At 35.3% G+C, this 121511-nt stretch overlaps 3 protein-coding genes across 5 annotated transcripts; 2 read left to right on the plus strand and 1 right to left on the minus strand.

Moving 5' to 3' along the window:
- Positions 1-28688: 28688 nt before the first annotated feature.
- Positions 28689-42700, plus strand: LOC129276531 (leucine-rich repeat-containing protein 23-like). 2 transcript variants are annotated; one of them, XM_064109058.1, is made up of 9 exons: positions 28868-29091; positions 31465-31577; positions 31975-32149; positions 33019-33097; positions 33447-33577; positions 36112-36325; positions 37436-37593; positions 39225-39283; positions 41088-42700. In XM_064109058.1, exons 1-8 carry the CDS (start codon positions 28969-28971, stop codon positions 39240-39242), a joined length of 1011 nt encoding a protein of 336 aa, XP_063965128.1. In that variant the 5' UTR covers positions 28868-28968; the 3' UTR covers positions 39243-39283; positions 41088-42700. The 2 variants fall into 2 exon arrangements, with proteins under 2 accessions (XP_063965127.1, XP_063965128.1); XM_064109057.1 differs by lacking the exon at positions 39225-39283 and having other exon boundaries at positions 28689-29091.
- Positions 42701-52091: 9391 nt separating this feature from the next.
- Positions 52092-83096, minus strand: LOC129276530 (type-1 angiotensin II receptor-associated protein-like). Its single transcript, XM_064109142.1, has 6 exons — positions 82962-83096; positions 77476-77510; positions 73984-74095; positions 64179-64251; positions 62064-62103; positions 52092-58430 (listed from the first exon to the last, which is right to left on the minus strand). The coding sequence occupies exons 1-6, from the start codon at positions 83094-83096 to the stop codon at positions 58214-58216; spliced, it is 612 nt and encodes a 203-aa protein (XP_063965212.1). The 3' UTR covers positions 52092-58213.
- A 17734-nt stretch (positions 83097-100830) lies between these two features.
- Positions 100831-114739, plus strand: LOC129276159 (galactose-3-O-sulfotransferase 2-like). 2 transcript variants are annotated; one of them, XR_010295744.1, is made up of 5 exons: positions 100831-101123; positions 109841-109892; positions 110488-111547; positions 111878-113265; positions 114587-114739. XR_010295744.1 is itself a non-coding variant. In XM_054912588.2 (3 exons), the coding sequence occupies exons 1-3, from the start codon at positions 101071-101073 to the stop codon at positions 111712-111714; spliced, it is 1332 nt and encodes a 443-aa protein (XP_054768563.2). In that variant the 5' UTR covers positions 100989-101070; the 3' UTR covers positions 111715-111805. The 2 variants fall into 2 exon arrangements, 1 of the variants encoding a protein (XP_054768563.2); XM_054912588.2 differs by lacking the exons at positions 111878-113265; positions 114587-114739 and having other exon boundaries at positions 100989-101123; positions 110488-111805.
- Positions 114740-121511: the final 6772 nt, after the last annotated feature.

Here is a 121511-nt window from a genome sequence, read left to right on the forward strand (position 1 = left end):
AATAAAGCCTCTCTTGGTATTTTTGAGGATTGTATATATGGTGTGGATTTCATGTTGCTGATGGTGAACAGAAAAGTGTAGTAAAATGGCATGATTTTAGTGTAATGAAATGCTTTGTACTGGTAGCTATCAACTGGGCATTGAAAATAAGTATAAAATCAATTACTCAAAGGGGAAATTGTGAAAACGCAAATGAAATAATTCATATTTTCTCAGTCTTCGGTCCTGATAGTAAAAAACATCTCTTCCATGCATCCTAAAAAATATTGGGTAAAAGTGCTCCATGAGGGTAATTATGTGTCCAACCAACTTGGGCATTTCTTTGGGGCATATTTATTTATCCAGTGTGATGAAAATTTTGCCCATTCTAATTGCTGCTCATTTTTTAACCTTACTGGACAATACGCTTCCCGCATCGGGTAAAATACTGCCCCAAATTGGTTGGGTACATAATTTTACCAAATATTTTTTTACAGTGTGCCCAAGTACCCCTCCCATATATACTCAGAATATGAATAAGACAAATGAATCTTCACACATTCCCTTCATCTTCAAAGACTGCCCCTACCCCTACCCAATTCTAATCACTTTAACAAATGCTAAAGTAAATGTCAGAGTATCTACATGAAGAAAATACATGAGCATTGGGCACAAATTGAGGAAGTAGTTCTCGCTCCTTAAGATTTTTCTAACTCATTGCAATAATACATTACCATTAGACCACCGTGGCAATGCAGTACCTGAATAGTGCACACATTTTCTGTACGTTTTTAAAAGAAATTTTGATGCTCATACAATGTATTCCAGCTAGGTCCATAAACTTTCGAAGTTATGATGACATTTCAAAACTTAACCTTAGGTTAAGATTTTGATGTTGATTCCCCAACATGGTCTAAGTTCATTGACCCTAAATGACCTTTGACCTTAGTCATGTGACCTGAAAATCAGGCAGGATGTTCAGTAATACTTGATTAACCCTATGTCCAAGTTTCATGAACTAGATCCATATACTTTCTAAGTTATGATGTCATTTCAAAAACTTAACCTTAGGTTAAGATTTAATATTGCCGCCGCCGCCACCGCCGTCGGAAAAGCGGCGCCTATCAGGCGCGTAGCCAGGGGGGGGCGGTGGGGGCGGTCGCCCCCCCCAAAACGTCCCAAAAAAGAAAAAAAAAGGGAAAAAAGAGAGGAGAAAAGGAAAAGGGTAGGGAAGAAAGGGAAAAAAGGTAACTTTGTTTTTTTTTTCTTTTTATTCTTTTTTTTTTCTCAAAATAGAAACTTCTTCACTCTTGCTCTAAATTTATATATGAATTTTGCTTCCGCGCTGCGCGCGGTTAAATGACAATATTGAAGATCTCCATTGTTTCCCCCACCCTTTCTCTAACCCTGTTTTTCCACCTCAGCTATATGTGTTTCTTGCCAGTTAAAGTTCAAATGTATACATTAGGGCATGGAATTAGAGTAAGGTTAGGCCGAAGTATATGAAGTTATCTTTTTTTTAATAGATCGCGCAACTTCTAGTCGGGTCGGCTCCGGGCGGGTGAAATCTTAATATCAATTTATGCCGTCACCTCCATAAAGTCAAATTCTCCCGCTTTTCAGCTCATTACTAAACAACCATAATTTTGGGGGCAAACAGGTTCCTAATTTAAAAAGAGGAAGGTATAAAATTCGTATCGTATTAAATAAAAAAGTACAATATTTTTTATCAAATTATATTAAACTTCATGTCATTTCCCTGCACATTCATCTCCTGTCCTGTTTTGGGCCCTCAGTTTGAAATTTTGAATGACACTAAATTTTCTTTATAATTCAAAATGAAACGCTTCAGGATAATAAGTCAAAGAAATTAGGTATCCTTTTTATATAATTTCAATAAATCACAAAAGTTTCAACTTTTTGCGCACTATTTTCCTTGTAATGAAGTTCAATAATCTTAGAAAATTAATTGAATTAGAGCCGATGGAGTATTGGAGATATCTGCATTTTGATGAAACATCCGCCCTTTGAAATTTCAGAGTTTCGTTGTTCTGCGGGGGGAGGAATATCTTCCTCCCGGCATATACACTTCTTCTCCTCTGTTTTGCGAGTTAAAGATATGCACTGTCGCTAAATTGTTTGTAATCAAATCTGATCTTTCCAAGGGAAGTATTCAATATATGTTTGTGAATACCCTTTTCTCGGGACCCTTTTCATGGCAAAAAAATTGATAAAACGCTTTAGCTTCCGCGCTTCGCGAGGGGTTATTATCATTTTAATTTCCTCCATTGTATTCCTTTTTTGTGCGTTCACAATCTTTTTTTGAAAACAAGTTTCAAAATCACAATATAGTCAACTGAATTGGAGCTGATATATAGGTACTAGAGACAAGAGAGACGGCTCCTTTTCATTTTAATTTATGAATAACCAAAAGCTTCGCGCTTCGCGCTCCCCCTCCCTGCACCCACCCCCTAGGGAGCACGCTTCGCGCGCTCTGTAAGTGTTGGCACGCTTCGCGTGCATTTACCGCCCCCTCCAAAATGAAATCCTGGCTACGCGGTTGGCGCCTATAGTCTCATTCTGCTATGCAGGTGAGACAAAATATGAACAAGTTTTAAAAATGAATTATTACCTGTAAATGAAAGCTGGACAATTTTTTTTTTCATAGATAAAACAGCAACTACTATCACAGGCTAAATAAATAAAACAAATCTTTTGAGAACTATAAACTTCCAATAATGGAATGATTCAACAGCACATGAAAATAAGATATTTCCAACTGTAAAAACAGAAGGAATAGATCATTTTCAAATTAAGATAATGCAATCATATTTTGAAAATATCCGATGTCCTCCCTTTGTATACAGACAGATACACAACAAGGGCAAACATATTAACAACTTCCCTTTTTTTGTCTCGATTGGATTAAGATATCTATTGAAACTATGGGGATTTTTCTACGTTGCTGATAGAAATGCAGAGTCCTTCACATTACTGGAAAACCTGAGGATAATTTTATCTCTTTGTTTAAAGGACAGTCCAATGAAATTTCAAGGGCTTTTCATTAGATGTTTGGGGAGAAGTGACGTGCGACCGTAAATTTATGACATAAACGCTGTTTTAAGCTGTTTGGAAACAGGTTTGAAGCTGCCTGAGCCATCTCCTAACTGTCTATCTCTCACTATTTCTCTCTCTATTATCTGTCCGTCTCTCTCTCACTCTGTGTCTATGTGCTCTTACTCTGTCTCTCGCTGTCTCTCTACCTATAGTCTTTATTCAATACCAGCATGATATTAATTTCTCCCCTGTACATGTACATGTATAAGTTGCCCCTCCCTTTGCTAGTTATTGAATTCTCAATCAATAATTGATTTTGTTCCTGTGTGGTGTTTTGATACAGAGGTAAGAGAAAGACTACTTTTTACCTCCATGGCTTTAAAGCTGCATGTTAAGTTTATACAAACAACTTAATGCACGACTGGTGATTTGTTCTTTGGTGCCAATTAAAAAGATTCTCAATTCCTTTGGTTCTCATCAGCTAAAAAGATGAAATCTGACTTAACAAGTATTTGAATGCATACAATAACATGTAGTTTAATATTTGTCAAGGAAAGTCACTCCAACTACATGTACAGTACATCAAACCTGGGAGGGAGGGAGGGTATCTAGGGCCAGTAACATAAAGGACTTGCAACTGTTGTAACTTTGCCATAATGGCAACTACCATGGTAACAGGGCTCAGCAGCCAATCAGAATCAAGGTTTCCATGGTAGTTGCCATGACGGCAAAGTTACAACAGTTGCAAGTCCTTTATGAAACGGGCCCCTTATTTAACCCGAGAATAGGGCACCAGCAATAAAAGTCATGTGCAATTGACAGATAACTTTGTGCAACACCACCTAGACCCCCTCCCCCCACAACACATACTCTTTTCTTATATAAGTGCCATCGTCTTTCCATTATTTTAAACATTCTATTTGATTTGCCATACTTTACAAAAAAAAATTATCTCTCCCAGGCTAGGCTCCCAAGATATCACTTGTAAGTATCGGGGGGGGGGAGGGGGGAAGGGGGATACTCAAATTATAGCATGATTCCTATGTGCCGCGCCAACTCGAAAATAGGGGGCTCTAGAACTAAATCTTGGTCTTAAAACAGGGGTCTCCGGAACGGCTCTTGGATCAATACTTGCTAAAAATGCAATGCTCTGGAATGGACCACATAAAAAACGGGGGTCTCCGGAACTCATTAGATCGTAGGCGTAAAATGCATGTGCATCTTGCTAGATTCATATCAAGCCAGCGCAAGCTAGCTGCGGACACGGGGAGCTTCGGTGGACCGGCATAATGGCTCCGCGCCAGCGAGCTCACCGCTCTGACCGGCTGAGTAGATCACTACGGGCACTCTCTGGAGCGAGAAATCATAAATTTGAGGGTCTCCAGAATGGGAAAAAAATGGGAATTTCTATGGTTTTCTGATTTGGTGATGCTCTGGAAAGGAAATTTAGGCTGAAAATGGAGGTCTCAACTGCGGCACACACATATTTATACTGAGTACCCCCCCCCCCCCCGGTATGTATTCTCGACCAATATCTTCCCACAATTAGGCCTACATTATTTCAAATTGGGAAAACAAAAATGCAACCTACTTTTCTCCTCACCTGCTGATGTCCTCTTATCCCCATTCTCTCTCTCCCTTCCTCCCTTTCCCTTTTCTCTTTCTCTCTCTCTGACTTCAATCTTGCATTGGAGAAGTCCTTCCTATTGAGTAAGAATCCAACTTCACCCACCCTCCCCACTTCCAGTAATCATCACAGACTGACTCATGACCTTTCGGTGACCTCTCCATAACTTTTTGTTTCCAATACCAAAATCGCAATAATAATTTCTAGAGACAATCAATTAAGCCCCATCATAGAGAGAAATGATATGAAAAATGATCTTCCTGGCGTGATGGATCGGAAGCCCACACCTGGATTAATGCAAAGCACCCCAAAAATGTCACTACATCCTGCATCTCTAGAGGATAAACATATTCCCATCAAAATTTAATAACACGAAACGATTAATGGGAGCTTCATTTGCCATCCAACACCACTATCAAATTCTTTGGTTGTACATCCAGCTGCAACGCTTGTATCTATTGATCTACATTTGTGTACTTGGAGTAAGCTTGAGCGCCCCGGCTGCATTATCCATAGAAACCAAACGATTGCAAGTCTAATAGAGGAAAGTTTAAGGGTATTTTGGCTTGCCAAATGAAGCGTCGACGGTGTTAAAAAGAGAGGGGGTCTTGCCTAAAGGCCAAACCCGATACTGTTGTTTTTGTAACGTGCCAGGAAAACGCGTTTTAGGGCGAAAGGATGGCAATTGAGCAGAAATCCTGGTGCGACATGCTTCATGTGATTATACATACGAAACCCACGAGGGGAACGCAGGCGTTGATTACCGGGCCTGCATTTAAACTAAATGGCAAACTTGGGTAATCTTTAGCACCTTGTAATGGCCGGGTTCCTGTCTGTTGGATGAGGAATGAAGAAAAAGAAGAGAAGAGCGGTTTTTCCCACTTTCCCCCCTGGACGATGAGAGTGACATGACGGGTGTTAAGCCCTTGCTTAGAACTTGACCGATTCTTGGGGAGAGAAAAAAAAAATGATTCCGAACGAAAACAGCACGGATCAATCAGAGACAAGGTACAGGAACTTCGGATCATGACTCGATCGAAATCGAACACGTCTATCAGCACGGCACCAGAAATTGTATTTGAAATGAGAGACAAGGGAGAGATATGTGTGTATGAGGGAGGAAGGAGAAAAGAGCGAGTGGGGCAAAAAGGGGCTATTTTGGAAACATCTGTTTGCATACGGCAGGGCGGAAACATTATCTTTATTTCAAAATGCAGATGATGAAAATGTGATGGAGATAAAGGTAAATTGTATTTACGTGGAAGATGGAAAGGAAAGCCTGCAAACATGCCTATGATAATACCACGCGATCTGGACTGATCATCACTTAACTTTGTTTACACAGGAGGACCGGCACTTCTTCATGTTACATAGATATATCTTTCGTTGTTTGTCATCAACATCAGAATTATTAAAGGGACAGAAAAGTGATTGATATGGCAGTGCATCTGTGTGATGGTTAATAGGAGGCATACACTCTAAATTCCAAGGATTTTAAATAAATCCAATTTTGAATTTATTTTAAATCTTTTGAATTTACTTTAAATCTCAAAAGATTTTAATTCAAATCTTTTAGATTTATATTCAAATCAACAGGGTTTAAATCTAAATCTAATATTCGGCTGGTCACTATTCACAGCCAACTGGACTTTTAAATCCTTGGAATTTAGAGTGTAAATATTGTCCAGAGACAAATGATACAGAACTTCATCAAAGGAAAAAAAACATTGTTTTTTATGATAAAATGTATTTACATGTAGAATGAGTAGGCCTATCCTACTTCTGTCTAACCTATAATGGACTCTTTTATTCATTCCTTTTAAAAAGTTTTACCAAAACTGGAATTGGAATTAACAATTATCAACCATTATCTAAAATATAATAATATGTTAACTACTATGTGGACCAACAGTGCAATATATTTGCATCTTTTATTGTTGTATCATATTTTCTCTCTTAATTATGACTTGTTATGGAAAAGATATTTTGTTATATTGACAGACCTACTAACCTCTGGGAATGAAAAATTGTATTCTGTGATAAAAAACTGTATTTTTCCCCAAAAAAGTGTATTTCATAATAAAATGCGTGGCGCACTCGCTCATCGCGGTGCTCAAGCTGCATGCAAGCTAAAATGCGCACTGCTCTTGCAGATGAAAAAAAAAACATTGAAACATGTGTATATTTCACTCTGGTTTTAACAAAATGATTGAAAAAAAAAAAAAAAAGTTAAATGAAATTACATTGATCTAATAACCATATTTTTTTTTTTTTTACAAAAACATATTTTTTAAAGAAAAAACATACTGTGGTATTCTGGCTGCAAAACGTACTAAATACGCCAAAAACGTACTGGTTGGCAGGTCTGTATTGAACAATTAATAAAATCCCTGAGGAGGAGAAAATCTATTTTTTCTAAATATCTAAAAATAGATGTGACTGTATTAAGAAGTGTTTATTCTCCTCTTTTTGTAATATCTGCTGATGAATCAGTAAAAAATGAGAAATTAAAAGTAAAAACGTCAACAATAATAATCACAAATGTAGATTCTGAGTATTTATTACATGAGAAAAAATGAGCAAACAAAACACTCACTTTAATCATCTTTATTCAAGTACTGAAAACTTCAGATTCATAATACATGTTAAATGCAATTTAGAAATTGATCCCACCGAGAATGGCAATAAAAACTTAAAAATTCATTAAAAAAAATCACTATCAAATTGTATTCTTTGCAGGGTTTAAATTACGGTTAAAGTTCAAACTCGCTTCCTTTATAATAGATAAAGAAAGATCTTTTCCAACCACGGAAGAAAGATGAAAATTCAGGAAACTCTTGATGTGAGCATTATAAAATAAAGCTTTCAAAAGAGAAACGATAATAATGGATCTTAAAGAGCAAAACAATGGCACAATGACAAAATTATTACATGAAAAAAATCAATTAATTTTCTCCACTCCAATAGAAACTACTTAAAAAAAGACAATTTATCAGCAAAAGTAGAGCATAATCAATTTCCTTTGTTTCATTTTCATAATAATTTAAAACCATGGTCTCCATACTTTGCTATTCTCGGATTTTGCTTGTGATTTATGATAATTTAGGTCTGGCTGAGGTCTATACTGTAAGTAGTTTTAAAAGATGAAATTTGAAAGAAAAAAATGATGGAAACAAATGACAAATGAACGATGACCATGCCTGTTTCAGTATCTGTATCTTTATGAAAGTAAACTATCATAAAGTGGGTTATTGAGTCTTGAAAGATGTCAAATTTCAGAATTTGAGATTTATGTGGTTCCTGACACATTAATTTCCGTTCTTTCCTATCACATTTCAACACACGTAATTCAATAGATGAGTACCATTCTCTCGTAAGAAAAGGAAATAATTTCATTTATTTTTCCTTTCAAATCACCTATTTCAAAATTCAAATCCATCCTACCATTATTGTTACACAATGAAGCTGCACAAGTACACTGTACAAGTTTTATGGATTTACAATAAATAAGTGTTTTACTTTTTGACTAATAGATTGATGTATTTTGATGATTTTGCCTTGAAATGAAATGAAATAAAATAAAGAATGTTTTTCTGAAATCTTCTTTTCAGCATTGTCTTGAACTGAAATGAAATAAACAAGTAAAGGTTGAAGAAGACTGAAGTGTGCAGTCAAAAATTTTGAAGTTAAATAATTTTCGCCGAATTTCATTTGCATTAGGATCAAACATTTACATTTTTTAATGTTTTACCAATGCAGTTTAACTTTCATTCGATTCAGGAAAATTATCTTCGCATGATGGTTTGAGTGTCATTTACAAAATATACTGCTAGTCTGAATGACATATTTTCAAAATCATGTGTGCCTACAGTACGAGTGTGGGTAGAGCTGATAATGATTGCATCCAGTGTGAACTTAGACCACATTCTCATTACGCTTTCTAAAACTAGTTTACTGGAAACCGGTTCAGGAAACTATATTGGAAGATCACTTTGCTAGCGTTCCCATTTGATCACCCAAAAGTGGTTTTCCAAATCACTTCACGTAAAGGGATCTTGTTGCTATGGGAACGCTCTCAGTGGGGTGACATGTTTCGCGCGAAATTCAAAACCGCATCATAGGCATTCTACACACAGCGTGTAGAGTAGCGCGCTCAAAATGTGCGAAGATCGCTTCCCGAAGAATGGTTGTTTCCTCACGCTAAAACAAGTTTAACGAGACAAAGCGATCTTGAAAACTACATCAGGTGGTTTTATGAACCGGTTTGGAAGATCGCTTCCAAGATCGCTTCAACCGTTCTTATTACACGTTCAACTAGTTTCCAGTAAACTAGTTTTAGGAAGGTAGTGAGATGGTGTCAGTGTATACAGATAATTAGTGATTATTATTTCAATCAATTTCTTTGGTCAAGAGTAGCTTTGACACATTGTATCATTTCACGTACAAGCCTACATATAGACTGTCATACGGTTCTTCGTAATGTATATTTTTTCTTTACACATTACACACTTCATCAAGGTTTTTTTAATTCTGTATTGTTCATTTGTATGTGCATGGACACTAGGGTCCATATACTTCATGTTTCTTCAAACATCTGCCCCCCCCCCTCAAAAAACAAATGTGAATACCAGTATCACATAGTCTGAATGGCCTTGAGTTTCATCACAAAGACAGTAGACACACACAGCTACTTAATGCATTATACCTTGTGGGTTTGTGTATCTAGCCCTTCTCATCAAGTCGCCTACTATCTCTGATCTTGAATGTCCAGATGAATTTTGACCATAAATGGCAATGGGGCTTTCAAATAACTGGACATACACATATTTACAGGCATTTCTGTGTGCGCATGATGTATGCAAGGGTATTTACCATGCATGAAATGAAGTTCAAGCAAAATTACAGTAGTTGCAGTAAAACACTAATTTCGTGAGAAAGTCTGTAAAACCAAGGTTAAGTATGACTATATCATCGTGGATCTAGATCTGGTACAGTTACATAAACTGAACTTTGTGAAATCATAAAATCTAAGCTGAAATACGATCACACTGAAGATCGCCAACACAGATAGGCACACGTGGGACAGTGTATTATTATTGCTGGAATAAAGACCCGACGGAAGTGACCGAATCCGCGCTTATTTTGCTTATTTCTCAGCAATTACACAATTTCTTCCAGAATCCTTTGGCACATATTTTTTATTCATACAAATAGACACTTGGGTGGTCATTATATTAGATTCTGTAAAAAGTAATTTTGAGATCGTTACCAGAACTGGAATTTACCTTTAAAATTATATTGAGAAATACCCACACAAACCAAACTAGTCGGCCTACTAATCGAGCAAAGATATGAAGTTTATGAATATTTTCCTGCATCAAATCATGACAGATTCATATCAAACTGAGTGATGTGAAGAGCTTCTCTATGCTTATAGAATTTCATTCATTTTTTTATTAAACCAAGAAAGGTTTTACATGTATATGTAATTCATACTTGGAATATTGTCATAACTGCACTGTACATGTAAAATGGGGGGAGGGGAATAGAAAAAAAATCATGGAATAGGGTGTACAAAAAGCAAGGTAGTATTCATTCAGGGAATTATTATTGAGAAGAGTTCCCTAATTCATGGACGATATGTCTAGAAATTCTTTACTTGACCATCCTGCAGTTCATTAAAAAGTACATAACAAAGTAAAGTACTTCACAGAACAAGAGCGAGCGAGAGGGAGAGCGAGAAAATGAGTGAGTGAGCAAGAGAGAGAAAGCAAGGTAAAAGTTATTGGTAACAATCGTAAGTTCAAATATTACATGTACATGTAGGTAATGCTGTATTTCTTTCTTTATATTATGATATGTATTTTTGTTTCATCTATTGTCAAGCACAAAGAGAAACATTCTTTTATACATGTAAGTGGAGTATTAATATCATTAATATTATTATTATCATTAATATTATTATCATCATATCATCATCATCATTATTATTATTATTATAAAGCAATAGAAAGATGATTATTTCTTTCATACATTATCTGTACTCTATATTAAAGGACAGTAATTTATTTCAACATTAATTAGCAATAAAATATAATTTGAAAGAAAATTAATCATTAATAGATAGAACCTCAAATTGACAATATTGCTAACACCCCACCCCCTTAAAAACCCAGCACCATACACTGTACAGTGCCAATGACAAGAAAGAAATGATTGGATATATTTTCAAAGAAGTATTTAATTTACAACATGCAAGTAAAGTACATGTACACGTATAAGCCAATAAATTCAGAGGGAAAATGGATGGAATAACATATCTCATTAACATTTAGAACAGCTTCACAGAAGTTTCCGTGAAAACATACGATTACTGAGAATGGAATCACACTTCAACGATACTTCAAATTTTACACCCTTGGCTGAAAATGCAAGGGGTAAAAAAAAAGCAGCATTTGAGCTGTTTTAATCCCCAAATCCTCCCAGCGAAGCTACTATGCACTGAAATTGGATGCTATGCTCATACTCAATTAAACATGGTCGTAAAGCACCATTTCTTTCCCTCAAACACATCGTAGTCTCTTTTTGGAGGTTACTTTTGAATTTTTAAACTCATGCAGGAATAGGCCAATATCTCACATAGACAAAAATTGTGGAATGTTAGATCATATGTGCATGAAAATTTGATCTCATTTGACCTTGCCCTTGCCAATTCGATTCAGGAAAATTATGGACATGAACCATTATCAAAAGTATCAAAAGTATTTTTTATTAATTGCCTAAACAATGCAACTAGGACATGCACCATTCAAGAGGGTCCTGTTTCACCAACACTTGTCAAGAATAAATTCACTACTGGCCAATCAGGTGACAGAATTGAGTAGCTTAGGCCTAAAATGTAACTTGCCATTGATGACAACTTTAATGAAACAGAGTTCCAGTTTAAGAGGGGTCCTTTTACAATAATACTTTAAATGTGCTGGATTATAACTCCACGTGTAAAAATATTACATCTCAATATTGAAAAGTGTTAATCTAATATCTGAAAATATTAGCAACAGCCCTATTTGAAAGAGTTTTTGTTTTCATATACTGTAAACACAAGGCCAATTTCATAGTCTGTATAGAGTAACCTATATGTTATTAAGTGATAAATTTATTGAGAAATTGGCATTGCAAGGATCATTAATTCATACTTTGTATCTACTTTCGATCTGATGATGAAAAGAGTGAACACATGAATGTTATTGAGGGGAGAAGCATGCACTGGAAAATAATCATCTTGTAATGATAGATGATAAATTTCAATTTTAAAGGGAAATCAGAAGTTATGAAAATTAATAATTTTTATGTAATTCACTTTGGTGCAAATATTGCAGTTCTGCATTGTCTTTTCATCAAATATATATCCAAACACAAAAATGAATGCATTGAGGCAAAAAAACATATGCAAATAAAATAGGCAACATTTCATTACTATCATCATTATTGAAGGACATATATAGTGATATTTTGTTTACATGAAATCCCCACAGTACAGAAAAGACCAGTACATGTACTGGTTGATTGAGCAATATCATTACTTCGTGGGGCCGCAATTCAGAACAGATTGCATTTTTTCCCCGTCTTGGTAGGAAATAATGAAAACAGAATGATATGAAAGTTGTCCATTCTCATTATTGTTCTACCATGCCAAGTTACCGTGGAAATGTGAGCTGAAGCGATTTGTTTCTTTTTTCCGCTCGATATTGGGTGTTTTAGAATAATGAATTTTATTTGCAATATATCTCCGCCAATACATCATTCAGCATTTTTCCCCCATGGAGAATAGGTAGGGATGGAGAAAGGAAGATGAGGATACAGAAATCTGTATCCTGTATCACAAAGAATATTAAGGAAATCTACTTCATCAATTTCTATAAATTACATTTCCATTATGAGACAATATTATGTGGCATTCAAATAAAGTGCAGCTACATAAAAGGCTAGATCCGTGACTTCTACATTTTTAGATAAAAATGCTCATGAAATTCTAATGATTCCAGAGATTATCCCAGTAAGCTTGACATTCAAACATCATTTTTTGCAGAGTTAACGGCTGATTTGATACGTAAAAATCTATCAAAAATAGGCAATTCCGTAAAATAATCAACTTTTTTGTACATCCGACCCCCATTTTTCTTCAAGTTTTACATCACTTCATAAAATGACCAAGTCATGGTCATTTGAGAGCATTACCGACTGTGAAAAGAACCGGAAATTAGAAAAAAGAAAATTTCATGAAGGTCCCACATATATGGGGTCAGATGTACATATTTTATGGAATTTATGCAAATGAACTTTCAGTTAAACTACAATGGATGAACTTTCAGTAAACAAGAATAGATGATGATGATGATGATGGTTATCACCATGATAGTGGAGAACAGCATTTGTATAGTGTCGTTTATCTGTAAAATAAAAATTCAAAGGTGCCGGCTCCCCAAAATGTCACATATTATTCACAAAGTTGCTGAAAAAGATAGGACTATAGTTCAGATTTGAAGGTCTCAATGTTGTTTCAAGTACAAAGTTGGACACAATTCAAACCAAAGACATACTGACCAAGAGACCATCAAAATAGATAGATGAATTTAGATGATTATCATATGCATAGTCAAATATCTTATTGATGAATTATAACCTAAAATGGTTTTGATTATTAATACGAAAAGAAAAAAACTTAACAAATTCATTACGGAATAGAAATGAATTCTACAGTGTAAACGAATCATGCTGTTTTATCATCTACTGTATGTAAAACAGCAACATACATGACCTTTTCTCATTAAATTCATAAATTCATGTTGTGTACGGGAGAAGGTTCCACATGATCATTTTAAAGAGAGGAGACAAGTACTGACATTACGTCACCGTTCTCCGCGCTCTGTTTTGACACAAAACACGGCACAAGAAAATATTACTTCCCATCTCCAGGGCTCAGAAACGCCAGGAATTCATCTGTTTCTGCAAATTGCAATGCAAATCTAGCCCGCTCTTTGACGTCACATCAAGTGTTTATTTTGGGCAAGAAGTGCTTGAATTCGGGAGCATTGCGGTGGCATTGTGCGACTAATAAACAAGTTCCTGAAATTACAACCTGAATGAATGATGAGTGCTTACTGTGTGATTTCCTTTGCAAGTCTTAGTTTTCTGTGTGTGCGGGGGGGGGGGGGTATGTGTTATTAGCTATATATTAAAGGGCAAGTGAAATCAGAGGTGTCAAAAAGCGCATACTATAGATGCATGTAGTATTCTTCACTTAAGTAGACATTGTGAAAATAACTTTGGAAGTGAGTTTAATGGAAGACGCAATGTATTTTGAAATATAATCAGTAATTTTACAATAAGGAAGATTGTAAAAAAATAATAATCTAATATTCTGAATAAGCCTTGTAACTAAGTTCCAACTTTATATTGGATTGGGATTGAATTATTGATATCATATTGTTTTAAATAAAATGCAAAAAAAAGGAAAAACTAAAGTAAATAATGAAGAAGTTCAGAATCAATTAAACAAAAGGGACATTAAGCGGTCATTCCTTTGGTGCAAAATTAAATGAGAACTTTGGATTGTTAAAGATAAATGCCAGTTGTGGTAACTATCTCAAAATGACTTTTTACAGAATCCAATATAATGACCACCCAAGTGTCTGTTTGAATGAATAAAAAATATGTGCCAAAGGATTCTGGAAGAAATTGTGTAATTGCTGAGAAATTTGCAAAATAAGCGCGGATTCGGGCACTTCCGTCGGGTCTTTATTCAAACAATGATAATACACTGTCCCACGTGTGCCTATCTGTGTTGGTGATCTTCAGTGTGATCGTTTTTCAGCTTAGACTTTATGATTTCACAAAGTTCAGTTTATGTAACTGTACCAGATCGAGATCCACGATGATATAGTAATACTTAACCTTGGTTTTACAGACTTTCTTACGAAATTAGTGTTTTACTGCAACTACTTTCATTTAGCTTTAATTTGAATGGATTTCTCTCTACATTGAATTTCAAGAAAAAATTTTTGAACTTGATCACCCATTCATTAATTTGAATGCAACTCTAATGAATTTGGATGGCGAACACCTTATTAGGGTATTAAAGAATAAGCAAATTTATTTGATAATACAAATGTACACTTAATTAACAGATCCGAACCACGAGTACTAATTTGAATCACATCCATCTTCATGTACTCAATTCAATAAATTGCCGTACCTCTGATATCATATAGTCAAAAGAAAAAAATTGTTCTTGAAAAACATTTTTGTAACCCAAACTCCACCTTTGCTACAAGTATGTTCAGTCGGGAGACACAAATATGCAACGTGATAAGATATGATATACTTCAATCTGCATGATGGTGGCGAAAAAAGAGTACTTTGCCTTTAACTGCAGAAGGGGAGAAGAAACAAGACAAGAGGATCACCTATGAACATAGAAACTTGTTCTTTGATTAATGAACCTAGTAAGGAATATCGGCAGGAAATTCTGGCAAAGTATCGGATGTTGCAACTCAAAATTGTGAGCTTTTACTTCTCACATTTGGGAGAAGGAAGAAAAAAAAAGATAAAGGGGAGGCAAAAACATGGGCTGGGAAGGATATCAGATCGAAAGATACCTGAACTGGTTTGTTCAATTCAATTTTCTAATTCTCTTTTGTTATACCAATTGGCATCTCGTATCATCGTCAAGTTTCGGCACCCGAGGCCTGTTTATCCCGGTACTCAACCTCGTGTAGTTTAGGAAAAGAGACCAAGAAAGAAAAAAAAAGATGAGAGGGAGGGAAAAAAAGCGGGTGAGATGCTACGAAACGGGCCGATTGAAACGGAGAAGTGTTTTCACAACGGACATCAGATGACTACTTTTCCCTTGAGGCCCGGTATCGCTTTCCGTTAGTTAACATATTGGTGAATTTTATGACCGATTTTATTACCCCTCAAGATGAGTTCTCATCTTTTCAATTTAAATTTTTGGATACTTCTTCCCTCCTTTGGTACTTCCTCTTATATCTTTTTTTTTTTGTCGGAAAGGCGGCGCTTGCGTCTTCATCATGTTCATCATCGAGATAGAGTGAAGTAATGCAATCAGGCTTCATACCAGGGTGCAAAAAAACTTTCTCCATCACCTTGTTTCATCATATGTTGTTATCTATAGAGTAAAGGGCTGGCTGAGATCATGCCCTGGGCTGCAGAAAAACATGCAACGAAAGAGGTAATACTACGTATGAATCGGATGACATGCAGTATCAGGGTGCCCAACTTTCTCTCCTCTCACGGAATAAAGCCCCCAAGAGGGAGAAAATGAGAGGCGAATAAGAGGGAAGACTGCGAGAAGAAGGCAAAACAGCGGAAAAAATCCTGCATCGCTAGAGTCCAAGTCACGTTTGATAATTTCGTTTTTGATTAGGGAGCTGCAAAATTAATACAACACCACACCTTGATCGGTTTAATATTAATCACGAAAAAAGCAGGGGAAAAACAGCCACTCTGGCCTGTGGAGGAAAATTCTGCATCAATACTGCATGACCTAGCTCAGCGTAGCAAAAAAACTGAATGTTTTAGCAGATTCTTCCAGTACCCACTAAATTTGTTGCCCCTCTAATGACTACCTCAAATCTCGGGAGACGAACCTACTCAACTCAACTCCTTGACATTAAACCAGGCTTCATCATCTCCCTTCAAAATCCAATTTAAACCGAGGAAAACTCTTGGAAAAAAAGGTTAGAATGGATGAAAGAGGAGGAGAAATCAATGTGGATGGGGAATGGGAATTAAAATAGCAGTTATTTGAGGAATGACTTGTTTTGAGCATAGTCATTATGGAGATGTGACTTGCACTTTACTTATCTAATTAGTCCTGGCGAATAAATTACTTAATTAATACAGACTTCTAATAGTATTCGGTGAGGTACCGTCCCACATTTTGAACATCTGTGAACAAATCACAACTTGCATAATTATTTGTAAAAACTAAACACATACATACTTATAGATTTCAGTGAATAATGTAGGCCTAATAAATGAAGTCACTAACCACAATAAATCAAAGTGCAATACTGCTCTCAAAATGTATTTTGAAATTATTTCCTTTCTTTATTAAAAACGATAAATTTCTGTTAAACTTTATAACATTGGTTTATGGATTATTTCCTAATTCATCATATAAAAAAAAATGTTCATCACATACATGTAGGTCTATATACATAAATCCTGTCAAAAATTCTTTATAAAATCATTTGTTTTTATTTTCTCCACATCCCCTACTACATAAGAAGAATATTTCTTGATACTATAAATCCCCTATATAAAGTAATTTTTGCAATATGCAATATAAACCAATTTATCATAATAAACCCTAGGGTATTCATGTATTGGTAAGACAGTGCCTTAATAACTTATTTGTATCACAGTTTTGCAGCTGAAAAAAAAAGGAAAATAACAATCAGTATAGTTTTTTGGGGGTGGGGTGGGGTACTTTGTTAAATAAATTTAGAATACAAGACAGCATTGAATCTCAAAACTCTTCCTGTATTATTCCCCTTGGTATTGTTTACCCAAATATGGGCATGTATGAATCCTAATAAATTCCTCTCTTATTTCCACTTTAGTTTCACTTTCTCCCGTGATGGGCATTAATTTTACATAGGAATTAGGATAGTACGTATTCTGTCCAATTTACCGAGACAAAACCAAGTATGTTGTAATAAGGAAAGGATATGCAAAGGTGGCAAGTTGTTGATATGAACAGACAAAAAAAAATGCAAATTTTTCTGAATTCTAATATTTAGGCATGACAAATCATTTTTATTTCTTGCTTTTTAAGCTTGCATGCATTCTGAAAAAAAAGGGGGACAAAGAGATGCGCTTCGATGAAGAGACGAAACTTGAGGAAGAAAAACGAGAGCACAAACGATCTTGGTTGAGAGGTAAGTGAAACAGCATTTTGAAGTGCTTGAGAATGGAGAGGTAATTGAAACAATTCCATCTCATCATTGAACATCATATTTCATTTCACGGAGGGAACTTCAGAGAATGAGATTCAAGTGTTGGTTTTCATTGATACAAACAGCCATCTACAATTTTCATAAAAGCCTAAATTATCAAAATATGGTGTTCTCCCCCTCTTTTGAGGAGGGGGGTGGGGCAGTCTGCAAATAAGCAGAATTGCAAGGCTGAAACTAACAAAAATAATAAATAATTGTACTTCACTAAATCTTTCAATTCAGAAAAAAGAATGCTCCCCAAGAGGAAATCTGAAAGCAGCGAGCGACACTGGCAAGTAAAAATTGCTGTCAGGCCAGTAACTCTTCAGAAATAGCCAGATTTGCTGGTCTGATGGCTTTGGCATCTTAAAAAATGGCTTTCCATAATTGAGAAATGGTTCTCATTAATTACGTTGTATGTGTGTACGTGTTTTTTTTTGGGGGGGGGGGCGATAAAAGCAAAACATTCTTTATTTTGGGGGACCAGTAAATTTTAGGTTCGAACCAGTAAGATGTGGAAAAACTAGGTATCTAATGGTCCGACATGAACAGATTGGACCAGTAGAAAAAAAGGTTTAGTGTGGAGCCCTGCTGAAAGGTTCTAATGAAGGACATTTGACTGTCATTAATTTCTTCAAAGGGTGATTAAAAAAGGTTCAGAAATGAAAGTAAGTTTACCTGTGCATAAGAAGGATGCTTTATTTAAAAATGAAAAAAAAACATAATTTCACAGATTTGACATCACATTTGAAGACAATTTCTACCTAACAGATAATTTTAATAAATAGAGAAAAAAATAAAAACAGGAATTTCCCTGAAAATTAAAGCGAAATTGGATGTACAGTATAGGAAAGTTATAGGTTTGCTTCATTGCACAAAAGTTACATGTGTAAATCCACATTGTAGGTGATAAAAAAAGAGAACAATTCAATGTCATACACTCACTATTTTTGTATTTCATCATAAGAAATAAAAAAAATACTTAAGATTTGAAAATGAAAAAAAAAAAGCTTTTATTTCATTTGTAATCATTTTCAATGTTGATTTCACAGAAGTCAATTCATTTTTGGTATACAAGGAAAAAATATGACATATTTAAATTCTTCATCTTTAAAACCATACAAAAATACAAAAGAAAAATAACAGACAGTACTGTATGTGATGTTTTGACTTGATCATTTGCATACTGTATCACCTGTGAGGCGCATAAAAGTATAACACTCTTTGGAGAAATTAAGAAAAACTAATAAATGTCATACAAACTTGTAATTTAACATTTGAGTTTCCTAAATTTTTCAGTGGTATACTTGTTTGATTTTTCTCTTTTTATTCCAATCAACTTGGGTGGGGTGGACTCGGTCTTTAAGCAGCACTCTCTTACAATGATTAAATGATTTATGAAATTATTGATATCGTCATATTGATTAATATAAATTACTTGTTGTTGCATTTCGTGACTGTGAATATGGCTGAGACAATGAAAACTTGTCAGTCAAAAGCTGCTTTGAACATGCCATGGAAACTAAGCCTGAACCCCCACCATTGTGAAACAAATAAAAGATACCCCTTGCCGAAAAAAATATGGCACTATCGACCTAAACATCCCATTCAAAAGCCACAAAATCAATACAGGCAAACACAATTTTGTGTATCATTTCTACTTTTCAGTGCAATGCATCGATACACTTTATTGCAGAAAAACAGGTGGAGAAAATCATACACATACAGAAACTATAACATCCCATGAGTTCTATATGACAAACATGTATCGTTTCAGTCACTGTTTATCTAACTATTATATGAAAATAGAAAAAAATAGATCCCGGTAATGAAAAAAAAAATCATTAGTAGATTAGAGTCTAATTCAATTGAAAGTTTTAGCGAAGGGAGAGTTTGCTGGTTTTGTTACTAAGTGATTACACAAGAGTCCAACACTGTGTCTTCTCTAGCCCTATTGTTAGCTCACTCTTTGTTTACTCCCCACAAAACCTCTTTTTTGCGTCTGGCAAGAAAAAAAAAATCAATATTTCCATTGCTATGGCAACTTCTTAAGACTTTGGAACGACAAAGCCCACAAGGCACTGCCAGACACATAGAAAGGGTGAAATGAATAGGAAAAAAACATTGGCTGGCCCTCTGCTGACAATGCCACTTCGAGGTCAGAAAAAGCCAATACACTTTGAAAGCATTTCTCCCCCTTTTTTTTTCTCTCTCTCTCTCTCTGTTCACTTTCGGTAATGATTAATTCCCTGCATTGACTTTAATCATTGGTTGGCTCAAGTCTTGTTATGTAACATCATTTGCACATTTTAGCTGTTAATTGCAATTATGATGCAAACACTAGAAAACAGCATGAGTAGTAGGTTACTCCTGCTGAAGAGAAAGAAAAAAAATCATGTTAGATTGTAAAGTTAATTAGTATAGATCTGAAATAGGGTGGGTTGCATTACTAACTATTCTCTCTAAGTCTTCTTTAATTAATTGCATGAATTATATCATGTTTCCTTTCTAGACTACACCCTTTTGTAATGAATGTATAGAAACATGTGCAAAAAAAAAATTTTGGTGTAAACTTTTAGACCATTACATGTACAATGTAGCTTTTCTTATCAATTATTTTTTTTAATATATCAGACTACACTTTTAAGAAAGTCTTTCATGAAAAGAGATCTTACTTAAAACAGTGTTACTTCATGAAGATGCATTCATTGATCTTTTCAATAGATCTAAAACAAAGAACATCAACATACTGCATATATAAAATCTCACTAATCAATGAGAATAATAGGGTTATTTTTTAGTACATTGATTTTCTAAACTAGGCAATGTAAATATTAAATTTATAACATCTTTAAATTTGGAGAGCAACACGTTGTTAACATCGTGTTGGGAAGCGGTACAAAGAAAAATTAAGTTTTTTTTTCTAATAATGGAGTTTACTATCCCAAAATGTGTTTGCACTGGCCTATGGGCACTGGGACTAACCACCACTTGAAATTTCTCAAGCACCTTTGAAAACATTTCATAAAGAAAGAAATACAAATTTCATCATCAGCAAGCCCTGAATTTCAATACTTTTAGGCCGAGACCACCTTTCAACAGGGCATATACTTTATATTACAGCAAAAAAAAAAAGAGAAAAGGGGCACTAAATTTACCCTAACCCAGTATTTGAAAGGGGCATTGAGGCCAATGAATAGGGCATCCAAGACCATCATGTACCCCTTTCATAAACCCAATTATGCGGCTAATAGCAGCATAATTTGGTCGTAAAATCGGAGGACCAGAGTTATCCGCATTATTTTGATGCTGCAATTATCCGCATAATAGCGGCATCGGGACCAGATTTTTACTTTATGAACGCATTTCCAAATAATGCGGATAATTGCCATGGTGCAGTCACAAGGTCACCCTTTTCCAACACAACCGCATCGGAGGGGGCGTGTGCACTTGTCATGACGATTATCCGCCTTTTTCAGGACGGGCGCTCGTAAAAATAGTGCGGATTATTTTTGGAGTTTGTGAACGCAAATTTTATTGAATTATCCGCATTACTCTTAGGCGGCTAATTGGAGGATGGGTTTATGAAAGGGGTAATGGTTGCATCATAGCCTTGAGTCAATAAAAAAAAAAAGGAGAGAAGATACATGTACGTGTAGTATACAGCACAAAATTCATTCCTGCAACAATTGCTGCAGGTTTGTTTTGTCTAAGATCTAGGGTTAGTGTTGCAATTTAGGTTTTTGTGTTAGGTTTAGGGATATGAAGGTATAGGGAGGGGTATCTAAGTGAAGCTAGCCATTTGATTAGTGCTTGGAGCAATTGTCGCCAGAGGAATTGTCATGTGACCAATACAGCAAAACCTACATGCAGTAGGTGTTCTCTAGAATAGATTTAAAATGCTGTGTTCCATCTGTATTCCACTTGATGAGAAAATGGTGAACACAGGCACAGCATGAAATGTGGACAATATAGAGTGTATTGGTATTAGCACAAGAGCTTTACACAGGGAACATTAATACTTACATCAAAAGGGTACTTAATAGCATCATGGCTATTATCCAAAGATTAATCTTCATACAATGAGTTAGCTCAACAGGAGTAGAGATTAACTACAATAGCTAACAACATGAATTGCACTTCCTTTTCAAAACAGCATTATTAAGCAACAGTTGAGATCAGTAGAGGGTAATCAATATTAAAAATGATCAACAAAAAATCTATTAGAGAAAGAGATACATGTATTAGAACAGGGGGGGGGGTGCTGAGTTGATAGGCATGTGTTCCCTTGGAAAAGTATTATTCAGTATGGATGAAACATATATGTGATAAATGTTAATCATGCTGTGTGGTACTATTTTGATTTTTTTCATCAGATAGGCTAATTGTCTACAGTAAAAGTACAGGCGCATTGTTTATCTGACATGAAAATAAGGTCTTTCAATTTTCTTTCGTAAACAAACAGAATTAATAAATACATTAGATCTACATGTATGGTTTGAGAAGCAACAGCATTGAAGCAACATTTATACAACTAACATAATCCCATTTCATAGCCTACAACGCGAATGCAATGATACTGAAACATTACAGCCCCATGAAAAAAAAGGAAAACTGATAAGTCCTGTATTGTGATAACGGTTCATGTGTCCATCGTCCCACTTGGCTGATACATGTATGTACAAAACATCTATGATAGTTAGTTCTTAAACTGGTTACTAAATGTCTTTGATTCTTTTAATTTCTCACGCATTTCTTTATTTCATCAGTCCATTGGTCTGCAGGGAATTGCACTGAGACTGACCAGCAGCATAACCAGGCTTACATGTACATGTAGGTGGACCAGTCAGTTTGATTCAGCCAAATTATTTATTCATCCAAAAGTACAATTATCAAGCTTACATGTATATTCCCTTCCATAAAAAAAGGGTTTCTTTACCATATTTTATCACTTTGATATAAATGGGGCCATGGTGGACTTGGGGGCCCCTAAAAAGTTCCACAACAAGAACAAGGTGGTTCATGAACCATGTATGCATTATGATCTTGATTATATGATTTTGATTATTAGGGGTAATAATAACAACGCGCCTCGGAATAGAATATTTCTAGATAGATAGCGCGATATAAATGCCTATTATTATTATCTTTTGACCCCTTGATGACCTTTGACTTATCATTCTCATGAACACATGTGTGGTATTAAGGTACCAATGCTTATTTGTACAGAGTGTACATGTAAACACGATTGATGCAGAAATAAAGAAATGATAGCAATTTGAACAAAAACTTGACTTTTTACCCCTAGATGACATTTGACCCATCATCTTCAACACACTTGTGGTATTACCAAGGATTAGTTCTTCAAAGTGTAAGCAAAATTGATGAATAAGGAAATAAGAGAAAGGTGAACAAAAACTTAAAATAGGATGAACATGACCTAACATCATTTGACTGCTAGATGACCTTTGACCCCATCATCCTCAAGGACACACATGTGGTGTTACCCAAGGATCATATGTACCACGTATGAACTTAACCCCTTGGATACTGAATGATTTCACTAAAACACATGTTTTCCATAGACTCCAGCCAACATATGCCGCCTCAGTCTCCAACGAGGTCAGTGCAGAAATTAAGAAATGAGAGTAAGTTTAACAAAAACTTTTATTTTGTTACAGACTAACAGAAAAAGTGAAAAGTGATCACTAGCCATCTGCCAAACATCGTTCAGGCAAGACAAAAACAAAAGTGAGGAAAAGAAAGTAATGAATAGAAAAAAAAAGTGAAATAATTTTATTTTCTTAATATATCAAAATCTGTCACGATACCATCGGGATTCAGTGTGCTTGGAAAATTTTGTTCCATACACCAAGTTCTGCCTCTAAAACTTGGTTGTTTCTCCTTCAAGAGGGATTTATAGGGCATTATTAGCAAAACAATACATTTCACTGACTCCATCTTGATTGAAGCCGATACCTTTTTTTGTCAAGAGAAAAGTTGAAGAAGAAAAATAAAAAGTAAAATATCTATGATTCTATGCTTGAACTTATCCACTTTCATAATATATATTTTTAGTTTTTTTTAAGTCAATTAAGAGAAATGGAATTATATTTTGCTCAGCCAGAATATCATATTAACCAATGTGGTCCCATGTGCAGACATTGAGGATCTAGTATAAACTGTGTGATATCCACTGAAATCGAAAAATCAATCTTCCATAATCAAGAAAAATTTGAAAATACTAGTACTTCATTTTATTGATAGTTTCCAACAAATTCAAATTGATTTCAAGGAAATAAGGAAAATACTTAATGGCCTTTCATGGATGTTTAAGTGTAAAATGGGAATTTTCAGAAAATTTGGGGAAGGGTTTTTCTTTTCCTCCATATAGCAGACCCGACAACCTCTGGGAATGAAAAACTGTATTCTGTGATAAAAAAACTGTATTTTTCCCAAAAAAAGTGTATTTCATAATAAAATGTGTGGCGCACTCGCTCATCACTGTGCTCAAGCTGCATGCAAGCTAAAATGCGCACTGCTTTTGCAGATGAAAAAAAAAACATTGAAACATGTGTATATCTCACCCTGGTTTTAACAAAATGATTGAGAAAAACAAGTTACCTGATATTACATTGATCTAATAACCATATTTGTGTAAGTTTTATGAAATAGAGACATACAGAGATGATTTTTCTCAATAAATTACGATTTAAAAAAAAAAAAAAATTTAATTATTTTTTTAATACAAAAACGTATTTTTTAAAGAAAAAATGTACTGCCGTATTTTGGTGGCAAAAACATACTAAATACGCCAAAAACGTACTGGTTGGCAGGTCTGATAATACAGTCAAATGTTTGCCTAAATAGGAAAACCGTCATGTTTTTTATAGTTTGAACAGCCGGTTAAACATTTTGACTTGAAGACTTACATGTAGACTTGGATCCAAGAATAAGTTTATGGAATCATTAATTTTTTTATTTCTTACTTATTTCTGATTTGATCTTTGGCTCCTATTCTCAACTTAAAAATAAAGATTAAAGACAAATGAAAGTGGTTGCAACCGTTGCATTAAACACTGATTTCACAATCTTGAAAGTCTTTAAAACCAAGATTGTCACTATATTGGTATGGTTACATAAACAAAAATGAGTGAAATCATGAAATCTAAGCTGAAAACAATCACACTGTAGGTCACCAACACAGATAAGCACATGTGGGACAGTGTATTTTACTGCTTGGAAAATCTCATGCTTATTTTGCTAATTTTTCAGCAATTACATAATTTCTTCCATATTCCTTTGGAACATAATGGAAAAAGACAACACAATCTCATTTTATTAGATTCTGTATACCATTTTGTGAAATTATACAAATTACATTTACGTCAGCAGCTCGGTTGTACATACTCATGACAAGTTGGGAGAAATTTTGTATTCATGACTAGAGATCTGAATTGATAACCGTTCACCTTGTCAGTAAGTGGTTTGTGAATTTTTCAATTTTTATATTCAGAGAGCTCTTCATTAGTTGGTCATTGCGTTTTTGTTGATTGCTAAAGTCTTCAAAAGTGTAGGTCACTGCATTTTGTGAGCAATTTGCTTGGGTTTTACAGACAGGCATGTTCTACCTTAAAGGTCAAGTCCACCACAGAAAAATGTTGATTTGAATCAATAGAGAAAAATCAGACAAGCACAATGCTGAAAATTTCATTAAAATCGGATGTAAAATAAGAAAGTTATGACATTTCAAAGTTTCGCTTATTTTTAACAAAACAGTTATATGAACAAGCCAGTTACATCCAAATGAGAGAGTCGATGATGTCACTCACTCACTATTTCTTTAGTTTTTTATTGTTTGAATTATACAATATTTCAATTTTTACGAATTTGATGATTAGGACCTCCTTGCCTAAAGCACAAAATGTTAAAATAATGGAATTCCACGTGTTCAGGGAGGAATGAAACTTCATTTCACATGACAATGACGAGAAAATAAAAATATTTCATATTTCATATAATAAAATACAAAAGAAATAGTGAGTGGATGACGTCATCAGTTCCCTCATTTGCATACCGACCCTGATGTGCATATAACTGTTTTGTGAAATGAAGCGAAACTTTAAAATGTCATAACTTTCTTATTTTACATCCGATTTTGATGAAATTTTCAGTGTTATGCTTGTTGAATTTTTATCTTTTTATTTAAATCAAGTCTTTGTTGGGGTGGACTTGTCCTTTAACTAAGGGAGCTCTGTCACCTTTAGACAGCACAGCTCATATACCTAGATGAGGTCAAGACTTGCAGAGGTAACCATCGGGATGTAGTCTATTTTTTTTCAATTAATACAAATAAAATAAAAGTTTGTACTTACAGTCCATCGATTCTTTACTCTGTCATCTTGCAATTCCAGCCCATCAATTCACGACTCTGAGTTCTTTGCCATGATAGGATGTCAAATATTTTCTATTTTTGAATGGACAAGAACTTGGAATCACAGGCTGATGGGTCGAAATTGCAAGATGATAGAGTATAGAATTGTAAGTGAAAACTTTTGTTTTGTTTTTATTCAATTCAAAACTAGACGCTTTTTACAAACGCGTATCCCCTGCAATTTACTGCATCTATCTGAGCTATGCCGTCTCCGGCGGCAGAGCTGCCTGAGTTATGATTATGATTCAATCCTGAGCTCTACTGCCACAAAAATCAGAAACTGGTTGACTCGGGGAGCTCCGCTGCCAGACATCATGCTTTATGTTCATAACAAAATTCTCTTAAAGTTATAGACATCTTATAACATGAGATGGGAAAGTCTGGATCTATTAAAATCAACCATCTCTGTCAATACATGGACAGACTGACTCATTGACTGGATGCCAATTTTGTCTCTTTTTAATTTTAATATGGAAAAGAGGAATATTGGTATGCCTTTCAAGATGATAGAGTAGACTTAAGGTCCAATGTAAGTGTAAGTAGAAACTTTTGTTTTATTTGTATAGGTCTAATAGCGACTTTGTCATTTTAAGCCAACAGATACCCCCACGATCATGACAATTCTTGACTGCATCCAGGACATCCACACGAGTCATGACTGAGCTAAGCTGCCTGAGCCGAGCTCTGCCTTCTCGGCGCTAATGCAGTTTCGCACCAGGCACCACTAGCCGACATCAAGCAAATCTCCCCACCAGTAATTATTCACGAATGTCACAGAAAAGTCTCTTAGTCACATTTCGAGGTCAATATAAAGTAGGGACAGTGATTTTCCGCGATCGCGGAAAACGGACGGAATTCACGGAAAGGGCCTTTTGAAACGGAAAGTGGCATTTCAAACGGAAAATCACGGAAAACGTATTTTCCCTCAAAATACACAGAATAGCAACAGAAATTACTCCAAAATCACAGCAAAATGAGAATATTAAATGGCCAAAAAACCCCAGAAAACACGATCTCACTTCGCTACTATCATGACAATTCACACATCGTGACTGCACTCGACATCAGCACACTCGTTTGTACCCCGCACCGTACCCGTACCCGGCCGGCCGGGTTGGGCTTCACATGCACACATATCGTTCAACTACATGTACACGGTCGTGTGTTGCTGCCCTCTACGTTTGAAGATGTAACAGCACGATATCGTGGTCTTAAAATCCAAGATGGCGGATTAGGGAAAAGCCGTTGACTGATGATAACGATGTCCAAAAACCCCCAAAATTATCGATGAAATATCATTTCACCGTGAAATAATGCTAATAATATGAAAGGTGAGGATGTATGCATGCAAAATGGGTGTGTAAAAATATTTTATGCACCCGCATAGATCCGATTAGAACGGATTTTATTGTGTTGTTGGTACAGTAGCAGATACAAATTTTGACCAGTGCGAGTGTGCGTGTTGTGATTTTGCTATTGAATGTGTAAACGGAATTGTCACTTTTCCATGTGTACAAAGTCTATGGGGAAACGGAATTTCCGTTTTCTGACATGCTGAAATGGAATTTGAGATTTTCTGAAACGGAAAAGGCAATTTTTTGAAACGGAAAATCACTGTCCCTAATAAAGCAATATGCCCACCATTTTTCCAAATATCACGATCGGGAACAGCTGTATTATTTCGGCTCCAATCCCGACGTTATCGTTCGAATTCTCAGTCAAACATAGCTTCGCTTGGCTACGCCTACGCCGTAATTTTGATATAGACTGAAGTACATTGTAAGCGACCATAAGATTTGGTTGCAGCAGCTCACCCGTTTGTTTGCCGCATGTTCACACGATTTTGGTTGCTAACTTCAGTCCATATAAAAATTACGGTGAAGCCAAGCGACGTCAGCCGTGACCAGTGGGAAACTACATTAATAAAATTACTTAGCATCTTCTTTTCTGCAATGCAACTTTTTATTCATGTTAATTGTTATTGGTTAACAATAATAGTACATCGTCATGCCATGCCCATGACCTCATTGGTATTTTTTCTTTTATCGATCTCCGAACAGCGGAGGAACTGCGAGAGAGAGGTACTAGGATGCACTTAATGCACTTTTCACTTGTTTCAACTCATATTTATCACTAACCCATCATCACAAGCAGCTAGAGCATGCACTTAGCAGTCCATGCACAATCAAAATACCACCACATCCAGGGCAGCGCTGCGCGACATCTGCCCCGATAGAGATGGCGCTCACTGCACGGTTCACTGGCTCTGCATTGCACCCACACGCAATCCACACAAAACACGACTCACGAGAAATATGGTCGAAATAAATTGTTCACCACGGGTCATCCAAGATACACCCTCTAAAATGACAATCAATGAAATTCTCAATGCATCATTCAGTTATGACTAACAGCTGTTTATCACACCATTAATATGTAGAATTACAGATTTCAATGAATTATACGTACCGAATGTGACTAAAACTATGGGCTGGCTTGTCTGCTTTTTGACGTTCTCCTCTTTTTCAATCCACTCGTTTGGTACTCGTTCACGATTATTTTTTGACTCGGATCGATATCGAACGAGCCTAATCCGATCACGTTTAGAGATTCAGAAATTAAAGATTTAATCTTCTTTTTTATACAAGGATTTTTACTCTAAATTTTTTTGATTAAAATTATTTTAAAAAGATTTTTCTAATGATGTAGTTTATAAATAGAACAATCATAAGGAAAACATTATTTCAACCTCGTACACTCAAGCTGTGCAGTTTCCAAAGCAACGCTGCTATCTCTGTGAGATTAATACACAAAATCACAAATTTAGGACGAATTTGAGAGATTTTAAAATGTCAGATTACGACGATCAAGAGTACGACGAGGATCAAGAAGGGGTTGATGAACCTGAGATCGGCCAAGAAGAAGGAGGGGATGAAGAAGAAGGAAATGAACAAGAACAGGAAGAAGAAGAGGTAGGCCTACCGGTACGGTGCGACGAGTGCGATTACTAGCAAAATTTATACGGGAAAGTCTGGGTGGGATCTCCAATCAATGCCGCTAGTCGTAGTCGTCGTAGACCAAAAGCTTCGGTCTCTGTTATGTTGGTTGTTCCGCTGAACTCCGTTGGCTCCACTCACCAAATACAGAGTCTCAGAGACCAAAGTTCTAGCGCGATCTGTACAGGGGACTCAATGGCCATATGTTTATGTATTATTACGTTCGGATAAAACAGGGAAGTGAAGTTGCGCGACAGCCGAAGTAAGTCACTGTTTTTTCCCCTAGGCCCTAATTTAAGTTTATTTTTCCCCGTTTTTGTGCATTTCACTCAGGCCAAAACAGAATAATAATCTTTATTTTTGTACAGTTCTTTTTATGTATTTTTATGAAATAAAGACAAAAATCGATAATTAAGCCCCGTCGGGGGGGATTTTGCATTGTTAACACCCCTAATGGTGGCTGCACTATAGCTAGACAGGAATAATCGTCGTTTCTGGGGATTTATTCAACAATTTCTGACATTTTACTATCATCCCCATTCACCTTCTTCTTCTGTTGATTTCCTCCAGTCCTGGAGAACTGCGAGATCCAGTGGATACGCAGAAAAAGTGACGGTAGTGTGTTAGTGTGAGCTCGCATGTGGTATCTCATCCTCCCTTTTGCCGATTAACTGTCCACACTTCGATATGCTTTTTTACATCGAATTTATACTCTAAAGATTTATAAACTACTAGATATCAATCTTTCATATATAATCAATGAATAACTTTCAACGAAATAGATTAAAAGGTATGAAAATGGTACTTTACCGATGTTTACTTGCGACTTGGACACCAGAATCAATCCCAAAATTGCAGCCAAAATATGAGATATTTACAAACGAACGGAGAGTGCATCAACAATTTACGAATGTGATATCGATATTGCTTTCGATATTAATTAATTATGCGATCTGCTCCACATGCGAGCTAAACCGCTACGATCACAGGTAGCAGACGACATTCGATATATCGAGACATTAAAAAGTTAATAACGATAATGACGTCATTCAAGATGGCAACTTGCTAGAAAAACCGTCAGCTCAGGTGAAAATGTCTTGGATGAAAGATTTCTCGATCATCCAGAGGATTTTTATCAATAACTCCGGTCCAACGTAAAAAGCCTCTTAATGTTTATTTTGGCTAAATTTCTAAAGCCGACTTTACAAATTTACCACATTGCTATATTGTGCTGCTTCAGAATATTTCGTTTATTATCCACAACTTTGTTGAAGTTGATATCTGTTGTCTATGTATCCGCAACTTGATAAAAAAAAGTGGCCATCTGCAATGTTAAGAATATCACCAGGTTCTGGGGCTCCGCCCCAGACCAGTGGCGGCACCAAGGGGGAGGCACGGGGTAAATGTCATAAGCATCCTACTATAGCTGCAAAGTGCTCCAAAACAGCTTTTTCATCATCATCAAACTGAAAAAAGCCCCCACAAAGATACAGAAAGTAATAAAAATAAATATACAGTGCAGTGGAGTGAGTAAAGGATACCACAAAAGTGACTTGGCTGGGGATATCTGAATTTCAAAAAGAAAAAAAAAATTCAATAGCTGCTCTTTAATCCGATACCTCAATCGCAGAAAATTGTCAAGAAATAACAAAGTTCTGTTTCTTTGAAACAATGCTTGCATTTTGTTTGAAAAAACATGTTTTTGCCGGTTTCCCACCAAAGCTATCGCACTGTTAACAAAAGACTTCATGCGTGGCTGATCGTCGACAAAACAGAGTGTCCAGTCAGTATGACAGCTAGCCTGTTAAACCTCTTCATTTTTATGAAATTACTGGAATTCAAGCATTATTTCAAATTAACAGAACTTTGTTATTTCTCGATCATTTTCTGTTATTTTCTGTTATAATTAAAGTGCAGATATTGATATGATCCTTTATTAAAATTGATTTTCTTTTTGAAACTCAGACACCGCCCGGTAAGTCACTTTTTGGTATCCTTTATTAAACTTGATTTTGCTCACTCATGCGTGAATAAAGAATCATCTGCATCATTCCAGATGAAAGATGAGACTCTAGGCTTTACAATGAAAGGTAAATTGTCTATTATATTTGTGATTAAGTTATGATAAATCATCAACAAATTTTGGTTTTATTTCTTGTGGGATGCACTGTATACGTGTAACTAAATGAATAAATAGATGGATAAATGAACGAATAAATAAATAAACAAACCAAACATGACCGCACTCAGCCAATCATTTGATTAAGATGTTGAAGGGAGTTATTTAATGAAAGATGTAAGGATCGGTTAGAAATATAATCCGTTGTTATATTCTCGTTGACTTTTCAGAAAATTCCAGAGGTTCTTTTAACAGAAGAAGTGATAGCAGAGAATCTTTCTTTACTCTGCAAAACTGGAAATGGCTTAGCACATGCTTATGTCAGACTAGACGTGAAAGAGAGGTATGTTATCTGGCAATTTTTTTTTCCAGTGTGAACTGACCCATGGACAAAGCTGTTCTCTTTCCAAATATTTAATCATAATTGATATGAATGAACGTGAAAGGTAATAACATATAGGCCTACATGTAACAACATGCTTGTACTTTCAATTCAAAAAATTATCAGCACTGCATGAATGCACAATTTATTCCACAAACTTCAGAAATAATTACTATAGGTCATTATATGTACTGTATTTCATTTTGAACAAGAACAAATGAAAGCATTTCTTGTGTATTGTACCCCCCATGAAGATGCTGTAATGATAGGCCTACATAAATTGCTCAAGTGGTCATATTCTTCCTCGGATTACTAACATGTACATTTCTAAATGCATTTGTAACCCGCAACAAAACAGAGAAGTCACAGATATTAGCATCCTGAGTCGCTACATCCATCTGAGGTACATAGACCTTACACAGAACAGCCTCCGTGACATTTCACCTCTCAGCTCTCTGACGCATCTCTTGACCTTAAACTGCGACCGGAATCTTCTGACATCAGCCAAGCTAGATGAGTTACCATACTTACAGGTAAACTGAGAGATATTTATTATAAGGGGTTCAGCGGCCTTCCGACCACTGACAACTCTAGAATATCTGTAAAATCATGAAAGAGTAGAAAATGTATTTATTTTTTATACAAAATTATTCATCAAGGATAGCATGATCAGTTAAACAACTATTTTTCATCATAGTCCTTGTAAAAAACAAATGAATAAATGTTTGGTTGATGATGTTGTTGGTTCGTTTAATTTCTGAATTTATTAAGAAGCACAGTATAACACAATCAACAGCTTGGTTGGATAGCCCATTTCAGAGCTGTTAGCATAATAGCTCTATAATTCCGCTCTTCCATGGAGTACTATATTAAATTGAATACATGCACCCCCAACATGATAAACAACCTTTCTATGTGTTTTAATATTTCTTATGATGTAGAATTCGTGTAAATTGAGCTTTTTATTTGATGTTGATTGTATTTTTTGTAAATGATTGTAAAGTGTTATGCAATTCGGCTTTTCAGCCGCTATAGATACCCTTGTTGAAATAACCGTTTTAAATAAATAAATAAATACGTACAAATAATATTCAAGATTTATACCTTCTGGCTTCTGCCCAGAGTTATTTTGATAATCAACCCTTGGTCATGTATTGAACTATTATGAAGATGCTTTGGTATCTGGGTCATGTTTTATGATACTTGTTGTAATAAGAAAATAATGATTATTGTTAAAAACTACTGAAATTGTGATGTTTAATTTGCTTAAAGGATCTATCATAAAAATTGTCTTTATATTTATAAATTATAATTGACATTTGTATTACCCCTGCTTAATCTATGTACCATTCTCATTCCTTTGCCCTGACTTTTTGCTCCTTTCCTCTCTTTTTTGTTTCAGGTGGCAAGTTTTGCCAATAACAGAATACAAACGACAGACGGCATCAACCATCCGTTATTAGAATCACTGAATCTATCTTGTAAGTATAGAATGTAGCTTTATAGTTTGATTTTTGTAATGAGGTTGGTTATGTGTAACCAAATAAAAAGAGTCATGACCTAATATTTACCAAAACAATAAAGGAAACAATTTTTCATTCAAAAGAATACTGAACAGAGCATAAGATAAGTATTGTGTCTTTAGTTTTTTTATTGTAATGGATGCAGTTTATATTTAGCGACTGTAATTCCATTTAATTTGATTTAATTGAAAATAAGGAAATCAACATTATACATTAGACAAAATCTTGTTGACATTATGAAATGTCCACAAAGTGCTTTCATGTCTTGAACCGACACAAACTTTTTGTCTATTTTATTCCTTTGTAGTCAATGATATCAGTTTGGTGAGCGGTCTTCAGCCGTCAAAGCTGAGCAAGCTTCACACGTTGGAATTACGGGGAAACAAATTAACAAGCACAGAAGGAATTTACCTGCCTAACCTCAAGAATCTCTTTCTGGTAAGCAGAGAATAATTTTCCTGATATTACAGAATGCAGTTGGTAGCTTTTATGACAAAAAATGCTTAACAAATTTAGTAAGCAAAATTATTACCTAGGTAAGCACGGTTTGCAGACGACATTGTCGACCGAACTGTGTTGGCTATTTAATATTCAAGAAACCAACTGAAACCTGCATCAGTAATGTGTGTGTGTAGTATCTATAGATATATTTATTTTTAACTAACATAAATGGTGAAGATCTATGCATTTGTGTATCAGGGCTCAGTCAAAAATGTATAACTACTGTTTAAATGACTGCTAGAAGCATAAACCTATAGCCATTTTGTAAACTGTTTAACTGTATGAGGGGATGGACCAGGAGGGGGGGGGGATAAAAAAAACTTCCCCAAACTTGCTGAAAATTCACATTTCACATCTGTATATGAAATGCCCATTTACTGTCCACATTGCCTTGAAAGTATTTGAATTTGGTTGTAAAATACCGGGAAATTGAGTTTTTTTCTTTCTCTCTTTCTTGACTCAAAATGATCAACTTATACAAATTTCAATCAATGTAACTAACCATGTATTTGTAGTGGGATAGGATCACAATCTCAGGAAAACAGCACAAAATTGACTTATTCTACATATTGTCTTTATGAAAAATTGGGTTTCGAACTTTCGATACACTTTTATTTTATCTATAAGAAGACCATGTTTCATTCGATTCTTATCTCATCAATTCAAAGGTTATCAATAGCTATCTTCTATGTGTCACTCCTTAAAAGTAGACCAATTTATTGGAATAGATGAGATAGATAGAGATTATGGAGATGTTTCCATTGCAAACAATCCAAAATACATCCACAGTGATTCAAATTGAAGAATTTATCAAATTCATTGTCAATGACATACATTTATCCACATGAACATTATCTGATTGTATTTGGAAATATAAAGTCATCATTAGCTGATTCATCTGCTATTGATAGAGAGCTCATTGTCGTTACCATGGAAACATGAATGCATCAGTTGTTTCCATCTTTATCAGCAATAACAGTGGTATGTTTCTTTTTGTCATGTGCATGCTAATTTCCAAGTGAAATGTCAAAATCAGTCTCTTTCCTGTAACTCTCAAACCACCAGTGTATTGAGTAAGCCGCCCACTCGATTCGTAATCATGGAAATCACCTATTTCTGTCTTTTCTCCATTATACGTTTCCATGGTGATTATCTCGAATGAAACCGATCACAAAGGTTGTTGCACCTATCAGTGAACAATTTCTTTTTTGCTGGGATTTCCGTTTAGGAAATTGGCCCTGTCAATATTTTGTACCAATGAAACATGATGTAATAATTCAGATGTGTATTGACATATCTAGATTTCTACCTGGGAGAAACTCAGTGGAGGATGATGAGAGATAATCATTCAATTTGGAAGAGTAGGATGATAGGTCACATTAAGGCCACCGCACACCTTACGACTGTTCGCGATTCGATTTTGGAACGAATCGCATTTTGCTCATTTTCTGAAAATGTGAATGGAACATATCATTTTATTTGTGGTTAAAATTAATTGAAAGAATAATAATAGATTGCAAGCCTTTATTTTAGAGTAAAGACAAAATTAGTTTCAAATCGTAGCCAACGTACGACTGCTATGACGTCATTACGACTAGATATTAAATTTGCTTTTATTCTAAGAAGGATGATAGCATAGTCACAGATTTGAACATAGGAATTCGTACAATGATTTAGAACATTACACAGTAAAATATTCCATGTCTCAATATTAGCATCAAATTCTACTAGGTTTTATTCCAAAATCGGGTTGCAGACCAATCGTAAGGTGTGCGGTCGCCTTAAAAGTTGACTCCAACGGACAATGTTGGATAACTTCGGACCTTCTATCAAGTATCAACTCATTTCTGTTCTTTTATTTCTTTGAATATTGTAGAGTGTATTAGGAATGTTGTCAAGATATCAATATATGTATCGAGATATTGATATATTGAGCAAGATCATATTTCATCCTTTCGACTTTTTTTATTTTTGTATTTCTTGAAACCAGTGTTTTAATGTGCAGAATTCTATGATCATTCATATTTCTTAGTTATCAACATTTGATTGAACTGAATAAGGCCTACATGTAATATAATCAGACACATTGGCCTCAAGTCCTGTATAACTTAGACCACGGTCTCACTCTGACTGTGCTAAAATGATGGGAAGCCTGAAAATTCTAAATTCTTTTATCATTTATTTCTTCTGTTTACTTTGTTTCCTCGTGCTTTCATGATGAAGAAAAATATTGTAGTTTTCATTCCCTGACAGTCATGTTTGATTTGAGTGCCACATGAGTTGATAAAATGAGCACATACTAATAGAGTCATTCAGCACCTAACAGGGTAGCAGCAACTCCCATCTTCTAACATTTTTGGTCTGTCGCGGCCAGGGCTTGATCTCCCGACCTCCTGATTGTGAGGCCGATGCCCTAACAACTGAGCCAACTTACCAGTTTATATGGTGCAATGTTTTTTCTTCATCTCTAGGGGGCTAACATGATCACAAAACTGGAGGGACTGGAACGGTTAGAGCACCTCACCACCCTTCATCTCCGTGACAACCAGATCGAGTCGCTGGACGGCTTCTCCGAGTCAATGAGGAACCTACAGTATATTAATATGAGAGGAAACAATGTCAGCATCATCAAGGAGACGGCCAAGATGAAATGCCTGCCTAAGCTTCGAGCCTTGATTCTGTCAGGTAGGCAGTCTTTGTGTTGTATGAAAAAGCTCCGATAGAAGTTTTTATAGAAGCTACCTTCTCATAATGACAGAATTTATTGTTATTTTTGTTTAAAAAAATAGATCATATTTGGTAAGAGATAAATAAAGTGATTAATGATAAATGTTTCTGTGTGATGTATAATAATTCTACCCATATATGAAAAGATTGGAGAAAAACACTGTAAACAAATATAGTATTCATTATATATGTAGTTTACTTGAAAAGATTGTTATGCTGCTGTTTATCTTTTTCTTTTTTTTATGTTTTCATTTTTCTTATGGGGATGCTATATATTTGGTTATTTGAACTTTTAATGAAGTATCAGTGAAGAAAATGTAATTAACAGTCCCAACACTTCTGGAAGATTGGGATGTTAGAATTATTGTTCAATACAATTCTCATGATTGAAGCTTACCAAAGCCGTAGACAGGCTTTATAGGGCTAAATAACCGTGCTATGTGTGAATGGGCACTCGAAGCTACAGGTTGAATACACTGCCCTTACATTGCCCTTTCATACTGAAGAGAACTCTTGTAGATTTTGAGTAAACCCTTTCCCAACTCTTTCACACTCCAGAAAACCCTATGTGAATGAACTGTCAAAGAAGCAGATTAACAATGACTTCTTTTCCCACCCTTTTCACACTACAGAGAATCCATATACATTAATGTTTGAAGATGGAGATTAACAGTAAACTTCTTCCCAACTCTTTCACATCACATAAAACCCTGTGTGAATGAGCGTTCAAAGAAACAGATTAACAATGACCCCCCCCCCCCTCTTCCCACCCCATTCACACTGCAGAGAACCAATGTGCGTTAATGTTTGAAGGTGCAATAAAGCCCTTCCCAACTCTATCACACTCCTTCAAATCCGTGTGAATGAGCTTGCGAAGAAACAGATTAACAAGGACTCCCTTTCCAAACCCCTTCACACTGCAGAAAATGCATTTACGCATGAATGTTTGAAGAAAGATTAACAGTAACCCTCTTCCAACTCTTTTACTGTCCAGAATACCCTGTGTGAATGAGCTTTCAAAGAATCGTATTAACAATGTCTCCCTTTCCCACCCCCTTTACACTGTAGAGAATCCATGCGCAGATGATGATGAATACAGAATGGAGGTTCTGATCAATATTCGGAGAGTAGAACGTCTTGACAAGGATGAGTATAACGAGGAAGAGAGGCAGGAGGCAGAAGAAATCTATGAGCAGAGGAGAGCAGAAGAGCTTGCTGCTGGAGAGGTATGTTATCCCTGAACACTGCCCTGATTAAATGTCTTTGGGGGTGGTGCAAGAAATTATTTGTAATCAGTCACAATTTCTGTTGCAATTAAACGTTAAAGGCTTGCTGAGGAAGTTTGATGCTGTAGATCCATTTTCTGGCTTGCTTATAGCTATTTCTGTTGCAATTTTACAATTGATTAATCAATTGTAGCTATAGCAAACCACTTACATGTACATTCTTTTTTTAAAGAAAACAAATAATTCAGCAATCAATTGTCAATTTGCAATTAATTTCAAGAAATTGTAATTGATTTCGATGATTGCGATTGATATAGGTTTCCCAAATAAGTTTCAATTGATCACAAATTTCTTATTAGTTGTAAGATTGTTGTAAGATCTTGCGATCATAAAGTAAGGTCAAGTACTTTACAGGCTGCATGATGATCTAAATTTTCATAGGGGTCTCATTTTTGCTAGTTTTGCAATTTCACCATCGCAAAATTTTCATTTGTGTATATACTAGGTGGTTTCAAACCGCCTCGATCATAAGAATCCCTGTTAAATTACGAGAACTTTTTTAGGCTAAAAAATACCCATTAATTATTCCTGCATTCACACCGCCTCGAAACATACCCTTCGGGATAAGTTCCTCATGTTCCGAGAATGCGCAGTATGGTCTGATAAGCAGGCAAGGCGCGAGATTCAAAATCCTAGCTCAGCAGCCACCCACGGCGCCTGTGTCCAACTACACGCTGGGCTAAAAGTTCCCGTAAATTGCTTTCACATTGCCAAAATACCTGCGACCTTGGAAAAATCCCTGCAAAAGTTCTCGTAATTTTGACAAGTACCTACTATTTAGTGGGTATTTTCTTCTGGGGAGATTACGCGTAATTTGCTTTCACATTGCCTATATTACCTGGTATTTTCTGTCTTATTCAATAATAGACTTTGAAACAGAGAATAGATGAAAATATCTACATGTATATTGTTTTTGTGTAGGAAAATGGTAAAATGCAAATACAACTATTTGGGGTAATAAAAACTTTAATGAATGATATTGATAAGTTAAAAAGGAACTCTCACATATTGTCATATGACAATTTTGTGAATAAATCTGGAATGATATTCCACAAAGTTATTATTTCAATCCTGCGGTTTTAGTACTGTTGTTTTCAATTTAAAAATTCTTCAAAATGCTTAGTACAAATAGTGCCCTCTTCAGATTGCAGATATATAATGTTTATATTTGTGTTCTCTCTGCTCTGCTTGCATCAATAGTTGTTTAAATGGGTACTCCAGGCTGAAAATAATAATACATGTATCTAAACAGATTAATTAAAATTCAACAATAGAAACGCTGACAATTTCATGAAAATATGATGAAACATAACATAATTATTTCATTTTGAAATTTTGCAATATTTTTATAAAATAGTATACATTTCTCCTTGTTCATTTTTCGTATTTTATTATGTAAATCAGTAGTCCATCTTTTTTTAATATGTTATACTGTATGTATGTTTAAATCACATTAATTTCAGCTTGAAGTACCCTTTCAAGAAGTTGCTTTGATATTAAATCACAATTTCATAGAATCAAGTCATTAATTTAATTTTTTGTTATTTTCTGTTCATTTTCAATGTGCAAAGGATTCTGCAGATGAGTAACTTGCTGTAAAATGCAGCTCAAGCAGGCTTAAAAGTTTTATGTAATTCAAAGCATTCTTTTGAAGGAGAATGGTTCATTAATACATTTTTCATTTGCAAGGATATTTTTTAAGAGATACTAACCATTTTGAAGGTACCGGTATTCCATGGTTGAAATTAACATGAATAAATTATCAACAAAATGTATAAGGAGTAAAAGGGATTATTAACCATTTTTTTTTCTATTAAAAAAAAAATGTTTTATATAATTTCACTGGTTTATTTTGGATGTTTGGCTAGCCAATAAACTTACAGAATATTGAGTGAAGTGGAGAGTTTTGAAGAACTTTAAGATTGAAAACAATTGGAGTACATTTGTATAGGTCTGGTCACAAATTGCTTGCAATTGCCTTGAGTGCAAAGTGTGTGCAGCTAAAAGAAAAAAAACACAATATGCACTAGAAATGATACTTGGAACATGAAAAAACCTAAACCAATGTGTGATAATAATTTTTTCTGGCTTTACATGTAACTGTATGTGGCTATATGAGGCAATAAGCACAACAGCCAAAAAAGTGTTTTCATATTGTGTGCAATACTCTTTTCTGCTGCGTTTGGTAGTGATGGTGTCCAAAGGAAAGCTTATGACCTAGTTCAATTGATTGACTGTGCAATTGAAAATCCTTTGTAACCAATTAGTCAGCAATATATTAATATTGTCGACCCATTTTATAAAACAAATAATGTACAGGTGTAAGTTCATGATAATCGTGCCGATGCTGGCATCATGGAATTTACAACGTTGTGCAAAATTGCTTGGCTAGCAACATTCTTCTTGCACAATTGTAAAAACCTCAAATGTACTCACATACTCTTGTACATTATTTGTAATTTTGTATATTATTACTTTAATGTGCCATTCATTGTTATACTGGTATGGTATTACATCAGAAAGAAAATATTATCACTCCACTTCGTTTATGCCTTGATTATTTCACAGCACTGCACATATATTATCTGGTACATAGTGATGTCCACTAGTTTAGGCCATCTAGGCAGGATCTTGCTTTAAGACCAGAATCGATCACAATTGTTTGTTTGCAATGAGTTTTCTCTAGTCTCATTGCTATATTAGCAGTTTGATATATATCCGTAAGATAATATGATTGAGCAGGAGAATATCTAGTGAAGTTTTTATATATTTTTTTATGCAGCTTAAATAGAAAGAAACCATTATTTATTTTTGTTGGAAAGGTTGGATTTTTAAACCTTATTTTCCCTTATTTTCATTGCTGCCATCAGACAAATCTTTCTTTTATTATCTGAGGTTGTTGCCAATTTGAAGAGTCTGAAAATGAATTTCAATTTCAAAAATTCTTGGCAACACACAAAAAAATAAAGAAAAGTGAATGCACTGTCATTTTGAATTTTTTGCCCCTTCTAATTATGCAGGAGTCTTTTACATGAACTAATAGTGTTGCTACTTTCATAAAACCAATAGTCCCATCGATTAATCCCATGTTTTTATAGGATGCCCAGAACTTTATTTTTTATGATAGTTTCATGAAAATGGACCCATTCAATTCATGTCAGTTCAATTGATGGTTTATTAATGATAAAATTTAATACATGATATACAACCAAGACTCTTGATGTTGAAATTAGCACATTTATGATATAGGTCATTCATAGGCAAACATAACAAATATGTAGGAACTTCTTTGTCTCTGAATCAAGTTGAGTATAAAACTGAACCAGAAATATTGAAAGTAAAATCAGGGATTTTTATATTATACAATTATTAATTGTACATAAATTACTATCAGCTGTTCTTCTTTTTCTTTCTTTTTTTTCCCTGTAATGCAGGGAGCAGAAGAAGTCATACACTCGGATGGGGAAGATGCCTGATACGTTTCCACTTCAAAAACGAAACGTTAACACTGCTCCATGTGGGAACATACCTTTATCCGTCCAGGGAACAGTTAGATTTCATATACTATTGTTCAACTATTCGTCAAATGTTGGTGGGTAGGCAAAAGCTTGAAAAATTGCCCCCTCAATAACTTCAAGCATTCCATAGTATTGGGGACAAATTCCATTAGTACACTGACTTATGTGTACTTTAGTATTCATCTCTGACACATCTGTAAGTCTGGTAATACTATAGTCATTCAAAATTAATAATTTTTTTTTTTTTTACATAAAATGCTCAACAGTTTAGTATTCAATTCACTATTTAAGACTGGTATTCAACTGCATGAATGTCAGAATACTAAGCTAACTTTGGTATTTGCCGCTAGAAATTTGTTAAGTATTTTTGAAAATTTAAGCAGCTTTGCCCTTAATTTATCAGTAAGCTACCCTTCTCTGATTCTGATCGCCATACAATCAAACTTTCCCATGGGGCATGTTTCATAAAACTCTTCTTAATGTTACAAATGACTTTATGAATGATTAAAATATGGAAAGTCACAAACTTTCTAAATTATTTTATGTCATGTGAGAGTAGCTAAGTTGACATATTTGTTGATTAACATTTTTATGCTTCAGTACTTAAATTACAAAACCAATATTTGATTTCCTATGAGAAATCATTTGAATTATAGTCAACTTTTGTAAAAACATCAAGAAAACTATTGGCTCACATTTGGCACTTCATACTATTACCTGCAACAAACCCCAAATTTGGCCAGACTTGCTGACACTGATGAAGATGGACATTCAACTAAAACACAAAAAAAGGCATGATGACTTTACAAGACAAGATTGATTTAAGAAAGGGGTCTTAGGAGGTGATGATTTAAAATTTGCAAATGAAACAGCTCAATTTTAATTACACAAAGTCAGTGCAAGAATGAGGTCAGTTCCAAATTCACAGATTAATAAAAAAAACTTATGATTAATTCTGAACCTAGAACATACTTGAAACCTATTGTAAGTTTGTTGCAATACCCTTATAGAAGATTATTTATTAAGTGATCAAGGTCAACTGTACTTTAATTTCATTGTGTGTGAAAAAGCATTCAGATTATCAAAAACACAATTTTTGTAAATCACTCATTAAATCTGAATTCTTAAAGGTCATTGATAATGAGTATAGACTATAAATATTTGCCAAGATTTTTATCCATCTTTTGATCATTTCAAAGTAAAATACAATACATGTAAAGAAGAATATTAATTATTAACTATGTATATCACACCAACATTGCTCTGCATTGAATAAGACAAATCAGATTTTTTTCAAGAGCCCTTTTATTGCTAACTGCAAACAATAACCACCATAGTGAACTTTGGCTTTAATTATTAAAGGTATAAAAAATGCCTAAATGATTTAATCAATTTATTGCTATCAACTTTTCACAATATTTGTATATATTATATGTAAATGAGAAGCTTATATGTTTTGAATTACATTGTAAATATTTCTGTGTGTAATTTGTCGATATGTACATTTCATTAAAATATGTAGAAACATATTACATGCTTTACTCGCTTCATTTACGAATGCTATAGTGTTTTTGACCCAATATGCATGGGAAAGGTTGTAAAATAATTTTAAAAAATATGCAAAATGTTTTGAATTGTATGATTATGAATGTTTCTATTTTCCAATGGACCAAATTCACTATATATGCTGGATTTTGCAAAATATGTGGATTGGATTAAAATCTGTGGAATCAGAAATCCACAGATTTTGCCAAATTCATCTTTCAGGACAATGTGTTTCTCAGTACCAAGGGTTTGAGTCGTTACGTTTATTTTGGGGAAAAAAATGTTGAAACGTAATAAATACATGGGCAGTTACGTTTAACTTTGGCGCAAAAGATGAAAAGATGTTTTTAAAAATATATCACTGAACACCTCCCCCCCCCCCAGCTGAAAATTGCCAAAATGTTTCCTAAATTCATAATCATATCGTTTTGGAATGATTATATATATATATATATAATATATTTATATATATATAATATATAAAGGTTTTCTCTTTGAAATTTTTTTTTGCATTAAACTCAATAGCCCTGACTAAAAAAATCATTCATTTTATTCATAGAAGTTTATAACCATGGTTCATATCTCTTGCAAAATTAATTACAGAATCAGAAGACATCAACTATAGCAATTGAATATTAAGTGAGTTGACTTTCCACGAAAAGTAGCTCTTGTGTTCCAGGTTAAATATCAATGTCAAACGTTTTTTTTTGCTAAAGTGTAAGACAAGTAGATCAAAGTCGAATTTGATGAAAACGTTTGATCGAGCGTGTCCAACACGAGACCACGATTTTGCCATATAAATCAAACATGATATACATAATTAATGTTGAATGTAAGTAAGCCGGATATTTGCATGTTAATCATTCTCCATGTAGATTTCAGAAACGCTGTAAAGGCCCCACCGAGAGGTGAATTGGGTACGGCCTAATTGCTATTCAGCCCAGAAAAGCAACGGAGATGGGGGAGAAAGTTTAGTGAAAGTAAGAAAATTAGCTGAAATTAGAGAGTTGGATAGGAATAGATATAAGTATGGGGCAGACAGAAAGGGAGAGAGAGGTGGAAATAGACGTACAGAGAGAAAGGAGAGGGGGTGAAACAATAAGGAACAATGATGGAAGCTTGAAAGAGATGAGCTTTTGTATCACGAAATTTTTAAAAGCAATTTTCTCTTGTTTTGGAATCTTTATAAAAAAAAAGTTGTCTTTTATTTGTTGTATTTCTTCATGAAGAATGCGAAGGGGATGCATTATCGGGAAATAATTAGGAAAAAAATGAAATACTGTCATTGTTCGCCTTTTCATCCGATACTTTCGATTTTCATATCATTTTGCATGAAATGTGAGAACTTAGACACGGAAATGACAATAGAACTGCTGTAAGTGAAATATTCGATTTTGAGTTTACATTTATTTAGTACTTCCACTTTGACGATGCATGTAAATTGGTTTTATTTATCAAGGTGCCGCGTCCACTCAAAAGGTTTTCAGTTGACAAGGGAACATTATTTATCAACATGAATGTGTTGTCCGACAATATATCATATCTGCCAACTTTCCTTGATTCTGATTGGCTGAGAAGCATTGTTACTATGGTAACTGTCGAATAAAACAGGACTTGTCAAAGAAAACACTGTAAAAAAAAATATTGGGTAAAATTTTAACCAGCACGAGGGTAATTATGTATCCAACCAATTTGGGACAGTATTTTAACAAATGCGGGAAGCATATTGTCCAGTAAGGTTAAAAGATTGAGCAGCAATTACTTTAGAATGAGCAAAATTTTCATCGCACTGGATAAAGAAAAAATGCCCAAAAGAAATGCAAAATGACGGTTGGACACATATTTACCCTCAAAGAGCAATTTTACCCAATATTTTTTTTTAGAGTGCATACACAAATATCTAAACTGTTATTATGTGATTTTGCTGGAGGTGATATATGAGAATGCAAGAATGTAAGTTCATGTCTTGCTCATTTTAAAGTTATTGGCCTGCTTTCGGTTTTTTTTATTATTATTGTTTTTGGTTTTATAGTGTTTTCATCCGATTTTGACATTCTCTGAACAATAATTGTAAGTTGTTGTTTTTTTCCAGAGATTTGTCCCATGCAGGTCTTTACAAAGGCCCTACAGGATTACCTATACTCAGTCGATTTTCCAATTAGGATATGAAAAACTGCATATATCATATATATATATATATATATATATATAATGAGATGAGGCGAGGCCAACTCAACAGATGACACAGGACACCATTATTTGCTTTAGCTTTCGTCTTTTAATTGAGACTTCGTCAGAAGCGTCTGAAAAATATTTATTTATCTGTTCATTCATTAATTTGTCATTATGGAATATATTCAACTTGGTGATAATTCATTGATGTGCAAAACAAACTTGGATGTTGTATCTCCTTATATTTTTCAGACGCTTCTGACGAAGTCTCAATTAAAAGACGAAAGCTAAAGCAAAATAATGGTGTCCTGCGTGGTCATCTGTTGAGTTGGCCTCGCCTCATCTCATTATGTTTAATATTCACAACTCAACAGCGATTGGTAGAAGTAAACTTATCATCACACTATATATATATATATATATATATATCAAGAAAGCTAGAAGAATGGTCAAACAAATCGATTTGCTACCTCATTCCCTCCGTCAAAAATCCCATGTATTTCTCCGTTTGAAGATCGCATTTAAACAAATCGAAATAAAAGCAGTATGAATTGGTGGCAGAGCTCAAACCTCTAAACATGATATGATTTTGTCGAGCGCCAAACTGTTCATAAATCTATACCAAAGAACTTATTTTGTATATTTGTACACGTATCTGAAGATAATGATGAACAAATTATGCAGTCAAATCAAACAATTCTGTTTTTTATTGTGCCTGCACTCCCGGGTCTGCATCACTGGCGTACCTAGGATTTTCCACAGGGGGGGCAAAACCGTCCGCCCAAAAATTTGACAAGCAAAAAAAAAAAAAAAAAAAAAAAGGTCTTCGATCACAAATAAAGGATTTCGTTCCAGAAAAAAAATTGACAAGCAAAAAAAAAAAAAAAGGTCTTCGATCACAAATAAAGGATTTCGTTCCAGGAAAAATTTGACAAGCAAAAAAAAAAAAAAAAAAAAAAAAAAAAAGGTCTTCAAGCTCGTCAGGGGGGCATTAGAGGTCTTAAAGCTCGTCAGGGGGGGCAAAAAAGGTTTTTCAAGCCCGTCAGGGGGGGCAAAGATACGTTTTTGCATGGGTTGTGACTCGTCAGGGGGGACAGAGTGCCCCCCTGCCCCCCCCCCCCGTAGGTACGCTGCAGTCGGGCTGTGATTTCTTATTTCAAATGATGTGTATGCAGTTTGTGTTTTTAAGAAACATCAATTTTGTATTGAACGAACTACTATGAGAGCTATACAGTCGAAATGAGGGATACAGTACAGGTATAACGGACCCACATAAATTAGTTGTGTCGATTAAGAATATAAAACAAAGTGCATATTTGCAATAATAAATGTCATTATTACACGTGAAACGATTTCTGGTTTAAGAGACGAAAAAGGGTGATGTGAAATGAAGTTAAACGCAGACACAAAAGTAGAAGAAAAGCAAGAAAATCAACGGAAATGTTAACGATCGTATATACCATATTTATTTGTCTCAATTTACGATTATTGGGGATGATTATGAAAGATTATTATACAAATGTGGAAAAGCAAGAGAAAATGGGTATCTGTCCTCCATTATAAAAACAAACTTGCAATAATCGCGCTCGATAACCCCCGAAGCATTGGTCATGAAAAGTGCATCGCGGAATAATGTCGGTCTAGAAGCAATTATTACGTTTTAAAGTAGTGGATTTTATACTCTGTAATGTACATTTTTCTGGTTGAAATGGAGCCAATTCAGCCCATCCACCCTCTCGTTTTCTTTACTTCACTTCCTTAACATTTTGAACCATTTAATTTTTTTTCTTTATTGTCTGATTTTCAAGAAGCGATCTCCGGCTGAATTCCCCCCTTCCCCATCTCATTTCATTCTATCTAAAATTAACAATTTCAACAAGTTCCGATTAAAAAAAAAGTATAGTCCCCCCCCCCCTCACCCTCTCCCTCTGTGTGTGTGTCTCTCTCTCAGTCTATTCCCTCTTTATTTCCTTTTTCATCCATTATCCCCATCTTCTACCTCTTTCTCAATTTCTGTTTGAATACCCGAATATCTATCCTCCCCCCTTTATTTTCACACCCTTTGATAATAAATACCCTCCAAGACTACTAGTACATAAGATTTTTTTATCCCATTAAAAAATAGTTCGTAGCAAATTCATTTGCGTTCCACATTAATAATAGATAGCAAATCATCTTAATCTCTGATTTTTCCACTGATTTTTTTTTTCTTCATCTATGTTACAGACCTATATCCTGAAAATCTAGCCCCACAACTCCATGAGCCATGTTTTTATTCTATTTGGTAAATTAAATCTTTATTATTCTTCTCCGTTTATCCCCACTTGCCCCCAAAACGTGAACTAGTTGAGCCCCTGTTGGTTATATCGTCCCGGTGGATTCTCCCAACTCGTCTAGACTTACATTAAAGGACAACTCCACCCCAACAAGAAGTTTATTTGAATAAAAAGAGAAAAATCTAACAAGCATGCACGACACTGAAAACTTTATCAAAATCAGACGTAAAATAAGAAAGTTACATTCATAAAACAGTGATATGCACAACTCAGTGACATGCAAATGAGACAGACGATGATGTCCCTCACTCACTATTTCTTGTTTCTTATTGTTTGAATTATACAATATTTCATCTTTTACAGATTTGACAATAAGGACCAACTTGATTGAACCATATCGTAATTAAACAATGCCATTTCCACATGTTCACGGAGGAATTAATCGTTGTTTCACTTGACAATGGGGAGAAAATTAGAATATTTCATATTTCATGTAATAAAATACGAAAGAAATAGTGAGTGGATGACGTCATCTGTCTCCTCATTTGCATACCGACCAGGATGTGCATATAACTATTTTTTTTTAATTAAGCGAAACTTTAAAATGTAATAACTTTTTTATTTTACATCCGACTTTGATGAAATTTTCAGTGTTGTGCTTGTTGGATTTTTCTCGTTTTATTCAAATCAATTTTTTGTTGGGGCGGAGTTGTCCTTTAACGGAACAGAGCATGGGGGCTTTTTAGGAGGGCTTTTTAGCTCAGTTCCTCTCCGTATATGGTCAGATATAGGGCAGGGATAGGGGGGAAGAGATAGGAAAGATGAGAGGGAAACTCTATGCACAGATCGAGGATGATAGCAATGCCGCAGAATATGTAAATTTTGTTTTTGTCATTCATAGGCATATCCGCCCGAGCTGAATTTAGGCCAGGTTTATTTTTATGGGTTATCATCTTTTTGAACCTTCATTTTCTTTCTCCTCCCTTTTTTCTCGTCTCGCTAGATTCGAGGCGTCTTCATTTCCCGTTGGAGAGGCCACTTAGGCCCGCAACATGCATTTTTCATGTTATTTTCTCCGTTTACTGTGTATTTAGAAAAGGAGAAATGTAGATTGCCTGTTTCGAGAACATTGTTGAGGTGTTAAGTTGCATTTCGATTCAAGTGTGAAACTATCTTTTCCCCCGTGGGCTAGCACGGATCTTGAAATAAAAATCCCCGCGTTCTTCCCCTAGATTTCTCTCGAGTTTCGACAACGCAGGGAATGAATTTCAATCACAGTTGCTTCAGGGTAGGTTTACACCCCGGCTAGGTCCGGAGAGAGAGCGCACGGGAGAGAGTGGGGCGATACGCCGAGCATGCACGTCTCCGCTGGAGTGAAGATTCTCCAGGTTTTAGGCGGGAAAAAAAGGACGATGAAATTTGAGCAGACAACACTTTCCCCTTTTAATGTCTTTCATTGACTTTCTGCTCGCTTTGCATTAGAATTAAACCAATATATTTTAGCAGCCGGAGGGTGGCGAGGAATCTAAATGAGACTTTCATCCAAGTCCCCCGATGAGGTCTCTCCGACTCTGTCGTGTTTTGCGCGCGACGTTTTCTTGATCTTTGTAACGGATTAAGAAATAGAGCACGTCGCTTCCTCACTATACCTCTCTCTAATTCATATTTACTTTAACCTTAAGGGGTGGCAATAAAACAAAAGATAGGAAAATAAGGAAATATAACGACTCCCAAAAGGAGGAGAATTATAGCAGGGTTCTGCGTGTATTAAGGTTAATCGAATTGGCCTTAATCATTCATCTTCCACGAGATATGATATTCTTATTTTCTTGAAGGAACTTTTCAGGGAAGCATGAAAATCTCCAAGTATGGGAGTATTGGGTTGTCTCACCCGTCTTTTTGTTTGTGTTAAATAAACAAAAAAGGAAAATAGAAGAATTAGAACAGCAAATCTGCGGACTAGGGCTTCAGTTTATTACCAAAAAATTGACACAATTTCCAATAACATTTCGGTCGCTATACGTTAATATACACAAAATTTTAATACTACATGAATCACATTTACAAATTACCTATCCTTGACGAAATTTTTTATGCATTCAACATGAAACGAAATACACCTCAAGATCGAGAAGTACAAACTGTTATTCACTTTGGCGAGTTTCATGAAAAGACTTATCGAACGTTTTATCCGACAAAGTCTGTTTTTTGGCAACAGGTTACCATAGAAACAGTGCTTCTCAGTCAACCAAAATCAAGGAAAGTTGTCAGATATGACAACTTATCAGATGACAAGTTAATGAAACGCACGCCCGCGAGACTTCGTTTAAATCAGCATCGGTACAAGAGTACAGTTGGGAAAAGGGCGGGCAGAAGTAGGCGTGGCAGAAGGAGGGCGTGGCAGTCATAATTATACTAATCGTATTTTGGATAAGTAAATTTGGTATCCATTATCGTAATAGGCCCATTAATTGTATACACCACTTTCCTTTCTACCCCTCTCCCCTATTCTACATCCTCTGTCCATGTATATATTCCACTCCTTCCATTTCTCTTCCCACTCTTTCTCTCTTCTCAAACCCTATTACTGCATTGTTACCCCCAAAACACATTTTTCCAGGGAATCTCACTAACAATTATGATTTATGTTTATTCTTATCTCAAATTTCTTATTCTCTTAGACGCTCCCAGTTTTGATATTCATTGACCCCGGCAAGAAATCAATACTTTTAAGAAGATAAAACGAAATAGAAATGATATACATTGGTGATAAAAAGTAAGTAAACCCCACCATAAAATGCATTCCTTAACTGTTATATATTATATATATATATATAAAAAACAGTTAAGGAATGCATTTAATGGTGGGGTTTACTTACTTATATATATATATATATATATATAAGAAGAAAACATATTTTAACGATTGTTGCCCCCCCCCCCCCATTCGGATAGATTCTTTAACAATAATTTGGTTCATTTGGACATTTCTGGTCAGACAGAATCGTCAACTACACATAAGTTATTTTGAACAAAAAAGATAACATACATTTAACAACTGAAACGAACACAATGCTGGTTACAAGTTTGGCTAATTTAATTCTTCAATATACATAGATACATACATGAATTTTCTACACATTCAGAGCTCATGATACTCTTAAAAATTCCAAACAAACACCGACAAACCAACCAATCAATTGCCACCAATTTTAGTACTTCATTTTGTTTCATCAATCAAATATAGAATCTGATATATTAGCTGATAAAGCATTATCTTACTAAGGATACATTCATTCTCATATAGTGAACACATTGTATTATTTCGTACAAGAGTGGCATAGTATACTCCATAATTTCTTGTTGAAGGACTTATACAGGATAATTAATATTAATTAATAATTAATATTTGACAGATTTTCTGGCCATCATAGCAATTTCCATTTTTAGGTAAGCAATGCAAAGCGTTAAAAGCAACCGCAAGTCATGAACAACAGTAATGATAATAATAGTTTCAGAAGAGATTATAATCAAGCTCTCATCAGTGAATAAATATTTAACAGGGAGTTGATTCTATCACAGTTCTTATGTAAAATCTGTTCTTGGTCTAAATTGAACACCAATGATTGGAGAATTGCTTTTTCACAGTTAGCAACTTTTAGACAACAATGACACTTCACATATAAGAAACACATTCACAATATGCATACATATGGGAAAATGGCTGCAACTAATTCTAAAATCAATTATGCATAATGTAAATATGATTAAACAAGAACTAGGAATATCAAATCATTCACAATTCATCAATGGAAAGAAAATCAAACTGAACTTGAGTATTAAACATGCTCTGATATTGAATTAATATAAAACTGTAAACAAATAAACTATCCCTATAAACCTACATAATTAATGATATTGGTAGTGTATTCAAATTCAATATACACTAATTAATTTTTTTTTTACCTTTATGCTCACAACATTATCATTGAAATAAAAACGAGTAATTTAAGTCCTCTTATTCTAAAGACTGAATTCTTCAACTGAGTAAAAACTCTGTTAATTTGTTTTCATATACAACTCTCTTCAATACATGAACTTTACAGTAACTGCTTTTCAGTTAAAACAATAATGCTTAATTTATTGAAGATTATACATTAAAAATTAAACTTTGTTGTTTAAGATAAAATACTGTTAAGTTCATATAGTAAAGAGAAACTGTTTAAAAAAATAATAAACAGCATTTTTACTGTGAATTCCTAAAAGTTTTATTTTACTACAGAGAAAAAAAGCACACTCCCAAGACCTCAATTATATCATTCACAATTGAATGAAAGACAAAATGCTTTTTTTCACAAGATCTTTGTCCAAATTAGATCCTTAAATCAGCTTAATTCACCGGACACCTAAATTCAATGTCCAAAGCAGATATATTTTCCATATACTGTGCTGTGGATAGAAAGGGGCTGTGTGTCAAGACGGAAGCTGCAATAAAACTAAAAATTGCAATTAATGGAAAATCAAACTACAGTTGTATGCAAATATATTGCTTAACATTCAACCATCATTGATTGAAAAATGCAATTGGTTACAATTTGCAATAATTGATTGAAAAGCTTTGTTACCAGGGTCTAGATGGCAACAACAAAGACACTAAACTTTGAGACAATAACAGAGATGGCGCTATACTAGGAAATTACTCATTGGCCCAGCATACACTCTTCATTGCATGGATTCAAAATACATCCAGATGGACTGTAGCTTAATCAGTTTTTTAATTCTGCATTTAGTTTTAATCCTAAAGATCAATTGTTAAATCTCAGAGAATTTGAATTCAAATCCCTTGAGATTTAAAAATCTATAACTAAAAATTTATAACTAAATCCAGAATTTAGAATTGGAATAATGACCAAAACTTTTTAAAAACAATAAAATTCATTTTCACACAACCCAGGTAACATACATGACAGAAGGCTAGAAGGAATGCAAAAAAGAATGAATCGAAAACAAAATCGAAGCTGGAAACTCATGGAATTAAAAAGAATACAATGAATATTAAAAATAATTTGAAAACCTTCAAAATCAGTTCTGCAATTTACATAATGAACAGCTCCTTTTCTCTTGATTATACTTAAATTAACAGGATCATTGAAAAGCATGTAGGGCATATATGTTCACAATTTAACCTTTTGTTTTGTAAAAGTCTATATAACAGCTTATTCAATATTGATATATTTTTGTTGCATATAGCACTCTCATAAGTTATCTGTAAGAACGCTTCATAAGAATGTTTATTAAAACATTCAAACCCTTTCAAATGTAAATATACAATAAGATATCAACGCTAAAACATGGATTGCAGAGCTGTTTTTGACGGGATCACTGGCACGCCACATTACAGTTACAAAAAGATTGCACATAACCATTTCAACCTTATCACTTCATGGTAGGAGGTGATGAACACCTCACGATTTTTTTCCAGCATTTGTACCAAGCTTCCCTCAAGAGAAAACCTATTCATTTGGTAGAGATATAGATTAAACTTGATGCCTCTGCCAGATATACAGAAAATATTGGCATATCATCTTTTTTTTCTATACTACAAGCTGACTTGCATATTTTTTGTACACTTCATAATGCGAATGTGCAGGACCATAAAAAAATTATTTTCCTATTATATGTGCAAAATAAATATGTTGGATTATTTAAAGAATGATATTTACACAAGTTTGAATTATTGTCTACTGTTAGTCGTCTGTGTTTTAGCATTGTCTAAAGAAAAAAATCCTGAAATTTCTAATCTCATTATATTGGTATTCAATCAACCCACGTGACAATTGACTTTGCAGCCTCACTGAGGAACCCACCATTTGTTTAAAATGTTTATTATGTTAACTATCTTCAGCTAAAAACACAAAAATAAAATTAAGAGCTTTAATAGAATGTCATCTACATTAAAGAAATTTTAAATTCTGCACACATAATGATAATGTCTTTTAATTAATCAAAACATAACAAAATGAATTTAAAGGTAGTGTTCAGATATCCACTTTGGAACTCAATCAATGCTTTATGATCATCTTATTGAATATTGCACTTTCGTAAATTTCATGAATTTTGCTGGCTAGTGAACTACAAAAACCACTTTAATTAATGAAAGACAAATACAAAAAAACATGACAGAAACAATTTATGTGTTCAAGTGAAATTGCTATATCTACCCTCTTAATACATGGTACGCTACTACAAAATAGGTACCAAAGCAAAAGTAGGACTGGAAATTAATTTCAATCTGAAAACTAAATGATTAAACATTAAATTCTACAATTCATTCCAAACAGATCTCTTTTTACCTCCATAAGATTGAAATGCAAGCAGGCTATACTTGAACTTACAGCATAATTATTCAAAAGGTGCTTTTGCATGCAATGACTACTGATATTGGATAGTGCTGTAAATCACCTGGGAGGTGTTTCACAAAGATTTAAGTATGACTTAAGTCCCACTTAAATGCTGACGCGGACATATGCAACACGCGATCTTATTGATCAATACGCCGTAGTGCACGTCCATTTGTCATGATCTGACCAATGCGGTCATGCCTTTTATACCGCACACAACTATGCATTTAAGTGCGACTCTAGGTCATACTTAAATCTTTGTGAAACACCCCCCAGTTCATATTTCTTTTATATACACAAGTAAAAGTGAGTGTGTGACCTCATCAATCCGTCATTTGCATATAGCCTATGTTGCACAAATAAAGCCTTGTTTTATGAAGCAAAATATTGAAATACTATCAGTTTTCTTATTCAACATCTGATTTTTATGAAATTTTCAACATTTTACTTAAGTTTTATTTTGCACTATTTATTCAAATAAACTTTCTTATTGGGGTATAGACATGGCCCTTAAAATGATTTTTGATTACACAGTAAAAAAAGAAGAAAAATAACACACTATTTAAGCCCATCACTCTAACTAAAACTTGTTTAAACAATTGTTTAAACTCTTTTGAAATTGTTTATGCTTGGCGTTTTTACTATGTATGCTTTAATAACACAGGTAATTCCTTCAAATCATTTCGTACGGACAATAATGAACACTTCCCTCTTCCTTGGATTAAACGCCGACCACCGATGAGATCTCTGGTGATTAAAAAATTAACACGACAGAAAAATAGCTCCTCTTTGGCCTCTAACAACACTTTTTTGGATGATCAATGGTTATATAACTCGGTCCTAAATATCTGAAAATAAGTAGACGTGTACTTGGTATGTTTAGTAATCTAGAAGATTAAAAGCACATCTGACTAAAAAAACTACCTTAACACATGCAGTATGAAAACAAATAAAACCTAAATATATAACTTATACACTGGCTAGAATAACAAACAAATAGAAAGTAAAGATCTCTTTTTAAATGTTACAAGTGCAATCGATTTTTGAAATTCAGCAAAGGTTAAAAGACACAAAAATGAGCAAAAAATAGATTAAATGGAATGGTAAAAACAAAATGCCTCAATCCAAACATAAATCTTGACAGATTCAGAAGCCATAAATAGTAACATAAAATGCTATTTTTACACAGGGCTATAATGATACATACAATGCAAACAAAGTGTAGAAATTCTGTAATGACTTCCTTTTCCACACAGTTCCCGTTTAACAAATAGTGTGCACACACCCATACATGTGTCATCGCTAATGCTAAAATAACTGTTTTAGATTTCAGAAGTTGAAAAATGAAAAAAAAAATGAAAATCCATAATTTATTGTTCGAAATAGACATGAAATGATATACTCCGAAAATTTGCTTTGCCCAATTGATCGTGGGCCCGGCAGCCACTGTGCAGCGCCAGATCGACGAGGCTCTATCCCTTTAAACGTTGAACGCCAAACAGGGTAGCAGCAACTCCCATCTTTTAACGTCTTTTGGTCTGACGCGGCCGGGGTTTGAACCCCGACCTCCCGGTTGTGAGACGGACGCTCTACCAACTGAGCCAACACACCGGTGATGAGTTAATGTTATTTCACAATATTGTAGAAGACACACATTTGTTTAAAGGGTATCGTAGCACTTTGTAACAACTCGGGTTCTGATATAACAATTATCATGTCCTCAGACATTTAAAACTGAAGATAGAAGTCAACGGGTAACACTTCTGCCAGCAATAAAATAAAATTGCTTTCAGCAGGCCAGCAAGATAAATACTTGACAATACTTTCTCAATTCATCAAACCCTTCTTTCATAAGCCTCACTATCTCGAATGACAGAGGGGGCTGCTCATAATCAGACCATGGACCTCGTTTCCAAAAATGGCAAACCACACTAACTCAAGCTTGATGATAGAGGGCAGTATGTCAAATTCTTCCCAAACAAGTGTTGGGTGTCAGTGAAGTCATCTCCAGTTTGAGTGAATTCATTTAATTGCTGTCAGACTTTTCTTGATTGTCAGAATGCAAATGGTAAGCTTAATTGTATATAACAAAAGGATTGACAGATTGCATAACTTACAAACAGCTATATGAAACACCAACTGGATTATTAATTATTTTTCTCGACAAATTCTTATATTATTTTTGGCCAATACTTTCAAAACCGCCCATTGCATACAGACCCTGTGTAACATTAAGATGATGTTCATGGCATAAGTGTATTTATGAAGATTGTGGTAGCACATGTATTAGTGCCTTACCAGGGAATAATTTTCCTGGTATCGCATCGCAATTTGCTCCACAATTTTGAAAGACTGCTATGCATAAAGTCTTTTGTATAGCATATTTTTACATAGGACTGTCATTACTTATTTGAGAGCTTTTCTCTTATGACCAAAAAAAAAGCAAAATTATTTCCTGCTTACATATACAACGACTCAACAAGGTGTATATTTATAAAATGGCAACGTTGGCTCCTCTACACAATACCAATGGAAGTATTAGACTCTCCATGAAATAAATAGCCAATCTGAAATATTTTTTTCTGGCATTACTCTCTTGACATACCACTCTGGAACACAGAAATAACATTTCATTTCGCTGGAGCTGCATGGTGAAATACTGCCCTCTATAGTCTACAACAAGATAATGTTTGGTAAAGCATTAGCATGCCACAATGCATATTGCAAAATACCATCCCAACCAGGTCTCCACCTCATTAAGAGTTGTAATTGAATAAAATTAAGTTACATAAAATGACTTTTATCTATCTAAAAAAAAATCTGCAAAGTGGCATTTTTGGCCAAGATTCAGAACTTGGAAATGTTTCTGACTCTAATAAGGAATCTCTATGCACGTTGCAAAGAATGGTATCAATGGAAGAGTTTGGCAGCAGCTTTGTAAACATTTATAAAGGGGGATAAGTAAGTAGCGAAGAAAAAAGGGGGATAAGTAGTAGGTAGTGAAGAAAAAAATGTTGTTGACCTTCTTAGCATCTACTCTAATTTCAGAACATACTCAGTATAAATATACATAAGAAAATAATCCTCAACTCCCAAACACCTAATCGGTACATGTAGTTTTTACAAACTTCCCACCAATACTGGTACAAGTTTATAATTGGCTATATTACATAGGTTATGTAGATTCGAATCAGTGATAGGTCAATACGCCATCACGTGACCATAGCTGCGAGGATCACATTTGTTATATTCTGGGTTTTGATGTCACCTCGGTAAATATAACTGTGTTGTGTTGTCAATTGCCGCGTTATATTCACTAAGGTGACGTCACTCGCTGCTTACAAGTTGCGTAATCAGGTAGTTTATTTGATGTACGCGCTACTGTTAACGCGTCGATTGCATTAAGAACGCGCTTGATGTATTTTCAAAGGAAATTCTATTATGACGTAGATGGATCATAGCTGTAGCAAGAATTTCAGGTTCGAGCCAGAATGATGAATGCAATCTCTGATGGCGAATCCACAAAGACTGTATAAAATATAACAGATATTGCCTGGTCTATCGTTTTAATAAATAACATTTCAATTCCCCTCCGAAGCTATATTTTTCCCTCGGGAGAATATTTTCCCTCAGCGCTGCGCACTTCGATCAAAAATATAATACCTTGGGAAAAATATAACTCCGTCGGGGAGTGGAAATGTTACATTCAAACTCTAGAAAGGCAATATCTGTATATTATTTCATAGTTAAAACACTAAATTTACTTTATTCAAGACCTACACTTCCCTTAAAAAAATCTATATAGTATCAGCATCTCAAGAGTTGTGTCGTAAAGGAACACAGCAAAGTGGTACGCTCCTAGCATAGACTGTGATGTGGAACATTCATTGCATTACAAATGGAAAGTAAGCATGTTTTTAATCAAAGTCATAATCTAAGAAGAGCCGTTGCAATATCAGGGCCCCATCTTCCAAAGAGTTACGATTGATCCAATCAATCGTAACTCTACGGAAATCCATCAGTGTCATAATTTTTTCTACAGGAAATTTGCAAAATGTCCTTTGTAAACGAAGGAGAACACACCAAATTGTCAAGAAATCAATGACTTTATGGATATACATTCATATCTAGAATTTTTTTTGAGCAAACATGCATTTCATATGTTGACTTTGCTGACTTTCCATAGTTGTGATTGATCAGATCAATCGCAACTCTTTGTACGACAGGGCCCAGGTAGTCCCCTATCAGAAGGACTCATATACTTTTATAAAACATGGGCAGGTCACAGACAGGAAACAAGGATGCACCAGAACCAAGACATACCCAACATGAAAAATATCCTTTGCCCCACCTAGCGACACATCGGCTACTATAAGATCAATGAAGCTCACACCACTGCTGACCCCAATCACCCAGTAGTCTGCAAGCCCAGACTCAAATTTGACACTCTAATAGATTATACATTACGTTGTCAAGAGCGAAGACGAGACTCCAAACTCTCTGTCGGTCAATGTACAGGAGTGAATCTAGTCTTCCTACTTCAGACCCTGCATTTATATGCACTATGCAAATTGCGAAAAAACCAAAGGTCTGTGCCTGCAGACTAATCACCCTGCATCTATTCCCAAATACCTATGGCTGGACTGGTCTATTGCGGAAGAGGGGTGTAAGGTTTATCGATGGACGCCGGGGGATGGGCCTCCTCTACTTGGTTGTTCGTCGGGAGGGACTGGTCGATGTTCTCGTACCCCCTCACGGTCGGGTTGGGGAAGTTGAGGTCGCCGTAGTCCCCGCCCCGTCTGTTGTACTCTCGGAAGAGCAGGTATATAGCAACTGGTTTTAGCAGAAGATTCAATATGCACATACTGATGTTGATTAGAAAGAAAAAGGTTGTCAAGGAATAATTTTCAAAATGTGTTATAATACATGTATATACATAACATGGTTAAATTGAGAAAATAGAATGAAATTTAGATAAAAATTATATCACCTTTAAGTCACTTTACAGTACTTTCAGGGTATTCATTTCAATTGCAACAGTATGAACTTTGCTATGCAGTCTCAATAGAAGTTTTATGAATACATACAATGATAATTATCCAATCTGTTTTTATTTCCTATGCATAGACTGTAACATGGAAAATGCAGCAATGCAGAAAAGATTTTTGTTGCCAATTTGCAGCATATGTATAAGAGCTAATTTAAAATCAGACTTAAAATCATGGATTGGCTGTAGTATGGATTAAATAGAAATACAGGAGACCGGTGTACAATCTGCAATAATAATAACAGAAATAACTTGAGGTTCAAGATATACAAAATATTGTAATTGAAAATGTTTGTTTGATGTGGCACATAAATAGTTTGTAAAAACATATACATTGTAAATACAAGAATTACAAGAAATGAGACACGTTTTTCAAGTTTTTTGTAAGTAGTGGTAACCTGTGGAAATAGGTTTTGTGTGATAAATAGCATGGTTTGATAAATCTTATTTTTTATGTAGTAAATGATATGCAATAAAACTTTTGAAATGAAATTTTCTACATTTTTTTTGGTTTGTTGTTCATGCAGGTTGGAGAATGTTGAAATACACCGACTACAAATGACACTGTTACGATGGAGGGTGCAGGGGCATCACTGCAAGTGGTCCTTTGGGGGGAAGCGGCGATTCAGGATTTAAAGTGTGGAAAGGCCATCAATACCGCTCTTATAAAAGATGGCAAACCACTGGTTTCTACGGAATCCAGTAAAATTGAAGTAGGTTTTGTGATGATCTGATTTTTTTCCTTTTTCATTTGAGAACCGATGAGTCATGTGGGTCGTCATAAAGTTCAGTGAACCTTGAGCCAGATGCAATGTAGTTGTTTTAGATGATATGCAGCTTGTTATAGATGAGCAAAAAGCTTGATCTGATTTTTCTTCTGAAGGATTAAGTTGAAGTGTTTAATCTGTGACATGCTTGTAGATTTTATCTTTGTAGGAATGTACGGTTTGGTATCAGTTCTGGGAGCGTTTCATGAAAGGACTTGTTGGACGTTTTATCTGACAAGTCCCATTTTATCCGACAGTTACCATATTAGCAGGTTTCTCAGCCAATCAAAATCAAGGAAAGTTGTCAGATTTGACAACTTGTCAGACAAAAATATTGATGAAATGCTCCCCTAGGGCCCCGTCTTACAAAGAGTTACAATCGATCCAATCAATCGCAACTATGAAAAGCCAGCAAAGTCATCATATAAAATGCATGTTTGTTCAAAAAAATTTCTAGATATGAATGTATATCTATAAATTCATTGACTTCTTGACAATTTGGTGTGTTCTCCTTTGTTTACAAAGGACATTTTGCAAATTTCCTGTAGAAAAAATTATGACACTGATGGATTTCCATAGAGTTACGGAAATGTGACTGAGGTATTAGCATTCTGTAAACAATTAGAAACCCAGTGCTCTCCACACCATCCTCACTTGGAAAAAGCGCCTAGAGACATGCAATTTTGCCTATGTATTTTGTGCTATACAAACATTTTTCATAATTATTATTATCATTATGATCATTTCTATTGACATGAGCTGTGTCATGTCGAGCATTATAATAAAGTAATGATTTTATGATAGATTCTTCTTTTTTTATCTAGTTTTTATGATGAATAATTGAATTTTATTCCATATTATATTCAATTATTAACCTGGTCATACATGTTGGCCTATAATTCAGCCAATTTCAGGAACATTACTTTATGAGTTCTGAGTAACTTCTCTATGATCCTTCCACTATTCTTGTTTACATGAATGTTGTGAGTCATATGTCAAATGTCACAGAGGTCATATAATAAATCATGATAACAGCTTGTTCTCATGAGAACCTCAAGAGTGGACGTTGTTTCGTAGAAGCTTGTTATGATGCTTGGCACCACCCTTTCCTCCTTTTCCGCGACCTGACATCTTGATGAATGAGAGCTAGTTGCGTACGAACCTAAAGACTGGATGTTACAATGTTTTAATTATTACAAGTCCCAGTGAGTATGATCATTGTTTTGTTTAAGTATTTTGCAAGTTATGTTCGTAATATGTTTCTGATCTTGCATTGCAGGAGACATAAATGTCAGAACTGTATGAAAGGTTTTAACGAAACTTGGCTTAAGTATGCATGTTATGATGAACCGATTAGATTATGGATTAAGGGGGTCAAAGGTGAAAGATCACATGACTAGCAAAACTTGTAACATATCACAAAAAATCACTAAAATAGCTTGTTACTATGATGACTTCAGATCTATTTGAGGGATCTGACTAGGCTTGGCTTAAATATATGAATAAGCAAGAAAAGATGAAATTATTAGATTTTGGGTTCAGTGGGTCAAACTTTGTCTACTTTTCTTTCTTACTTTCAGATGAAGTGGCTTTTAAGGACGTTCCACACTTATGTTTGTGCGCATTATGATCTGCGCATATTTAACACTCTGCGCGCTGACGTCACAATGGATGAACAGGTGATTAATTAGCTGTGGGTATGAGCTGATTTTTCTCATCATCTGCACTATAACTGCAGATCCGATGCGTTATTTTATGAAGCTAAAAAACTGGAATTATTCCATGGATCATTAAAAAAAATATCTCTACAATTTCAAAATACTTTACTCTGCAGTACTGCCAAGAATCACAGATATGACCCCGAGTTTGAATAAATGGTAGAGTGGTTTTGATTTTTCTTCACATAGATACAAAGCATTTGGCACATTTTTGGTGTTTTAAAAAGCACATTTGCTCTAATAAAAATGCTGATAGTTTGAAAACAAGCACATGAACCCCTATTTTTTTATGTTTGTACCTCTTGGGTATAGCTTCCTCTGCAACCTTGCAAATTTTGGTGAATATGACATGGATTTTGAATAAAGTGCAGCATTTATTGTACTTTTGTAGTCTGTTATTGAAATTTCACATTTTTGAGATTGGGTTTTTGTTATCTTTTACGCCATTTTTAAGAACTGACTGTGCTGTCAGGCTTAAAGTTGCAAACAAATAGCACCATAAATAGATTCTCCATTCTAACGATACAATTATTAACTCTCTTGCGAAATTTGATGACTTTTTAATGTATTTTGACTGAGTAATAGAGGTTTAAACTCATTGTAGTATTCTTGCGAGGTCTAAAAATGCCAAATTCTTTTGAATGCGCAATTCTTAAGAACATCAATTTGGGTGAACTTTGAAGCTCTACAGCAAAAAATCAAGCACATGGACCTATTTTAATTTTTGCATATTTCGAATATTAAGGTTCTAAAGTATCTATGTGCAAAGTTTGGTGAAAATGACATGGATTTCACTTTAACTGTGGAACGTCCTTAAGTTATAATTTGAATTAAATGTTGAAAGATATGTATTCACATTTTTCCGAATGAGGACTGATGGTTTAATGTGATATATCCAATTGTCCATTCATGCTTTTATTCAAATTCTTGGAAATGTTATCATAATAAAATATTATAAAAGGATACCCAGCTCCAAATCTCATTGTAGAGCAGTTCACTTCAACACCTGAGCAAAAGGATACAAAAAGGAAACATTAACAGTTATCAAAGCCTGAACAGAAAGACCGTCATATTGACTGATTAGTAACGTATTCAAATTATATGCTTATACTCTAAAAAGAAAGGTTGTTCTTGACAACCCAAAAGCTTGTGAGAGGTTTGCTAGACATAGCACCAAGTAATGTTTGCAAACTAGATTCCAAGTACAGTGTATTTATTACTGACAGGCTAAATGGATGCTCCATTACTAGGTTCCATTGAAGGCAGACACTTCATGAATTTGAACTATTAGGAAATAGGCCCAAGACCCCCCCAAAAAAAAAATGTAAAGAGGCATAACTTTGGTCAATATAATTATACAGGTCCTTGGTTATTACCTGTATCAACATTCATGTAGAAACATAGTATGTCTCTATAGGTGGTTTCAGACCGCCTCGAAGTTCGCCAGTTCCAGGTATTCTCTGATCGGGAAATTTACCCCGATCAGAAAATACCAGGTATTTTGGCGGTCTGAAAGCAAACTACGCGTAATATCCCCGAAAGAAAATACCCGATAAATAGTAGGTACTTGGCGAAATTAAGAGAACTTTCGCGGGGATTTTTCCAAGGTCGTGGGTATTTTGGCGGTCTGAAAGCAAATTACGGGAACTTTTAGCCCAGCGTGTCGTTGGGTGCGGCGCCGTGGGTGGCTGCTGGGCTAGTGATTTTGAATCTCGCGCCTTGCTTGCTTATCAGACCATACTGCGCATGCTCGTAACTTCAGGAACTACTTCAGGAACTTATCCCGAAGGGTATGTTTCAGGGCGGTGTGAATGCAGGAATAATTAATGGATATTTTTCAGCCTAAAAAAGTTCTCGTAATTTAACGGGGATTCTTGTGATCGAGGCGGTTTGAAACCACCTTATGAACAGGTACATTAATTTCCAAAGGCAGATTTGACCACAGCAAGTTTAATTTGGATGGCACTGAAAAAAATACACAAGGCCAGAGGGGGATTAAGCCCCTCCCCCAGTGACCCCCCCCCCCCCCCTGTAACCACTGAGATTACTACAAAGGAAACCCTGAATCAGCATACCACACACAGGCAAGCAGGCAGGGTAAAAAAATTACCCCATATACATGTACCATGTTGCATAACATGAGAATGGAATACAAAAATCTGGAGAGGAATTTCTTTCCAATTATACAATTTCTTATCTGGGATTTAAAAAAAATCAAGTTAACCTTGCCCCCCCCCCCCCCATCGATTAACCCACACCAAACCTCTGTTTAACCTTCTCCCTTCATCGCCCCCATCTTCCTTTATTCCTTCCTCTTTCCCTTCTTTCTTCCTTCTCTATAAATATCCATAAGATCCCATCAAAGATAATGAAATTGGATTTTCCTCCTAACTTATTACACTGGCCATGTCTTCATAATACTGACATACTCTTTTAGGCTGATACCATACCTGCCATCCTTTGATAATAAAATCAGAATCATAGTGCCGAGGACGCGGGGTGCACACGAGCGGGGGGAGGGAATGGAGTGTCCCCCTCCCAGGGAAAGATTTTTTTTTGCATTTTCAGCATGAAAAAGTAGCATTTCACTGCACTTTGTATAGTAGTATTATATATATCAATTATAATGAACAATAAATAATACCAGATTTATCAAAGTGAAGTTTGCATTTTATTGTTTAAAATTCATTCATTTTCATTTTTTCCTTGTCAAAGATTCATAACACCTTCATCCTTTTCCATTCATTCCATTTACCTACATTGTTCAGGGCAATTTTGCCCCTCAAAATGATCAAAAGAACCCTGGAAAATGGAAAAAGATCCCTGCCAAATGAGTAGATTGTGAAAAGTAGCCCACCCCCCCCCCCCAAAAAAAAAAAAATAAAATAAAAAAAAATAAAATAAAATAAAAAAATAAAAAAATGAATGAATGAATAAATGAATGAATGAATAAATGAATGAATGAATAAATGAATGAATAAATAAATGAATAAATGAATAAATAAATTGATAGATAGATTTAAAATAAATAGATAAATTGATAGATAAATAAATAAAAAAATAATTGCAAAATATACATACAGTGTATCCGAGGAAAGTAAATGCCCAGGAAGATTATATCCATTAAGATGCTGAGGATCTCAAATATTAACATCTGAAAGACAAAAGAAAAATAAAATGGGGGAAATTAATATCAAGATATCACAAAGAAATATGATCAAAATGATGGATAAAATCTGAGACATCTGAGAGAGAAAAATAAGGCACACAAAATGAGAAAAAACATGAACATCAAAACGAAACATGAAGTGTAAAAATGCTATCTAGAACAACTGAATATAAATATCATAAAGAAATATAATGTATAAAATGCAATCTTATGCAACCCTTTAATCAAAATTGAATGAAATGAATGTTCATTCTTTCAAAATTATAATTAATACTTCAACAAGTTGAATAGTGAAGAAATGATATCGGAATAAAACTACTAGTAATAGACCAGTCCGTAGTTACTTCTTAGACAATTTTGGTCAAATGACCTTTCCTTTCTTTCATTATGATAGGCAGATTTCAAAGCAAGATATTACGTAAGCATGCCTTACATAGCAGGATGAAGAAACTGAATAGACCAGGTGACTAGAATAGCACACCAATGAACACTCTATGAAGGTATTTGTTGCATTTCTACTTGGAATGCATATTATAGCATGTTGCAAAAGTACTTGGCAAACTGTGAAATACCAGTCGTTCGTGGACGCATTGTTGTTCTTTGTGGATGTAAATGAAAAACACAATTCAAAAGAATATATGAATAATCAAGACATCAAAGTTGGTGCTTATCTCATTAGATTTTAAACCACCATGTACCAATGACCTTCCGCTGATCATGCGCAGAAAGGAAATACGAACTGGCTTATTGTTGGTCAACAGCGGTCACATTTGCTGCACATAGTTGATCAATACGAAAACATAGAGGGTGGTTCCTATATAAGCTAGGTCCATCGGTCATGGTCTATTGTGATTATGATACATGTTCTAAATAAGATGGTGTGAATTAATTAGCAATCAGTTGTTCATTATGAGGTCAATAGCTTCTCACTTTCCACACGTTGGATTGCCAGGAAGCATTTAATAAGCTTCTGGAAGATGGTACAATAAACTGATTTACAATCGATAACTGTACTAGACTAGTAGCAATAATACCTCTCTTAATTCATTTTTTTTTTCATATTTGTATGTTTTATTGAACAAATACAAAAGATCAGATGAGTGGAATATTGGCCTTTACGAGTGGAATATTTCTGGTATTCCATGAAATAAACTTATCATTGTCTCTCCTTAATTTCAGACTTAATCTTAAACAAATTTAACATATTTGATGCCATCATTTTCCTTTTTTTTTTCAATCAAATTTTAATGATTAATACAGAGTAGGTCAACATTGTATCTGTCTGTATACATGCACGTGCATCTAATTTTTTATAGTACTACCCAAAAATTATTTTAATCAAATGTGAATGGCTCAGCAGAGTCTTTGCATCATAAATGTACATACATCTTAATAAACCGTACCAGTATATTCCTTTCCAGATATATCAATCGTGTAATTTCACAGTGTGTGACCAAACCAAACTTCCATGTTTTCATAAAAATTTGGATGAACTAAAAATTACAATAATTCTATGAGTAAAATCACAATTTGCTTCACAATGACATTTCTTATGACTGCTACACAAAATATATTTTATGAAGCATTGTTTTTTTACATAGCCATAGGACTGTACAGAACATAGTTGCAAGCTTTTCTCTATTCCACCCAGAAATGCTTATCAAATTTGAGAAGTGAAACTCATTTCCTTGTTCATTTTCAATTTTCCACCTGGAATAGGCTCTGGGAATTAAATATCAGACTCAGTTTTATCAGCAATTGCTATGTGATACAGTGTAATTAAGACGTTCAACCGTCACTGCACACTGCATATAATATGCATACATACTGATAAATACATACACACATATGCTGCATATATGCCACTGATATACTTCAATGCTGATTTGCATGGATGTGCGCTATGCATTATGACTTTCCATAATTAATCTGATGATAGATAGCCTTGGATAATGCCTGCCATATTATACATTTCAGCCTTGATATTAGAGGTGAAAATAAGCAAATTGTGATTATGTGATTATCACAATATTGGCGATTACTCTCCCACCTACGTAGAAAAGGCGGGGGCAAGAAGCAGGGGGCAAGGACGGCAACCTATTATTGGAGTCTATGGACGTATCTATTGAATTATGATTGTTTTGGTTTGATTTGGAAATATAAGTATAACTTGTTATCAACCTTGCACACCTTATCAAAGTATTCAGCGGTGAAAATGGCTTATCATACTAGCTTTGTTTAAAAAGTATATTGTCATTTGTGGAAATGATTATTTACATTGAATAACAATACAGGCGCGATAGCTCAGTCAGTATAGAGCGGGGGTTCCGGTGACCCAGGTTCGATTCCCATTCACTTGGTGTGCTAATTTGGTAAGGCATTAATCCTCATTACCAGGCCCCTTGGACAGGACCTTAAGCCGTAGGTCCTCTGGTTGCTTGCTTACAAACATTCATGCTTTCTTAGCAATCAGGTAAAAAAGTCAACACCATTTACCATAAAGTGTATTTTGAGAGGTTAAAATGGCTTATTCAAAGCTTTGATTAAACAAATATATTACACAAAATGAAAAAAAATCCATCTGATTCTATTACAGAACAGGGGCATATTGCTGGTTTCTTACAATAAACCACATCCATTTCCTTGGCAATTTTATTCTTACTATAAACCTCTGTAAACCAGAGGTATGCTGTCTACGAGTTAAGACATCATATGAAATAGTTTTCAAGGAACTGATATTAACATTCATATTTTCTTTATTGCATATTAAGCATTAATTTAAGGTGACTAGGTCAAATAATGGTGATGTTTATGGTATAGGTACAAGGGGTAGCACAGTTTCACTTCATCTCCCTCAACTCACCCCCCTCTCTTCCTTTTTGTTATATTCTATTTTTTGAAAACTTGGAAATCATAGGAAAGTACTCCCTGCACCCCCCCCCCCCCCCGTGTTTCACTACCCCTAGACATAGGTACATTCAGTTACAATCATAACTTTATGCAAATTATGACTGAATAGTATAAAAGCCCATTTTGTAGTCTCGGTGCTTTTCAATCATACTAGCAATATCAATGTTGCTTCACATATTTATGGTCTAGTCTCATTTTACAAATTTCCCCTAATTTAAATCAAATCATTTGAAAATTGAAATACACTCAGTTTGATACTTTGTCGCTTCATATTCCAGTCGTTCATAAAGGCACGCATTGTTGTGCAAGAGCTATATGAAGCTGTTGTAAGGTCTGCAGAGCAAGACTAACTTTCTTGTATTTTTACTGACTGAGGTGAGAAATACGTCAAGAAGTCGGGTCATGAATCATTGACTTTCCCAGCCCCCTTCACCCACGCCTCTTCTCATTAATTATTTACAATTGTTTCAAGAAAGCTGTTGACTTTTAAGGAAAATATCACATAAACTATATATTTAATGTGTATTTATAGGCATCTTAACTACTGTTAATTTATGAGCATTAACCGCTTACACATTAACTTAGACTGTCAGAAATGTTTGAGTATGAAATATTTTTGTAGTATTGCTGTTTTCACCAGTATACTCTTATCTGGATGATATATCAACTTGAAGATAGATATCAACAATGCTTTTAATGTAATAAATCAGTACTTTTCAGGTGTGGTGCTCAAAATCAAATGGACATTTTTTTGTGATTGAATTATTTTCATTTATATTTTCTGTTTCAGAAACTTATTATTAACATGACCATGGTAATAAAACATGTATAAATTTATAGCATTATAGACATTGAATACAAAATTAAGTGCTCAATACTTTAGAATCAGATTTTATAATTACTATTATTATCAATATCATTATTGATACAATTACAATTTAGATTACAATCACTATCTCCAGTAGCTTTAATTATGATGATTATCATTATCATTATTACCTAATGATTTGTGTGAAAACTGCAAAATAGAATGTAAGGTTTCCACATGGCAACTCCTCCACTATACAAATGCTATTAACAAAAAAGTTTAAACAACTACTGTTTAAACTTTTAAACATGTTGTTTCTTTTTTTTTTAAAGCAAGTATTATTTTATCCAAGTCCTTTAGAAGAGCATCTGAGAGACATTATTCATAATGTGATATGCGCTATACAAGAACTGTATATTATTATTATTACGTTGTTTGAAAAAGCTTAAACAATTTTTTGAGAGTTTAAACAATAGTTGTTGAAGTGATGGTCATGCTTACAAATTTAAAGGTCAAGTCCACCCCAGGAAAATGCTAACTTGAATAAATAGAGAAAAATCTAACTAGCATAGTGCTGAAAATTTCATCTAAATCGGATGTAAAATAAGAAAGTTATGACATTTTAAAGTTTCGCTTATTTTTCACAAAACAGTTATATGCACAACTTGGTGAGTAAGTCGATGATGTCCATCACTCACTTTTTCTTTTGTTTTTTATTGTTTGAAATATACAATATTTCATTTTTTATAGATTTGACAATAAGGACCAACTTGGCTGAACCATATAGTATTGAACAATGCTAATTCCACATGTTCAGAGAGGAATTAATCGTTGTATCACTTGACAATGAGGAGAATATTAGAATATTTTATATTTCATATAATAAAATACAAAAGAAATTGTGAGTGGATGACGTCATAGTCTCCTCATTTGCATACCAGCCAGGATGTGCACATAACTGTTTTGTGAAATTAAGCGAGACTTTAAAATGTCATAACTTTCTTATTTTACATCCGATGAAATTTTCAGTGTTATGCTTGTTGGATTTTTCTCTTTTTATTCAAATCAACTTTTTGTTGGGGTGGACTTGTCCTTTAAACAGCATTTTTACAGTGTATCACCCTGCTTTTATTGCTTTATTTTTAATCCTTTTGATCTTCCCAAATGATGGTTGGAAATAAGGAATGGCCCCAGGTAGCTACATTCTTGCCTAATTGTTCATGCTTTTCTTACTTTCCTACAATTTCTTACAATCTTGATATGGTGGTGTAGTGGTAGAGCGCCCGCCCCATGAACGGGAGGTCATGGGTTCATACCAAAGACTTTTAAAAATGGGACCTTCTGCCTTCTTGTCAGGCGCGCTCGACGTATGAGAATAGAGAAGGGTGATAATAAAATATTGTTATACAGGGCCCACTGGAAAAACAGCTTGCAACTGAGAGTGGCTACCCTGGGTAAATAAGAGTTATTATTATTATTCTTTCCCTCCATCAGTAAATCCATTGAGATTTTATCTATTTAATAATTATCTTCCTTCCACACGAATTCCCCTTGACCTTCACTTTCAGTTTTCTTTTCTACTTCTTGCAAATTTGCCATATGTTTGCTAAAAGTAAACAAACCTTAATACTGCCCCCTGCTCATCGTAGCTGACCATTGCCATGGTATCCATACATTCCTTATATCTTAATTTAAGTCGGTGAGTAAGTGTTTAGTAATGTTGAGTAGTTCCGGTGAAAGTTCGAACCGATCATTCGATCACCTGTTAAAGATGTCCCAGTAATATACAGAATATCACTGCACCGTTCAAGGCCAAAGTTATGACAGAATTCACAGAGTCTTGCTCAATATAGGCAGTTCGCTATCAGCCCGAGTTTGATCAATCTCAAAATTCTAGCCAAATTATTCCTCTTAAGGAGTTTGATCTCAAGACTAAAGAAAAAAAATTCATTCTAAACATGTGCTCATAGTCACATAATCACATTTCAGCTTGATATACCAGCCTACCTTCTGTACTTAGGTTTAATCCAAACTCTGGTCTAAATTGTAGTTTAAAGATAAATACCAGTTGTGGTAACGATCTCAAAATGAGTTCCAACAGAATCCACTAAAATTACCACTCAAGTGTTTGAATGTATAAATAAAACATACATGTAAGTGCCAAGCAGCTCTGGAAGAATATGCGCAATTGCTAAGAAATGAGCAAAAATAAGCACGAAATTCCATCAAATGTCAGGTATTTTTCCAAGCAATATCAATACACTGTCCCACATATGCTTTTCTGTGTTTGGTGATCATCAGTTTTTAGCTAAGATTTCATGATTTCACAAAGACAAGTTTACATTAATCATAAAATGTACCAGATCTAGATATATATGATAATATGGTGACAATTAACATTGATTTAAAAGACTTTCTCATGAAATAATAATTGTTTGCTGCAACTACTTTGTTTTACCTTTAACTATGGGTAGCCACGTACAATACAAATTTTTTAAGTGTACAGGATCAATTTATCAGCTCATTTCTCATTCAAATAAATGAGTGTCTTAGAATAATGATTAAATAGTTTATTTACCATTATAAGCATTGGGAAAGAGCACAGTTAATGTAAGAAATACATACGATGTAAACAAACTTTTGACAATTTCAGTTTTTCATTGTTTTAGTACAAAATCAGACCATTGCTTAAACGAAATTGGACTTTGGAATACAGGCCAATGAGCGTAAACTGCAGTCGTAATGTAATGAGTAGAATGGCAAATTATTGACTAATGATTATTACATCCTTCCTGGAGTCACATGACACCAGAATAATTTTGAAATTGAGATAGGAGGGTCTTGAGTTTGGGGCTTCTTGCACTCTGCAAGGTTGTTATCAATGTGTGATATCCTAAATGAGATCTATGTCATGATTAACATTCTTGGATTAATGTTGTATTTCAAGGAAAAATATCAGTTTTGGCCATGTTCAAGATTCAGTAGGATTATTTCAGAGCGCATTCACACTGGAAAAAACTTCTCTCCTTTCATTTTATAGGGAGGGGGGGGGGGTTCACAAGTAGTTATGTCAGATTTTAAATTTTAGTGCCACCATGTATGCGCATGATATGTTGGTGACACAACATTTGCTCCTGCCACAATTGCTCTGGTCTGAATAACTCAGAGGGCATAGGGTTTAATAGTTAGGATTGTAATAGAGTTTTTGGTTCAGAATAATGTAAAGATAATGATTTATAGGGTTTATTTAGAATTGGAGGTTAAACGTTTTGTGTTTGGCTTAATGTGTAGATTTTCTGTCAGAGCAATTGTCGCTGGAGCAAATATCATGGAACTGATATGTAACGCGCAGTCTCAGTGATTAATACGGAGTAGAACACTTCCCATAAGCTTGATCTGACCTAGATGCAACTGGAATTTAAATGTGATTTTCATTCACACATAAATCTTTGTGAAATAACTGCAAGATTATCAGTGAATTCAGCTGTGTCCAAATTTAGGCTACTTGTGATTTTGGTTCAACTCAACACTTGCAGCTCAACCTGACAGAGAAAGCGTGTATCTGCATTGTTTAACCAAAAATGTGATTAGTCGCATGACTATCATTGTCAGCTTCAATATTTGCAAGATGGTTTATAAATTCACTTATGATAGTTTTACTGAAAGTTTTGTGGCAAATTTTGAAGTATGCCTAATTTACAGCTAGAATGATCAAATTTACATGTATAATTTACAAATGAAAAGAAAACCCAACCCAAAACAATTGCAGAGTCAAAAACACTTGCAGAGTCGCAGACACTTGCAGAGTCGCAAACGTTTTGCCAGTCTGAACCCATGTCACCCATCCCATAAGTCTAAGACACATAATATTTTTCTTCATCAAGTACTTTCGATTTGGAAAAGGAAAGAAACATGATTCTATCCAACATAAGTCATCCATTAACTGAAATTAATCTTGAGTATTCATGGGGTTTCTCCTTTCTAAATCTTTGAATGTGATTCCAATGTATCCAATTGCTTCTACATTAAGACTTCAATGACAAATGTACATTCTTATGTCAAAGATTCATTGCTCAATAATAAAATCTAAAATGAATTACTACCATAAACCGTTACTTGCAGTCAGTAGACAAAGTGAAAAGGTATACCTCTTGCAACAATCACTGAATAATTATTCACAGAAAAAACACTTTTATGGTATACTATGTCCATTGACCCAAAATGACCTTTGACCATGATCATGTGACCTAAGACATGTGCAAAACAATCATTCATACATGATTACCCTCATGTCGATGTTTCACAGGCTAGATCCATAAACTTTTTAAGTTATGATGCCAATTCAACACATACTCCCAACATGGCCAGAGTTCATTGATCTTTATTATGACCTTTGATCTTGGCCATGTTCCTGACACACACACAGGGTATTCAGGGATGCATTGCTGCTCTTATGTCCAAGTTTCATGAACTAGATCCATAAAATTTCAAAGTTAGGATGAAAATTCCTCAAAAACCACCAACATGGCCAAAGTTCATTGACCTTAAAGTGACCTTTGACCTTCATCATGTGACCTGAAACTCAGACAGGATCTTCAGTGATACACTATAACCCTTAAGTCTAAGTTTTATGAACTTGGTCCATACACTTTCTAAGTTATGATGACATTTCTAAAAATTAACCTTGGTTAAGATTTCAAAGTTGATGACGCCCCCATCGCCGCCGTTGGAAAAGCGGCGCCTATAGTCTCGCTCTTCTATGCAGGCGAGACAAAAATGAAAAGTGAATATTTGATACTTGAATAACAGCATTCCTATTAAAGGGATGATCCAGGCTGGAGACATATAGAGTAAAATTCACAAAGCAAAATGCTGGAAATTTCATCAAAATCAGACAAAAAATAACGAAGTTATTTCATTTTAAACATTTGCATTATTCCGGTGAAACAGTTCTAGGCATGTCTTTATGAATATTCATTAAGTGGGCTGATGATGTCATATCCCCACTTGTTCTTTTGTATTTTATTATATGAAATAAGGTTCATTCAAAAATTTTCTACCAAGAACTAAAATAATTGGATTGACAACTGATTAAGTGCATTAGTTATTTGTTGCCGCAACTTATTTCATCATAATGGAGACACATCATTTACAAATTTATGAAAAAATGAAAGATTTATTATTTCATGTAATAACATAAGAAAAAGAAATGTGGGGATGTGACATCATCAGCCCACCTAATGAATTTTCATGACGATGTGCATATAATTGTTTTCACAAAATATTGATAAACTTAAAAATTCAATAATTTCGTTATTTGTTATCCGATTTTGATGAAATTTTCAGCATTTTGCTCTGTGAATTTTACTCTATTTATTTAGAAATAAATATTTTCAGCCCGGACCATCCCTTTAACAAATGTTAAACTGATTTCCACCTCACTAGTTTCCACTAAACTAGCTTGAGAAAGTAGATGAGAACGGCTCTCATAACACTCTCTGGCAATGCAGGCGTTATTGCAATAAAAAGCAATGGACAAATACCCTCTCTCGATAATTCAGGCATCTTTATCGCCACAAGAGGCAATGAACTATATCTAAATGGGGATGGGTAGAATAAGCAAAAGGAGATGACATTACATTCTCGCAACAAGACAAACCTTCGGTTGTGGCATGCCTTTAAAATGGGAAGTTCACTCTGACGATATGTTCTAATAAAAGCAGAAAAATTACGTGAAAATGTTGGTAAAGGTTTGATGAAAATCCATCAAAGAATGAGAGTTAAGAACTTCCAAAGTTTTGATTTTGTGACATCACAAATCAGCAGCCCCTCTACTTGTATATTCCATTTATTACAATGGAAAATGATGAATATAAATAATATTTCTTTCGATTTTTTGAGAAAGTTTCATATTACACGATATATGATTTCTTTTGCTTTAATCAAAACCAACTTGTCAAGAGTGAATTTCTTCTTTAATAATATCTCTGCCGGCTTACCATAAATACACTCTCTGGCGATTCGGGCATCATAATTGCCATAAGGCCTGTGATCAAGATAATAGAGTTCATGTACACGTAACCAGAGTCGATCCATCCCCCCATGGAAGCCCTGAAATCAAGAAAAATATAAAACAAATACTGTCTGGTAAACATATCAATGTTGACATATTTCAAAATAATGTTAACACATAAAATTTCAAAATAAACCTCTTTTTTGCGTTGGTGTAATCTCAGTTGAAATTTTGCAAATTAATATTTCTTTCAACTAAGACTGTTTCTGTTATGATTTCCGATTTCCAATGTTTGCAAGTGTTTTCTTTGCAACTATTTCTTTTATTTGATTAAAGCTCAATGAATAGGCCCTATTGAGAGAGAATTTAAAGAAAAATAAATATACAGGAGCAGCTATTTTGAAGGACCTACTAAAGTGCAAGCATTGTAATTTAAAGATTTGGGGTGGGTAGGGGTGAGACAACTCTCTCCAAAGGCTGCTGTACAACATTCAAAGTTTGAGGGAGAGGGGGATCCACCCCCCCCCCCTGAGCACTCCCCATAATGCCTCAGATCAACCATACTGATCAACTGATGATGAAGATGCAAGTTACATGTAGCTGCTCTGCAATTCACACCTATGAGAGGTTCAATGTGCACTGCATTGAAACATTAGCTACGTGAGAATGCATGTGGGTTTATATACATGTACAATTAGTGATATATCTCTTAAAGACCCTGACCGGTGTAAAAACAATCATATATCAAAATAAAGGTAATGATTCATACAATACGAATATACCAAAAATATTATATATATCTCCTTCCAATAGTTAAAAATATTAAATAAAAATCAAAGAAACTGCTCCTCCAAAGTACGCTTCGATTGAGCACCCCCACGTCGCCTGGAAATGATGACGTCACGTTGTGTCAGGAGGGTTGTGATTCCATAGGTTTGTGTACAAAAGCATTGGGTATTTTCTTCCATTTCCATGTTATGAATCCATTTTTTTTTTCGTTTTCAGATGAAAATGGCACTCAAAATTATTCACTGTTCAAATTGTTGTAAACCTACAACTATTCACTACCTTTTTTGTGATTTCTTTGTTTGGCTCTTATTGGGCCTAAATTGCTATGTCAGGAAAAGTTGTTATATAATCTAAATGCAGATAGAATTGAAATCTGCGCCAAATAAGCAGAAAATAAAATATGGCAAAAACTAGTTCAAAACTGCAGATTTCATAAATTCAAGCTTGTGGGTAAAAATATATGTGATATCCCTCTGTGATAGAAGTGAAGAGAATGAAATGCGTTATCTGGAAAGCAAAAAAATCACCCAGTTTTTTTGTGTACAAACCTATGGAATCACGACGCTTCTTACACAACGTGACGTCACGGTCTCGAGGCAGGTGAAAAGCACAATAAAGCCTATTTTCTAAGCGGGGTTCGAAACCCGATAATTGGAATATTCTTAAGCAAAATACTCAGCTGGGAAGCGGGGAAAATGCATAAAGCATACCTTGGTGTATTTAGTAGCTTATAAGCTTTCGATTGGTATATAATTTATCAATTTCATTTTCGGGTCCGGTCTGGATCTTTAAAGGACAAGTTCACCCCAACAAAAAGTTGATTTGAAAAAAAAAAAATCTAACAAGCATAACACTGAAAATCTCATCCAAATCGGATGTAAAATTAGAAAGTTATGACATTTTAAAGTTTCGCTTAATTTCACAAAACAGTATTATGCACATCCTGGTCAGTATGCAAATGAGGAGACTGATGACATCATCCACTTACTATTTCTTTTGTATTTTATTGTATGAAATATAAAATATTCTAATTTTCTCCTCATTGTCAAGTGAAAAAACAATTAATTACTCCCTGAACAGGTGGAATTAGCACTGTTTGACACTATAAGGTTCACTCAAGTTGGTCATTGTCAAATCTCTAAAAAATGAAATATTGTATATTTCAAATAATATAAAACAAAAGAAATAGTAAGGGACATCATCGACTGTCTCATTGCATTTCATTGAGTTGTGCATATCACTGTTTTGTAAAAAAAATAGGCGAAACTTTAAAATTTCATAACTTTCTTATTTCACAATCGATTTTTGGATGAAATTTTCAGCATTATGCTGGTTTGATTTTTCTCTATCCATTCAAATCAACATTTTTCTGAGGTGGACTTGACCTTTAACAATACAGCACAGGTGAATTCATGTTTGACAAATAAATATTTCATTCATGTTTGACAAATACTTTCTGCAGTGTTATCCCAACATGGAATTTAATCAAAATATTTACCTGGGATAAAATCTTGAACATTTTCTCATGAAAGTATAATTACATCTTTTCAAACATAATATATCCAACCACGAACAAAAAACAGTACATGGTGCTATCAATTTACAGCTATCACAAACACCATATTGTCATTACTGTTATAAGAATCTTTTTTTTTTCTTCAAATGTTCAGCTTGATAAGAAGGCTTTCTTTCCATAACATTTCATGAAGCTGTTTTGAGATTAATGAGACAAACATGCTTCTACAATATTCAAAGTTCCCAAGGTACACCACCTGACCTGCAATGAACATTGGTTTAACTTAAAGGGGTACTTCAGGCTGAAAATAACATGATTTGACTCAATCAAACAAAACACTGAAAACATCATCAAAATCGAACAAGGAATTAATTAAGTTATTACATTTCTAAGTTTTGCATTATTTCCATGAAACAGTTCTATGTATGGCTCTGAGCTAAATTGGAAGCTCTAATTCTTTATAGCCTATAGATAGGAAAACAAAACCTTTGGAACAAGATAGCTTGTGTGAAAACAGAAAAATCAAAGAAACATATCAACAAATTTTTTTAGAAAAATCAGACAAGTAATGAGAAAGTTATAAGCATTTGATTACTAATGCTATGGGGATCCTCCCACTGGCAATGCAACAAAGATGTGTGATGTCACTTGTGAATATCTCTCCCATTATTTTTGAATATATTTCACTTTATAATTTGCCTCTTTTCTCACATCTATCAGTAGATCATGTATTCTTATACAGAAGGGCATGTAATATATATTTTCAAAGAATACATTATGGTTAAACAGTTTGTATCACCATATGAAAGAGCAAAAAGAGACCTTTTTGGGGGATATTTTATAGTCCATCGAATGAATACCCTCTAGCGATTATTTCAGTCCGCAATAATGAACCTATTTAGTATGAAAGGGAAAGTTGTTCACATGTGACATCACACATCTTTGTCACATTGCCAATAGGAGGATCTGGATAGCATTAGTGATTGCAAAATTCAAACACTCATAACTTTATCATTATTTTTCAAATTTTCTCAAACTTTCTTTGCTTTTATTCTTTGATTATTCTGTTTCCACACAAGCCCACTTGTTCCAAAGGTTTAATGCCCCTTTAATATTCAGGAGACAATCCCCCCCCCCCACATGACACTGAACTATGTGAAAGACTATACTTACCATACTGTTAAAACAAATTGGACTCCAACCACCACCTGTAAAATGATAATAAAGAAACAAAAACAACATAATTACAATTTGAATCATTATTTTTTTGTCTCTATAACTCTGTTTATTTCAATTTAAATACAAGGACCATATACTGTGTGTGGAGTTTTTAAAAATACGTAGCATGTTTTTTCTCTCCTTCCCACTCTTCTTTTCTTTCCTTTAATTTATGATTTTATAATCTTATCATCGGATTGTCCTTGATATCTTTGGCGTTAGGCAATCCCTCCATATTCAGGTTTACATATATGTTTTGTTTCTTTAGTTGTTGTTCTTTGTATTTTTCAGTTTTTTTATCGTGTTAATTTTAATGTAAATTTATCATTTTTGAATAACTTGTTTATTTTTTTTATTGTGTTCTTACATCATTCATTTGAATATGGAAATAAATAAAATAAAATATTTTTTACTATACCCTTTTGTAAGGTACATCTTTACAGTTTAAATTCTTTGGTGCCTCATTTTTCATTGTAGTATCCGTTTCTTGAAATCATGTTGAATATTGTGCATATGTAAACGATTGAAATATTTGCCAACAGTTATTTGTTCATCGTTGTTTTGTTGCATTGTAATTTATTTTTCCATTTTGATATCAGGGAGAAATAAAACCACACTTGAACTTGGCCTTCAAATCCTAACCTTGATCAACCCTACAGACTCAGTATGCATTCATTGCAAATGCAATTCACAAACATACATGTACATGTATACTGTAATACAATCACAATCTCATTTCTATCAATGCAATATCTGAATACTGTCGACGGAATTAAAACTTTTACTTGAAATTCATACTGTAACTCAAGCCAAGATAAGAACATCAGGGCATGGCATGTGACTATCACTTGGCCTTCTATAGTTCCATGAAATGTGGGCAGTAAGTAGGGGTGGATCCAGGATTTTCCAAAAGAGGGGGGGGGGGAATTTCAGATGAAAATTTGACAAGCCCCCCCCCAAAAAAAAGGCTTTCACCTAAAATTGAAGGTCATTTTGTCTGCAGACAATTTGAAAAGCAAAAAAAAAAAGAAGACAGAAAGAAAAAAAAAATCCTCACTTTCAAAAGGGGGGGGGGGGCACACTTGGGTAAAAAACTGCAAATTTTGATTATGGCTCTCAAAAGGGGGGGCATGAGCTGGATGTGCCCCCCCCCCCCCATCTGCCAGTGGCAGTTAGACATTCCATAGAAACTCTGAGTGTAAATTCCATGTGAAGGTGAAATTAAATTATGATTTTGATTAAATATCAATTGTATTTCAATATAATATATCACAATATTTCTTTCACACACTGAATGTTTCTTAACCTTTACAGGGGAAGCTGACCCTGTCTTGTGCCGACAAAAAAGTTTGCTGTAAAAATAGAAGAAAATATATTAAAAAATATTGGTGAAAGTTTGAGGAAAATCCATCAAAGATTTAAACAAGTTTAATTTTTTATGTGTGATGTCACGAGCAGCTTTCCATGTATCGTGAATTTACAAAAAATCAATGAAATTTGAAATATCATTTTCTGAAAAAATTGTATTAATGGTTTTTATTGTACTTACAGTATATCAACTGACAAATCATTTCACACCTACTCCTAAAAGAAAAAATATTTTAGTCATCATGAACCATTAAAAAAAATGAAATTCATGCATTTTATATTGTATAACATATGGGGCAGCTGCTTGTATATGACGTCACAAATCAATAACTTAAATTCTAATACATTTTCTTAATTTTATATGGATATTTCTCAAACATTCACTCATGTTTTTATTATTTTTCTGATGTTTTTACAACAAATTTTTCATCAGGGTGAACGTACCCTAATAGAGAAAGCACAAGGGGGGGGGGGTCTGGTTGGTGATCCGGAGTTGGGGTGGGTGGGGGTGGTGGTGTTTCCCAGCTATTGTAAAATTTGTTCAGCAGCCAATGGAAAATGAAGACCAATGATGACCCCCCCCCCCCCTTTCCCGGGCCTCCGAACATCACAAAGGCACAGAGAAAGATGAAGCGTGCGATACAATGTAAACATAAACACAATTTTGACATTTTTGGCTTCGTACAATTTTAGCACTGACTTTATACCATGTAGTCTATATCTAAACCCGACATATACAGGCCTTTGTGCCCTTGGTAAAGGCCAATGTCAGCTGTGTTTCACGCCTTGTAAGTGAGTATCCCAGTATGTCAGCACTACTTTTCATCTGTTCTGGATCCTTGTCTAGGTCCAAATTTGTTTAGGAAGCCGGATATCAAGACTTTCAAGGTTCACTTAAATTTTCAGGTTTTTATACTAGTTAAATATAACCAAAGTAGGTGAGAGGGGGGTAGTAGAAGAATAGGGGGAAAGTACGGTTTGCAGTCTTACATGTATTCCAACCAAACAACAAGTGGATTTGAAAGTATAGGGAAAATGAAATATGTATAAAAACTGGAGATTAAAATCAGGTGTAAAATGAGGAATGCTATGTCATCAGAGTTTCATTTAATTTCACAAAACAGAACTATGCAAAAAAGCAGTATAGAATTTGGGGAACCAATGACATCATGCACTCATTCAATCCTTTTGGGGGGCTTCTTATCACAAGAAATATTGAATATCCCCATTTTTCTGCATTGATTAATAAATGGTTCATATCTGCCATTCAAATTCCAAACTATCACTTCAAGCCTTCTCCTTCAGATTTGATACATAATTCTCAGTCTCCAAAAGTTATTCAAAACCTAGCTTTCATTCAGTGTATTCATAAACTGGGAAATTGCCAGCTAAGCCGGGGAAATCGCATCACTTAGTAGTAAATCAACTGTTGACAAGTATTATTGAATTTTCACTTATGATCCGATTTGAGCACTGCACATGTCAATACTTTTAGGAATGAAGGCAATAGTGTTTTGTTAACAGTGGGTTACAATGTACGATATGTGGACCGGGGAGGGGGGTCCAGGAATCTCTTTTTTAAGTTATTATCATGGGCCGTGGAACGTTTTCAAAGTGGGGGGGGGGGGGGCTGATCATGCAAAAAATCACAATCATATGGTCATTTTTATATTTTTGTACACGGTTTTGGAAAATTGGGGGACTCAAGCCCCACAAGCCAAACCCCCCCCCCTTCTGTGGCCCCTGATTATCGCCCGCAAACAGCTGGAATATGGTCCAGAATACATCATTCATCACAAAAGTCCCCCCCCCCAAAAAAAAAAATGTAGATGTTAACTAACGCTACTGTCAAAAATACCTTTACGAACACCGTACAAATGATTTCATACTTATTGCTTGGTATAAACATCTTTTCGAACGGTCAGTGTTCGTAGAGGTATTTGTGACCGTAGCATCACCAACATTCTTACTGAAAACACAAATCATCATATTGTCAATCATGCTCCTGACCATAACAATCTCAAATGCATGCAGTCAACTTAAACATGAGCACTTCAAATGTCATTTATAAAGTAATTCATAACTGTGCACAATTTTCTGAATCAAACCTCTATTTGGTTAGATAACAAGTCCTAACTTATGTTACCTATCATATTTTGGTGACAGATGGCCGGGGGGGGGGGGGGGGGGGCAAACAGAACAGATAATTCAGTGGATCTTGTATTGGGCCAAGCCTGATATTATATCGGTGAATCATCCCCGTGACCCCCCCCCCATTTTCAAAATTATGGTACTTCTATAGAATAAAATAGGAAAAATAATTCCCAACAGTGTACTTGAATTCTCTTAATCAATCTGTAGTACACTTAATAAGTGAGTTTGACACTTGGTGGAAGTTGGTACCCTAGCTACAACTAGTAGATCATTGTCACACATATACGAGCCGATATGTCTACATCTAGCTGAAATTGAAGGAAATATCAATTACACTCGGCCATTTACTCTAATTGTCACCCTGCGCTCTGAACTTCAAGTCAGGAGCCAGTTTGATGAAACAATTATCTTTAAAGAACATAGCCTTGTGCCGTGGCTGAGTGGTCCAAAGCGCCTGACTATACATACATGAAAAGTCCGGGGTTCAATTCCCTGGCCGTGGCACCTATGCTCGTGATCAAGGGCCACGCATTTAATCGACAATGTTCTTTTATTCTGCATTCAAATAAATGAAAATGCTATAAGCATTCTTGGTGACTAGGTGTGTACTTGTGTTAAAATATTTAATCGATTGAGAACTCGGACCTTGAAAAGATTTAAAACACGGTCCTTGGAGGGGGTGGTGTTGCACCAAAAGCAGAAATCAATATTTTAGAATGGTGTCTTATCCTTCATAGACTTGGTCCAGGATCCCGTTTCATCAAGACATAAATGCACAATTTCTGTAACAAATTTACTTTCAGCCAATCAGATTGAAGGATTTCAGTAGCTTTTTAACTATTATTGTAAATTAGTTATTATAACAAGTTTTATGAAATGGACCCCCAGAAGTTAATTTGATTCACATTCAATCACCCAGTGCTGTGTACCTCCATTTTTCTTGATAATGGATAATTCAAGATTCTGATATCAATTTTCAGAACATCTGAAGAATTTAAGGGAAGATTAGAGGTACTTTAAAGAGAGAAGATCATATCGTCACGCCGCTGGCAGTAGGGCGTTAACGCGCCCGAGTCCTGGAAAGTAGTTTTTTAATAAATCGTCTGACAGCGAGTGCTGGTGCCCTTTTACAACGCATGATTACGTCATTGTAGGCAATAACAGTTACACCAAATGAAAGAACTATCAAAATGGAAAATTAAAAAAGAAGTTTTTTGGTAGAAAATCGAGCTAACGCCCTTCTGCCAGCCGTGCGACGATATATATTTATAAGCTGAAATAGAATAACAGAAAATACTGTGCACTGATTAAACAAGTGTACAGACATGCCACGCACATGCTTCAATCATTTTATGGATATAGATACATCTTGATGAGTAAGTCAAAATCAAACTATGTAAAATTGGAAAAAACAAAATCACAAATCCTTTAAAGAAAGTCATTGCAAGGAAATGACGCTCCACATAATCCTGACAAAAACTTACACAAACAGAAAGAATAAAATATTTATTTGTGTCAGTACCTAGAATTCATTTCAACTTCATTTGATCTCTAGTCTTGTGAAATGCACAAAAGAATATTAAGTAATTTCCCCAGAACTGAGTAGCATTCGTCTAACAACGAAAAGATACTTTTATAAAATGCATTGCTTTGTTTTAGAATAAATGGACAAATTTTTTACACTAAAATAGATAGCGTCATCTTACTGTCGAGGCGATTTTAACGAGCACAGGCTCCGCCACTTCAACAAAGTCGCAACAACTTCCTTCACAATTCAGAACTCGAGCACGAGGCGACATATTCAAGAATCGACCCTGAAGAAGTTTCCACAAATAAAAGGAAAGAAAGTAAAAACAGAACTCGAGATCCAGGTCTTAACTCCTCAAGAACCGGACGGGAATAAAAAAGACTGCATTTACCCAAACGTGCAGGCGGCGCTGTCTGAGATTCGCTTGCTTGTTGTCAGGCTTTTTAATCGGTGTAACGGGTCGTGTAACCTGACGCTCTCTGCGGCGTTTCTCCTGCTCTATCCGCTTCTGCTCCAACTGATACATAATGGTGTATCTGTACATACTGACTGCGATCCCCACGCTGCTCAACGAGTAATTGCAAAAACATATAATGTTGGAATCTCTTGTCTAAATCTCCCTTAATGGCGGCCCCTCTTTGATTGCAAAGAGAAAAGCCCTCTGATTACGTCCAACTGCCAAGATTCACCCTCCGGATTTTGTCCTCTTTGACAGAGTTTGCTAAGAGTTAATGCAGAGTTAAGTCTGGTTTTAGCTTGTGCAAAGTGACGAATCCTTGGCAAGCGCCCTGGATTGCAGGAAGGGGGTCAGTCAGTAAGAGAGAGCATGAGAGAGAGAGCGTGAGTGAGATGTTAGAGTGCGTCTAGTAGGGGGCTATCCTAGTCGTTACATAGAGCCACTGCTTGCTGTCTTGCTATGACTCACATTTGGCAAAGTCCGAATAAGCAAGCAGGGGGAAGTACAAAGTGGCCGGGGGGGGGGGGGGGGGAAGAAAATCCGAAACATAAATCAGGGGCTGTAACACAAAGCTGAGCAATCATTCGTAGAACATTTTTTTACAATTGATTGCATTGACTACAATGTAGGCCTCCAATTAATCATGAAAAACAAGAGTACAATTAATTGCTAACCTTTGTGTTACGGGACCCAGACCATTCTTTGTCTGTATGCCAGGTTATGAACAACAGGTTAATAACTTAATCAAGACTAGTAACATGAGACATCACCTTGATTGCATTTCCACAAAGAAAGTGAAAAATTGAAACAACTCTTAAAGCCGGCCCCTGAGTAGTTTCTATTCAAGACAGATATACTGCATCAGGTTAAAGGTTACTGAGTACTGGTAGTGAAAGGATCATTGGCATAAAACTGATTAACCCTAAAAGGACTGGGGGGCATTACATGTATGCCCCCCCCCCCTTCGAGGCTTTGTGCGATATTTCTGAAACGCAAAAAGATAGCGCCGCGAAATTTTATGACTTTTTTCTTTGAAGCCGAAAATGGCTCATTTTTAAACTTAGTGTACATGTACAAAGTCTACGGGAGATGAAATTCATGAAAGGGTGATTTTTCTTTCATTCTTAAAGGGGAATCCAGCCTTGGCCATAAAATGTTGTGTTGGGAAGGAGAAAAATAAATTAAACAGAATGGCAAAAGTTTGAAAGAAATCGGACAAGCAATAAGAAAGTTATAGCTGCTTTAAAATTGAGATCACTAATAGTATGTAGATTTCAAATTGGCAACTGGGTAAGTAAATTATGACAAGGGCAAGGACAACTTTCCCATAGGCCATGTACTTTATTATCAGGGATTTGTGGTTTTTTCCTAATTACCCATTCCCCTGGGGCAGCAATCTAAATATAATCCAGGTAGTATATTGTTTTATGTCCTCATGAAAGAAAAATATAATTTGAAATAAAACTTTTGGGAAAAATGACATTTTAGCCATTATATATATTGGAGTACATGGAAGAGTAGTCCTTGCCTTACATCACTATGACATCCCATATGCGGCCAATTTGAAGTCTCCATGGGTATAGTGATTACCAATATTTACAACTTTAAAAATTCATAAATTTCTTGTTGTTTGTCCAATATTGTTCAAACTTTCAGATATCAACTTGACTGATTTTTCTTTTTCTTATAAAAACAAGTTTTTATTTGGGTTGGATTCCCCTTTAATGGTCTGCTTAATTAATTTAGGGTTTAATTCAGTTGTTATATGGTCTGTTATAATTTCCATTGAAAAAAACAATGAAATACAAAAGATGGAAAAAAAAATACATAAGAAATTCTAAAAACAAAGATATACTTTTATGGAAAAAATTGGTTTTTGCAATATTTATTTAAGGAAACCTTTAAATTAGATTACAAAGATGGCATCTGCAAAAAAAGAAGAAAATTTGAAGTGAAATTGGATGTTAAATATGCAAAGAATGTTTTTCATGAATAAATTTGTATATCTAATCATAATAAATAAAAATAAACTTTTTCAGAATTTTTTAAAGACTAGCTTATAGTTTATGTGGTAAAGAATGTGCATGCCAAATTTCGGCGCGATCGCACGGATGGCGGCCGAGATCAGAAGGGGGGGGGGGGGCCATCAGTTCTCCAGTTCTCAATACATCTCAAATAGCCCAGTCGTTTTGGGGTTAAAGGGGGAATTGACTAATCATCGCTATTCGCATCGACTACAGGTGTGTTATAGTCTAAAAACATACCTTTTGAGATCATAGCCATCAACAACAGTTACAACACACATACAATTAATATTAATTAATTAAGCCTATAATTTTATCTGTACAGAGTAAATATAATGTTTTGAGAGTGAAGGTATTTGTTTTACAAGTTTGGTAACATAGTTTTGTGTATGAATTTACTGACTACTGAGCAGTAAATTAGAGTGTTATTATTCAAGTGGGTCTATATTACAAGACTAAACCATTCATAATGATGCATCATGGGTTGGGAACCTAACCAGATTCGAGAAGTTGTGGACTTAAAGGGGAATCCAACCCAAATAAAAAATTGTTTTTATAAGGAAAAGAAAAATCAGACAAGTTGATAGGTATAAGTTTGAACAATATCGGACAAACAACAAGAAAGTTATGATTTTTTAAAAGTTGTAAATATTGGTAATCACTATACCCATGGAGACTTCATATTGGCCGCATATGGGATGTCATAGTGATGTAAGGCAAGGACTACTCTTCCATGTACTCCAATACGTATTATGGCTAAAATGTCATTTTTCCCAAAAGTTTTATTTCAAATTAATATTTTTCTTTCATGAGGACATAAAACAATATACTACCTGGGTTATATTTAAATTACTGCCCCAGGGGAATGGGTACTTAGGAGAAAACCACTAATCCCTGATAATAAAGTACATGGCCTATGGGAAAGTTGTCCTTGCCCCTTGTCATAATTTACTTATCCAGTTGCCAATTTGAAATCTACATAGTATTAGTGATCTCAATTTTAAAGCAGCTATAACTTTATTATTGCTTGTCCGATTTCTTTCAAACTTTCACCATTCTGTTTAATTTATTTTTCTCCTTCCCAACACAACATTTAATGGCCAAGGCTGGATTCCCCTTTAAGGTGGTGCTATACAAGGTTGCAAGATCGTATTTGCATTAAAAGTGGTCTCCTACTGTCCTTTTGCCTCCAACTGATGGCTCCTAGACTCTTAAGGTGTGCAGGAGTTGCAATTGATCCAATCAATCGCAACTATGAAAAGCCAGCAAATTCAACATCTAAAATGCACGTTTTTTTTTTTTTTTAATTAGATACAAATGAATATTAATAAATTCATTGATTTCTTGACAATTTGGTGTGTTCTCCTTTGTTTACAAAGGACATTTTGCAAAGTTCCTGTAAAAAAATTATGACACTGATGGATTTCCATAGTGTTAGAATTGATTGGATGAATTGTAACTATTTGTAAGACAAGGCCCTGGATATCATTTTTTTCCTCTGAACTCTTCAGTATTTACCAGGTTGAACAATACAAGAAGTTGGTGACTCTATCAAATGACAAGGATCTATTTCATTGTGCAGTATTACAAAATAATAATGCATATGCCTCAGTTGGACAGTAATAATTCATTTACCCTATATTCCTTATAAACAAACATTTCAAACAACAAATACATGTTGAATTATTTTTTCTTTTTTACTTTTGAAATGCAAAGATGAAAACCTGAAAATGATGCGCTTTGAAGGGTGATGCTGCAAAAAAGACAGACAATGAAAGTACTGCATAATGCAACTTGAGATCTTAATCATTCTACCATGGGCCTGGTTCTGGTTTACTTCCTGGGTCAAAAGTTCTGACCTGCAATGCATGCTGGTCTTCATGAGCTTAAAGATAAATTCCAGTTTTGGTAACGATCTCAAAATGACTTTTTACAGAATCTAATATAATGACCACCCAAGTGTCTGTTTGTATGAATAAAAAATATGTGCCAAAGGATTCTGGAAGAAATTGTGTAATTGCTGAGAAATAAGCAAAATAAGCGCGGATTCGGTCACTTCCGTCGGGTCTTTATTTCAGCAATAATAATACACTGTCCCACGTGTGCCTATCTGTGTTGGTGATCTTCAGTGTGAACATTTTTCAGCGTAGATTTCAAGATTTCACAAAGGTCAGTTTATTTAACTGTACCAGATCTAGATCCTCGATGATATACTGACAATTAAGCCTGGTTTTACAGACTTTCTCATGAAATCAGTGTTTACTGCAAATACTGGCATTTCTCTTTAAGAAGAGGGTAACAGTGTGATGGAATGCTCTCCAAAAATATTAAACCACAGTGTATCTTGCCCTTTGATGCCCTTGGAAATCTGCAGGGGTGGATTCAGGATTTACAAGAGGGCAGGGGGGGGGCCTCCCCTTTGATCTGTGTCTAATGTGCATCATATTGAGTCTAATGGAAACATGCCTAGCTTTATTAAAGTTATGAATATTAATCTTTGCCTCTGAAGTCCGAGTCCACGTAGATTACATTTATAGCTTAATTCCCTTAAAGGTCAAGTCCACCCCGGAAAAATGTAGCTTTGAATAAATAGAGAAAAATCAAACTAGCATAACGCTGAAAATTTCATCAAAATCGGATGTAAAATAAGGAAGTTGTGACATTTTAAATTTTCGCATATTTTTCACAAAATAGTGATATGCACAACTTAGTTACATGCAGATGACTATTTATTTTGTTTTTTATTGTTTGAATTATACAATATTTCATTTTTTACAGATTTGACAATAAGGACCAACTTGACAGACCCATATAGTATTAAACAATGCTAATTCCACAGGTCAGGGAGGAATTAATCGTTGTTTCACTTGGCAATGAGGAGAAAATTAGAATATTTCATATTTCATTTAGTAAAATACAAAAGAAATAGTGAGTGGATAACATCATCAGTCTCCTCATTAGCATACCGACCAGAATGTGCAAATAACTGTTAAATTGTGAAATTTATCGAAAGTTTAATGTCATAACTTTCTTATTTTACAAATCATTTTGATGAAATTTTCAGTGTTATTCTTGTTGGAATTTTCTCTTTTTATTAAAATAAACTTTTAGTTGGGGACCGAGGAGGACTTGTCCATTAAACTCATGATCATTATCCTAAACATGTAAAATTAATGCTACATATTGTACAAGTGAAATAAATACTGTAATACATGTAGCTCTGGCAAGAATGATTTTGTTGTGTACAATGATAAAGATTCTCATCACTATCACCAACTCTATCAAAATCATTACATTTATCATCATAATAATCATCATCATCAACATCACCCCCACCATCATTAATATCATCCCCATCACAACCACCACCAATATCATCAACATCATTATCATCATCACCCCCATCATCATCACCATCATCATCATCACCGTTATCATTATCATCACCACCGTTATCATTATCATCACCATCACCATCAGACCATCACCACCACCACATCATAATAATCATCACAGCCGTGATCATCATGATCATCATTACTACCTGGCATCACTACCACCATCACCATCATGATCATCCCTTCGATTATCATCAGGGGTGTGAGTGGTCACAAATAAAAAGATCTGAAAAAAGCTGAAACTTGTAGAAAAAGTCTGAAATAGAAAGAGCTCCCATACTTTTTGTACAGAGGAAAGCCAAAGATAAGCTGAAAATCAAAACGAAAAAAAATCTGAAATCAGATAAAATCTCAACTCTCACACCCCTGTATCATCATCATCATCATTACCATCACCATCACGTACAAACATGTACATGCAGATGTAAATTGGTATGAAGACTGAAATTTATATGAAGACGCAGGGGAACTTCTCAATTCTCATCGATATAAATCATGTTTAATTTTCTTTTCTTGGCCAATACCCTCATCATGGTTCCTCACACTATATCTTAACTCTAACAGATCCTATTATTGATCAATACTGACAAGTGACAACCCTCATGAAAAATGAGGAATTCTTGATCTTGATTCTTGGTCACACAAAATCAACACAAATACAGAGGAAGTAACCTAAAACACAATGGATAAGTTCAAAAGCCCAGGACCAAAATCCAATTGAAACCAGTTGGATTTCCAACTGGTTTCAATTGGTTTCAATTGGTTTCAACTGGTTTCAATTGGTACGTTTTAACTGGAATTTAACAATTTCCAGTTGAAACCAATTGAAACCAGTTGGGCAACTGGAAATCCTAACTGGAACCAGTTGGGTAACTGGAAATGACTTCCAATTGGGAATGATTTCTAACTGGAACCAGTTGAGTAACTGGAAATCCCAACTGGAACCAGTTGGGCAACTGGAAATCCTAACTGGAACCAGTTGGGTAACTGGAAATGACTTCCAATTGGAAATGATTTCTTACTGGAACCAGTTGAGTAACTGGAAATCCCAACTGGAACCAGTAGGGCAACTGGAAATCCTAACTGGAACCAGTTGGGTAACTGGAAATGACTTCCAATTGGAAATGATTTCTAACTGGAACCAGTTGGGCAACTGGAAATCCTAACTGGAACCAGTTGGGTAACTGGAAATGACTTCCAACTGGAAATGATTTCTAACTGGAACCAGTTGAGTAACTGGAAATCCCAACTGGAACCAGTTGGGCAACTGGAAATCCTAACTGGAACCAGTTGGGTAACTGGAAATGACTTCCAATTGGAAATGATTTCTTACTGGAACCAGTTGAGTAACTGGAAATCCCAACTGGAACCAGTTGGGCAACTGGAAATCCTAACTGGAACCAGTTGGGTAACTGGAAATGACTTCCAATTGGAAATGATTTCTAACTGGAACCAGTTGGGCAACTGGAAATCCTAACTGGAACCAGTTGGGTAACTGGAAATGACTTCCAACTGGAAATGATTTCTAACTGGAACCAGTTGGGTAACTGGAAATCCTAACTTGAACCATTCAGTTGTGTAACTGGAAATCCTAACTGGTACCAATTGGGTAACTGAGATTACTTCTAACTGGAAAGATGGGTAACTGGAAATGAATTCTAATTGGAACCAGTTGGGTAACTGGAAATCATTTCCAATTGGTTTCCAATTGGAAATTTTCCAGTTACCCAACTGGATCCAATTGAAACCAGTTAATTTGCATATTATTAGTCAGTGTGCACAGATTAATGTTTTATGAGATTAATCATCATTAACAATGTATCTATTTAATTCTTTACAATTTCAAGTACCACACTTTTTAAAGATTAGTATTTAGAATACTTAGCAGTGAAAACCATGTTCATAAATGTTATAGATTATAATTAAAACAGATTAAAGGATAATTAGTACACCACTAACTGTTACCAAATTACATCAAATAAAAGTACATATATTTGAAGATCTTCCATATAAATATATATACATGAAAGTCTGTATTTTACCAATGCCCTTTACATTGGTATTAATAGACATATAACACTGCTTCTGTGTTGGCATGAGAAATAGTTACTGCAAATGCTAATTAATTTGTAACTAATTAAGTTCGTTCCAACTGGAAGTTCCAATTGGATCCAGTTGGAAACCAATTGGTTTCAACTGGTTCCAGTTGAAACCAGTTGCCTCCAATTGGTTTCAACTGGAACCTATTGAAACCAGTTGCCTCCAATTGGATTCAATTGGTTTTAATAGGGAAATTGGAACAACTGGAACCAATTGACAACAATTGCCAACTGGTTCCAGTTGCCCAATTGGTTTTAACTGGAACCAATTGGCAACTGGTTTTCAATTGGTTTTTAACTGGAACCAATTGGCAACTGGTTTTCAATTGGAACCAGTTGTTCCAATTTCCCTATTGAAACCAGTTGGCCAACTGGTTTCAATTGGTTTTGCCCTAATTGGTTTTAACTGGATTTTGGTCCTGGGAGTTTACACCTTTATTTCGGTAACAACAAATCATAATGCCATGGACATACATGAAATTCAAGCATTTTGTGAACCTAACTTGTTGTAAGGTCCAAGCAAATGCAAATACAACAAATGCCAGACCAGCACCATAAATCATTGCATTTCACTGGCATTCACTACATTCGAGCACAGCTGCTGGTATACACTGCTTCACGGCGGCGCCACTGCCACGCACACTGTGTCATGTGTATGAGAGAATGGACCTTGTACCCTTTTCCTTTAATATCGATCACATGAGCTGTGAAAAAGATAAACAGTCGAGGTTACACGGCAGTCATGCACAATAACCAAACCAAGGCAAGAAAACTCCCGTGAAAAATTAGAATTCAGCACATTGAATCTGCCTACCTTTAGCGCAAATTTATCCACTAAACTCATGGTGAGAAACTCAGAAGGAGAATGTTGTCTTGGGGACTGGTTCTCGGTGGCCTCTGGTTGCATAGTACTGGTCTTATACAGTACAGTACACAGTGATAGTGTTTGTGGATATATTATGATGATGAGGCGGAGCGCACTCGGGTCAGGTCGCACGCGTCGCCACCGCCACCACTACCCACCGCAGATCGGTGAGGAAATGCGCTGCAATTTGATACCAGTGACGTCATCAAATGGCGTCTCTAGATACAAATCCTAACAATCAAGACCAATAATTATACTTTATTGGCGGTTGGAAGTTTAGGGTCAGCGGCATATGTTGATATTTCATAGATTTATCTGGAAATTGAACATTCTGAACATTTATTGTGATCATGAACTAGATTCGAACCTACCTAAATCATTAATGCGAGCGCGAAGTGCGAGCTGAACGTTTTTGATTTTCCAACCTAAAAACTGGACATTCTTCACAGCTTTATAAAAATCATGAACAGGATAGGAATCTAATAAAATAATGCTAGCGCGAAGCGCAAGCTGAAGGTTTTTAATTTTCCAACCTAAAAACTGGACATTCGTAACACTTTTTCAAATCATGAACAGGATAGGAATTTAGTTAAATAATAGATGCGAGTGCGAGCTGGAATTTTTTTTTTTCCAACCTAAATACTGGACATTCATAGCGCTTTAAAAAGAATATGAACAGGATATGAATCTAAACAATTAATAAAAGTTTTTGATTTTCCAACCTAAAAACTGGACATTCTTAGCACTTAATAATGAACGGAATATAGGAATCTAAACAATGAATGCGAGCGCGAAGCGTGAGCTGAAAGTTTTTTATTTTCCAATCTAAAACTGGACATTTATATAGCACCTTAAAGAGAATATGAACAGGATAGGAAGCTAAACAATTAATGCAAGCGCGAAGCAAGAGGTGAAAGTTTTTGATTTTCCAACGTAAATACTGGACATTCTTAGTACTTAAAAAAAAATTATGAACAGGATAGGAAACTAAACAATTAATGCGGGCGCGAAGCGCGAGTTGAAAGTTTGTATTTTCCAACCTAAAAACTGGACAATCGTAACACTTTTTCAAATCATGAAGAGGATAGGAATTTTACTAAACAATATTATTTTCGAGCGCGAAGTGTGTGCTGAAGATATGTCATTTCCGGCCTAAAAATTGGTATTATTAGCATATTTTAAAATGAAGGACAGGGTAGCTATTTAACTAAATTTTAATTAATGTGAGCGCGAAGCGCGAAATTATTATTTTTTATATTCAGATCTGAAAACTGGATCTTTCAAGCACTTTTGAAATAAAGAACAAGCAGTTTATCTCAATAAGCAATGCGAGCGCAAAGCGCGAGCTAATTTTTTTTTAAAGATTTAAATCTACAAATTATGAAAAAGATGGATATCTTCCTAAATACATTATTTGATTTTATATATTTTGATCTAAAAAGTGAAAAAATGTTAAGCACGTTTTGAAATAAAGAGATGGCTGTGTATTAATGCAAAGCGCGAGCGATTTTTTTTATACTATGACCTGAAAGTTATCTTTTTCCAATTATTCCCCTCCCCTTCCATCATTTAATTTTCTTCCTCGTCCTATCTTTCTTCTTATTTTTCTCCTCACCTTCCTATTTTGTGCGCCCCCTTGATCTACCTATGATGACCCCTCCCACGGCAGGAATTTTGTGTAAAAATGGAATATAAAAGTCTCGTTAATAGAGTATTTAAAAACAAATTTGGGGGGATTAAACGTAGTTAAAATTCACTGTGAAGGATAAATCACAACTCATGAAAACTATTCTTTTTACTGAGTACGCGAACAATGAAAATATACTTATATTCCAAGTAAATTTGGAATAAAGGGAAAATGAATTGGTTTAACAAAGGTATGTTTTACTGGGTATGGAACATCCTCGTCTACCATCTATACACTAAATTTACTTATAGGTATTCAGAGGCGATTTTCTTTTTTCGTCATTTTTATTATAGTTATGAAATTGACAATGGCCATCGATGTCATCAATGTCATCACTCTTTGGCTGGCATATAGGGCTAGATGCGAGTTCGAGAATAGTCGGGCCGGTATGCCTTCTATCTGTTTATATATATTTCGAAATTCGAGGCTACATGTGTATAATTTCGATTTTGAATTTCTTATTTTACAAATTATTTTCCATAATAAAAGACCACAAATAGTAGGGGGACATTTGATATTATGTCCCCCCCTTTCCAAAATGGTAGGGGGGACGCGTCCCCCTGTGATTTCCGCCCATGGCGTCGGTCAAGATGTTTGGCATGGAGGGGGGGGGGGGGTTGGAGGGGGGCAAATGTAAAAAAAAGTCCAACATTTTCTGCGCGCTTCGCTCGCCAAATAAATCTGGGGCCCGTAACACAAAGCTCTGCAATTTTTTCTACGATTGATTGCATTGACTATATTAATGTACAATCAATCGTGAAAATCAAGCGTACGATTAATCCCTATAACTTTTGCGTTACAGGACTCTGGTGTTTATTTTATGCCAAGTTATAACTTTACATTGTTTATAATATGATTTTTTTCAAGTTATCAAAATTATTGACGGCGAATTGATAAATTTGCCCCCCTTCGATTTTTTTTCATCCATTGAGGATTATTGGGGCGAGCGCCCCGTGCGCCCCAGGGAATAGGGAGTGTGGTTGAGATTGGTGGTCTGTGACCAACAAGAATGGCAGTCAATGCGTCATAAACGAAGTAAACCAAATTTCACAACCCAATGATGACGCAAGCCATATTAATTAGGGGATCGAATCTGATTTGATTTATTTATTTTTCTTCTACATAACAATATAATATAACGTAAATATAACAAATAGATTTTGACAATAAATCAGACATATATATCATTGAAAATAAAATCAGTTGCAGAAGATGGATTGTCATTGTAAGCAGAAATGCTTGAAAAAATATGACAAATCGAAATATTTACAGAATGGATGTCTAAGAATCATTTAAGTATCAATTCATTCAATAGAAATCTACTAAGAAATGCCACTATTCTTGATACCAAAAAGTAAGGGGCTGATAATGGTTGACCAGATTGGGGGGGGGGGCGCCAGTGGTGTACGAAAATTATATATATATATATATATATATATATATATATATATATATATATATATATATATATATATATATATATATATATATATATATATATATATATAACATGTATATAAACATGTATATATATATATATTTATTCATATATATCTAAACATATATATATATGTATACTGTAAAAATTATATATAATTCGTATAACTCTGAAGAAGACGTGGGGTTGCATTAAAAAAATATTGGAATTCATTTGAATAAACTTTTTTTTTAATGAAAGCATTACCTCTGAAAGATGTACATTTTGTATTTTTTGTCTCTTCATCTGTATCCAACATGGGGAATTTCTTATCGTCATACATGTAAGAAGAATCACAACTGGTAATAGCAGAATGCAATAAAAACATAAATAATAGATATTAAAATAATACGGAGCATAACAGCTCTCTAAAAAATGAAAGGCAAAGTCAAACGCATTCGTCAGTGCCCATGGTGTAATTAAAAACAAATCAAAATCCGTAACTTGTGAAACAGTCGTGGAAAAGACCTCTGTTCATAAGCATACGGATTGTGAAACTCACCTTTCAATGAAGAGTGGTAGCATGAGACCGATTGTTATTGCATAATTATGATTCTCATCGTTGTAAAATCAAAACTTAATTGGTATGATGTTGTCTTTAAGAGTGCCACAATTACATCCCATCATTATCATGTACAACTGTGAAACGGAAATCAATAAATGAATAAACCAAATCCATGAAATCAAATCAAGAGTGGAGCTAGGGTAATAAATGATTGGTGGACTGGAAGAAGAATATTATGATGTCGTACCATTATAAACTTGGTTTTATTAGACTTAAAAACGATTATTGGCTGCAATCCAGTTTGATATAATTTACAATTCACTACTAGTATACCAACGAATTCTGCGAGCTGGTGTTGATCCCTTTATCCAATTGAGAACAGATGATCCATTTGAATCATCAAAAAATAGTATAAGATACTGAAGTCTAGAAGGAATGTAAAAATGAAAACTACATTGTGAATAGAAAAAGGCATAAAATGGAACCTTGAAGTACTCCACAATACATACATTAAGCCTGGTTGGAGAAAATTTACAAATTGATACAAGCATGACAACTTAAGCTATTCGCAAGGAAATTCAATAAGTATATCAAAGGTCTTGGAAAGAAATCTAGGAATATGCCAACATTTTGTGAATTGGTATTGATTTTGTATTTTTGTCGATGAGCCCTGCTCCGAGGTCAAATTTGCCGGCCTTGGCCTCGAGGCCGAATCAGGTGTTCAAAGTTTGGAACTTTCGGCCTCGACAACAACCCTACGGTGTTGTGTTGCTCAGGAAAGCTAATCTGAACATTGTTTAGGGTGCTGCACCCACGTACTCAGCAGGAAAAACTAATTGCAGAGCTGCCAACTTGAATTGTGAATAAAAATCCTATTCTTTATTTATTTTTATCCTATTCGCTCTTGTAAATGTTGGGCAACATACTGTCCACACAGCAATCGGGTTAAAACTTTATTCAACTCTTGGCAGTTTTAAACAAATAATGTGTGCTTTGGGTGAAAACTACACAGTATTGCTTGAAAACTACCCAGAGTTGGATAAATTTTGTAACCAATAATTGTGTGGAGAGTATGTTGCCCAACATTTTAAGAGTGATGAATGTCAAGACTAAATGAATGGTACTGCAGGGATGTAGACAATGCCGGCCTTGAGGTCAAATTTGCCGGCCTTGGCCTCGGGGCCGAGTCATGTGTCCAAAGTCTACTTGAGAAATTTGAGAAAGTTTTCTCCAGTGGCCTCGTGACGTGGAACCCCCGGCCTCGACAACAACCCTATGGTGTTGTGTGTTTTGCTTAGGAAAGCTAAACTGAACATTATTTAACGTGTTGTACTCCACGTACTCAGTAAGACAAAATATCTGTAGAGTTTCCAACTTTAATTATGAATAAAAATCCTATCCTTTATTTCTTTTTATCCTCTTTTCAAGCCAGAAATCCTAATTGTCTAAATTTTGAAAAACATAAATACCAAAAAATCATAATTCTTACAAATTTTTCAGAAATCCTATTTCTAGGGGGCAATCCTATTTAGCATCACTTTCCCCCTTTTAAATCCTACAAATGGACGGCTCTGTAATTGTTTTGCTTGCCTTTTTTCCCTAAAATCTATAAACAAATATTTCAGAAGAAGTAAAGATAATTGTTGATCAGGTGAGTATTCCCCTTTAGAAAATAAAAACGACTATACAGTGCGTATCAAAAAAAAGTTTACACTTTGAGAAAGCCCTGGGAATTAAAAAATATACAACATGTGGGTATGTTTTTCACATATAATATTAGGTTTGGGTCCCATCATCTAATCAATGAAAGTAAAAGTTTTAACAGGATAATACACTTGAGTGAGCACTGTCCATTTTAGTAAAGCTCACAGAAAACTGTTTGCGCAGAAATGCTCGTTTTCACGCTGTGTCAAAGGGAAAGGGCGAAATCAAACTTACCCTACGAAACATTTCTCATACATTTCCCTTGCACTTTTAGTCAATTGAAATAAATCGGATACATTCAAGCATTTTGTAACAATTTTGCCACCCAAAATGAAATTGTAATACTTAGTAAGCACAACCTTTACCCTTTTTGTGCCAACTGGATCTGAGGACATTGCTGAATTTTAACAAAAGTTTATATCAGACATCTCCAGTATTTTTCACTAAGTTTTTATTATTTAAAGTGGGTTTACGTTTCATTTTTCAATTAATACTTGTTTCTCCACACTTTTTCCAAGCTTGACAATGATTAACAAAATGAAAATCAAGCCTAAGCCATTTCATGTAAATCGCAGCTCAGTGTAAAGCAAATATCGTCACGATGGCCTCGGTGTGTGGGGGAGTGGGGTGGGGCGCAATGCACTCTTCGAAGTGTTTTGGGCAAATAAACAAGTTAAAAAGGTAAAAGATATCTTCAAATCAATTTTACTAACTAAATTCCACGTGTTCTTCATGATTAAGGTCTACTTTTAGTCGCATAACTATTTCAAAGTTCTGCGCAAATCATTTTTCACTAACTTTTCAAAAGTAAGTGGTGCTCACTCAAGCGGAAATATTTTTCGACAGTTATATTGTCATTTGCTTAAATGGACCTGTACCGAATGTTAAAATGTGGAAAAATCTTCAGGATATTACAAATGTATAATTTTACAGGATTTTTTCTAAGTGTAAACTTTTTTTGATACGCACTGTATAGCGTTTTTCGTTGGTTTCGAACTATACTTATAGGCCGAGATTGATATATATTTACAAGGGGAATAGTGATGTATTGCTTAAGCACATTATTGGTTACTTCGTTAAATCCAGAATTGTTTTTTCATTATTACAGTATCATTTATTCGGCAAAGAAAATTGCAAAAAAACAAAAAAACAATGCATTTCAGTAAAAACAATACTAGATAGAAAATATCAACCGTTGGAACGCCAGCAACAGAAAAAAAAGTTGACTAAAGTAGGCTGTATGATTCCAGTGCGGCCAAGTCAGATGCGTGACCCCCCCCCCCAAAAAAAAAAAAAAAAAAAAAAAAAAAAAAAAAACGCGTAGGGGTGGTTTTTTCAGTTTTGGACGCGGGCAGCGCGTGCACTCGTTAAGGGTATCAAAAACACTGATTTTCAAGAAAATGGGTGGTTTTGAAAGACTGGTCAATGGTCAGTCGCGGGGTCAAACGTATTTAGGGTATCTTTTTTTCAAAAGCTTTTTTAAAGAATAGCCAAACGTGTTTAGGGTATGTTTTTTCCCCGAGATCATATTCTGGCGACAACTTATTTAGGGGCCAAATTGTGTAAATAAAGCCCGCGAAAACACTTGTTTAGGGGGTTATTTTGCACACAGAGAAAAAAACTCGTGTAGGGGGTGTTTGGAAATAATTTGGTCACGCATGTGTGCAGCAATACATTTGACTGCCCCCCGGGATTAAACATATTACTGTTTATGATTGTTGACGAGGTAATCCTTAAAACTTTTTGCAATGACATCAAGTTTTCATTATTATCAACCCTTCTTATTCATTTACATGTTTTAGATAATTTTGGAAGACATCTAAAATACTTTCTAAAAGAGGCCCAATGGATGGTGATTCATAAATAACGTTCAATTGCATCCCTGCATTGGAAAAAAAAAGACAACCTCAAATGGCTATTAATGGCATAACGAGCAGTGGCGTAATGGGCCAAAATTTTGAAGGGGGCCAGATATGGCGTATTGGGCAAAATTTATAGAATGTTGAGCGTGAGTGAAGCGAGCGAGCAAAAATTTCGACATTTTCATTACAAAAATCAAATTTTGTGATAGATTTTGACATAATATTGAGAACATATTCCCTCTTTCCTTTTCTTTCCGTCTCTTTGTTTCTCTCACTTGTTATCCGATGGGGGAAGAGGGCAAGCGCCCCAAGCCCCCTAACCATCTGATAACGAGTGAGAAATTCAGAAATTTTTCCTCCAATTCATCAATACATAAATTTGGGGGAATTATCCATTCCTCTTCAAAAAAATACTCATCCAGCATCCATAGATAGAACTATACAGATATATAGAGACATACCCCCTCTACGTTTCAGTTGTTAACGTCTGGAGAGGAATAAGGGAACAACACAAGTTAGCAAAAACTACATAGGGGACACATTAATTTCATTCTAGCTCCATGATTCTACTCCTAACTCCCCGATGTAATTCTCCGATATCTGCAATTATACAAATATGTAAACGTCATAGGACTGAAACGTAGGAAGGTCAATATGGGATCATCACCCCTAAATTTATTCATTATTCAACCATCAAAAGAACAAACAAAATAGAATTAATGATTAATAAAATATCAAAGTTTAACAAAGGCAAATCAATAATACTGCATCGAAGGCTCGGAGACCGCGGAAGATAGCAATGCTTATAAGGGGGGTGTTACAATATCTCTTGAATACAAGTTATAAATTCAAACAGATTGGAAGTAAACTAAACTACATCATTAGTATACATTGTACATGGTTACATAATAATCTCTGAGTGGCATGGTGATAATAGAAGTATATAGACCAGATCAGATGGAGAGAACAAAGGGGTGTGTACGATGGGGGGGGGGGGGGATACAACATGGCCAATGTTTACACAACGGGTCTGGGATGGAGTAATGACGAAGGTGAGCCTTGGGAAAGAGATGAAAACAGCAGATGAGGATGAGATAATGAGGCATGAGTGAATAACATGATAGAATGAAAGAATGAGAGGATAGCTTGATGAAGAATGAAATGTGTGTATGAACACAATGATCATAATTAAGGTTTTGTTTTTATCACGAACGAAACGTAAATGTAAAAGTCAATCTTCTAGTTCTATTACCGTAACTGCAATGTTAAAGTGATTGGTTAACATTGGTTTGACTTTTAGAAAATCTGAGCTAGAAGGTCACACTTGTCACCTGTGTCTGTGATATGTTACAAAAATGAAGCCCAGAAAAAATTGCGTTCGAAAATAACTATTTAGTGCTTCAAAAATTGAAATATAAAGTGACCGAAAACACCATCTTAATTTCATCCCATACACTTATGTGTACTATTTAGGCGTCTATAAGACGCCTATTTACAAACTCGGGGTTTGCCTTGTAGTTTTAGCTTTTCATTCTCAATAATGGTTGTTTTCAGGGCTTATTAGTTCTAATACATGCACTTGTACACATGTTTCATCTTGGTTTGAGAATTTTTTAAATCGGCTGCTCACAAAGTTAAACAATACCTTTAAAGGAAAGAAATGACGAGAGTTGTTTGAAGCTAGGTTTCCTCAGAGGTCTATCTGTATATCGTGTGTTAAAAAAACTTCCCATCCCTCAAAATAATGATAACTATATAGATAAATGAAATAAATACAAAAATTAATAAATAAACAAATAATAAATAACAGAAAGGCCTATAAATTACACAAAATATAATAAAGGAGAAATATGACTAAATAAATCAATAAATTAATAAATGTATAAATAAATTCAATTAGTAAAAAAATAAATTAATAGATAACTAATTGAATAATTGATAAACAAAATAATTAATGCATATTTCTAAAAGAAGCCCCAAAATTTTGCTTATTGATGAGCATTTTATTCATCTACGTCATAGAATTTAAAATGACGATCTGTATGTTCTATGCCAGGCGCCCGCACATCCACAAGTACGTACAGTATAGGCCTATATACTGTATCCAGAGTTACTGCATGCTAGTTCTGCTCGCTCGCTCGCTCTTTATCGACGCGTTAGGCCTATGAATCTAAATTCTAATTGAAGATTTGGGATTGTCGACGAAGCTAGCTACCATATACCAGCTCATCTATCTCTGATCACAAATCCGGATTCATTCATCATTATCGACATGTTATCTGTCGCAAATCAATTCTGCAGACGGGTCATCCATCGAGTCATTTGGAATTAAAAGATAATGCCAAAATGAGTAAAATTTTAATTTTTAAACAGTTTGATTAGAAATTTGCAAGACAAGGGACTTCTGCGAGAAACTTCGAAGATGGTAGTTAACAATGACATCCCGGTGTTGCAGCGATGTTCAGCATGGACATGGTAAGTTATCCAGGCGTTTGTATCCAGACATGTGAAATAGGAACTGAATTCTTTGGTTATTTAAAAAAAACCTTCACAACCTATTCAAGCTGTTTCATAATTCAACTGAAGTCAGTGTTAGACATGTCCCTTTTTATATATTTTATTTTCTTGACTTTTCTTAGGAGTATATATTTTTCAATATAACATAGATGTTTTATATTCTGACAGAATCGATCTAACATGTTAATCTTTGAATTGTATGTATCATGGCTCAATTTGCTTGTAATAATATGACAGTTTACAAATCCTGTCAGCACATTGATGCCAAAATTAAATCAAACGCAGTGGCGTAACTACGGGGGGGGGGGGGCATGGGGGCACGTCCCCCCCCCCCCATTGGCTGGCAAAAAAACGGGGGGGAAGGAGAAAAGAGGGAGAAAGGAACAGAAACGTTGTGGGAAAGAAGAAGTTATTTTACATTATAATATGCTATATTATATTATATTTATATGTTACATTACATAAGAAATATTTTTTTCATAACTTTATGAAACGTAATTTGCTCAGGGTCTATGTGTTCATCGTTCCTGGTGCTCGCATTGTCTGTTTAATGAGATATATAATCATGTTGTCCTAAAACATCCCATTTTCAAGTCAATATACACCAAATATATTTCCTCGCACTTCGAGTTATTATTGTTTTAGGTAGTGACATAAGCTTCTTTTTCATGACTACTTAAAGTCTGAATATAAAGCATTTCAAGTCCGTGCTTACGTTCGCATTAGTGGATTGATGAGATATGTCTAATCTTTTTTATAAAAAAAGAAGAAGTGCCAACCCTGCTAGGTGTTTTTTATATTAAGAATCTGACGGGTGCCACCCTTGCACCCCGTAAGCCATTTTTTTGACATCATACGCTACTCCCATGTTTTCATATTCCTATTAATTATGATTTTGTTATTGTACAGAATAAACATAATAAACAATGATGTTTTGTATCAAATTCAATAATGAACAGTAAAGTGTAAATATTATTGATCGCAAAGCAATATGAGTCTGATATGACACGTAGGCCTGTTTAAAAAACTGAGCGACTAGAAAGAAAAGACTTATCATCGTTCAAAAAGGATGAACGATTGCTCCCTTTCAAGGTCTGACTATAAAACATCTCCAGTCCGTGTATACGTTCGCATTACTGTATTGGTGAGATATTTCTGCTCTTAATTAATTCCTAAAAGCAGTCCATATATATCTTTTTTTCTAGTTAGAATATCAAAAAAAATTCAGCTCGCGCTTCGCGCTGGCATCATTTGGTTAATGAAATACGTATGGTCTTAATGAATTCCTGCAAACAAGCCTTCGAATGCCTCTCTTCAGGTCTGAATATCAAAAATTTTCAGCTCGCGCTTCGAGCTCGCAATATTCGATCAGTGAGATACGTATCATTTTCATGATGTCAATGACTACAAAAAGTGCTTCATGTGTTTAAGTGTAATTCTATAAAAAAAAAAAAAAATCAGCACGCGCTTGGCGCTCATATTGGATGACTATGGTGAGATATGTATGCTCTTCATGAAATACTAAAAAAAAAATAGTCCTTAGAATGTCCCTTGAAATGTCTCTATTAGGCCGCCAGTATACGTGGCTATTGAGCGCGCTTCGCGCGCCCACAAAGTGACACAAACATTTTGCTGGTGCCCCACATGCCGTGACCCACGGTACGCCACTGCCCTTCCTCTTTATCAATGAAAATGAAATTAAAAATCAAGAAATATTAATATTTCAAATAAAATATATTATAACTTGGTGAGAATATTTACAAGAGTAGTAGAAGGATCACAGGAAAGTTACAAAGAACTTACATATTAATGATCCTGAATGTACACACTGATTTAACACAAAACAACACAAACAAATGCAGTTGGGGAATCAGAAACAAACAAACATGACATGAATATAAATGAATCTGTTATGACTTTTTATTTTTATTTTTACCGAATAAACATATCATGTTTGGTATCAAATTCCTCCTCTTTCAAAGGCTGGTCCGATTTTTCTTCCTCTTCAATCTCGACTGTATGTTCAGATTTTCTCTGTATTCTAAATGAAACAATGTTATTTTCAATGTATTTAACTCTATAACATGGTGCCACCGACATGTACATGGAACACTTTCTAACAACTTCATTGGGAGCAACCATAGTCCCGTCAAAATATGAAAAATAATGGGTTAACCCAAAACAAATTGCTTCGGAAAATATTTTTTTTCAGTATTGAACTGCTATAGTTACCAAAATAACATATCAAATATAGGAAGATCGAAGCTTTGGAACAATGTCTTATTAGCTTAAATTCAAAACGTTTGACATTCAATCAATAATCAATTAATAATTAATTAATGATTTGCTTAGGGCCTTCTTGTTCATCACTCCTGGTGATCGCTGTTTAACGAGATCATGTTCAAGGGGATTGAATGGTACTAAAACATTCCGTCTTCTAGTCAATACACCATTATATTTCCTCGCACTTTGAGCTTTTATTATTTTATGTAGCGACATATGCTTCTTTTCCATGACTACTTTGAGTGATTGCCCCCTTTCAAGGTCTGAATATAAAACATCTCCAGTCCGTGCATACGTTTGCATTAGTGTATTGGTGAGATATTTCTGCTCTTAGTGAATTCCTAAAAGCAGTCCATATATGTCCTTTTTTTCTGGTATGAATATAAAAAAAATTCAGCTCGCGCTTAGCACTGGCATCATTTGGTTAATGCAATAAGTATGGTCTTAATGAATTCCTGCAAACAAGCCTTCGAATGCCTCTCTTCAGGTCTGAATATAAAAAATTTTCAGCTCGCGCTTCGCGCTCGCAATATTTGATTTGTGAGATACGTATCATCTTCATGAGTACAATGACTACAAAAAGTGCTTCATGTGTTTAGGTGTAATTCTAAAAAAAGCACGCACTTGGCGCTCGCATTAGATAATCATGGTGAGATATGTATGCTCTTCATGAAATACTGAGAAGTAGTCCTTAGAATGTCCCTGTTTGGGGTCAGTATTATAAAAAAAGTTCAGCTCACGTAATTATTCACAAAAACATGATTTATAATGATTACTAAATGACATTTGACCTTGATCATGTGACCTTAGACTTGTCAGTGATATTTGATTACCCTCATGTCCATATGTCATAAACTGTATCCATAAACTTTCAAAGTTATGACGGCAATTTAACAATTACCTCCAACATGGCCAGAGTTCATTGACCTTAAATGACCTTTGACTTTGGTCCTGAAACTCGCACAGGATGTTCAGTGATATCTGATCACTCTTATGTCTAAGTTTTATGAACCAGATTTATAAACTTTCAAAGTTATAATGGTAATTCCACAAATACCCCCAACTTGGCCAAAGTTGATTGAATCTAAATGACCTTTGACCTTGGTCATGTGACCTGGATTTTAAGCAGGATACTAGTATTCAATAATACTTCATTACCCGTGTGACAAAGTTTCATGAACTAGGTCTATATACTTTCTAAGTTATGAAAAAACTTAAACTTAGGTTAAAATTTTGATATTGATTCTCCCAACATGGTCTAAGTTTGTTAACCCTAAATGACCTTTGACGTTAATCATGAGATCTGAAATTAAGGCAGGATATCCAGTAATACTTGATTAACCTTATGCCCAAGTTTCATGAAGTAGGTCTATATACTTTCTAAGTTAACCTTCGGTGAAGATTTGATGTTGACGCCGCCGCCGCCGCAGTCGGAAAAGCGGCGCCTATAGTCTCGCTCTGCTAACAAAATGCAGGCGAGACACAAATGATCGCCATTTGACATTGTTTTGACTGTATTTCATCATGTAAGACTCATATTCACATAATTTCAGCCCATATACTGGGTTTCAAAGTTGAAATAATATCATTATTGACAGCAGTTGGATCCCACAATTACATATAAAAAGTATCTACACACTAAGAAATCCCGGTGCAATGGGGTGTACGATTCGTGTGTACACCTCGCAATACCATGGAGGTGCAAGTTAGCTCTTTTGCGAGAGTACGTGTCTGTTGTACTCCCCTGTTCTCTTTGTGTGAACCCCACCAGTCTCGCTGATAGACGTATATGGTATAGATTGGGTTGATTTGTGATCGAATATTACCCGAAATAATAATGAACTAACACCACATTTTACCTAAGTGAAATGATTTGTTAAAGGACAAGTCCACCCCAACAAAAAGTTTATTTGAATAAAAAGAGAAAAATCCAACAAGCATAACACTGAAAATTTCATCAAAATCGGATGTAAAATAAGAAAGTTATGACATTTTAAAGTTTCGCTTAATTTCACAAAACAGTTATATGCACATCCTGGTTCATATGCAAATGAGGAGACTGATGACGTCATCCACTCACTATTTCTTTTGTATTTCATTATGCCAAATATGAAATATTCTCATTTTCTCCTCATTGGCAAGTGATACAACAATTAATTCCTCCCTGAACATGTGGCATTAGCATTGTTTAATATTATATGTTTCAGTCAAGCTGCTCCTTAATGTCAAATCTATGAAAAAATAAAATATTGTATAATTCAAACAATAAAAAACAAAAGAAATAGTGAGTGATGGACATCATCAACTGACCCACCTAGTTGTGCATATCACTGTTTTGTGAAAAATAAGCGAAACTTTAAAATGTCATAACTTTCTTATTTTACATCCGATTTTGATGAAATTTTCAGCACTGTGCTAGTTTGATTTTTCTCTATTTATTCAAGTCAGCATTTTCCTGGGGTGGACTTGACCTTTAAATATTTAATATTTATAATAATAATAATATAAGGTATTTATATTGCGCACATATCCACCTTGTTAGGTGCTCAAGGCGCTCCTATATTACCCGGCTAAGCTAGGCGTTCACAGCGCACACAGCTTCTTGAGGAATTACTTCCTACCGGTACCCATTTATCTCACCTGGGTTGAGTGCAGCACATTGGGGATCAGTTTCTTGCTGAAGGAAATTACGTCATGGCTGGGATTCGAACCCACGACACTCTGTTTCAAAGTCCGGAGACTAATCCACTGGGCCACAACGCTCCACATGTGATGATAATTGATTCAAAACACATTTGATTACACCAAACAGTAAATAGAGCTACTTGAATCACCATTATCAGCACAATTCAAAAGAGAATCGGATCATGTCGCTAGAGACCTCATCTGGTCTCAGCGCTTCTCGTTGGAATAGCGGAAAGAATCTTGACTAAAGAGAAAACGAGATGAGTTCGAGCCCCAACTAAGGTAACTAAAAAATCGATACAGAAAGTGATTGGATCGGAAGTCTCGACAATCTTTTTGTTTTATTAGGTGGGGGTACATTATGCACCCTAAGGGGTAAACGTGTACACCCTCTAAGGTGCAGATGGACACCCCAAATACGGGTGGACACTGTACACCCCTATTTGGGGTGTACGTGTGCACCGCTAGGGGTACTCGTATAGGGACAAGCCTAAAATTGAACCCGAATTTCTTAGTGTGTACGTTAATTGAAGATGTGGAACAATATAATTTGCATAAATTCAAAATGGCCGCCATTTGACATTGTTTTGATTTGGAACACATCTTTTTTTTTTCAAGTCTGAAGAATACAAAATTTATGAACAATTTTGATAAATTTGCTTGCCATTCACCATTGTTTTGCCTGCATCTCATGATCTGTGTCTGAAGTAAGGTTTTCAGTGATAAGGAATACAATTATGAAATGGCGTAATTTGAAACAAGCAAATTCAAGAACATTTAAGCAATATGAACTAAAAGGAGCTGGTATACCCTATTATTCATATTTCTTTCCAGATATCAAACTTTATAATGATATTTTAATTACTTTAATCCATACATTAATAAATAGTTGCTTCAAGTACAGTTATAACACACTCTTGTCTTATACTGTTATGCCTATAGGTGAATATGGTACGTTAAGCAAATTGAATCACAATTGTTCTCATGCATATTTACATTTATCCGGTATAGAAGTTTGTAGAATGGATCTATTCAAAGCTTTCAGGTGGAAACATAGTGATATTGATTTTACTATATGATATTATTATCTTATTCTTCCATAGAATTAAATCTCACATAATGATAGAGTCATGGCACGAGAAGAAGTGGGCGCATGACACTGGCACCGATCGAGAAATATTTTGTTACGAAAAAACAACAACATTGGCATTAGTGTCCATTAGCATTCATCAGTATCATGCTTAAAACAAAACGAAAATATCGTTTATAAACCAAATTGTAATTCTATATGATTGAAAAATTTGCTTTCTTTCATTTGCACAATGGAATGTGCGATATTTATCAATTGTTTTCAATCAGGGCTCACTTGCCTCTGGCCCAATTGAGCCCTTGCCCGTATATAAGCATTTGTAGTTTCTTGTTCTTTTTGTCATTTGTGGGTCCTATGTTCCTTTTCAATACTATAATTTATATATATAAAAAAATAAATTCAATGGATCATTAGATGATTTCATGGCAATTCACACCACCAGGGGTATATGGATGTATGGGGGGGGGGGGGGCAATATTATGCATTTAAAGATGGAAGGCATTTTATTTTTCAATCGGATAACAGAGGTAATATACACTCCAGACTTTTCCCTTTTTGAATGATCGTCTTTCTTATGAAAAAGGAGAGAAGGGAAAGAGAGGGGAAATGAAGGAAAGAGTGACAAGAGAGAGAATGACAGAAAGAGAGAAAGGGAGAAAGGGGTGAAGGGAAAAAGGGGAAAGAAAAAGAAGGGGAGAGGAGACGGGAGAGAGAAAATGAGAAAGAACAGGGAGAGAGAAAGAGAAAAGGGTGAAAGGGAGAAAAACGAGGGTAGAAAGGATGAGAAAAGGAGAAAGGAAAGGGAGAGGGGGAAACGAAGGGGAAAGGATGAGCAGATAGGAAATGAAGGGGAAAGAGAGTGAGAAAAGGAGAAATGAAAGGGAGATGGGAGGAAAAGAGAGAGAGGAAAAAGTGAAAGAGAGAGGAAAGGGGGGGGGGGATAGAGAAGAAATGAGAAGGAAAAGAATGGAAAAAGAGGGGAAAGAAAGGGAATGGAAAAGAGGAGAAGGAAAGGATCCAAGGAAGAGGGAATAGAAAAGGAAGGGAATAACAGAGAAATTGGGAAAGAAATATTAAAGGAGAATTGAAATGAGAAAGGGAGAGGTGGAGGAAAGGGAGGGGAAGATAGACAGTGAGAATAAAAACAAATAAGAAAAGGGAGAGAGGAAGAGCAGAACGAAAAAAGGTAATATAAGATAAGGGAAAGTGAGAGAGAAAATCGTTGGTTATGATCATCATTCTCAATCAATTACTATTTCATAGAAGTAGTTATTACTATTTTCCGTTATTTATATTATTTCTGTTATGATAATTATTACCATTATCATTTTTATTATCAATATTATTATTATCATCATCCTTGTAATGATAATTATTATGATCATTATTGTCATCATTATCATCATTACTACTATGTAACTGTCATTATCATCATCTTCATTTATATTATTATCATTATTATTGTATTTTAATCATTTTCATTCTTATGGTTATCATTATTATCATTGTCATCCTTTATATCGTAGTACAAAAGAATACATGGGTGCACTGTGGCCTTTCACTCTTAAAACAAATCAGTCAAATTGACTAGACCAGTAGTCAGCTGGGTACAACTGATGTGGCAACCGGGTGTGGCAATCACTGATAGTCACATTTCTGACATAAATTCTTGTCAGAAATAACTTTGTTCTAGTAAAATAGGACTAGAAAATAGTCAATCTGACTACACACTAAGAAATTCGGGTTTAATTTTACACCCCTAGCGGTGCACACGTACACCCCGAATAGGGGTGTACAGTGTGCACCCCTATTTTGGGTGTCCATCTGCACCTTAGAAGGGTACACGTCTACCCCTCAGGGTGCATAATGTACCCCCACCCAAAATTACAAAAAGATTGTCGAGACCTCCGGTCCATTCACTTTCTTATGGAATTTTTAGTTACCTCAATTGGGACTCGTACTCACCTCGTTCTATCTGTAGTCAAGATTCTTCCCGCTATGTGCTTATAGTTGTGGTTCAACTATAGCTCTATTTACTGTTTCTCCAAATGTTAACGTAATCAAATGTGTTTTTGAAACAGTCATCATCATCACATAAATATAAAAAAAAAAAAAAATGATTTCACTTTAGGTAAAGTGAAATGCGTTAGTGCATTGTTATTTCGGGTAATCTTCGATAACAAATCAACTTAATCTACACCATATACGTCTATCAGCGAGACTGGTGGGGTGCACGCAAATAGTACAGGGGTGTAAAACAGACAAGTACTCTTGCATAAGAGCTAACTTGCACCTCAATGGTTTTGCGAGGTGTACGCACGTATCGTACACCCCATTTGCACCGGGATTTCTTAGTGTGTAGAGTAACAGTTGCACCCAGCTGACCCTATTAACTAGTCATTTTTGACTGATTTGTTTTTAGAGTGTTGGTAAAGTGACCTGTGATGCCTCCAACTACATGGAGAAAACTGAAAAGTGATTTGTATCGAAAATAGATAATTGAAGGGACGAGAATTGGAATATCAGAAAAGGATTATATTGATGCACATTTTTATGATAGATTAAATGCAATTAAGAAGTAATTCAGTTTCTTGTCTATATACTTGTTTTTACACAGTGCATGTGCTGGGGGAAATCGGGTGGACCTGGGAAGCCTCCCGACTTTCAAGGTAAGTCACTATCGGGTTCGGATCCGGGAGTCGGATCAGGAAGGTATAACCGTCACCTCCCAATATAGTAGGATACACTTTATTCCATGGGTAGATTGGCCCATGTCGTGTCGATGCAATAGCAAGTACAAATTATTCCTACAATTTAATAAACCTGGTGCGTTTTCAAAGGAAACCTTAAAATAAGTCTGCAATTTCAAGCCTGTATCAGCACTAAGAGTACATCGGCAATGGTAAGATCATGGCTCATTTTTACATGACATTTCCAAAGACTGAATAAGGAACACAGATGAATACCACTTTTGTGTGCATTGTGTAATTATTTATCATATATTATATTTTGTGTACATACCAACAGTCAAAATATTTTTACGCCATTGCTGATTTCGTCTTACTGTGTGCATTTCAATAAAGTTAGAATATATGAAAATGCCCCTACATTTGTCCTACGTAAGGGCAGAATTTAGATAGACCTTACACACTGCAGTCTTCTCCGCGAGCTGTAGAATTGATATCGATCGTAAATTATTCTTGCATGTTTATTCTTATAATCATTAACCATTTCTCCTCTTTCATAAATTTGGTTCCGTTCCAGAAATTTATGACTGCTCTTCTCACGATAGTGCTACCAACGACCCTCTTCTTCATCACCCGCGTTGCACTAGACCCAAGCACTTCAATGACATCGTCATCAGAGAAAGACCAGGTTCGGATTCATGATCAAATCACAATTCATACACGCAGTTATAACAACTGTGGCATCATATGCCAACTGTTTAATTACTCGCAACCAATGTGGAAATTGCCTGACCCAGCGGTAAAGCTCTGCAAGCCGTCATCTTCTCTGGTTTTTGTCAAGACCCATAAAACCGGAAGTACTACCTTGACGAAGATTGTCAATCGATACGGACTGGCGCGGAACTTATCGTTTCTGATCTACTCCAAAGACCCTCTAAAAGGACATTTCTGTCAGGTTGCTCCGACCAAACCGTCGGATATACTTCCCCCAATCGGCGTTGAGCCTGGGGACTTTGATCACTATTCGAACTACGACATGGCTGCGGTTCACATCCGACTGTTTCCAAATCTCAAGTTCTTCACCCGTTTCATGAATCCGCGGACCCGGTACATCACAATACTCCGCGATCCGGTTGACCAGTGGGAATCCGCCTTTGTCTTTTTTATTTGCCATACCAAAATGAAATTGAAAGGTCTTGACATTGAACAAAGCATAACCACCTTCTTGAAGAAACCGTCATATTATTGGCAAAAATTTCCCGGTCAATGTAAGCTATTTTCGAAGAATGGAATGGCCTTTGACCTGCTGTCAGAAGATTCCTTGCACAACCTAGATAACATATCGGTTGAAAGCGCGGTAGCATTCCTTGACGAAAAGATGGACCTTGTCCTTATCTCGGACTACATGGACGAATCGCTTCTACTTCTCAAACACCTAATGTGCTGGGACTTCGAGGATATACTATACGTAAGTGCAAACAGGCGATCTTCCAGAACGAAAATGAGCGAGTCACAGAAAGCCAAAATAAGGCAATGGAACCCAATTGATACCATCCTTTATGAACATTTCAACCGAACACTTTGGAAGAAGATCGCCGCGATCGGGCCCAGGTTTTGGAAGGACCTGGACTACTTTCGTCAACTGAAACAAGACTTTTTCACGATGTGTGGTTTCGAGGTTAACGCAACCAAAGGGCCTAAAATTCAAACGACAGCAAGGAATTCGTCGATAGCTTGCAGGTCCGTGCTACAATCAGATTTTAAGGAGATAATAAGACGTCAAAACATTTATAAGCCAAAGTAAAAGTCCATCGATTAAAAACAAGATTCTGAGAAGTTCAAAAGAGGGGGCCACTTGTGGCTCGTCAGGGATCAGTTGTGACTCATCAGGGGGCAGGGGTACGTCCCCTGCATGAGTTGTGACTCGTCAGGGGGGAGGGCAGTCTGCCCCCCTGCCCCCCCCTTAGGTACGCTAGTGGTTTAGGGTTAGGATTGCATGGGATAGGTTACAGTGTCAAATCCAGGGTTGAATTTAGTCGATTAGCCATTACATAGAGTACGTTGAATTTCCATCGGAGCAATTGTCATGGAACAAATGTCGTGGAACCATTCCAATTAACCATTCAGGGTGACAGACAACACTTGCTTCTACCCCATGAAAGCTGACGAGTATCTGGGTATATAGCGTTTCATGAAAGGACTTGTCGGACATCTGACAAGTCATGTTTTATCCGACAGTTACCATAGGAACAGTGCCTCTTAGCCAATCAAAATCAAGGAAATATTATGTCAGATCTGACAACTTGCCGACCAAAAATGTTGATGGCAGATGAAACGCGCCCCTAAATTTGTCTTGGAGTATCAGTCCCGTTTCGTAAATTTCTGTGTGTCAATAATCCGCAGTACTGTTAGACCAACATTCTGGTTTAACGTACACCATGTTCTAATTATGTGTTAAAAATATGGGAAGCCAAAAAATATCGAAATTGCACTTATACTATACACAATATCTATCTTTACCTGGCGCTTTCATTTATTTTAATGAGACAGTTAACAATTTCAGTAATTAATTCCAGTCATTTGAGAATGGTTTGTCAAAAGGGGTGACAATATGAACTTGCACTGTTAGCATGGTTAGAGACACCCATCATGATTGGTTGCCCAACTTCATACCGGAGTTTCTGTTTAGGGTAACTCCCGCGTTTAACTCGGCAGCTAGTACAGCGTTTTGTTGTAAACACCAAGCTGGTATATAACCAGTTAGCTCGGAAACGTTTTACGTCTAGGTTATTCAGTTTAGATTAATATGTTCATATTATTAGACTGAAAATGTGACTCACACTGTTAAAATGCTCAAAGGTTACAATGTTACAATGTGAAGATAATCTATCACTGTGGATACCTCGACAGTGTAAGTGTGATCACAGTTTGTTTGCAGAGGCCTGCATTCTGAAGTCGGGTTTAACTTAGACCATGGTCTAACTCTGTGCTAAAATCATGGGAAGCCAAAAGTATCAATTTGTTTTTATTAAGTTGTATGTTTTTTATATTTACTGTGCTCTTTCCTGATTCTTCAATGGTGAAGTCAATCATCTATTTATACTTTCTAGACAATTATGAATGATTTGAAAGCCAAATGAGCTGAAATATGATATCTCTACTGTTAGTGATTTATGTAACAATCGGCTATCCATACTTAAGCCACAACTTTAAACCTGAGTTTAAATTAAACCCGACTTCAGAATACGGGCCAGAGTGGGCTATGTGTGAAGTTGTGATTCATACTATTCAAATATATTTAAATTTTACTGTATGAATTTTATTTATTTATTTTTCTTCTACATAACAATACAGAGTGAGTGAGAAAAAATGTCCCACTTTTGTAAAGTTGAATTGTTTAAAATATGAATATCTAATCAGTTTCATGATATGTCTTGATAGAGGTATCCTCCAAGTACATTCAGGTACCATTTTCATTTGATCCCTTGCATGCATGACTGAACATCGGACAATCTTTAGAAGACTGTCAGATCTCACTTGCGCCAAGTTACTGGGTGATGAATAAAACAGTGCTTTAGACAAAGACAGTCAGACAGACAGACTGGCATGCTCACACACACACACACACGTACGCACACACAAACAAACACACACAACACACATGGTAATAACTGGTTCATAATTTTCTCTTTTCTGATTAAGCATTGATTTTTAGCAAGATCGCTGAATGTTTAAGTGGCAATTCCCGACAATCTTTCCCCTTAAAACACATTCACTACCACCATCATATCATCATCATCATCCTCATTGTCATCATCTTGATCTTGATCTTGATCTTCATCATCATCATCAAGTGCACATAAATCCAATATGCTGGTTATGTCTTTTGTTGGTTAACAATGAAAATTTACAATGGATGTCTGTGCTTTTGTTGCACTTGCCTATAAAAGGGCTTGCCTGATTTGGCAGCAGTCACTTGAGCCTCTTTTTACAGTAGCAAAAGTACACGAATCATGGTTCGTCCTCAATTCACACCACAACATAGATGTGAATTGAGGACGAACCATGATTCGTGTACTTTTGCTACTGTAAAAAGAGGCTCAAGTGACTGCTGCCAAAATGGCGGACATGTCGAGGATTGAGTACGGAGGATAGAGACCATGGAGAACTTTGGGGGAAACAGATTCATTGTTGAACCACAATAAACTACTTCAACAAATACAAAAATTCCCTTTTAATTGTTTTTGTTTTTATTCACCGACGTTTGCAGTAATTGTGTGCTTGTGTGTGTGTGTGTGTGTGTGTGTGCTTGTGTGTGCATGTTTGAGTGGGTCTGCCAGTGCGTGTGCATGTGTGGGTGTGTGTGCGTACGTGTGTGTGTGTTTGTGTGTGTGTGTTTCAGTCTGTCGGACTGTCTTTGTTCAAAAGAGTGTTTTATTCCCCACCCTGTAACTTGGCGCAAGTGAGATCTGACAGTCTTCTAAAGATTGTCCGCTGTTCAGTCATGAAAAAGGTACCTGAATGTACTGGGAGGATACCTCTATCAAGACATATCATGAAACTAATGATCAAATATTCATATTTTAAACAATTCAATTTTACAAAAGTGGGACATTTTTTCTGACTCACTCTGTATGATATATCTAAATATAACAAATATTTTGACAATGAATCAGACATATATCATTGAACATAAAATAAGTTGCAGAAGATGGATTGCCATTGTAATCAGAAATGCTTGATATATGACAAACTGAAACATATTAATTATATGATCATATTATGAGCAGAATGGATGTCTAAGAATTATTAAAGTATATCAATTCTATAAAAAGAAAGAAAATCAAACAAACAACCACTTGCTATAATAATATATAACCATGAAAAATGGTTACGATGATGGTTACGATGATGATAAATATGATGTTGATGACGATGATGATGGTGATGATGATGACCATGATGATGATGATGTTGATGATGATGATGATGACGGTGATGATGATGATCATGGTGATAATGGTGATGATGATGATCATGGTGATGATGATGTTGATGATGATGATGATAGAAATAATAAAGGTACGTGGTGATGGTAGAAAAGGAATAGGAAATGATTATGACACAGAAAGTTTACCTTGCATATTCAGATAGTAACATAACCTTAACTTAAGCTTTAATTGAGTGTAGGGAGCAAGATTTAATTGAGTCTGGGAGAGGATTCCAAGGTCAGGACCATAGTGTCTTACGGATCTCTGGGCAATAAGTAGTTTTGGATTAACCAAATGTAAGTTAGAAACATGTGACTGTGTAGACACTTCGATAGTGTGAGTTTTCACAGTGTGGTCAAAGATAATTTCACACTGTGGATACATCTACAGTGTGGATGTTCAATGTGATATAATTCCGGTGGGTGTTTCATAAAGCTGTTCTGTTATGTTAATAGCGAATGGTGATCCCTTCTTGTTGTAAATGGTATATTCATTTGCGATGGTTAAGCGAGTAAGAAAGGATCACCAGTTGTTCTTAAAGTCGCTCTTAACTTACGAACAGCTTAAGTTATGAAACGGCCCCTGGAGTGTGTGAAGATGTGACCATGTACACTGTTGTGCAGTTAACAGTGTGGCGATAATTACACACTGTGGATGCCTCTACACTATGAGTGTTCATAGTGTATTCACATGTTGGACTACGTGAAAGCATGGAGTTACAAGTGAAAATGTGATTCATACTGTAAAAAAATGCTCAAATTCAACAGTGTAAAGATAAAATCACACTTCGTTCCTCACTGTTAACACACTATGGTCCGTATTCTGAATGAGTCAGGTTTAACTTAGACAATGGTCTGACTCTGAGCTAAAATGATGGGAGGCCCAAAATACAAAACTTCTGTTTATATTGTATATTTCTTATGTTTACTTTTTTGTTTCATTTTGATCCTCCACTCTAAAAGAAAAAGGTTAACCCAATATTGGGTAAAATAGGAACATGCATGTTGGTTGGGTAAAAAAGATACCTATTTTTATGTAAATTTTACGCAGTGTTGCGTTGAAATAGCCCGATATGGGATTAAAAAAATACCCAGCAAACATGCATGTTCCCTTTCTACCCACATGCAATGTTCGGTAAAATTTTACTCAGTGTTTGTAGAGTGTCTCAATTTTGGAAAGATGCACTATACATAACCCCGTGCATTTTTTATTTGCAACATTTGATTTTTCTTTGCTTGTAGGCCTATAAGACCAACTTCTATTTCCAAGGCCTTTTCTTCTCATCTTCCTGTTGCATTGCCCGTTTCAGTTTGTAATCTGTCAAACAAATAATCATAAATCAACTGCTTCCGCGGGTTCCGGTTACTGAATTCATCACATTGTAGTTAAAGAGCATTGGGGCGATTCCATACGAGTCGTGCGGGACATTTTGACAACAATTTCTAGTTTCCTAACCGAATGCTTGAGCAATAAAATATTCTTTTTTGTCAATGATAAAACTATGGTGGGTAGTCATGTGAAAAACTAATAACCAACACAAAAAATTTATTATGGGTAAATTATAGGTGAAAATGTTTTGTCGTACGGGACGCAACATTTTAAGCTCTAAGTCACATATGGACAACATACTTTTGTTGGTTGTCAGTTTTTTGCATGTCTACCCAGTATTACTTTAATATTACCACAAAGCAAATTGAAGTTCTTCGATCGTTTGGACAGCAGGTTGAAAAAAATTGTGAAAATGGCTGATTTTTCTAGCGTGGAACCGCCCATTGTCACATACTTCCCGCGCTAATAGGGATCTTACGGAAGGTTCAAGAACACAGTATAAATGTACTGTATTGAAAACGCTCGTCATAGGTGATCGACAAAGAACAACTGGGAGGTCTTTGTCGAAACTTGGTGAACCGGAACAGCAGTTTCGTTCAAAGTTTCGGAGCTGACGAAAAAAATATAAATGTGTCGTTTGTCCAGAATCAAGGACTACTGCTGTTTTGATTCACCACACTGCAAAAACTTTGGTGTTGATTTAACACCAGCCCGGAATCTATATATGTCCACACCAGAGAAGTGTTAAACAACACCAGATTCGTTTTGGTCTAACACCAGATATGTGTTTATACAACACCAATTAGTATTAAAACAGCATCGGTTTGATTCCAAACTGGTGTTGTTTCAATACTTCTCTGGTGTGGACGTATATAGATTCCGGGCTGGTGTTAAATCAACACCGGAGTTTTTGCAGTGCAATTACTTTTTGACAAAGACTTCTTGGTTGTTCATTGCCATGAAGGGTATTTGACAATACATTTTCTTTGTTCTTGAATCCGTCGGGCGCCGTGGAAGCGAAAGCTTCCTACACAGCAAAAACTGTGGTGTTAACCGGTGTCCATAGAGGACCACACCAGTTATTTTACACCGGTGTTAAATTGACAGTGTTATTTTAACACACATTGGTGTTATTACAACACCTTTGGTTGTTACATTTACACTTTTTGGTATTATGTTCAATCTCTAGGGTGTCATGTTTACACCTCAGGATGTGGTCCTCTATTAATCCCAACTGGTTTCAGTTTTAACACCACAGTTTTTACAGTGTAGTGTCTTGAATGACGGAACATGCACTCATGTTTTGTGGTCTGCCAATAAGCACAATATTGTGTTCCTTTGCCTTCCTACTCATCAGGCCTACTTCATTTCAGACATCAAGTTCTTGGTCTACCTCCCCCTGTTTTAATAATAATAACAACAATAATGATAATAATAATAATAATGATGATGATGATGATGGTGATAATGATAATAATAATCATTAGGTACTCAACGCACTCCAGACTGTACCACGGCTAAGCTAGTCTAAAGATTCCGGTGCTCACGGCTTTTTTAGGAATTACTTCCTGCCGGTACAAATTTACCTCACATGGGTTACGTGCAGCACAATGTGGGTAAATTCATTGTTGAAGGGGAACACACCATGGCTGGGAATCGAACCCACGTCCCTCAGATTGAAAGACGAGAGTCTAGTCCACGACGCCCCCATGTTGGTGAAGCGGTTCTGACTTTTGCCTATAGAGCTGGATCTCCCAATAAAAAGCTGTTTAAAACACCATATAACTACCTATTTTGGCCTATTATTTTGAGTTAGAAATAAATCATTTCTTATTTTGACTCTTCAGTTAAAACAGTACACGTATGGTACCAACAAATATCATTTAAAAAGTTTCTAAATGCCTTATATTGTGTTTCTTATCTTATTATGGTATTCCTATATACTCCAGGATCCCCTCATATCCAAAGAAGCTTTTGTTATTATTATTGTACATTTTTGGGGGGTAATTTATCTTTAGTTGATTTGTAATTATATTTGATTTGTATTTATACACACACACACTCTCCCTAACACACACACACACATATATATATATATATATATTGTGAAAGAAATGGATGATAGGCGTAGCTTAAATCAAGGTTTCCCAGAGCTATCTGCCCTTTGGAAAAATTGGTGATGCCCCCCAAAAAATGTCTCTGCCGGGAATCGAACCCGGGCCCCCAGCTTTGAACGCCGGTGCCGGTATATATATATTGTTACGAAATTTATAAGGGGATTGGAAATTATTAAACCACTATAGTGTAGGCTCGCACAGATCTCACTGAGTTCACAAGTAATCGTTCTTTTCCCCTCTCACTGTCACTGTATACAAGTTCTCTCAGAACGTAAGTCAACTATCTGAACATGTGTATATTCTCTCACAAGCGGGAAACAGCAAAGTGAAACAATGAGGGCTGACTTTTAGGTTAGACTGTCAATTTATTAATAACACGGTCGAAGAATAAGACACAATCCAACTACACTCGATTGAAATGGACTCCAACTTTCTCCAAGACATGCCACGAGAAAAACTCTCCTCAACTGTGAATTACCACCCCTTTTATAGAGAGCTAAATCGAGCAAAGCATCCTTGAGCTAGTTTCTATCCCTCTCCCAAGAACAACATTCGTCCTCGGCATAGATGGGCTGCACGCGACTGATACCCCTTTCATAAACCCAATAAAACCCAATTATGCGGCTAGTAGCCGCATAATTTGGTCGTAAAATCAGAGGAGGACAAGAGTTATCCGCATTATTCTGATGCTGCTATTATCCGCATAATAGCGGCATCGGGACAAGATTTTGAATTTATGAACGTATTTCCAAATAATGCGGATAATTGCCATGGTGCGGTCACAAGGTCACCCTTTTCCAACACAACCGCATCGGAGGGGGCGTGGCCAGTTGTCATGACGATTATCCGCCTTTTTCAGGACGGGCGCTCGTAAAAATAATGCGGATAATTTTCGGAGTTTGTGAACGCAATTTTTATTGAATTATCCGCATTACTCTTAGGCGGTACCCCTTTCATAAACCCAATAAAACATATCCTCCAATTAGCCGCCTAAGAGTAATGCGGATAATTCAATAAAAATTGCGTTCACAAACTCCATAAATTATTTTTACGAGCGCCCGTCCTGAAAAAGGCGGATAATCGTCATGACAACTGGACACGCCCCCTCCAATGTGGTTGTGTTGGAAAAGGGTGACCTTGTGACCGCACCATGGCAATTATCCGCATTATTTGGAAATACGTTCATAAACTCAAAATCTTGTCCCGATGCCGCTATTATGCGGATAATAGCAGCATCAGAATAATGCGGATAACTCTTGTCCTCCTCTGATTTTACGACCAAATTATGCTGCTATTAGCCGCATAATTGTGTTTTATTGGGTTTATGAAAGGGGTATAATTGGAGGATAGGTTTTATTGGGTTTATGAAAGGGGTATGAGAGTCGGTCCTTGATGTTGCATAACACAAGGGCAGACTCTGTTTACGAGCGAGCGAGACCCTGAACTTATGCAAAACAGAACTGTCCTCGGCCTGAGGTCAGGCGGGGTCGCACGCGACAGAGATCTGTCATCGCTGGGCGAGGTCGCACGCGACTGAGAGACTATACCATCGCCGTTACGTAAGCGAAGGACAGTCGCTCTTGACGAGCGAGGTCCAGGTAATAAATAATGTCTGACCTCAGCTGGGAATGTTAAGGACGCTAGCTATGCGATTTACAAGCTCGAGAAGGCTTTGCTCTCAATGAATACCAAGAATGACAGTATAGTACAAATACAAATTCGTGACACTATATATATATTATATATATAATACATATGTGTGAAGAGTAGAGTAGAATGAAGGATGAAGCAAATACACTATGTTGTAAAGCTTTCGGCCCTATGGCCTTCTTCAGTTTTAATTTGCTAAACAAAACAAATAAAGCAAATCATAGAATAAGCAACAGAACAAACATAATGGTATAATATATATATATATATATATATATATATTATACAATTATGATCATTTGACTATATATATATATATATATATATATATATATATATTATACCATATATATTATACCATATATGGTATAATATATATATATATATATATATTATACCATTATGATCATTTGATTATATATATATATACTTCATCTCTCTCCCTCTCTCTCTCTCTATATATATATATATATATATGGAAATGGAAAAATAAACTTACACTTGAACAATAACTGACCATGTTTGCAGGAATAACATACGATTAATATCGTCTATCATGTATAAAAAGGCAGAAATAACAGGTAAAAATGCTTTTTAGGTAAACAATTTTCATTCGGAGAGAATAGAATAAATAAAAATAAAAAGGAAAAAGGGTGATTTAAAATTGTCAGTTCTAAATCAACTGTATAAAGGGACAAGTGATGTTGTATACAAACGTGTATATACCGTGAGACCATGGAATCTACATTAAAACATGTTTGAACTGAGAAGTGGCATCTTTCAATTTAACCCTTATTTTCTAGTATACAACACGAATTACCCTATATTCATTACTGGCTCTTCCAGAACGTGAAATTATTTTTCGATTTTTCTTTTTTCTAATGCCGCTGCCCGGTGCCGCTCACATCACTCCCTCTTTCTCTTTGTCCCGATTTTTACTCCTTCTGTTGCTATCGCAACCGCTTTCATCTCCGTCTGTATTGTATTGCACAGCGATTCGATGAATTCTGTGATGTTCATGTTTACAAAAATGTACTACCATATATTTTCTGTCATTTGATTAACAATGTACATGCTCTAGATATTTACATCTCTCCATTACAGTCTCTCTCTTTCTCTTCATCTCTCTCCCTCTCTTTCTCCCTTGTCCCCCCATCTCTCACTCTGTCTCCCTACCTCTCTTAGCATTCTATATTCCATTCACCATTTTCATCCCTCCGAATTCCGTACTTTTCTCTTCCTTTTTTAACTCTTTTGTTCATAATAGAATATTGTATGTATAATTATTTTTTCTTTCCCGCTCAATTTCACATTTAAATCATTTAATTTAATGTTGTGACCATTTAATTTCGCGATAACCATGACAGTCTCGGTTATCTGTCATTGTGTTTCATTATTTGTTACCTGAATGTATTTTCCGCTCAGAATGATTATCGAACCAGTCACGAGAATTTAGATAAACAGCATGCAATTTCATGAATTCGCAAGCATAACCATTTTTCCGCATGTGGGTT

Source organism: Lytechinus pictus, chromosome 14 (assembly GCF_037042905.1).
Source record: "Lytechinus pictus isolate F3 Inbred chromosome 14, Lp3.0, whole genome shotgun sequence".
NCBI lineage: Eukaryota > Metazoa > Echinodermata > Echinoidea > Temnopleuroida > Toxopneustidae > Lytechinus > Lytechinus pictus.

What these genes read in the sequence shown, in the direction of transcription:
- LOC129276531 (XM_064109057.1), top strand. Translation starts at nt 28,969, where the DNA reads ATGTCAGATTACGACGATCAAGAGTACGACGAGGATCAAGAAGGGGTT. An exon ending in AAGAACAGGAAGAAGAAGAG is followed by an intron (nt 29,092 to 31,464) that starts GTAGGCCTACCG and finishes TTGACTTTTCAG; the next exon opens with AAAATTCCAGAGGTTCTTTT. An exon ending in AGACTAGACGTGAAAGAGAG is followed by an intron (nt 31,578 to 31,974) that starts GTATGTTATCTG and finishes GCAACAAAACAG; the next exon opens with AGAAGTCACAGATATTAGCA.
- LOC129276530 (XM_064109142.1), bottom strand. Translation starts at nt 83,096, where the DNA reads ATGTATCAGTTGGAGCAGAAGCGGATAGAGCAGGAGAAACGCCGCAGA. An exon ending in CGCCAGAGAGTGTATTTATG is followed by an intron (nt 64,252 to 73,983) that starts GTAAGCCGGCAG and finishes TTTGTCTTTCAG; the next exon opens with ATGTTAATATTTGAGATCCT. An exon ending in ACAATGAGATTTGGAGCTGG is followed by an intron (nt 58,431 to 62,063) that starts GTATCCTTTTAT and finishes AATCAACATCAG; the next exon opens with TATGTGCATATTGAATCTTC.
- LOC129276159 (XM_054912588.2), top strand. Translation starts at nt 101,071, where the DNA reads ATGGTAGTTAACAATGACATCCCGGTGTTGCAGCGATGTTCAGCATGG. An exon ending in CGATGTTCAGCATGGACATG is followed by an intron (nt 101,124 to 109,840) that starts GTAAGTTATCCA and finishes GTTTTTACACAG; the next exon opens with TGCATGTGCTGGGGGAAATC. An exon ending in GAAGCCTCCCGACTTTCAAG is followed by an intron (nt 109,893 to 110,487) that starts GTAAGTCACTAT and finishes GTTCCGTTCCAG; the next exon opens with AAATTTATGACTGCTCTTCT.